The sequence below is a fragment of the Onychostruthus taczanowskii genome, unplaced genomic scaffold (assembly GCF_017590055.1).
Source record: "Onychostruthus taczanowskii isolate IOZ18803 unplaced genomic scaffold, ASM1759005v1 scaffold19, whole genome shotgun sequence".
NCBI lineage: Eukaryota > Metazoa > Chordata > Aves > Passeriformes > Passeridae > Onychostruthus > Onychostruthus taczanowskii.
This window is the reverse complement of record NW_024499128.1, coordinates 7,144,846-7,289,024: the sequence shown is the minus strand read 5'-3', so window position 1 is coordinate 7,289,024 and position 144,179 is coordinate 7,144,846. Positions and strand designations below refer to the sequence as shown.

General features: G+C 41.3%; 3 protein-coding genes across 3 annotated transcripts; 1 reads left to right on the top strand and 2 right to left on the bottom strand.

Moving 5' to 3' along the window:
- Positions 1-36,669: 36,669 nt before the first annotated feature.
- Positions 36,670-46,790, bottom strand: NPTX2 (neuronal pentraxin 2). Its single transcript, XM_041401985.1, has 5 exons — positions 46,226-46,790; positions 44,624-44,840; positions 41,226-41,470; positions 39,488-39,667; positions 36,670-38,297 (listed from the first exon to the last, which is right to left on the bottom strand). The coding sequence occupies exons 1-5, from the start codon at positions 46,676-46,678 to the stop codon at positions 38,070-38,072; spliced, it is 1,323 nt and encodes a 440-aa protein (XP_041257919.1). The 5' UTR covers positions 46,679-46,790; the 3' UTR covers positions 36,670-38,069.
- A 47,830-nt stretch (positions 46,791-94,620) lies between these two features.
- Positions 94,621-130,048, top strand: BAIAP2L1 (BAR/IMD domain containing adaptor protein 2 like 1). The gene is made up of 14 exons (XM_041401650.1): positions 94,621-94,821; positions 103,147-103,222; positions 106,119-106,205; positions 120,317-120,378; positions 120,474-120,545; positions 120,878-121,015; positions 122,104-122,256; positions 122,712-122,879; positions 123,603-123,753; positions 124,824-125,031; positions 125,309-125,386; positions 125,692-125,857; positions 128,726-128,766; positions 129,297-130,048. Exons 1-14 carry the CDS (start codon positions 94,771-94,773, stop codon positions 129,370-129,372), a joined length of 1,527 nt encoding a protein of 508 aa, XP_041257584.1. The 5' UTR covers positions 94,621-94,770; the 3' UTR covers positions 129,373-130,048.
- A 926-nt stretch (positions 130,049-130,974) lies between these two features.
- BRI3 (brain protein I3) lies at positions 130,975-141,249 on the bottom strand. Its single transcript, XM_041401794.1, has 3 exons — positions 140,993-141,249; positions 139,470-139,584; positions 130,975-131,363 (listed from the first exon to the last, which is right to left on the bottom strand). Exons 1-3 carry the CDS (start codon positions 141,159-141,161, stop codon positions 131,231-131,233), a joined length of 417 nt encoding a protein of 138 aa, XP_041257728.1. The 5' UTR covers positions 141,162-141,249; the 3' UTR covers positions 130,975-131,230.
- Positions 141,250-144,179: the final 2,930 nt, after the last annotated feature.

The following is a 144,179-nucleotide window of genomic DNA, read 5'->3' as shown; positions in this document are numbered from 1 at the left end:
GCTGTATAGAACAGCACTTATTTATTTGGATACAATGAAGTTCTGGCCAAGCATTGTTAAACACATTACAAATTTCATTAAACACAATCCAGCAGAGGTTCCAAACTGCAATTCAGAATTAGCAACGTGCTCCAGGATTAATTTGGCTCCAGACACGAGGACTTCACTCAGCTCCTATAAAAATTGGTGTGATGGGATTTGGAGCCCACTGGGACAAAAGGGACCAAGAAATGAACAAAACCTCAAGAAAGACAGGAAAACACTTGAAATTTCATTTTCTGAGACACTCAGTTCTGCCAGTTCTGGTGTCAGCTCTAATGACATGGCTGAGGACAGTGGGGGTGCCAACATTAATAATCAGAGTTTTAACCTGTGTGCAAGATCCCAGAGGACTGGGGACTTTTTGTTTCAAAGGCTCTCCACAGCCCATATTTATCACCAATTTAGGGAGAAGCCAAACATTGATGGGATCAGCAGTTGCTGTCATATCTTTCTTCTGGTGAAATTAAATGCCAGGCCACTGAACTCCATGAGGACACTGATTTGAATTCAATGTTACAAAGATTTTACCTTAGGGCTACTGAATAAGCACATTTGGCTGTGGATAACTAGACACACAGGAGAGTGAGTCCCTGTGTACAAGTAATAATGAAATATCTACATAGCTCATTTTAACTATGCCAAGTACACTTGAAGAGAACATGAAGAAACAAGCACAACACTGTGCTGTTAAAATAAACAAAAGGAAAGAAAAAATATTTAAAAAAAAAAAAAAAAGAAAAAGAAAAAGAAAAAGAACACCCAAACCTCTTAGGAAAAAGATCTCTGTTTTTAGACCTCTCAAAATTAAAAGGTGTGGAGGAAAACAGAGACCATTTCTCCTCTCAGTGTCACTTGCACTACAGTAACTGTGAAATCTCACCTAGGATAAAACTGATATTTCTACTAAAAATAAGAGAATATAGACTAAGAACAATGAGGAACAAAGCACCCTGTATCTTCTGTTCATGTTCCAATGTACAAATTTCCTCCCAAGCTTATTTTTTTTCAACCATAAGCCAACCAATCTTATGATAAAGTATTTGGGTGATGTTTTGTTTTCTGACTGCTTTTGAAAATTAAAAATATTATAAATATCAGAATCCCTTTGATAGTAAATCCCCTCTGAATTCCCCCAAGTATATTCTAGTCTTGAAGCACCATTGGATCACTTGGGGACAGACCAAAATGACAATTTTGTTGAGTATGACAGTGATTTCACCAAGGAATTGCAACAATTGAGACACTCCAAACCAAGGAATGGGAAATACAGATTAGGAGATGCCTCCTCCTTATCCAGATCTCTTTGGATGTGGAAAAAAATTCCACATTATTTTTTGTGGTGGTGGGAGTGGGACTTGAGGGAACTGCCGTGGTACAGCCCTGGCTGCTGAGCTCCTGGTGCCAGCCCAGGGCACCAGGAAAGTTCCTCTCAGTGCTGCTCAAATTAAGAGCTGTGCAATTTCCTCCACAAAATGACATTCAAGTCTGTGGCTTTCGACCCCATTTCAGACACACATAAAAGTGAAATGTGAAATTTCACTGAAATAAAACCTGGGGAGCTGGCCAGGCTTACCTAGGAGTTTTGTAGCCAGCTGGGATGTCCTTGAAGCCCAGCAGCTCTTTTTTTTTTTTTTTTTTTTTCCTCAAAGTTCAGGAATAAACACACCAGATGCTCCAGGCTCTGCCCTTCTTTGGGGACCAGGGCAAACTCAGATGCTACAGAACTAACAGCCAACCACTTCAGTTCTGCAACCTCTACGAATATCTCCTAGAGGCAGCAAAGACACCTACTCTTACATTCTTACAGGCCTTTTTTCTCTCATTTGGTTCTTGTAGAGTATAATTTGAGATGTTGTTGTTTCTCTTTTTCCCAGGTGTAAATATTTGGTTCCATTTTCATTGCTCCTTGCCCCTTATCTTTAATATCATATAAATAGAAGCCTGCACAGTTTCTCCATCTACAAATACACAAAGATTAATTTGCATGCTGAAAGCTTAAATCAAATATTTTAAACTGGATATGGATAAAACAATAATCCACTTCTGGGCTGAAATCCAAACAAATAAATAAAATAGATTTCACATGAAAGCAATAAACAATAGCAATGCCAATTACTCATTAGAATTCCTGCTCTGCAGACATGACTGACAAATACTTCATAAAAGTAATGAAAGTAACAATAAAAATCTCAAGTCATCAACCTGTCATTACTGTTCAAACTTTCCTCCTCATCCAGGCTGTGCTGATGTCTGCTTCACAAACACCTGGAGCTCTGAAGCACTTAGGGGTTAGAGTTCGTGTAAACACTGAAATCAGCCTGTGTGACGGGAAGGGAATCAAAGGACTTCAATTTACATTCTAATTCACCTGTAAGACAGCAAAATGTCACGACTCATTCTTTTTCTCAGCCAGCAACAGCATTTCTTTTAAAGTTGTGTCTGTGTGTGCTGCAAATATTCAGTGGGAATGGACAGGGAGGTTTTGAGTGCTGCTCTAAGCAAGCAATTACCGAGCAAGAGTCACCGTGACTCACACACATCCCCAGGGCTGAGTCACAGCTACTCCTCTGCTCTACTACTCCTTCCAAGATCCGAGGGAGGCAATTCACTCTCTGGCAGTAATTACACCCGCCCAGAAAGCAGCCAGGCTCGCCATTGCCAATCTGTAGTATTCAAATATTATGAGTCAGCCCCTTTCCCCTCCCCAAAGTCAGGTGGCTGGCTTAAAAAGTCACATAGTCTTAAAAATATTAAGTCTGTGGGATATTTTTTTAATTCGCTTTCTGATGGTTATTTTGAGCTGGTTTGAACGCACGCCTTTCCCTCCCACCTCCTCTCTTCCCTGCTCTCCTGCAAAATGAAAGGCGAGATTCTCACGTATCGACTCGGTTTCGTGCCTCACAAAAGACACTTCATAATACATCACATAGGTCCAGACCGTGAGGGGTGACACCATGGGGAGGGAAGACTCACCTTCCATGGTCCTTGAACAGACACTACTCAAGACAGAAAGATAGCAAGATAGGAAGACAAAAATTTTGGACAAAATTTGGAATTTTTTGTTCTTTGCCCTCTCAGTGCTCTTCTGAGGGATATTTATCTCTGAATATTTACTGCAATAGCAGACACCATATCTATCTATACCAAGGTTCTGTGGAGAATGGAGGAATTTATTCCAAGCCCCCAGCAGCAGGAATGCACAGTGAGCAATGGCTGTCACCTGTAAAATCTCACTCAGGTCTATGAGCCTCCACTGAAATTTTCAGCAGCAGTTCCTCTGCCCTCTCTGCCTGGGATGCCACCCCACAGCCAAAACACATTAACACAGGCTGAGCCCAGAAGCCCCTAAGCCAAATCACAGAGTCATGACCCCAGTGAGCAGCCTGTGACACCACAGGGACACGAGCAGAGAGCAGATCTGCTGCACTTCCATGCAAACTCCACCCAGCCTGCAGATCCTCACAGACCAGCACTGCCAGCTCCTCACTGCAGCCCAGCGAGGGCCAAATGGCCAGATGGGATTTTTGGCTTACAGCCTCAGCCTGGGCTCCAGCTTAATGAAGTCAGACCTAAAAGTTACATATTGGAGGGGTTATTCATATGTACAAGAGGGATGAGCACCCAAAAGAGCATCTCTGCAGTAGGTGACTGCCTTTTGGAGTACCCGCCTTTAGGGTTGATGTTCTTTAAGAGATTCACAAGGCTTCTTGTAGCCTGGCAATGAAAATCCCCCCCTTGGCTGCTCTGGAATATCTCTCTGCATGGCAGAGCTCAAAGAAAACCTGTGTGCCCAGGATCTGGAGCCTTGATCTCCTCCAGGTCAGAGCTGGTGTCCAAGGGGCTGCACACCAGCCTGGGGACCCATCCCTGCTGCCTGCCAGCAACTGCAGAATCACTGCTTCCTTCCTTTCTGCAAGTTCCCACCCAGGATCCTGATCAGTCTGTCCTGAAATGCTGGTGTAAATGTGGATTGGAACCTCTGGTCAGGTGAACTGTCAGCCTTTAAACACCAAGTACATGCCAGGGCTGTGTGAGCTGCTTAGCAGCACTTTCTTTTGCTTTCCATTCACAAGAAGTATTCTGCAGACCCCAAATCCTGAGAAAGTGGCAGATCCTTTGAGCAGAACAGAATTTTCCTATTCTAAACAAAAAATCTTTACCAGCTGTCAGATGAAAGCAGCTCTTTTTCTATTTCATTATTGGGATCACAAGATAACATGCTCTTCTGAGAGTTTTGCCCCCAGGTTCAGGCATGTCTGACTTGTTCACCTGAACTTTTGGTGTCCTTCCACTAAAAGTGGAAGAGAAATCATATAGATGTAGAATCATATAAATAGAAATCAAGGGAAATCATACAAATACTTGCCACAGTGCTCTGTATACCTTTATATTTTCACAGCTGAACTGAGCACTTGTAAGATACAATTAATACACCAATCAAGACAGATCATTCCTTAGCAAAAGCAGACTATGATACACTTCTGAACAATTTACCCACCAATTACATTTTTGAAGGAACAAATAAGAAGAGCCTCTCATAAGTGCTTAAGATTTCAGAACAATGACTCCTATCAAAAATAAAAATCGTGTTGCAACACGAATTTCAATAGATACAGCTACCAGCTCTTCCAACTGGACTTTTGTAGTCATTGTACCAAGACACATTTGTGACTAAGTTATAGTGAGCAAGATGTTCTCAAATCCATGAGTAAAGACAATTTAACAATAGGGTAAACATTAAACCTATTTGGTGGGCTGAGAATAAATATTCTCCCATATTTCATTCCCAATGACTCACACAGTCCAGTATTCTTTAGCAAAGAGGATGTTGGCAAGCTTTAGCCCACCTCCCCAAGGCATTATCTTGCTGTCAGGAGGTTACCATAAATCCCATGTGTCCAACATGCTCTCATCAATGTCAGAAAAAAAACCCTTGAGAATTTTTCCTTCTGCAGAGAACCCTTTGCATTCTCATCCTAGAAATTCTTGAATCTCTTCTTTCAGCAGTATCAGTAAGAAATAATAACACTGAAATGCTGTAATAGATAATTTTAACGTGTCTGCTGAGCCCTTCATGAATCAAGTCACCAGCTGCACTCAGGCTCCACTCCCAGTGTTGCTCACAACTACTGCACATAAACTAAGTAATTTTGGTTTTAGGGCTTCAAAATCAAGTAATTTTGGTTTTGGGGCTTCAAATACAGCCATAAACACCCTCACCTTTGGTGTCCCTTCTGATTCTCACCATGCCAATCACAGAAGCCTGGTCTGCCTTGTGAATGTGTAAAACAAAGGAAAAGCAGAACATTTCCCATTTCCTCACGGTGCTCCCTTTTCTCCCAAGGGGTTGCTCCCAAGGTGGGGGCAGGTCTCAATAGAACACTTGTTTCCCAATGGAAAGAAAACAAGCTGAGACAAATCAAGTGTTTCTTGGGTGCAGTTCTGCTTATTTACCACAAAAAAAAAAAAAAAAAAAAAAAAAAAAAAAAAAAAAAAAAGGTACAGCAGAATTTTGCTTTCCCAACGCACAAGTACAAAACCCCTGGCAATAAGGTTTTCTTTCCAGAAATCCAAGACTGCCTTCCCAGCAAGTATTATTCCCACTAGGAGCTCTTCCTCTTGGCTTTCTCCTGGGCTAAGCACTGTCTCTCTCTCTTTTTGCAGTGTTTCTCCTTAATTTTTTTACTTCTCAAAACCATGGAAGGATATACCTACCATTAGCTAGTCAAGCCAGAATTTGCAATTAATCTACAGGAAAACCCGTGTCCGTTTGGCTCTGTTGCTCATTAGTTTTGCACAGCTCATTGCCTTGGGTCCCAGCTGGCTTTTGTTCCATCCATCACCACACAAAGGAGCACTTAATTGGTCTTTGTATTTACCATAAATGAAAGAGGTGAGTATATCCATCACCACTAAGCAGCACTGCAAATAAACAAAACATACAACCCACATAACAGCGGCCATTAATACCTCCAAGCAAAGCAGGATTAAGCTCTTTTTCATTTTGAAAGCATTAACAACACAATCACTAACTAATTTTAGTTATTAATGTTTCAGTTCCACAAGATTTATGAAGGGGCATAAGGTCCTAGAGCAGTTTTATATACCTGTACAGTACTCCAAAAACAATACCACATTTTTTATGCTGTACTACATTTCATAATCATAATCCAAATGTCAGTTAACTACTTGACTTTATATATGACATTACTAAAAGATTAAATATTCAGAAACATTAATTTTTTTTAAAACAATATGTCACAAAATCTGTACTTGATAATTTCAAGGGATTTGTGAGGCTTTTTAATCAAATAAAATTTTGGTACTTTTTCAAGGAATAAATCATTGTAGTTGTATAGTTTATACAGGCAATAAGAAATACTGCTTAGCATTCAGGACAATAATAAATGCTATGAAATGAGGTACCATAGAAACTTATGCTCACAGTATATAAATCATAAAGAATTCTTATGTTCTGAAACTTGCAAACTCCAAAGACAGAAAATGCCCTCATTGCTAAAAATGTGGGCAGGTGAAGATTTTTTTTGCCAGTATTGTGAGTTTCTCTTGATCTTCCAAGGGTTTAAGAATTCTTGAACCCTCCAGGCCTACACCTGTGTGTCCATAATCTTCTTTTTGAGATGTCCAAAGGAAAGTACAGCCTGATTTGTATGTTCTGGACTCTTCTGGTGAATTCCCAGCTGAAGACAAATTGCTGTCAGCCACTTTTCTCTTTCCAAACCCAGGTGCTTGGCCAGTCCATTTGCTCCCATCCAGGCAGCAAAGTTTGGTTTTTCAGGAATGGATTTACACCAGTCATAGCCCTACCCTATGCAAATGCTCTGTCTTTTCTCTAAAAAGAAACCCAGAGTAATAAACCACCAACTTCTCAGGACACAGTGGCAGCAATGAATGACTTGATTGTCTGTCCAAACTAAGCACAAGTCAGGTTCAAACCTTTCAAGTTTTGGGTGCCTTGAAAGGCTGGTGGTAAAATCTAGATTCATGTCTGGCCTCTACTACATTGTGTCGCATGTCCTCACTGATGTCAGTAAAGTGTGGATGCAAACATCACCAAGCTGGAATTTTACACTCTCAGAACAAAATTAACAAGCAAATTAAAAGTCCATCACTTTAAACCTCTCACTTTCACAAATACAGCAGCTTTTATTTCCCCTTTTCTCTTTTTAAGAAGGAAAGAGAAAACATATTTTAAATTTAAAAAAATTCCTGTAATGTAATTGGAAAACAAAGCAGCTGGAAAAATCAAAGCAGTATTAGGAACTCCTTGGAAGAAAGTAGGTAAGATCTGCAAATGTTCATTAACAGGGTCAATTTTTTTAAATCCTTAACAAAACTGAGCTCATCTGCCATCCCTCTGCCTCTGATCTCAGTCCCCTGTTACTCTCAGTGACAGCCACTTCAAGGAAGTGTCACAAAGATACAAAACATGAATCTATATTGATTTTTCCTCTCAATACTGAGAGTATTCTCTCTGGGAGATGGTATAGAAAGACACATGTAACACCAATATTGGGTTATGCTGAGTTTAAATTAGAGGAACCAAAATTGAAGGCCAGATCTTCAGCTGTCAAAAATGAAAGCCAATATATCCACGTTGATTTTCAGCAGTCATCAGCCTAGCACTACACAATTATTCCTTGCAGGGTCTTTATAAATATTGATTTTTAATTGAGTAGACCTATAATTTGTCTTCCAGCTTTGTACAGAGACATACATACACCCTGGAATACTTCTTCTGTTCCTGCTTTTCCAAAATGGAGTCCCTTAGAATTATTATGCCCAAAATATTTTTTATTGCAGAGAAATCTGAAAGTCAAAGCTCCACTCGGATTCATTTGTCAATGCAAAATAATAAAAATAAATCAAAGTTCGGCTATCACAGCAGCAATCATTTCAAAAATGTCTTCTTTTAGCTTCAGGTTGTGTTCCTTTGAGCTTGATGGCACAGGGAACTTGCCATTTAAATTTTTGGCCTGCACATTGCCTTTGCTGAAGATCGTGGGACTGTATTGCCGAGTTCCTGAGCAGACATGGTCCTCTTCCAACACAAGAAGAGAAATCTGGCTTTGCTTTATGCTGCATATAATTCAGAGTTTATTTTATTTCATTCAGTAGATTACTTTTGGCCAAAAAAAAGTAGAGAATGCCTTTTTCAGGGAGCACAGTTTCTACCAACTCCTCCTCAGTTTTTCTGTTACAAGAGAGACATTAGTACTATGTCATATTTAACAAAGCACTTTGTAAGCATTCATTAATCATGCTGTGCCCCTGAGAGGCACATTATGTAATGTTTAATCTGCTCAGCTGAGCCTGTAAGTACAAGAAACCTCTCAAAATTTTATCAGCTTTACAATAAGAAGAGATGTATTTGAAGTGTGGTCAGTAAAAGCAGCCGGTGGCTCTCTGTCCTCCTGCTCCCTGCACTAGCAGTGCATGTGCCCTGGTCTAACAGAGCTGTGCAGCCACAGAACTTTCTGCTTCTAAAAGCCACTGCAGAATGTTTGAATGCAACTTCTGCGTGCCCAGGGGCTGATTCACAGAGACCCTGACCCTTCCCATCATGTCCCCCTTACGTGTCACACACGGTGGGGAAAGGAGGAGCCCTGAGCAGTGCAGCCCTCCTGGAGCACAGAGCACAGCTCAGCCCCACATCCCCTTCTGGGAGCTGTCAGGAGAAAAAAGAGCTCTGTGCAGACAAAGGACACACCACAGGTGCCCAGGAGTGGGTCATCCACGGGCTGCCTCTTTCCAGGCTGCCAGTACAAACACCTTGTAACTAAACCTCCCTAAACTCTGCACAAACCCCTCATTTCCCCCTTTTCTTTGTGCAGGATCAGCCAGCCCTGACCCTGCACCAGTGTTAGTGCAAGTTTTGAAGAAAGATCCATCCTCAGAAAACATTAAATGGGAAAAGAAGGCAGCTCTGGGCCCTAGACACAGACTTCACGTTGCCTATATCAAATGGTGTCCAAAAATGATGATGCATTAATTAATATTATGTCTTAAAGAGTTTTTACTTAATATTCATATTAAGTGACTGAAAGGGGAAAGCCAAGGGTACAGAATTCACAAAAAAATTCACAGGAAAGAGCTCCTTTGTATCTTTTGATTTATATCTTTATTTAAATATGCATTATGAGTAAACATTTTATACAATGGTATAAAGGCCTTCTCTTTCCTCTTCCTCCTTACTACCAGCAAAAAAATTCTACCTTCACAACATTTTCTCTTCCATCATAGTCAACAGATACTTTGAAATCACCTTGACAGAGGAATATAAATGATATTGGTGTAGGAACTTGAAGGCAGTCAGTCTGTGACAGCACCTCTGGAGATGAGTCATTTGTACCTCCATGGCCACCTGCACCCCTGCTCAAACCACACAGAGCTCTTGTCTGGCTCCTTTAGACATGGCCCTTCCATTCCCAAGATGAATGCAGGAAATAAAGAAATAAAGACAGATCACCTTGTAACTCACAGACACAAAGCAGCCCAAAAACATTCAGATTTTCTATTACACAGCCAGCTCTAATCAAATTCATCAGCACATAACAATGAATCAGGGTTCAACGCTAAGACCACAATAAATCCAGTGGAACTGCCTCAAATCAAGCTGGTATCCAGCTGGATTTTTCTTTTCTGGCCAGAAGCAGGTTAAGCAGGACTGTGCTCAGCTTGTGTCCATGCAGCAGCAGCAGTCCCTGGGGAGTGGAGGGAGAGGAAGATGAGAGTGAAGCACAGAGGTGGCTGAAGCACGGGTTCAGCAGCCATGGGAATGGCTCTGTGGGGAGCAGGGCACCTCCTTCATGGAGAATCAGAAAACTGAAGGGCTCAGGGCACTGTCAGAGCTCCCTGCAGAGACCTCAGGTCCTGCTGCAGGCAGAGCAGGGAAAGACCCTGGGGTCCCCAGGGCAGTGAGCACCAAAGAGCAGAGACAGCCCCAGGGGAGGAAAGGAGCAAACTGCAGCAGGTCTGCATGGGGACAGGGTGGGCAGCACTAAGGGGGGCTTACAGCCTGCTCCTTCCCTTCTGCATACACTTAGCTAGTGTTTTGTACCAAAAAAAAAAAAAAAAAAATGGACACCCTGCCTCTAAAGAGCTGTTTTCTAACATTTATGCACATGTTTCAGGATCAGGGGGCCCTTTCATCTATTACATTTTCCTGAAAATTGATGGAGATATACTGAGCTGCCTTTTGATACAAACACCAAATTTAAATCATTCCTGATTTAAAAGTGGACAACTGCCTTCATTCCATAGTGCATAAAGCTTTCTGGGAAAGAAATTGCCACCTCTAGGCTCTCTCCATTTCTTATATTCCCCTCTGATCTCCCAGTTATCAATATTTCAGTTCCACTACACAAGAAATTTCTTTGCCACTTGTGTTCTCTCTATTACCATGAATCCCTATGTAGTCTTTAAAACTTCCATTTTAACCAGTTCTCTATTTCAAAATGTCTTGCTTTGTAGAGTACAAAGCTCTTTTAAACACACATTTTGTAGTGATGGACCTGCTTCCTGTATTGCTTTTATTATTACCTGGTACATTCAGGCAAAATCTGGACAATAGAATTCAGCTATCAAGACAACAGAGCTGTGTATTTAAAGCCTGCTATCTGTCCTACCAGTCTTTTTAAAAAATCAGCAGGTTCACACTTGTGAGCTAGTTACAAGGGTTGCTGCAGCTCTCCTTCTTGAAAGAATCTATTTAAATGTTGTATGACATCTATTTTCTCCCTGGGAATATCTTTGTAGTGTTTCATCTTTTTTTGCCATCAAAAAAAGGAGCTGGCTATGCTGCAAACCACTGGAGATTGCTTATTCTCAGGCTCCCTGGCAGCTGCTGGCTGCTTTCACGTCTTCTGACATCACTGAATCCTAGCACCCCTTTTTTTACCATTATTCAACAGAAAGTTCAGTGAAACAGCTTAGGTTTTGCTAAGTTTCTTGAATTCTTATTGTTCATTCATCACTACAGGACACCAGGGAGCAGCTGGCAATTAGCAAGAGCAGGAAATGAGGACACCTGAGCTCTGCTCTCAGCCTGACTGGCACTCAGCAGGGCACATTCTTTGGGGCAGCTCTGGGAAGGGTTTCTGCAGTGCCAGGGAACCAGCTGATGGTTTCTTTGGCAGGGGGTGTGCTTTGAAAATTCACTGGAATGGTAGAAAAAAATGGGCCTGGAGTGTCCTCAGAGCACACCATGTGAGGTCCTTGAGATCAGACATATCACAATGCTGACTCACAGTTATGCCACCTTTCAGAGAGAGAAAGAAATAATGTAGCAATGTATGCAAATATCTCTGTAAATTCTAGAGGCTGAGTGACTGCCATCTCTGCCTTTAGCATAAAGAGCACTTGCCCACATTACAGTCAGGCTGCCTCCTTGTTTAAATAATTTATAGTAAGCCTGAAACACAAGACTTGGGGAATGGAGGTTGACCCAAGTTGAAAGCATGATATGATTCTTTAATGCTGAATAGAGGGGAAGTGGAGAACTTGTGCCCAAATACAAAATATCAGATCACAGGGGCCCAGCTCCAGACACCCAGCTCAGTGTCAGGTTCTGCACCTCAGGAGGACCTGCAGGATTCTCCCTTAAAAAGCAGACTCTGCCCTTCCTCCCTGGTATTTTCCTGTGCTCAGACAGACACAGCTGTGGAGAGGAAGGCTCTGTCCCAGGGAAGCATCCCTGGAGCCACACGGGATGTTGGATCCTGCCCCTAGCGATGCCAGGCACTGCCCCAGCTCAGCCCATCCCACTGCTGTGGACCAGCAATGCCACCCAGCCCACCCTGCCCTGCAGGACCAGCCCAGCTGGACCCCACTTCAGAGAGCCGTGTCAGAGACCTCCCACAGTGCCACCAGTCATTCATTCCCACAATCACTGCTTTTTCTCACTGGAGAAACACTTTTTCTTCAAAGCGCTGTACAGCAAGATTTTCTAAATTGGAGCTCTGGGACTCGGAGATCTCTTTGGCCGTGGTAGCAGTGACAGAATACAAATGTGTCCGTTTCCCTGAGAGCAATTCGGGTACCAGCACAGGAGAATTTCTGCTGGTGTGTCTGCTTATTTATTCCCCTTTCCCCCTCCTTTTTTTCCTGTGCTGTTTGCACAACAGAACAGAGTGTTGTTGAACAGAATGCTATTATACAATATAATGTGTTACAATAAGCAGTCTGCAAAGAAAAACGTCTTTGCTTTAAGAGATCACTTCCAAATTGTATAAGATGTGGCAGTGGATGTGCAGAAGCAGATTAACCTCTGGGAGAGAAAAGCAGCCCACTTCACTTATAAACACAAATTACAAATATACCTTTCAGCATTTCATCTGGTGTTTGTATATACACACACAAAAAAGCCTCACAGTAAACTGGAATGCAAAACCTTTATTAAATATACAAGCTCTCAGAAAATAATATTTCACGCCATGGAACAAAAAAACATCAGCAACTAGAATGTGGAGAAACAAACCTAATTTCCTAAAGCCTGCCTCATTTCAGCCTTGCCCAAAAGCAGCAAGGACAGACAGCATCTCCTGCTCTGGGAACCTGCTGAGCTCAGCAAGGCTTTCTGAGAGCACCACTGCCCTGACTGGGGTGGAACCAGTCACAGAGAAAAGGATTTAAATGCTACAGTCAGGCAGGTCTACAACAGCCAAGGGAAGATGTCCTGTTACCAGCTGTCCTGATTAAAGCAAGGCGCACCACAAGGGAGCAACCAGTTCCCAGCTCATCAAAAGCTCATCCCAGACATCAAAAAAAGAAAGGGATGAAATCCAGTGCAGCTGAACTGCAAATGCAGAGGAGACCCTACAGGATCTGTGGGGTCTGGGGATTTGGTGTTCATTCTCACCCTGAATTTCTCACCCCACCCAAGAGAGTTTGCTCCCACATTATGAATTAGGGATATGTCAAAACTCTCTGTGTGTGCTAAAGGCAAGCAGGCTTCCAGATAATCGACTGAGCAGTGGCCTGGCACTCCTTGGAACTAATGCAGCTGAACAAGGGCTTGGTTGAAATGAGAAAGCCTAAAAGAGATTTGCTCAGATCAAGATTTAAGCTTTGTCGGACATGTTCACATTGGCTCGGAGGGCTGCCCAGACAAATTGCAGGCAGCAGGGAGCTCTGGTGATTAGAGAGGGAAGAGGGGAAAAAAACCAAAGAACAAGAAAACAGAATAAACCAGAATTGGAAAGCAACAGCCTCACGCTGGTGGTGTGCTCATACCCAACTGTGTCACACAGCACAGGACACCTGTCCCCAGTTTGTCCAGCCAGACCCTCCAAGGGCCCCTTTTGCCAGGTCTTGGTGATTGAGCCACCAGGATTTCAGCCACAACCATCTCTGGTTGCAGGTCTCACCTTTCTACCAGCCAGAAGAGCAGCTCAGTAACCCAGCTTTGCAAGATTATCTGCATTTCCAGGGCATATCTTCTGTCTCAGGCAAGGATGGGTTGCAGGGCACAGCCTTCACATCAAAAATAATACCACTGCCAATTTTCCAAAGGGAAAGTGAGCTCCAGAGCAAGAACGCCTTAGAAAACAGGAGAACCTCTCCATGACCCTGTGACTCTGCCCAAGCAATTTTTAGGAAATTGCATTCCTTTAGTCTACTCCCACCAGCACTCCATTTATAACACTGATGGGTCTCTAGTGAGATCCCCAGCCCAGCTCCTGCTGAAGGCATTGTAGGGGATGTAGCCTGGATGTAATCTAGACTCCTCTATCCCAAGGCTCATTTCAGCTCTTTCCCCATCCTCCTGGCCTGAGCAGGCAACAGAAACTCCCAGCAGAGCAGGGCATGGAGATGTGCAGCACTCACTCCACTCCACTGCTGAGCCACCCCTTCCAAGGAAACAAGATGAACAGGAGGGGATGCTTCACTTGCCTCTGCAACATTTCAGCTCTTCCATTGCAGTGGGCCACTCTCCCACCACCCTTCCAAGCCCCACACTTGGGAGCCCAATTGCTGCCTCACATTCTGAGGCATCCAGCCTGCCAGCCCAAAGGGGACCCTCTAATTAACCATGCTGCTCATGGAGCACAGGGTCCCTGTAATGGCTAAAACCTCACAACACCACATTTTAATTATGACTGTGTTAGAACAGAATCAGTTGCCTAATCAAGCTTAAATTAAATGCATATTTAACAATTTCCATGCTAACATTCCCAGAAATTAGATACTTGCATACTGAATTATTTATGTTGTCTAGATCTCCAGTATTTTTTAAGAGCAAAACCAGCAAATCAACACTCCAGGAAGGTAGGTAAATAAATTAACCACACATTTCTGAATAGCTGTGTTTCCCCACTGCCTTGGCTGCCATTCACTCAGAGTTCTTACAGTAAAATGAATTAAGAGCATCCAAACCCTGTCAACCAAATTACTGCACATATTTCCAGTGTAAACATGAATGGAAGGATTCTTGCATTAACAGCAGCCTACAGGTAAATATTTATTTTGTTTGCAAGGCTGGAGCTCCAGAGTGCAACTTGCTACAGCAGCTGCAGTAGGTAGTCCAAAAATAGGCATTTCCCTGTTAGTGGTGAGTTTAGTGCTCATGAAAGCTGCTGCCTGAAATGACAGAACGAGGATGGGAGAAGCCAGGTACTCTGCTCAGTGCTCCATAAGCTGCTTTCAAGGACATGCCCTCATCTCTGTCCCCATCCAGCAGAACAGCTAACCTGGAGCTAAACAATAATCCTGCATGTAAATCCCACTGATTTCTTGTGAATTTTAGGAAGAATCATCTGACAGTTAATCAAATTGATGAGGAATTTTGGTTGCATAGATATGGATTTGGTAAAATATCCAAGTGACTGAACAGGGCTAGAATTAAGCACGTGCTTCAGCCCATGCATACAGATATGGCTTTGCAAGGCTGAGTGTATCACATCTCTGTCCAAATCTCTGCTTGTCTTTGTTCCAGCTTCCCTGTCTAATAAGCCAGCATGATAGCACTTACTGGGCTGTTATGAAGCATGAATAATATTGTTCAATACTTCAGATCCCACAATAAAAAGTGATACAAGCACCAAATGTTGCTATATCAACATAGCATTATGCTATAGAAATAAGTGCTATAGGAGTTATACACAGGAGCTTTATTCTAGTGGTGTGCAGTTTTCTTCTGAGTCCATTAATGATCAGCCATTACAGCAAAAATAAATTACCTTTCACAGCAGTTAAGTTTTTCATGGTGCAAGCAGTAGTCAAAATTTAACAGAAGTGACAGGCTGAATTCCCAGGGACACCTGAATTTTGTACATCAGCTGCTTTTGACAAACAGCAACACAGAAAAAAAGAAATCAATGTAGTAAAACTTTCACTGGAAATAGAATGATCTTATTTCTGCTATCCATCATATTTCCCACTAAAATCATTAGGAATGAGGGGAGCAAAGAAATCTGTAACAGGATGTTGGCAAAAGCACAAGGGGATCTTTTTCCCAAGCTCTTAAAGCTACACAGCCTTTCCTGAAGCTTAATAAGGAATGTTTTAATACCTAAGTTGATGCCAATCAAACTCCATTGTGATCAAAGCCTAAGTGCAAAGCTATATTTTCCTCAATATACTGAATCATTAGTCAAAGTCCACTTCTGAAATTATTTTAACATTTTGAGGCAGTTTCAGATAAGAATGATTCAGATTTTAAAGATCTTCCTTAAACAAAACCCACACATGTACGTGACAGATGGTGTTAGACACATAGCATGTAACCTATAGTAATGTAGCTATATATATATATATCTTATCTGTGCATGATTTTAGAGATAAGAATAGTTTGCATCCCCGGTATGGTTAGTCACAAGTCTGGCAGGGGACCTGAAAGCTGCAGAAAACTTGGGCAAGGAACTCTGGTGTCAGGAGATTCCCAGGCACCAGAGGTTTGCATCTGGCTTGCTCTGTTTCTACCCCAAGCTTTTGAAAGCCAGTTTTAACCAAGTCACAAGGACAGCTCACAGTTTTAACACAGTTGGTGGTGTCCAAGAAAAGTGGTGCAATGTGGTCACTGCCAGAGAGGAGCTGGGAGAGTGGCCTGACCTCAGTGTCTCATTTAGGTCATCCCAAAGCCCTAAATGTGCAACTTCCTGATCAATTTATCCGTAGATCTTCCTTGCCAGACTCCAGTTATAAACAGACTAAATCCAAGAGTCAAGACTCCAGTCCAAAGTGAGATGTGAGAAAGAGCAAATGGGACATGACTTTGGTTAAAAGAGCAAAGAATCCATGTAGTGGAAGCAGCTGGAATTATATCTTGACCCAGTGTGGTTCAAAAAACCAGAATATGCTAGTCCTGGGTAAGTGCTACACGAGGCACAGGAGGGTGGACTCCATTACTCACAAACTAAGAGAGGCAGAAGATAATTTATTAAAAAGGGACACTCACTATTTTAATGCAGCTAATCTTCTGGATGGCTGGTAAACACATAAAGGAAATTTGGAACTTAATATTAAATAAAACTGCTTTTCCCAGAGTAAATAACAGATTAGTCTCTTAATGCCTCCAAAAACCCATTCCAATCTTTTGCAGCTGTGTCCTTGGATATGGACAAACAAAAAACACATTGGGACAAATCTATCCTAAAGCACCTCCACTGGCAGCAGGCACCAGTGTGACCTGTAGTGTTTGAGTGGGGGTTACCCAATATAAATTCACCCATAAGCCTGATTCCAATCCATTTTTAAGGAACACAGGGGCTGAAACAGATGTCAGAGACATTAGCATCAGGCTCAGTAACTGAGTCACATTTGATACAAGATCTACTTATAGCCCAGCTGAGATTAACTGGAACGTGTGGTTACCTGTCAGACGGATTTTGCTACACAAATAACAACCACGCCTTCCAAACCACAGCAGAGAGAAATGCCACCTCCAACTCCTCTGGATGTCAGGCAGCTGCAGCATTGGAACTAGCATTAAAACCAGCATTACATGAAAGCAAAGTTTAAAATGCTGTCCTCTACTTGTTCTCTACTCAAAATCTGTGCACAGCAGTGATATATTTGCCCTTTGCCTGGCCAAAGGGTTTTGGGGTTTTTTTTGTGCCAGTGGTACACTGCTGTATTGCTATATTCTAGAGGTGTTTCAAAACCTTATTTTTGTTTCTTAGTTAAAATTGGAGTTACTTCCCTAATCAGCATGTTTCCCTTTGCAAATATTTAATGCGTGCTACTCCATTACTTCATTTCTTCTGGTTTTCCTTGCTTTGAAACATCTTAATTTCTTGAGCTTATACATATTGATTTAATAAATTCCCAAATCCTTGACAAGCACAGCTGCACCAGACAAAGCCACTTGTGCATTGTCTTCAAGTGAATTCATTGTGCACCTTTGCAGGTGTAAGGCTTTTCCTGGGAACACAGTTGAAGTATTAGTGAGGCATTCCTGAATTGGTAAAAATCCTACCTACACCTGGCCTTGCAATATAAAAACACCTAGAAGGAAAACCACTGTTAGATATAGTGAAGCTTCAGGATATTGGATTTAAATATGAAAAAAGAATCTGAATATCAGACTGAAATATCTAGTAGGAATCAGGGTGAGTTCACTATCAGGACTTTCTTTAGCAAACCTGCATGTGTCAGGCACGTATTATCAAGCAACCACACTTAGAAATTGCCATGAATATTTACCTGTTTTTGTCTGACCTAAAGGATCAGGTTTTACCCATACAATACAAGCACAGTCTTGAAATATCGGAAAAAGTAGAAAAGCTTCTAGAGGAGCTAAAACAAGTCTGGAAAGGACGCTGGTAAATCATGGAGCTACTCTACAATCAGCTCAGCCTCTGCAGCTTGCACTCCAGTGCAGTATCTTGGTGAACAGATCAGCTCTGGGTGGCCTGAGGCAGAGCTTTGCTGTACCCTGCATGCCCAAATATCTCAGCAAGAACCTCAGGAAAGGCTCTTTCACCTTTCCCTGTGCAAGGCTGCTCATTCTGCATTTGCATCCCCACGAAACCACGGTGCTGGGGAAGCTGCTAAAGGCCAGGCTGGCAGAGGCTGATGCAGTCCCCTGGCAGGAGCCCCAATCTCCTCACTGCTGAGGGGATGCAGGGACTAAAGCACTGGAGCTTTTGAAATGTAATTAAAAATATGTTGTCTTCCAAATGACTTCATAATCTTGGAATGCTTCTGGAAGCGTTTAACTAAAGCTGGGCCCTGTAAAAACAAGACTACAAACTACAAGAAACTTGAAAAGTATTAATGAGGTGCTGCCTAATTAAAGCCTGGATTAATTAGTAGACTGTTAGCTATTTGTTTGTAAATATGGGATATCTTCTGTACTGAGTATGGTTCATTCAGTTACCACCAAGGCTAATAACAAAATATTCATGCAGGACTTGAGTTTAACAGGTATATGTGGTTGTACAAAAATCTCTTTTTAAATTTCCTGTAAAAAAAAACTTTTTGGGAAGAGACTTCTGATAATGGCCAAATGCTGAAAAATCTGAAGACAGAAACCCTGCAAAATTATTACGTATAGATATATATATAATGTGCATATTTGCATTTTAAACCAATCTTGTGATTTCCTTAGAGGACCTAATGCTAATAGCTGAAAAATCTGAAGACAGAAACCCTGTAAAATTACTACGTATATATATATATATATATATATATATATAATGTGCATATTTGCATTTTAAACCAATCTTGTGATTTCCTTAGAGGACCTAATGCTAATAACACACAAATTTTATATAATCCAAAAGCATCCACCAATTTGGAATGGCTTTCAACACACACTAAAGATGCTGCTGAAGGACATGTGCCAGGACCACAGACTGCTGGACACAGATTTCTTTGTTGTGCATACAACTCCTCTGATGTAGCATTCTGCATTAGATATTAGCACAGGGAGCAGAGAAAGGGACTGTCATATGCTAGATCCTGCACGAAAAGTAATTTCATAGTTCTCTGTAAATCTAATAATCTGACTGTGCTTCCCAAAGAGAGCTCCAAGTTTTACTGCATTAAAGAAAAGGCAAAACTGCCACAATTGCAGTTTATTTCTGAGCAGCCAGACAGACACAGGGATCACTCCTGAATGCTGCCACTCTCAGTGCTTCACTCCAGCCTGGTTTAATTTGCACCAGAAAAAGTTTCATTCATATTCATAAGAAAACTTTGGAAGAATGCACATTTCACTTGACTTACTGCCCAAGTGACTCTATTAAAGATCCAACTGGTAGAGCATGAATTAGAAACAACTTTTGGAAACAAAAGGCTTTTGGTAACAACTTTGGGAGGGCTTCAATTCCAGCAGGATGACTTCCATCAATACACCCATATCCTGGGGGTCTTTATCACTGAGGCAACAGAGGGGCTGGATTTGACTGTGATGAAGCAACTTCCCAACACAAGAGGCAAAAGAGAACTGCAATTCTGTGTCTTGAAACACACTGAGCACAGAACTGCTCTCAGCACAGAGCACAAGGAAGCTGCTGGGTGTTTTGGGTGCTGCTGTGCCTCAGAAGCCCCAGAGCTGCTACAGTGGCCTCTCTGGGATTCTTTCCCCAGGAAAAAGATCAACCCTTCTTTTTTTCTGATGGATTACACTGAAAGTTGGTGGGCTAAAAGCTTACAGAATTTAGTCCAAATTGTTCTGTGCAGGGTGCAAAACCAGTAACTCCATGTTTGTTTACCTCATTGAACAAGAGAGCATGAGTGGATGCCTACACCCTACCCTGCAGACAATGATTGTATCCAACATCCCTCTCAGATTTTGAGGTTGTGAAATATACACACAGCACTGGAAACTGCTGCTCACATTGTCCTGGCACAATTATAAAAGCTATTCAGGTATTCATAACAACACAGCTGATCACAAAGAACACCTTTTCCTCATCACATGGTCCTGTGGAACTGCACTTAATTTCATTTCTAAGGCATGAACTCAAGCAGGAGCCCAGCTCCCAGGGATGTGCCCAGTGGCACAAGCAGGGATGAAGTTCAAAGGTCTGCTCTGCATAGCTCATCAGCAGAACATGATCCATCTGGGAGGAAAATCCAGAGGGAGTTCTAGGCTCTGTACCTCTGATTTGGTTCAACATGAGCAATTAAAACATGCCCTACAATATCTCTAGATCTGCTGAAGTTACAGATAGTGCCACCATTCTGAGGGTCAGGTTTGGTGTTCCATGGCAGAAAGTGTGCTCTGTGCTGGATCCCACCTCCCACACCACAGGCACTGGAGGGATAAATCTGGAAAGTTCTACTTTCCTCTAAACTGTTGTTTTTCACCTCAAGAAAATCTCAAGCATAGCAATTGTCCATCTCAAAGTGCTCACAGACTGGTGGCTATTTTTTCATTGCATTTAATGCTAAATGCCTTGAATGTGTCAATACCCTATCAAATGTTTGGAACCATGCACTCTTTGCCCCAAATATTTGCCTTTTTCTCACTCAGATGTTCTTTATCAGTGCCAAATGAATTCTTACAAACTTGGAAAATGCTGCTCCTTTAGCCCAGGAGAGTCTCAGACTTCTGTCATCCCATTGGGAGGCATTTCTTTCAAAAAGCATCTTAGGCACAAAGAAACACACCATCAGCTATACCACATCTCCTAAGAAATTCCTCTACACCACCCCTGCCTTCCAGCCATTTCAACAAGCCCTTTTATTTGATTTTTCAGAGAGAAGTTGTGACGTGAACTGATCAATGTTGTGCAGCAAAGACCTATTCTATATTTAACCTACTGAAAACTGCCCAAACCTACTGACACTTCCCCATGCTGATGGCAATGAGCCCTTTGTGTGTCTCATGGGAGTAGCTGAGGAAGAAAAACCTGACACAGAAATGAACAAATGCTCTCCTGTGACAGAGTTCATCTCTGAACCTAAAGCCTGACCATCAGCTAAAGGAGAGGTCTGTACCTCCAGGGTTCCAGAGGCTGCTACAGGTTGTTCTGCAGCTGAAAAATTTTCCTGAATTTTTTTTTCAAGCATCAAGTAGAAAACATCTTCTCCACACATTTCCTCCATTAGTCTTAAACCTAGAACAGCCAGAAATCCCACGATGGCCCCTGATGGCATGAGGCTGACAACCTCCTGTAACCTCAGTGCTGCCCTGAAAGCACTGTTCACCGCTTCCCAAAATAGAGCCTGTGAGCAGATGCCTGGGAGAAAAGAAGGCAAACATCTGTCCTGTTAGAGATGTAAATCCTCCATACCCATCCCTGCCAGCCTGCAGCTTGGCACCAATCCCCCCAGCTCCTGCAGCACGGGGGTGGGCACAGAGGCAGCCTGAGCCCTGGCCCCACTCTGGATTTGGGGTAAGGCAGGGCACGAGGCACAGCCCAAGGGGCTCCTGCTGGCTCCTGCATTATAGACCCTAATAAAACAGGGGCTAGCTGGGGGTCCCAGCTCTGCTCTGCCAAAAGGGCATTTGCCAGGGACAGGGGATCAACAGCTGGATGGTGCCATGGCACGTGTACCACCTGTGTGCACGGGATTTGCTGCTGTTTGTGACATGCAATAAAGCTGAACAAGTGCAAGAAGTCACAGGAGTGCCAGAAGGAAAATCCTAGCTGTTCCTTTAATTGAAAATGTGCTTGTTTGCTATGTTCTCTGCTGGCAGCACGAGCATTTTAAATAAAACATGACCAGTAATTTATTTAGCAAGCAAGTCTTTGAAAAGTTCTTCTTGCACAGCTCTTACTAATTTATACCAGACAAGATTAACCCTCCTTTCCCTACACACATCCATATGCTTGAAGTAATGGGGGGCATGATCCACATTAAATATTTCTCTAAAGTACCACATTTGGACACATCCCTAGCTCTGTTCCACCACCTGACTGCCTCAAAGAGCTTCAGAAAAAATGCAATCCAGTCAAGGATTCACTCTTTTGCTCCTAAGATTCAGTTTGAGTTGTCTCCCAGTCAGTGCTCCTTCTTCAGGAATGTATACATTATTCATTCTATACGTTATGGTGCTGATGAGTGACTGTAGAGCACAGACACAGCTGCAGCTGTTCAGCTGAAATTCTGTGAAAGAACCTCTGGTGTCCACATGAAGTATTCTCAGGTGCACTGACACAGAGTACACACAATCCTGGATAGCCCACCACAGAAAAGGACAGGGCTCCTGTGGTTACCTGGAAACACCCCTGTGCAGTTTGGCTACAGCTCTGTGGCTGGCTTTGCTCTGTCAGAGTGGTTTGAAGCAAGTCCTGACTCCTGGTTTCAGCCTCTCCCTCTTCCCACACCTGTGGGGAAGCGTGTGCATGCCTGTGTGCACACAAACACTTTATGCATCTATTAAATCTGTTCATGCAAGGCAGGCATGCACAGTGTTTGTGTGCACACTGGAGTTATTTTCCATGTGGGAGAACATAATGGCTAGGAATCAGAAAGTTAGAAAAAAATAAACCCATACATGCTCAAAGTCCATTTAAAGCAGTTTAAAGCAGCCAGTTTATCCTTCTTCAAAATGGCATCAGCTTCTGAGATAATGGCCACAGTGGCCAGCAATTTCTTTGGCATTTACAGTTTGGCTTCTTTTCCATTTCTGTTTTCTATCTTTCCAATATTATTGTCTAAATACATGCAGCCTTTCCTCTGCTGAGGAGAAAGCTTAATATTTTGAAAATTTCATTATAATTTTATGCAACAATAAGGTTAAGTCATTACAACTTAACCTTACTGAATCTAAGGAGGTGCACACTTTATTGTGTAGCCTTGAGCTGTGTTAGAGCAGCAATAGTTTTTCAGTTTAATCCCAGTAGTTTTTTAACTATTTAGTAGAACTTCAGAAACTTCTTGCTGAATTTGACCAAAGTCTTCACCTTGGTCAGCTGAGGGATAAAATGTCAAAGGGATGATAAAAGTACACGTGTCTGTATATATATATACCTGCAGACAGGCACCAAATACATGTATTTTTATATACTATGTTTATCTAGTTATTATATTAATAGTAATACAGTTATAATTTATATAGTCATTAAACAGTAATATTTAAACTGTGTCTCTATTTTTTTGCAGCATTTCTTTTCTGATCTCATTCTGGGGATGTGTAAGAGCTAGCTATTTGGGTTTGTGTTTGTCCTAGCATGTTTCATACAAATCTTAGGAGCAGGTGGTAAATAAACTGAAAATAGAAATTTACAAAATTATAAGCAGTGGTGTGGTTGAAAGTCAGAACTGTCACCAGGAAGAGCTCTTCAAGATTTGGACTCACCTCCCACTCCTCACAATGGTGCAGGTCACAGTGCTCATACCAAGAAAAGATTTCTTCTAGATATTTAGAGTTTAGTTTAGAGTTCAAATTGGGTAGACAACAGTAAAAACTTGAACAAAAAGAAATCCACTGAGCCTTAGGTCTTCTTGCAAGTAGACCACCTCACATATACAGTTTTTTAGTTTTCTGGGAAATGTCAATTTTTTAAAGCCAATTTCAAAGAAGTGTGTATCTCACTGAAATTCTTTTTATCTTATAACCACTCCAAACTTTCCAGGCTTTGTGTTATGACCACTGCATTTATTCTTAACCATGCTCTTTCTGATGCTTCTCTTAGGTGAACAGAGCCAGTGTGTGCACAGATCGGCGCAGCTGATGCTGCTACATTTCACTGTAAGGTACTTTACCTGGAGAAAAATCAGGCCTGGGATGTTCAAGCAAACCATAAAATTCAGAACAAACAGCTGGCAAGGACAGCATGTGAATGCCTTGATAATAATTTAAACTCTGAGAACGTTCAAGAAATTAGTTATATTAAAAAAACCCAAACAATCTGACAGCCCGAGGCAGTATTGGCTTTCAGAACCATGCTAATGCAGATCTCAGTCTTGACAAAACCAAGAGGCAATTTTGGGACCTAAACCAAACAAAAGGAAGCTGGGTTTTGGCTGTGGGGATGTCTGAGCTTCCCAGTGCCCACAGGCTGGCTGGGGATGCAGTCACAGCTCAGCCCTGCCCGGTGGGAGCTGCCAAGGAGCTGCTCCTGGGGTTTAACCTCAGCAGCTCCAGGGAATTCAGCTCCTGCTCAGCCCCTGCCTGCTGCACAAAGCCTCTGCAGCAGCCACAGCTCAGCATCACCTGAGCCCAGCACCTCCCTGGCTCTGCCCACACTCCCAGCTCTCCCAGTCAGTCTGTGCCACATCGCCTCCAAACAGGACAGGCCACCCTGAGCCACAGTGAAATACATTTCAAATAAATTTCCAGCCAGCTGCACTCGAGTATCAGGGTGGCAACGTGAAACATGATTTCTCCTAAGAAGCCTTTATTAGCAAACACAGGCATACTAAATATTTAAGGCTCAGTTCCATGACCTACAGCTTATGTACAGGGCAAGGAGAAAGCAGCACTCTGATCTTTGAATGTACAGCTGGGTTCAGTTTAAGGGATCACTAACAACCAGGATACAGCAGTGCTGGGCACTGGTTATTCCACAGCACAGCAGGGGTCATATTTAACAATAATGAACAACAAGGAGGCCCATCTTTTTTGTGGCTCCAGTTTTATTTTCTTCAGTAGCTATTTAAAGGGAAATGGTTGTGGAGAAGAGGGCTCAGCTCCACTCAAAGGGACTTGTGCAAAGCCTGGTTTAGGAGAGACTAAATCTCGTTGTACAGACCAGTCACGGGAGTCTTTATAGCTGTGTAGCATAAAACTAGAAGAGATCAGCAGTAAGGACCACATTTAGAAATTAAAATGGAAGGAGGAGGTAAGAAAAACGTCATCCACCTCTTTGAAGAATGTTTGTAAAATCAGGTGGGTTTTACATTCTAAAACAAGCAGCTACCAACTCAAAATGTTATATTTAAAATGCAGTGTTATTTTAGACACATTTTGTTTGTGAAATTGGTGGGGATGGACTAAGGGAGAAATTCCTGGATCTATGCCTCCCCCAGACATTTCCCAGACATTTGAGTGCCCAAAATATACACTGCTTTCTGTTACTTGATTCCATGGCAGCACCAGTTCTTTCCCACAGCCACTGTGTTCACAGGCAGCAAAATCCCTTGGTACCCTCCAGGCATCCAGCCCCCACCCTTCTACTGCTGATATCCAGGAAATAAACCTACTTATTGTGCCCTTATTGATTCTGCAGAGCTAGAACATCTTTGGGAAACAGAGTCTACAACACGAATAAAAATGATCTGATTAACTCTGAAATTGTACTTATTGCTACTAGACCCCTTTTTTTTTTCTTCCTAATGGGATTATTGATTTAGAGTTTAGACAACTTAAATGCAACAACAAGACATGCTGTGCACAGAGACACGGCAAAGAAAGAAATGCTCACTTTTAACAAGGAGGACCAAGTAATACTTCTCTGAGCATATCAGTGGAGATACAACAGCTTTAAAATAAGAGATTTGTTAAGTGTTTTCCTGCAAAACCTGGGGATGCAGGTATTTGGTGGGGTTCCAAGGGACAGGGTTGCTTTCATCTGGTGCAGCAGCACTTCCCTCCCTGAACATGCTCCTGTTTTCCCCCCAGGATGGTTGATCCTGGCTTGAGGCAGCCCTGGAGAGAGGCCTGGCAGGCAGCAAGGATGCAAGAACTGCCTGTGGACCAAATGTGAGGCTCTTAGTTTGGACAGCAGAGCTCAACTGATTTATACCAGCACAGAGAACACAAGCCCATCACTCTCCCTTTCCCATAAATGAGATTTGTAGAAAATTCAAGACCTCACAAATAAAGACACACAGAAAAAAATATACCCAGATTTAGCAGTCATCTTTATTAATGACCCCTGAATTCTTATTTTTTAAATAATTGCACATTAACAGAATTGCCTTTGGAGTAAGGGACAACAACCAGACATCTTGTGTAGCAGAAAGCCACAAGTTATCCTCAGTGCAGATACTCTGCAGAATTGTTACTCTATGTAGAATTTGCATTGCTTCACAGAGAAAAAACTCAGACTGGTTCTTCCAGGAAAAAAAAAATCCTCTCCCCCTGAGAAGTGAGAGAACTGCTGCAGTTCATGGAGAAAGAAAAACCAAAAACAAACAAGCAAACAAAAAATAAAAACACAAAACCTCCTGCCTTGATAATTATGCATTTACCATAACAACATACCAATCTCCAGTCCAATTCTACAGATCAGGACATGCTGAAGCGTTTCCCTGAATTAGGATGGGCACATTTACCAGAAATGCAAAGCAGCCCTTCTATCTCAGCTGCCATGGAAGACAAAGTTAACATGTACATCACGAAAGTTTAAAAAAATGGGTAGAAAAGTTCAGAGGCATATTACAGAGTTCAGTGCTGAAAGCTGAGCTTGCTGCAGAAGTCTCAGCAGAATGTTAATGCCCAGGACTACCTATTTGTAGGGAAACAGTGCACACTGCATTGAACAGTCTGAGATCCAAGCCCTAAATAAAGGGGGGGCAAAAAAAGGAGAGAAAGTAAAAGTGAACAGGTATTGATCAGCTAGAGGGGAATTGCTGGGAGGAAAGCCCACACACAAACTAGATGGCTGAAGGCTACTGGGATTTCAATTTTAAGATATTTATTGTATCACTTTGTAGCTTCAATTGAAAGTCCATATTAAAAGAATTAAGTGTGGGGTAAGTGACAGATCTTCAAAAGTAGATGTCTACAAGGAAGCATGAGCAAACAACTGGGTGTTCCACATGGCTTCACACCAGGCCTGGCATACTCACCATTCTCAATATAGAAATAAATATATATTCTACTAGCAGAGAACTTACAGACTGTACAAAGGACAACACAGCAGTAAATAAGGATGGAAATAGGCCAACAGAGTGGCCTGGATGGCTTAGAAGTCTGGGCTCTTTCCAACAAAATGGGCTCCCATAGAGCCAAGACACAAAGCTCTGTGTCTAGGAACAACAAGAATTCAGCATGAGAAACTGCATCCTAGAAAGCAGAGTGAATAAAGTATTTGGACAACAAAAAGAACCTGCAATTTGTTAGGCATTTCCCAGTGGCAAAGCTGCCTAATATCATCCCTGAATATATGAATCCAAGAACAATGTCTAGGAGCACAGATGATATTTGACTTCACTACAGGGGATTGGCAATAACCAATTCCTGCTTCAGACCCAATGCTGGGGAAAGACTCATCACAGCAGAGAAAAAAAAGGCACCAAAGTGTTCAGTGTTCAGGAAATAGCCCGGAATGTTCCCAGTCCTTTTTGCCACAGGCTGAAAATGGCCACAGTTGGCTTGCAAGGAAGGAAGGTGCAGGAGAAGGACCAGCAAGTGAAACCTGAAACCAGGGAAAATCAAATTAGGAGAAAAAGAACTCTGGGAGGACTGACAGGGGCTCACTGCAGTGGGAAAGGTGGATTAAGCACCTGCTGACATCTTCACACCATTTTCCAGGGAATCCATTTTACAGAGCAGATTGCAGGCTCAGTAGAGAAATAACTGGGACCTGTGAGGCTCTACAGAGCTTTTACTTGGAAGATGTTTCAAGCCAAGGATTGCAATTTACTGTTTTTTGGTAACTGTTGGGAATAAAGAGTTCTCAAATTCCTGTACTACAGTTTTCAAGAATACAGAGTGTGCAATAAGGAATTTCAAACTCTTTCCTCTGGCTATAATGGCTCAAATCCACTGCACCTAACATTAGGCAACTTCTGTATCTCCAAAGTTAATAACATAGTCAGAAATGTCGGTCCTGGGGGAAGACAGCTCTTTCCAAACAACAACTCAAATCTTCTGCACATCTGTCTTTTCTACCCCTAAAGGAGAGTTTCTACAATTCCCCATTCCCATTTTAGGTCCCTTAGGCAGAACTGTTTCTGTGCTAACCACCTGCAGGGGACCAGAAAGGTGCTTGGGCCAGGCTGGTGACCTCACTAACATTTTTATAGCCGTAACTTTCTCCTAAAGATTTTTTCACTGAAGTCAAATACTTCCATTTCCTTTTTAACCCCTGTGTAGTGATGTTTTTTCCTCCACGATGCACCCTCTGCATTATTTATTTCAACACATGATGGTGTCTGCTGCTAAAAATTCCATAATAAATATTACTGCCAAGTGCTGATGAGCAGATGTTAAGCAGCATTTAAAGATTACAGGACCAAGGTAGGTCAAGTTATTTTAGTTCCCTCTGGAATCTAGGAAGCTCTTTTAAGCTGATTTTATGACGAACCCGATTGCCTGCTTTCATTACTAGAAATTCACCGTATCTAATCCCCTTGTTTCATGTGGCAGAGCGAGCTGACACATGAGTGTTTCTCTTTGTCCAGCTTAATCAACCAGCTGCAGTTGCACTCAATCACCTTTCCTGGTGAATGAGCCTTCACTCACTGCAGCTTCATCTAGAGAATAAATTGGTACCCACGAGGAGAGCAGGACTGTTGATGGTTGTGCTGCAATGTTGATTCAGACCCACAATAATTCTCCGTTTGCATCAGTGACCCAGAATACACATAAACACTTTGTCTTAGTCCAAAAGTAACAGCAGATAATGCAAACTAATTCAGCTTGAAACATGACCTGAATGTCACGTTTTTTTTGGTGGAGCATCTGATTAAAGGGAGTTCAGAACTCCCTGTAGCTGTATGAGCCTGTTTGTCCTGTCAGGAGCCAGAGGGAAGAGGGGGACACCTGGGCAAGGTGGACAGAGGACAGAGAGGATGCCCAAAGCACACATCCCCCTGTTTGGAAGTTAATTTATGTAACCTGCACCCAAAATCTTCACTTCAGGGTGGATTGTACACCCAGGTCTTGAGCATGTCCTGCTCAAGGACTCAAACTGACTCCCTCCTTCCTGCCCCACCCAGTTTTAGTTCTTAGCACCTGCAGGGGTTAAAGACTGTAATGACACAAGCAGCTTAAATAGGGAGAGCAGAAAAAAGCTGTAACAGGTACCACTGTCCTGATTTTTGTACCAGTAGGAAGCAGTGGGGTAACAAAGTCTTTCAGGGGACACAAAACCTTTGGATAGATGAATCCAAAGGAGCTGTTAAATTAGGATTTGGAAACTTCATCCACTTGTTCTCAGTAGCAATCGATAGTCACAATGAAGTTTCCTCTTTCTCAGCAACTGTGTGTGCTTAGAGGAACACAGACATCAAACTCAAATTGTGTGCATTTAAGTATGACCTCTGCAACAATTATAGCAGCAAAATATAGAGCAAACTAGAGCTTAATGGCTCCATTCAAGTACTTTTATCTCTTAAGGGACTGTTTCAGCAACGCAACTGAACTCAGAGACACAGCTTTGATTTCCTTCCCCCTCCCTTCCAATTCAGAAAATAATTTAAATTCTGCAAGTGCTAAATTGACCTTGCATTCTCCTCTGCTTGCCTGCTAACTACTTTAACAAGTGATGCTTCCAGCCCTCCACAGCACATCCAGAACAGAAAGTGATGCAAATGTAAACTGATAGGATCAGAGAGCTTCACCCAACCATCAATTTCTGTATAAATCCAGATGGGACATCAACAGGAATTCTGCAGACAGGAGATGACCCAAAGCCAAGACCAAAGCAGCTCTAATAAATCTTGATGTTGTCATGTTGTTCTGTTACACTCCCATCCTTTTTGAGGTCTAAAATATTACATCAATTCCCATCTGGGGCAAGGCCCAGAGTGTAATTTCATTCTCTTCTAATGCTTTCAACTGACAAAGCTGTCAACAGGCAAGCCTCAGTCACTGAAACCAACACAGTTTCAGTGAGGCAGCAACATTCACAGCTTCAGAGATAAACTATGCATTAGCAAATACAATATCCCTTAGCATAGCTCTTAATTGAACCAATTGCAGTTCTCACTTAAGCATTGATAATGCAGTGAATTTTTCCAGGAAGCAAGCAAGGCTCTCTAAAAATCTCCCACATCTTGATTTTCTGCTCCAGATGGATTTTCAATGTCCTGTTTGGAATTCACTCTTCTTGTTATACAATATCCATGTACATTGTTCTTAGAGGTATATTTTGATTAAACAAAGCTTCATGGCCTTCTGTTTTGAATTTGTATTTTTCAAAGCCAAAATGCATACAGAAAAGTTTTAATAAAGTCTGAAATGCTGCTCAGAGGACACTCAAATAACAGAGCTCATGTAACTGGATTTGTGCTGTGCACTGGTACAGCAGCATTGCTAATCCAAGAGGATGCAGAGGTATCAAAGGGATGCTGAGGAAGGGCCACAGCAATGTTTTAGGATCAAGTAGTCTCTGTCGGCTCTTCAAGAGTCAGTTTATAAACAATTGTTTTCAAGAGCCCTGTATGCTCAGCAGAAAGGAGAAGGCAGTGCTATGGAAGAGTTTTCTGGGAGCTCTTCACACATTAACAAATCCTCACTGGAAGTTAAAAAACCTGGGATGCAGCACATTCGATGCTGCACAGACTGCAGTGAACAGACTCTAAATCCAAAGCCCTCTAAAGCCAGTGGATGCTTCCCAGGGCTTTAGCAGATTCCTGCTCATCCCATCACACAGTCAGCTCCCTGCCTTTCTGAACTGTAGCATACATCTACTGAAAAGCAACTTGGAAGAATCTTTTCTCAATATCACAGAAAAACAGAAATAGCTGGAGAGTCTTTATCAGTGAGATATCCCCAGAAGCACATGAGAACCAGTTGCAAGTCTGACATGGGCTTCTACAGCAACACTCTTTCACCTTGGAATTTAATTCAGGTTGCTCCAGAGCACTCCTGCCTGCATCTGGAAAAATAAATTATTGTCCTTCCAGTAACAAAAAAGTGTTTGATACACATATCCTCACAGGACAGGAGAATGAAAAAAAATTTCTGAAGCCAGCTGGTGCAATCCAGCCTCCTGAAATATAAACCTGACTTTTTGCCAAATCCAGTTCTTTGCATACTTACAGCAATGACAACAAATGTTATTTCCAACATCCACTGAATTCAGACACAGTTTTCCCCTCACCTCACACACTGCCATGGTCACAGTTTCCTTCCCCTTCTCCCCTCAGGTGGTTTATGCTGTCTCACCCCCTCCCTTTCTTCAAGTGCAAGAAGTCTGCTACCATGAACAGGGAAGAATAACTACATAAAGAGAACTGCTGCCTCTTGAACACCATTGAAATGTGCACCCTTCAAAGGAAAAACAGGAATATGAATGGTCAGCCTTTGAATTAAAGCACTGAATGGAAAACCAGGACAGAAGCCAAGAGATACTAGCCAGATTCTGCTGTTACCTATGACAGTGAAGGTAAATTATTTTTATTTTCAGTCCCCACCCTCAGCTGCCAGAAACTTGCCCCAAGGGCTGGTGCAGGATGGGAGAGAATGAGGGAGACAATACCTAACACAGCACATCCACCAAAAACCTTGCCCAAGATTTAGCCTGCGAATGCCCAACAACACCCAGTTTCACACTTAAACCTACAAGGAAGATAGCAAAGCTAATATTTCAATTAAAGCAATAAATCCTCCACCTTCTCTTGTTTTCTGAAATGGCTTGGTATAAATTCTCAACTACAATTATTTTTTTTGCCTTGTCAGAAAAGGGACCTGTTCATTTGGCAGTAATATTTATTGTGCTCAGCAAATGCTAGCACATTTCCCCTTTTAACACTTATAACCCATCTCTAAAAACTTGCCTTCTCACTGTGTCCTAAAATTACTGAGTGAAAATATAAAAAAAAGAGAAAAATAAAAAAAGACATAACAGACTCCAGTGAATCAGAGTAACCCGCTCCAGCTTGTGTTTTTAAAAATAGCTTTAAAGTCACACCAGATTTTTTTTGTTTCATTTTTACCAGCGTGTTCAGACTTGTCTCAAACAGTTTCCTGCTCTTCTCCCATTCAAGTCTATGGAAATTTTGCCTTCAGTGTAACCAGAAAAAGAAACTCAGGCATATTCAGTTCTCATAAAGTAATCAGAAAGACATTAAAGGGCACAGCCTGGTGAGGGCACCACTGCACATCTCTGAAGTCTCTTTACAGTCATCCCTTTTCAACCCCTGTCCGTGTGAAGGACAGAAGAGATGTTCCTGAATTTCTGGGACCTGAACAACACCCCTGCCAATGCAGCTCATGGATTTCAACAGGACTGGAAGGTTAAAATCACAGCTACAGCCTCAACAGGTCGTCCTTGGAGCTCCCTGCACCTCCAGCCCCTGGAAATGGCAGTCCCACCCCAGGGGAGCCCTGCAAGGGCAGCCTGAGGTCTGGGATTCACCTCCCAGCCCCTTCCCCTGGCTGTTTGCAGCCAGCCCCCCTGGGCTCTGCTCAGCACAGCTGAGGAACCCTTGCTGCTCCCAGGCCTTGTGCATCCTCCTTCCACGGTGCACACAGAGCCAGCAGCCCTCAGGCAGCTCCCAGAGCAAACAGGCTGGCTGCTGGCCTCAGCAGGAGCCACTCTCATTGCTTGGGCTCACACCAAGGCGATATTTTTGTGGTTTTTCCGAATCCCAAGTGTAGGGAAAAAAAAAAACTACATTATCCCCCACATAGTGTGTTCAAACTGATGTGCCAGGTCTTAAATTAACAAGCAAGAGCTGCATTCTGTCCCAAATACTTTGTCTAAAGCTCTTCCAAGCTGACCTGTGCAGTCAGCAGTGCCTGAGTAACCATAGCAGCACATCTGAACAATGCCAAATACTTTTGAGCAGAGCCTGGAGCTGCTGATGGACGTGAGCAGGGAGCTGGATCCGCTCTTCCCTGAGAGAAAACTGAGCGAGGGAGGGCAGGTGAGAGTGCTGGTACAGCCTCAGCATTCATATGGCAGCACAAGTGAAAATGGGGGCCAAACCAGCTCTGGGATCCTCCTGAATTGTCTGGATCCCTGTGGCCTCCTTAGTGACCCAGCCTGCCAGGGTGACCACTCCCTTGCAAAGCCTTGTAGGTGCCAGGGCTCCATTGACCAGAGCCCCCAACAGGCCCAAGGCACACACTGAGAGCTGTTGGCCAGACACATGAAGTTATCCCTGATGCAGAGAGGTATTTACCTGCTGCACTTAGCCCTGGAGCTCCAAGCATCTGCAAGACCTCAGAAGCCTCGAAAAAGCTAATTAGTGCACTGCCATAAATAATTTGATCTCTTAGGAGGATATGTACTCTCTACACAGTAAGTAACAGCTTTCTTTAATGGAAAAAAAGGATGATTTGCCCACGTATATCTCTATTTTATTATAGGTGTTTATCAACTCTATATAATTTACCATAAAGAAAGCAGGAAAGCAAGAGAAAGAAAAAAAAAAAATAAACTCCTGCCTAAACCACAGCTCATTCCTGTGAGCTACACCATCCCTGGAAAGCAAATCTAGGTCTGTCCTGTTTTGTCAGACACAAATATCTCCTGCAGGCAAATCTGACATAAAATTAAAAGTCAGTGCAGATCCCTTCTCCCGGACCCTTTTGTGGCTGCAGAGGAACGATAAAGCTGCACAGGACAATCTCTTCCCAGCTCTGCTCCAGGGAGGAGGCAGCTGCCTGCTCTGTGCCCTCTGGAATGGGAGGAGAACCAATTGCTGCCTGGCACAGCAGAAGCAGCCATTCTGGAACCACAGCACATCAGGATTCCCACTGCAAACCAACAGCCAACACCAAGTAAAATAAAAAATTTAAACAAAAGGAAAGTTATAAATCCCCTGCTTAGCTAGTGTTGTTACCCAGAACTTTTAACATCGTGTTTTTAATAAATGAGGTTGCCCTTTAGAGAGGTTTCCTTTCATCTGGAGAGGTCAGCAGAGCAATCTCCAGTAGTGGAGATAAGCCTGGGTGATGAACTCTGTTACAGCAACATAAGGATTTAAAGTTACTCACAAGCTAGTTTAAGTGTTTTGAAAGACAAAATGTAAAAGAGCATCTATTACCTTAAAAACCACAAAAATCCTCCTAAGAAAGAACCACAGTTACTTTTCTCAGTAGTTATTCTTAAAAAGCACTCCAGAGCTGCTGCTGGGGACACCTTGGTGACACAAAAACCAGGCCAAGCCTCTTGCAAAGTCCTTTTAGCACAGAAGGGTAGCACACCCAGTGCCACAGAGGCTCCAGCCAGCCCAGCTCTGTCCCTGGGCCTCAGGACAGGCAGCAAGGGAACGAGGGAACCACAAAGACTCAGCATCTTCCCCGTGGCAGGAGCCCCTGGGAGCAGCCAGGAGCTGAACTGCCTGGACACACAGGCTGGGAGCCAGGGCAGGTGAAACACCAAAGCATCCTTCAGAAACAAAGCAATTGCTCTCACTGGCACCAAGCCATCAGGGAATTTCTGTATTTGAAGCTTTGCCAAAACATCAGCCCAGCCCTCCTGTGGAGGAAGAAATGGCCCCTTGAACTCCTTGTGCAAATTTATACTTTTCTAAGCGCAGCCTTTTAGAAGCAACTATAGCCAGGGGGACAATTAATTCAATTCTTTCCAGAAGATTTTTAGCTCTGAAAAATTCATGTATTATTTAAGCCTCACAGCTAACCATGAACATTCTCAAGGTCCAACTTTCTCTTTGTGAAGGGGTAAAAAACATCCAGAGACCTTTTGGCAAAAGATCTCTGGAAAAATCCCACATCACCTTCAACACCCACCCCAATTCCCTGGCTACCAGGAGAGACCTTTCGTTTCTGGAGGGGTTTGGCAATGCCTCTCTCCATCAGCAGGGCTCTTGCTGTGCCTTGCCTCAGATTTCTAAGCAGCATCAAGGGATCATCACCTGTGGCAGAAGGCTCAGCCAGACCAGTGTCTCTTTTCAGGTTCCTGCACTCCCAGCAGGATTCAGGATGATGCAATAGAAGGCTGATCTTCCCTCCTAGCCTGGGTAACTAAAATCAGCTGCATGAAGAATCCTTACACATAAAGTCAGGTGCCACTAGCAAAGAAGAAATAAATCTAACCTATAGTTACACCAGCATGTTTTTAGAACAACCATTACCCTGATTGAGAAAGTGCCAGCTTTAAGCACCTAATACAACACAGCAGCTTCACTACTGACCTGCTTCTCACCTTTGGGAAAGGCCTGAGGGAAATCAGCTCTCTGAAGAAAAACAGAATCAGCTTCTCCCTGGCAGTCCCAGCTATTCACTCACTGGGGAAATGTGTGTAAAATGGGGGTAGAGCTTTGCTGGTTTTCCTGCATTTCTGAGACCTAAACCAGCATTTCAGGGAGAAAGTGCAGCTCAGCCAAAAACTGCCTGGATCCAGGAGTTGTTCTCCCATGCACAGGAGATCCCAGAGGCAGAGGTGATGCTCCTGCCCTCACCTACAGACAGCAAGTGTGCAGCTGGAGCCTCCAAGCAAACTCAAAACACAGATAACTACATTTTCTAGTGGCCAGGCACATAGGCAAACAACTTGCCTGTGAAGAAATATAACAGGATTTAAACACACCAAATGTTCAGCTTGCTGTCAGCCAACAGCCAATGCTCCAAGGATGCACAGAGAGGATGGTGCAGCACAGAGACTGAAGAGCATTCCCAGCCAAGCAGGCAGCTGCAGACCTGGCCAGTCACAGCTCCCAGCACCTTGGCTTGCTGGGATCACTGATATTGCTTTTAGGAATCCCAGCTCTGCCTGCTATTAAATAAAAACATATTCTCTAGAAATCTGCACTACTGCACATTCCAAGTGCTGCCACTCAGCTTTCCATAAGTTATTACTTCTGTGCATTCTGAGCAGTTTGGGAACTGAAGGTTGTGCTGTCAGCTCCACACTCCATAAACAATATAGATGCTGGAGTGTGGTAATATTTACTCTTGTTTTGCCATCTGCTTATATATTCATATAAAACATGTGACTGCCAGGATGTGAAGCAGCAGAATAACAGATAAAGGTACAAAAATCAGCACATCTTTTCTTCTTAATGAAAAGGTACTATTGCACAAAAGAATAATATGCATATGTGAATATACTTGTATGGGTATTAAAAAATAATGAAAGAGACCTTTTTCAACGAAATATGTACCTTAGGCTTTTCCTGAAGAGTCAGTGTCTTAAAAAACCTGAACAAAGCAAAACCTTCCTCCAAACCCCCTGCCATCTGAACTATTTAATGAGTAAAAACCAAACCAACCCAACAAACTCCAGCCCCCACCATTAACACCTTCCCACAGAGGTGGGGCTTCTTACTCAGGTGCATATGGCCAAAGGCTGTTTAAATAACCCTGAATAAAGAGGAACATGGCCAAGAGATGTGTAAAGATCTCCCTCAACCAAGCCCTGAACTCAAACACTGGTGCTGGTGTTCAAAGCAGCAGCCTCACCACCCACATGGGCTCCAGGACATTCAGCAGTGCCCAAGACAGTTTCACTGCTGCACCTTTGAGAACAGAGTGAAATATGTGTAAATCCAGAGCTCAGCTCCTCCAGCCTCTTCTGAAAAAAGCTGATAAATGGAGGTGGATTGACTGGAGGGCTGATGCCTCTTCTGGGCACCAGCCCATGGGAGATGAGAACTTTGCACCTCACCTCACCACACAGATTCTTTTGACTTGAAGTGAGTTTTGTTTGCTTTTTCCTTGGGGCAGGGAAAGCACTGTTGTGGGCTGAGGGTGCAGTGTGTGTGTAGTTGAAAGCCAATCACAATGAGAACACTTGAGGCATTTAGGGAATACAGAAAACTTCTTACAAGTCTGTACTTCTACCAGTCTAGAGAGACAGCAGGTGAACTCAGAAGCTATGAAAGAGAATATTCAGTGTCTTGTGTGACTATGAAAGAGAATATTCAGTGTCTTGTGTGACTATAAAAGAATTAAGAGACTCATTTTACAGTGCATTTTAATTAAAAGTTCATTATAAGAATTTTCTTTTAAGAACAGCATACTACATATTCATGGAAATATGTAACTTTACCCTACAAATGGGACTGTCACCATATTATTCTTACAATTCAAACATATGAAAAATAAAATATGATATTTAGCTTTATAAATTCTCCCTCCCCCCCTTTAAATCCTTTTTCTTTTAAATAACAAAAGTATTAACTCTTTCCCAGTACAGTGCATTTGCTATCTGCGAGCCACAAACCAAGAAGTCACATCAACGCCAAGGAAACAGCAACATTGTTTGCAAAATATTGAGAGAAAATGATAAAAAAATATAGTAGTCAGCCCAGTGCTTACAGAAGAGACAGTCAACAAGAATTGAAAAAGCAGCACATTTTCATATTACATAGGACCATTATAATAACATATAAACCAGTGCAGAAGACTTTTATGCTGGAAAAATATATACCAATTCTCAGCCAGCAGAAACTGAACTTTGGCACTTGCTCATAAAAAGGCCTTTCAAAGCAAAACAAAATGCAAATTCACTTAATCACAGCTTGTATATTTAAAAAAATAAAGACATTGACTGAAGCAAGGAAACAATAGAGAAAAGTGTACAAGCCAGGTCACTAGGAATTCAGTACATTCAGCCTACAGAAAATACAAGTACAATCTTTCATCCACCCACCTATGCTGGGACCCTGGCTAGCAAAGGACAGGCTTTGGGACAGAACCTCACCTGAAGCACCTCTGCTTCAATGGAGCTGTGCTGATTAAACAGCCCTTTCTTCAAATTGAACTGGTACAATGTGTCTCCAATACATCACCTCTTTATCATAAAATAAGGATTTCTAATCTGCAAATTAAGAAGCAAAAGCCTTGCACTCAGACAGTGGCTGTTCTGCTCTACCCATAGCTGCACCATAACCACTGCAGTGTAAGGATTAAGTGATGTCTTTTTTAAAAAGGGCTAAAAAAGAATGGCTTCATTTTGAAGAGAAGACAATAGACTGGAAGGAAGGGTTCACATTTAGTCTGTCATTCCTGGTGCTGTCAGCACTGCACATTCTCAGGAACAGGAGAGTGAAGTGCTCTCCCTCCCTGCAGAAGAGCTGATGGTCTAAGGTCAGGCCCAACCAAAAGGGTTCTGCAGGCCAAAGCACATTTTTGGATCAGGCCATAGGAAAGCAAGGGCTGCTCTAGGCTCCTTTCATAGCCAGGCTCAATGCCCCAAACTAGCAGCTATCTTTGCATTGAGGCAGTTTACTCCATTTTTTTTTTTTTTTATTCTTTCAAGGAGTTAAGACTGGGGAAGGGCAAGGAGAAAAATAAGTGCTTCAGATTGCACAGAAGATTGTCCTACTAAAGGGGGCACTTGGATGGGAAGTGATCACAGCTACAAGTCAAGCAGACGCTCCTCACAGGTCTCCACAGGCCATTTAGTAGCACCTCCAAACACATCCACGTTGTTGTCCACCCAGGGGATGATGTTGCCAGGCATGTTGATAGAGCAGTTGGCAATGTTCATGATGTCTTCAGCTCTCAAGACCCTGTCCCATATATTGAACTGGCTCATCTCCCCAACAAAGGCTTGAGTCGCATCAAATCTTCCTCCTACTGTGTCCTTTAGGCACATGGGAGTTAGGATTAGATGAAGAAAACACCAAGATAACCTTCTCAAACTTGAAGTCCCTCCCCACCCAGCCCCACTGCTAGAGAGGGGTGCAGAGTTTGGTCACAGAGGTGAACAAATTCGAGTTTCTACAAGGGCTACATTGAACAAGGCATTCAGTGACAAGCTCCAGCCTGAATTGTGTCAAAGCAGCTGAGGGCAAGCAGTGGTGACTGCAGGACACCACAAAAAGGCTGCACATAACCAACCTTGCCCTCAAGCAGTAGAGCAGGAAGGCAGCTTTAAACTTTGAGGCTCATTTAAGAGCCACTGTGCAAGCTTAGCACAGGACAACTCCAGCAAGAACTGCAGAGATGTGTAAGGTTACCCTGAAAGCTTTATGGCTATGGATTAAACCATAACTGCAGCCCTGGCCCAGCTGTCTGCAGGGACTGTGAGATGTGATCTTTGGATCTAAATAGCCAGGCTTTGTCTGGTTGTAAATGAGTGATTCAAACTGCACTGCATAAGCCTAGAGTGTTTGCTTGCTCCACTCACTACCCAAGGACAGAAATCACTCATTTTTGAATGAATCCAGTCATTCCACTGACTTGGAACTGATAACCCAGCACAGTGCAGGCAGAGATAAAGGAAACCTGCCAGACACTCAGCAGTGAGCTGGAGCATCTGCTCTGCAGAGTCTATTAAGATATTGAACTTGCCATTCTGTCATTTATGTCATGGATAAGTATCTACTAAAATCAATATCAACACCAAACTAATTTTTCTATTGCTCCAACTGTGAACCTGGGAATCCTGAAGAAAGGCTATTTCCTGCTACTTGTTACAATATTTGGTTTTTTTAGTAAATGTGTAATATAAGTAGAGAAATAATGTGAAGCCAGGAGCCACACAATTCAGGACTTATGAGATGTTAACTAGAAAGGCAAGCTTCAAAGTCCTCTGGGGTTTTTTTTTTTAATATTCTAAAATGACCTATTCTTAACCCCTACATGAATATTCTGAATATTTAATAAGTGAAACAAATATACCAATGTGTGATTTCATTATTTGTTGCCCTGTTTCAGTCTGATACTGTGTATACAACAAGAGCAAGTGTTTAACAGAAATTCTCACAGCTCTTGTTTGTTTGGGGAGTTTAGATTTTATGTAAACCCTGGAACACCCTGTCATTCTCTCACCTGTTCCTGACCCAGGATCAAGACACCTCCAGGTTTAATTGGATGCCAAGGAGCAAGATTCTCCCCAGTGCCAAGCTTCTCTCCATCCTGAAAAGCTTCCCACATTCCATCTCTGGTTGTCCATGTTATGCAGATATGATGCCATTTTCCATCACTGATGAAGAGAGGGAGCTGAGCAACCTACAAGAAAACAGAATAATGCATGTGACAACCCAAATCTAGCCATTCAAGCCCAACATGTAAAGAGGAATAGTATTTATTCAGTCCTCAAAAGCAAGAACTTTATAGAGGCAAGAGTTAGTCTACATCCTACTTTGTAGGATTCACAGAAACATAAAATTATTTAGGCTGGAACATCCCTCCAAGATCATCAAGTGCAATCACTAACCCAGCACTGCCAAGGCCACATCTACACCTCTTATAAACACCTGCAGGGATGGTGACTCCACCTCTGCCCTGTGCAGCCTGTTCAGTGCTGTGCAACCCTCTCAGTGAAGAAATTTCTCCTAATATCCAATTAAAACTTCCCTTGGCACAACTTGTGGCCATTTCCTCTTTTTCTGTTGCCTGTTACTTGGGAGAAGAGACCAACCCTCATCCTGCACATTAATCTGTGGCATCTGTTGTTTAAATTTCATTGCTTAGAGATTCCATCCAGTGCTCACATTAAGTTCCTCTTAAAATCTGGGGTTTGCCAGCTCCATTTGCAGTAATAACTGTGACAAATGGATCTGTCTGCTACCAGGAGAACTTGTGGGAACTGTTCCTTACACCTCACAACAAGGAGGAATTTTGCTCCTTTAGGAGTTTGATCTGAAAACCTTCTCAGGTCAACATCAAAACAAAAGTGCACTGGGCTATGGAGCAGCTGTGATGTGGAAGAAATAAAAGCCTCACAGAACATTGATATTACAGACATAATACTGAAGAGAAAAAAAAGCTATTGCTAAAGATAAGCAGACCCAAGTTTGCTTCTCTTCCACAAACCATTAAAAATAATTGGTTATTGATCTGGGAGGATGATAGGACTGTTGAAAGTCCATAATCAGCCACAAGATAAACCACCTGAGTTGTGTAGCAAACACCTGATCCCTCAGAGAGCAGTGAGTTACCAGGAAACCTAACTGAAGGTGGGGAGAAAGGATACTGGTTTAATGACAAGATTCAATGTTTTCTTCAAGCTTGTCAGAAACCATGAATGGTATGAAGTAGCTGTATCTAAAGTCTGAAAATTGTATTTAAACTGATGTTCAGTCACTAAGCATAACAAAACCAGACCAAGAGCCTTTTGCTCTTGTTCTTCTGCAAAATTCATTTAACATCTGTAACTTCCACAATTAGATAGAAATACTAGCTTAGATCTCACAGGTCTTGCAATGCTGTGGCTTCAAATTTTGATTGTGTTTCATTAAAAAAAAAAAAAAAAAAAAAAAAAAAAAAAAAAAAACACAAGAAACCACAAGAAGCCTGTGTACAAGACCTGCTTGTAACTTCAGACAACCTAAGTGTGTGCACATCTAATGTCAAGATGCTTGGTCTCAACACACAAATATCTGGACAATTCCACTTCTGTTTCAAGAGCTTTCATGGACTTGCAATCAGCAAGTGGGCAGCAGAGAAGCAGACAGCACCACCTCCAAGGCTTCTCTCAGAGGGAAGGAAGGAGTCAGTGCAAAGGCACCCAGGGCTCAGGCCCTGTTCTGGTTACATTGACAACAAAGAGCTCATCAAATCTCACCTTATCATTAATTAGCAGCTCAATTGGATTATTCCCCCATTCTATGAGGACAATTTCATTGGCTTGCCCAGGAACAGCATATGAGAACGGAGTGCCAATCCCAGGAGAAGCACTTGACCTCAGCCACAAGCACACAGTGAAAGCATAGAGCTCTGGCAGAGTCTTCTTGATCTTCCCATACAGGTAATTTGTGCGAAGAGGAAGGGAGACTTTGAACTCATCAGGTGACTTAAATGCACTGTTACCTAGAATCACATGGAGCAAAAAAACCCCCTTAACATGGAGCAAAACATGCATTGATAATTCAGGCTAAGACACAATTGATATTGATGATCTTGGGCTTTAATCACTTTAGAGAGGTACAGAAAAAAAGTATATTGAAGTAGTATTTACTGATTGTTGATTTTGCTGCACACAAAAATGCAAATAGATTTTATCCACATTGTGATAGTTATTTTGTTTATTTCTGCTCACTTAGAGCAGAAGAATAGATGGTAGACAATCTCCTTCATTGCCTAGCTCATGGCTGGAAGCCTCCCTATTTCAAACAATTCAAACTGGTTTAAGACATTTACTGTCAGTAAAATGGATTCTCTGCTATGCCCATTATTAAAGCACCACAGTGCTTCACAACCAGGCTTTCTTTCCCTACTCCTGCTACACAAGCAGTATCTCTGTGTTAAGATCTCAGGCTAACACACAGATTAGCACTCACCTTTTGAGCAGCAAATCTGCAATAAGACTACACTGACATAGTCCAGAAAGCAGCTACATTCAGTAGAACTGATTTCTGTCCCATCAACTGAACAGGACAAGATCTGGAAAGTTCAAAGTGAACTGAATTAAAAATGCAATATCAAGCTATGAACTATGGAAAGGTTAGACACTTTATTTAATATAAAAGCAGAAATTATTATTTAGCTTTTTCTAAAAAAGTGGTAAAAAACAGTGAGATATTCTAGACATACTTACAAAATTGAGAACCCTTAAGACCAAAACTTTCTGAAGTTGCAATACTCTGTATCATATAGTTGATTTAGATGCTCATAAGTAAAATTCTAGAGGTATTAAGAAATAAATCCCACACTGTGCCACAAACTGAACCCCACAATTCTGTAGTAATGTCACCCTCAAGTTTTTAGCAGCCTGTTCTTCTGAGTCTCCCTCATTTCCTTTGCTCACATTCCTGAAACAAATTCAATCCCCTTACCAAACTTCACACTCCAGTCCAAATGAAAAGCTGTTCTCACAAAAGATTGTCACAATTCTCATATGTATTTTTTAAATCACTGGCATTCTCTCATTTCCCCTTCTCAGAAGCAACTGAAGTGTTTTGGCTGCATTTTTCACAGAATGAGGGGGTGGGCGAAGAAAAAGCTTCTCTTGGGCTTGAATCTGTCTAGAGGAACCTTAGAGACCTGAAATGTTCTAAATGGTAAGCAAATAAACACCAGGGTCTCAGGGTTAATACTGAACAACCTCCATTAGGCTGCTACAACCAATCTCACACAGAAAAAACAGAAACATACCCCATTAAAAGAGCAATTATTTGTGGGCTAGATGGGCAAGAAATATTGTTAATCCCTTTCAGAGATAGAGAACAGAAGTTTAGATGTAGTAAATCATCTGTTTGTTCCTCCAGCAAAGCTAGGAATCCTACTGAAGTCCAGGCACTACTAACTGCAGGATTATACCTCCTGCTTTTTCTGCTGCATCCTCTTCTGCTGTCAATGGAGACAACCACTGCAGGAATCAACAGAAAACCTTGGGAACCACAACAGGTGCACAAGTTTTAAATTCTTCTGCCCCATTGGTAACTAGAACAACTGTCACAGCTACAGATAAAATCCAAGGCTTACAGTGTCACCTCAAAGTCTTTTTTTCCTCTACTTAGTCTCAGGACAATGAGGAGCTTATGACTCTTTAGTTAGCTGTAGGGAAGAAATGCTAAACAATACTGCACTTTAAATAAAAGCACAACAGAAATACTATTTTCAAATGAGACTAGATCAAATGTTGTCTGTATTTAAAATACCAAAAAAATAAAGTTCTTTCATCATTATTGCCCTCACTTTGATTTGGCAGAGGAACCAGGACAGCTAAGCTGTACAGTAATAGAGAGCAAATTACATGAGTAAAAGAAAGGCTGTATCTTGGTTCCTGTCCCAAATTCTTCACTTCCCCAGAGACTTAAGACAGCCCTCACTCCCCACACAAAAAATAAAGGTGGGAACAGGTTATTTTTAGCCTAACTGAATTACACATTCTTGTTCTCCCACCACTCTCTCCTTCTCATATGAGTCACATCTTTCAGAGACAAGGACTATCTATATTTGACTCACAAGACATTAACAGGCCACTAATTCTCCATAACTTCAGTTGCAGGTTAGGCTTTATCTTGGCTTTCAAGAAATACTAAAAGACAGAGCCAGTAGAAAATTATCTTCCTCCTTCTCTTCTCCCCTCATTCACCCTTTTTAGAACAAAGAATAGATATAGTATTGCACAAAAGTCCATTAGGCTGCATTTCTAAATTCATGAGATATGCATGTTTGCACCATTTGGAAGGCTTGTCCATTAAGCTGCTTTTAAGCATAAAGTTATTCACCTTGGAAAATCACTCAAGGACTGGGCAGTGATATTTACTGCAACTCCAGCCCTAGAGAGTCCACTCTGTACATGTATACAGTCAATACAGAAAGAGTTCTGTGCTCACAGACATTTATAATTCAAATAAAGAGATTCTACTCCAGCAGAGAGATCTCAGTAATAATGAAGCCAAGAATCAGAATGAATGACTAGGATTACAAGAGTATCCCCCAGTGGACCATGTGGAACCTACTGTAGATTCTGAAGGCTGTAAGTTTAGAATACAGCATAATTCAAGTAGCTGCAGTCACCCAAAGTCATAACCAGTAACAAAAGGAAAGGGCACCATCAATACTTCCAAAGCAGCAGGAAACAAAGCTGGTATAAAATGTCATTCATTACATCAAAGGTAGTTGTGCTAATTAAATTTAGCCCATATGACTCTCAGTCCAAATAAAGGCAGCTCTACTCAGATGTATGCTTGACATTATGTAGCTATTTACACCCATGCCATACTTATTCCTATCTCCACTTGCCTCCTTTCCATCCCACAAACACTAAGAGTTTCATCCTAGCCACCCACACATGCCAAATTAAGAGACAGGAAGCCAAAGCCAGGCAACTGCCTGTCAAGCAAGGAGCTTGAGATAAAAGGAAAGGGAGAATCCAAGTATTTGCACTGTCACCTACTATTTAGTCCAGTACCTCAGTGTCATTCCCTCAAGGCCCACGTTTAGTCTAGTGCTGTGGAAGGAAGGAGTAAACAAAATTAACCAGGACAGGGAAGTGTTTAGATTCCGAGCAATTACCTTTCTCTAACTCAGACACTCTTTCTAGCAACGCATTCAAGGCTGTCTCCGTCTTCTGCCGGTGGGCTGAGCTCTCGTTGTGGAGCAGAGATTTCTCATCCTCCAGCTCGGCCACCTTGCTCAGGAGCTGGCGCTCCAGGTCCCCGAGCCGGCGCTGCAGCATCTCCCGCAGCTCACCGGGCAGCGCTGCGTAGGACACGTTGGCTCGGAGCTGGTGCTTCAGGGCAAAACAGGGGAAAAACACTGTCACTCCTGAAACAAACTGGGAAATGAAGGTGTGCTCCCGGCTCAAAGCATGAAAGTAAGGTCATGGAGCTCTCCAGCAAGTATAGAAGAGGTATTGATTTTTGGCATTTGTCATGGTCGGTGCTTTTATCAGCACTGTAGCTAAACAGGTCCTGAAACTAAAGGGCGCTTTTGTTAGAGGCTTCCAGCACTTTATATGAAGGAGTTTTCATACATTTAAGTTAAATAAATTCAATGTAATGAGCAGGTCTGATGTACTTCTATTTGTATGCATACGTGTGGCACATTGGTCAATTTTTGCTTTACTTACTGTTAGTGACATGGCCAATGTAAGTAAACAGAAAAACTATCACTTCGTTTTAGATTAAAAATTAAGCTACTTTGAAAGCAGATTTACCAAAGTAAGGTGCTCTTTAGATCCATCTAAGTACTAACTAGTGAAAGTATTCTTATTGAAACTGAAAAAAGAGGCATCTCACACTCTCAAATAACACTGGTATCTTTAAAGATACTAAAAAACAACATTTCCACCTACCACGTTGCTCTAGAGGAGTTTCTCTTCTACAAGACTAAAAAGAATGCTTCAGGAAGACAGCAATAGTAATAACAGGAGGGAACGAATACTATCAGCTCATTCAAAACTGCACTTGCAAAGCAGCACTCACAGAACAGCCTTTTGGAAGTTCCTCGCCATCCTCACATCAGCACTGACTGGAGGACAGCAGCACACACACGTGAGGCTTTCAGGGTGTGAAAAGCAAAACAACATCAGCACAAATCCTGTGAGAATCCTCTCTATGAAGCACTTGCATGAGCAGCACTCAAACCATGGGCACTGTCCAAAGGCTCATGGAAATCACTTATCGGTGGGCTTGGACCAAATCCCCTTTCTGTTCAGAGGCACACAGAATCGGGTTCTTTTCATTCTGTGTCAGCCCTGAGTGCATCATCTTATCTGCACCATCTGCCCAACACAATCTCCTCATTACCACTGGTCTGTTCAGCACCATATGCCGAGGTCTTACTGCCCAAGACGTCAGCTCTGTACCTCAAAAAACCACACGAAGTCACATCCCCAGAAAGGGAGATTTACACATTATTAATACAGAAACTAAGCTGGTGACAAGCAGGGAAACCATAATCTCCCCCTACGCAGTGGGAGAACACGTTCAAGAGCAGCCCCTTAGGTATTTACCATTAAAGAGAGGGGATAAATAAGCAAGAGACCGCGACACGCCAAACCGAGCCGCTCGCCCGCGGGCTGGCCGGGTTGGCTCCATCTCCACACGGATTTAGGGCACCACCCGCGGCCGGAGTGCCCGCTAGACGTGAAGCGGCTCCGCTGCCCGGCCCTACCTCCAGGCTCTCCAGCCGGTCCTTCAGGGTCTGCATGGTGCGGCTCAGCTGGTCGATGACCTGCGCCGGGTCCCGCGGCAGGTCGCCCATCGTGTCCTTGCCCTTGCCCACCTCGTTCTTCCACGCCCCCGTGGCGGACTTGCCGTCGGCACCCTCGCAGCGGCTCAGCTTCCCGGTGAGCTCCCGGATGGCCTCCCGCTGGCTCCCGATGGTCTCCTTCTGCTGCAGGACGGTCTCCCGCAGCTGCAGCACCGTGGCTTTGAGCTCCTCCTCGGGGGGCAGCGCGCCGCCCTGCATGGGCACGGGGGGCAGCGGGCAGCCCGCGCCGGCGGCGTCCAGCGGCAGCGAGGTGCACACGAAGCGGCTGCCCGGCGGGCTCTCCTGCTCGCCGGCCGGCGACCCCCGCCCGCCCGCAGCTACGGCGAGCAGGAGCCCGGCGGCCACGAGCAGCATCCCGGCTGGCGAGCGGAGCGCCCGCTCGGCGGGGCGGCCGGGGCCGAGCCGCGGTGCCAGGAGCGGGTCCCGCCGCCCCGTCCGCTCCGTCCCGTCCCGCTCCCCTCACGCCACTCTCGCGCCCGCCGCCGGCCGCGGCTTTTATGGGCAGCGAGGGCGCGGGGGGCGGGGCCCGATTCGCGCCGCGCGCGCTGGTTGGCTGCGAGCTGTGCTGACGTCAGCCGGGCCAGGGCCGAGGGGGCGCGGGACCGGGAGCGCTCCCGGACCGGGACCCGCGGCGGGGCCGCTCCTTCTCCCCGTGCCCAGCCTGCCGCTCTCGTGTGTCTGCTGACGCCCCTTGTCCCCTGTCCCCGCAGCACGCCCAGCCGTAAAGAGCCCCCTCCATCCACCTCGGTGGTCTCTGCCGACCCCGCTCCGGCTTGTCAGCGTCTTTCTGCTATGGAGCGGGTCAGAACCGGACCCAGCACCTCGAGGTGACCCGAGCTGTGCGGAGCAGAGGGATTGTCCCTTCCCCTCGACACTGCTGCTAGCGCAGCCTGGGGTACGGCCGGCCCGGAGCGGCTCTCTGAGCTCAAGATAATGCCGTCAGAAAAACGGGAACGGTGCAAGCTAGGCAGCGGGTTCACACTGATTATGGAGGGAAAAAGACTGGGACATCTTACTCATTAGAGTACCGTAATTCTGTCGTTGGACCATAAGCCCATTGCGGTTTCAGCTGTATTGTTTGTGGCATCCAATGTTTTTAATGCTGATTCTCTTATTGAGTTACTTTAAATTTATAATCCGTGAAGGCTTTTATATTTTCCAAGTGACATACAAACACCGAACAGTTCTTACAAACTTCTCGTGGATATGCAATAAAAACTCTTACCTATACTGGAAAAACTTAGAAACAATTTCCATATGCATCAGCAGAGGCTGCTCTTAGGACTCCCAAATCTTTGAGTAGAACTTCAGATTTTTAGAAAGTTTGTATATGGAGATGAAAGATGTTTTACCATAGGGTAAGTAGCTCCTACTATGAAATACATAACGTTTTAAATAATAACAAATATAAATAAGGAATAAAGAATATGCAATTGAAAATAATTTTAGCGCTTTTTTTCAGTAATTGCTTTGTTACATGATGAATTAACAAGTTTCCAGGAGTATGTACCACAGGGACAGTTAAATCTGATGGTTTCATGGAGTCCAGTTTATTTGTTCAGGTCTTCTAGCAACGTCCTGTTTAAAGCCACACGAGTCAAAGGTGACTGTTCAGCCAGATGCTTGAGATGCAGCTCCTGTTGCTTCTTCAAGGGGAGAGAACACCGGGGGCAGGCAGAGTTCAAAATGCAACCAGAAGCTCCGATTTCTGTCTGAACTCCCTTTGTCTGGAAACCAGGTCTCAGGAGACTGTGCTGCTTCCTGGATGAATGGAACGTACCCACTCCAGTGCAGAGGCTCTGACTAATGCCTGGGCAGACATTTAACTCCCACCAGAACCAGCAGCACATCGTGTCTCCATCTCCTGGCTCATTAAAATTCTGGGTGCAGCAGTGAGGAGCACCATGCAAGCACACCAGGAACATCTCACCTGTCAACACGGGGTCTTTCCAGTCCACATAGGTCAAGGAAATATTAAAGCTTACACAGAAAAATGTACCAGAATTATTGCTCTACATGTAAGATTAATCAGTCCCATCTGTATTGCATTGCAGCTCATTTCTCCCAAATTTCATGTGAAGCTGTATGAAAAAAACAATAAAATAATTGTAAAATGTTGGATTTAGCCTGTAGGAAAACAGTAGTCAATTGCTTTTATACAGCTTGATCCTACCCTTTGTAACATGAATTATGATGGCATCCTGGGCAAATAACCTCACATTACTTCAACATAAAATTCAAACTTCTGCTCTTGATTTTAAAACCCACTTTACAATTCAGAGCTGATCCCAAAGAGTTTTTGACTGAATGCATGACAGTGATAAAGGATTTGCATCTTTTTAAATTCAAGCAATGTATACCTTGAAGGTTTTGTTTAATTATAGACAGATTTTTGTCATGATCTCTTATTCAGACAAGCTGAAGAGTAACACAAGCAGCAGCAAGCAATAAACATCTGACTTTCAGAGTTCTGTAAGGTATATGATGGTAAATTGCTCATGACAACAAAAGTATTGTCCTTTATTACTCTACTGTTTCTTCTTGACAGGGGAGGTCAGTAAAACAGGAAAGAATCCCAATAAAGACATTCAGAAATGTCAGTTACCACACAACAGGGTATAAATGTGGAGGACACAGGGAAAGACAGGTATTGTCCATTGTGCTTCTTAATATCCTTAATATTTTGCTATGGTGCTTCAGTGCTTTCAGAATAAAAAGGAGGTGATTGCCCTGCTCTGCTCTGTGCTGGTACAGCCTCACCTCCCGTCCTGTGTGCATTTTTGGGCACCACAATATAAAAAAGACATTAAAGTAACAGAGAGTGTCCAAAGGAGGCCTGGAGGATGGGGAAGGGTCTGCAGGGGAGGCTGCATGAGAAATTGCTGAGGACCCTTGGTCTGTTCAGCCTGGAGGAGACTCAGGGGAGACCTCAGTGTGGTCTTCAACCCTCCAGAGGGGCATCTCCAGTCTCTGCTCCCTGTGATCAGGGACAGGACACAAGGGAATGGCTGGAGCTGGATCAGGGGAGAGTTTGGCTGGATATTAGGAAAAAAATTTTCCCCCAGAGGGTGTTTGGCACTAGAACAGGCTCCCAGGGTAATGGTCACAGCACCAACCTGAACTCAAGGAGCATTTGGACAAAGCTCTGCGGGCCAGGCTGGGATTTAGGGAATTGTAAGGGCTGTCCTGTGCAGGGCCAGGGGCTGGATTTCCATCATCCCTGTGGGTCCTTTCCAGCTCAGGATATTCTGTGATTCTATGACTCTATGAACCCAAACAACACGAATTACCCCACTTTACCCTACGTGCAGATTCTAAGACCTAAATTTAACACAGGTAATAATTTATTGAAACACTTCTTGTGACTGTAGGCAGTGTTTTTTCATGTTGAAGGTCATATAAATCTTGTTTTTGAGAGACTGGCATGCAGCAGTACATTATCATAAATAATAAATCATTAAAATTCCAAGAAAGTCTATCATTTTTACATCAATACATCGCATACCAAAGCATAAGCTAGCTGAATACTTGATCACTCAAGATATTTTAAAATAAAAATGGGTTTTTTTCCTTATGACCAAGATGATCAGTTCACAGGCACTGTGATGATATTTCACTGTAGGGTAAAAGTGGATTGGGTTAGAGAGGGAAGCACAGAGAGCACAGGCAACTTACAGTTGCATTTGAGAGGTTTTTGAAACTTCTGGCTCTGTGGCTGTCAGGCAGCCTAGTGTGTCAGCAGCCACCAGAATGGATTTTTAATTTTTAATTTAACTTTGACAGTTTCTGTTGCCTTCAAAAGGGCTTTATTCTCTTTGGAAGCAGCTCTTGTATGCTAGCTGCTATTTGTCTTTGATGCCTAACTGGAGTGTCTAACACCAGAACTTCAGTGTCTGTGTAAAATGGATTGGGATTCTCAATAATATAAAGGGTTTGTGTTTGGGATGAAGGTCTGGAATTCAGGGGATCTGACACAAATCTTTGTTCACATCTGTCTGGCCACTTTCACTGAAACAATTGTGCAAAAACTTTTAAATAAATTAGGAGACTGTGCCTCCTTTTTAAGGTGTAACTTAAGCACATGAAAGGCAGTGTACAAGTGACTTCAGATGAAAGATTGGCTTTTTTTTTTTTTTAATACTTCAGGTTTGTTCCACTCATTTTTATCCAGATGTTCAGTGAAATATTGGCCTACAATACCTGAAAGGCTTAGCTAGACCTACAGATACAGGTTTAGGTCCTCTTCATAGGTGACTCAGAAATTCAGCTCTTACTGTAATGGGAGTTAAGCATTTAACTGGATAAGAAAAGTCCAACTTTGTCACTAAGAAGGGATATTTGAAAAAAAAGATCTAATTTCTCTACAGCTCCTTAGCATTTCTCAGATTATAAACTCACACCAGGCAAAATTTGTCTATTACTGTATGTCTGTGCATCACAATGGGGCTTGATGCTTATTATTTGTATCAGAGCAGTGTTTCTACCAACTAGGTTATATTAATTTATTTATTCCATTTTCTTCTAAGAAAATGCTACTTGGGCTGCCATTTACATCTTCCAAAAGATGAAAAAAATTTCATTTGTGTAATCCCTTAAGCATGTCAAAATATATCAATCCACTTCCATCACAGTTTAGCTATTTACTCTATTACCTATACTACTATTCACCAGCAATGAAGACTGAAATTATGCAATTTTTTTAGTATTTTCTTAATATGTATGCTGAAGTAATCAGATATGATCTGACTCTGTATTTATTCTTTAATGTCTGCTTCTAACTGCATAAAAGTCCCCTGGCTACTGATTAGAGAGGTGCCACAAAACTGAACTCCAACATTTTTAAGCATGTTCCAAGAAACTTGGTATCTGGCAAATGTTACTACCAGGAAATTTAGGAGGAAGAGAGGTAATTAACCAGTTTCAGTTAAATATATGAAACTCTGGTTTGCCTGCAGAAGCTAAAAGTCACAACATCCAGGAATATTGCAGGAATATCAATTTTCCATTGATCTGAATAAATTCAGGATTTCTCCAGATCACTCAAATGATCCACCATTTTTCTGAGAATCATTAATTTACATGATCTGCCTCCTAGCAGAAGGACAACAAAACTCACAGAAAAAACTAACTTTTTTTTTTTTTTTTTTAATCAGATTCATTGCAGGAACTTTCAAAGCACACCAGGGACTTAAAAGAGAGCTTCCTGCCTCCAGCATTCCCACATGCTGCTGGTGGCTAAAGGACAGGACCAGGAGACTTTGTGGGAGTGCTCACAAGCTGCCTGTCACCCTGACACTGCTCACCAACCAGCAAGACAGCAGGGCAGCCACTGCAGGACCTATTCCCTTCCTGTACTCTGCAGACATTTAGCCCAAAATGTCAGGTTTAGAAATACATCTGAGAAGTGAAATAGGTTAGTTATGTGGAGAACAAACCCTGAGAGCTTCACCTTTATTGCTTGATTATTAATTATGCACGTCTCCCTGAAATTGTGTGAATTTTGTGCAATTCCAAGAGCAAGACAAGCCACAGAATTTGGCTAGAGATACAGTCTGCATACATACAAAATATATTGCAATGCATCAAATGCTTTTACATGTTCAGATCTGGGTATTTTTTGCTCATGTTTCTTTTCAAAATTCTAAGTCCACTCAGATCTGGTGTTTTTGAAGAGTAAGAAGCCACTGTGAAAAGACCTCATATCACACTTGATTCTGTGGCACATAAGAGGCATTTCCTCTCTGCAGACTCCATTAGCACCACTTCCCACATGGACTATTGCTCTCAGAGCAGGAGCTGGAACTATTCACTCCATTGCAGGTGTCTCAGTGCTCTGCACAGGAGCAGGAGAAAGTGCCCCCTGTTACATCTCCAAATACTGCAATGTGGATAATTATTACAGTCCATGCTTTGGGGGGTTTCTGGAGGCAATAAGCTTATGGCAGTCCCTTGAAATCTTTCCAGTTCTGCAGACTTTAAAGTCCAGTAGCAGGTGAATGGTTTCCCTGATGCTGGCTGGGAAATTGTGTCCCTTGACCAGTCACTTTCACTGTGGTGTTAGAAATGTCTTTTTACTTTCCATGACACAGTTACATAAAGCAAAAATGTATGTTTGCACCAGTCATTCATATCTCTACATGTGTGTGTGCAAGATGCTCACACACACTCACAGACATATGTTACATTAACTGTATTTTTTAATACAGAAATACACCCTTGGACTTAGAACTAGAATCCACAGAATAGAATGTAATGTACCCACCTTGTGACAAAGGAAGAGAGAAGAGAATACAAGAGATCAGAAATCCAGGACAAAAGGCAGACATCTTTCTGTGCCTTTCCATTACAGAACGTTACTATAGAAGTAGCCCAGCCTTTCATGTGGGTGAGTTCGTTTCTCAGTTCTGCCAGAAGCACAGAGATAACCTTGAGCTCTCCCACCAGGGATTTCCCTTCTCCACTCACTGTTTCTGTATCTTGCTCTGTGACTGACAATTAGAAAAGCTATTATGTCATGACCCATATGACACGTGAAATGCCAAAGCACCAGGTGTTCTGAGATGATGTTAAGTCACCTCAATAGGTTTCATTTCAAGTTCTAATGAGTGTGACAAAGTAATGATACATAGAGAAGATCCAAAAAGTTCTGGTAGGCTGAGAAGAAAAAAAAGCCGTTGTCTGTGGAGGTAGTTTTTGCAAGAAACTAGAATGTGCACAGATGGAAGAAGACTGACACAGGAAGATTACAAAACAGAGGGTTATATAACTTTAACTAAGGATGCTGCACCATGCTTCAGACTAAACACCTGGGGCCAGATTTGATAGTGAATCTGGAAATTAATTCATTTACACCTGCAGTGAGATTGTGAAGTTTTTGGGCCTCAAGAGCAGCTCCACTATTGACCCATGCAGGGTATTTCATCCCCTGGCTGAGGTAAGGTTATTTGCACTAAGAGGTACTTGACTGTGAGAAGAGTTAACCAACCCAAAAAATAGTATATTTTTATTGTCAATAATGCATTTACCTGTCACTCTACTAACTCTGTTTGGCAAGGCTGCAATCATATTTTAAGTGAAGTAGATCTTAATAATTTTATTTGATTTTAGTGCTCGTAACAGATTTACCTTTCCCCTCCTGCCATTTGCCCAGTTCCAATTTGGATTAATCTGTTATCTTTTCATCATTTAAGGTGACAAGACCTTTGGGGAAGTGATTGGCCATTTTCTGTGTGTTTTACAGTATTCAACTAACTCCCCACTGAATTAAATACAAGTACTGAGTATTGTAATGATGTTATTCCTGCCTATATTTCTATTATCTAATATCTACATTCACTGGTAATTTTACATTTAATTGGTTTTCTCAGTATCTTTTACATAGTATTCCATCATGAAATGATGTCACAAACTAAATTTCTTTCTTTGCAGACCAATGGGTATTCATTAGAAAACATACACTGAAATAGTAATAATGCAGTGTTAAAATTTTCAGTCCTTTGCATTTAAGTGCTTAGCAACATTTCAGCTATCATTAACTGAATGGCATGAAACTAATTCATTTGTGAAACAGAGCCCACTTCGATGTTTGCATTCTCTAAGGCATGTCAAAATTTTGCAGTTGCAAATTACATAGATTAAATTTTCAAATAAAATGGAAAATATTTTGCCTATAAAACCTCAGTCTTCAGCCTGTGAAAAATATTGTGGACTATGAAAGAGCAGGTTCTACATCCTTGCTGTGCCTTAGCCAGTCTGAACAAAGGTCTAATGAGTCTCTGAACAGTGTGAAAAAAATCCCTGGCTGTCTGACTAGCCGACTGTAGGGCAGGAAAAAATCCTATTTGTCCAGGTTTGATTGAAACTTAACTGTCAGTGCCCACACAAACTAGAAAAACAGGATTAAAGGCCAAAGAGATATTAACAGTGGAAATGTTGTACATCTGCTTTGACAGATGATTTTTGCACTTCACAGGTTTAACTAAAGATCATTTTCACAGCAGTTCTTATGAAGCTAAAGCCTTTCTAAATGAAATTATTAAAAAGAACTGAGGATTACTGAAATCTAAGCTCTCATAAAACTATCCAAAATGTAAGTGGTAACGAGATGCAAAGATAAAGTACAGCAGTTACATTTCAAAATAATGAGGTGTCTGTACATCAAAATTCAATCAGGTTGTACAATGCTAAGGGCCTTAGTCAGCTAATTTTTCCTAACTCTGAAAATCATTAATCATACACCAAAACAATTTTTATTTATGACTATGGAATACAGTAATATTTCATAGACTGTGAGAATTGTAAGGATAAAAGTGAGAGAATCACCTTAGCTTGTAACATGACTTCACCCAGACACCTTCCAAAAATAATGACTCAAATTCATTCAGCACACAGGAGCTGATGTGCAGTTCTGTTTTAGCCTGGACCAATGGCAAATAATTCAGTACAAAGCCATTGAGCCACCACAGCCAAATAAGCCCAGGAATTTCTTTTCCATTGTTTGATCTGATAACAGGCTTAGTGTAGAGCTGCTCAAGGAAATGCTGCAAATCCAGAAGTGTAAGTTCAAATCCTGATGCTGGGTATTGTGCCAAAGCCCAGGCTCAGTCAGAGCACTGGTAAAAGAGTAGGTGGCTGTTTGAGCTGGGAAGTCAAAGGCACCAGGCACAGGAGGCATGCCACAAGTTGCAGGTGGGCCTGGCTTGATCTCCCATCACCATGCTGTGGACAGATGAGTGAGATTCTTAAAACCAGGAGATTTTGGAATCTCATCCCCAATGTATGAATAAATGAAAAAAATCTTTTTTTTTTCTGCAAACTAATATTTATTAATTTGCATCCACATTTAATTTTAGTGTTGTTGTATCATGTTTTCAAAAACGACTGTATATGAATGAATGCCCCTGAAAGGAATATTCTAAAAATAAAGGGAAAAGTAAAAGGAATATTTTTAAAACCTTCTCTGACTCAATTGCCATTGTGCAAACACCACTCAGAATTGTGCTTTATAAAACACTGCTTTGGGCTCAGTCACCAGACCTGTTCTCCATTTGCCAAGCTACAAGGTACAGTCAATGCAACAGCGATGAAACCAATTCCTGGGAAAACTAAAGATCTTCTCAGGATTAAAAACTAACTATTGTTAGACGTTGTAATATTTCTGTTAAGTTCCAGTGTGGACTAAGTTATTGGCAATTGATTTTTTCTTTTTTCCCTGGGGAGATTTGATACAACTTCTGAATGCCTGGGATCTATAAAGACACAGTAAAACCAAATGAGAACAAGTGGAAGCACTGCTGTGGAGAAGGCAGAGCGCTCATGTGGATGAGGTTCATTACAAATCAGATTTACTCCACAGTTTCCCTCCAGTTTCAGTAAAGGTAAAACTTGCATGAAAATACCATTGCTGAGTGCAGCTCTGGGACCCTTCAGTAAAAGGATTGATCCTTGTAGTAAGTGGAACCTGGATACAAAAGGAGTGCTGAGCAGCAACCAGAGGGCTCCAGATTATGACAAGCAGGTTATCCCAGTAAGGATCACTTAAGAAGCAACTACCATCAGGACCTTTTATCTACAGGATAGGCCACTGTGGCTTAGAAAGTTGGGCAGATTTTATAAGACATTTAGTAACACAGAGGAAATATTACAGATCAAAATTCAGAGCGTGTACCCTCACATCAACCCTGTTCTCCTGGGGCATGGTTTTCATTATTGCAGGTGTTTGTTTTCTATTTGTTCAAAAATCATGGATATGGCCAAATAGGATACTTAAGGCCAGAGGCACTGTGTAAAAATGGGAGGTGTATTTATCTCTGAACTGTACTCATTCAAAGCCAGGGAGCACTCAGGTGAGCACAGGCCCCTGAGTTAACCTGTCGTAAGTCACCAGCTCCAGGGCAGAGCTGCCTCCTAAGGACAGTCAGAATCCTTGTGCCCAAGCTAAAATCATGGCTTATGCCTCTTGCTGAGAGCTCATAACATGTTTTATTTACCTACTGCTGCTCATTCAGAAGCACTCCACTCTCCCAAAAATAACTCAGCATATTATATACATTTCTCAGCAGATGTTTAATGAATCTAAACACACAAACTAAGGAAGGCAGGGTAGCTCCAAGCTCAGCTGGGCTAGAGAAAAGGTCCCTGATTTATCTGAAGCTAGCCTGGAGTATCTGAAAGCTTTTGTTGAGAGAAGTTTAAAAATTCAAGCACTACTTAAAAATCACACATGAGAGAATGATTTTGGAATACTCCACTTTGCAGAATCCAAGCCGATGTATCCAAGGTGCATCACTGAGCTGTCAGAACGTTCCACACACACAGCAGAGCAGCCTCTAATTAATCCACTGGGTGTCATTAATCCAGCTGCTGAGGGGGGTGTTCCTGGCAGCACACTCTGCACCTTGCACAGCAGTGGGAGTGTGTGATACCCAGTACCATTCCAATAGGGCATGTTGGTATTTGAAGGCCATTATAAAGCACATTAAGGGGACATATATTTGCACATGAGCTTTCTGGATGTTCTCCATGTTTAGCTGATATCCTTTTATACTTCCATTAATTTGTTAACTCTTCTACACACAAGTCTTATCCAGAATTCAAGTTCTACGTGTGATTTCTTCCTGTCCATTCACTGGTGTCCTGCAGTATCAGTTATCTGTCCACTCTCCTCATCCCCACTGACTTATTCATTTTTAGAATTTTCCCCCATGTTTTAGCATTGAAAGTTTGACATATCTAACTCAATTCTTCAAAGATATGTTTCCAATTTTTGTTGATGGGACAAAATTTATAATACCAAATCTTCCATGAGGATTCTGTATCTTATGGAGACCATTGCTGTGCTAATAATGGTTGTGCCATGATTTTTTTGGTGGACGTTCCCACTTATAAATGTGTAGGATATTTATGGAAAGCAAATGCATGAGGCACCAACATGGCTAAAATAAGTCCAACTCAACATTCAAACACACTTTTGTTTAAAGTCAGTTTAGCTGCACATGATATTTCTGAAGCAGTAAAGTTTCTTTATAGTGAAGTCACTACATTTAACTGTTCAAATCATCAAAAGCTTTTAATTATTTTTCTTATTTAAGATATATTTCAATAATCCAGCCAGTCCTATTAGGTCCCTGGTAAAAAACTGCATAAATAACTCCCCTGAGTGCTATGTCTGAATAAGTTGCAAGCATATCAAAGCATTATTTTCTGTGGCTTTTGTAATATATTATGCACATAGATGAAAGTGTCAAAGTTTTTAGCCTCATCAGTGAAGACTCAAGGGGGCAGTTATGGTATAACTACATGGTCTCAACCAGATGGGATCCTTTGGGCTAAAAGACAAAAAAATCCACAATTTATTCCAAGCATTATTTCTCAAGTCTGTTGCTGCAGGGTTTGAGTGGATCCTGGAAACCATTTTCTGAAGCAGAAGTAAAGGGCCACAAATAAGATTTATTGAGGAGTCCATCTTTTAATATAAAATTACATTTTGCCAATTTCAATTGAAACTACTCCTTCAAGAAATCCAGCTAAGGAAGGAGACTCGGGACATCAGATACTTGTTACTCTCAAAAATCAGATTTGCAAGTGAAGAAATTTATTTTTTTTTTTAAAAGAAGCAATGTATGTCATTGATGGTGGACCTTTTATCACCTACACTTGTATCAGAGTAAGAAATTCTCCTTTGTAACCAGCTTCATATCAAGTTCTGAAGAAGCTCAAAGTAAAACTAAGAATAACACACAAAATTCCATTATAAAAATATATCTGATTTTGCCTAAAACACTCCTGTGATTCCACACCATTTGCAGAATTTTGTTGGTTGAAGTTAACTGTACATAGTATCTCTTGATAAAAGAAAGCATTTGGATTTGCTGCTTTGGACTTCAGTAAACACAGCTCCACTGACTTTTTTCATCAATCAGCTCCCTCACTTTGCTCTCTAAAATGAAAGGGTGGTTTTATTTGGGTTGGTTTGGTCTGCAGACCTAAGTAATCAGGTTCTTATACCCCTGTGAGTAAAATTGAAGTTCTCTCTTGTCAACAAGAAGGTGATTAGGGCTTTGAGTATAGAGATAAGCTTATTACAGCAGGAATCTGCTCCCAGTAATGGTTGCACAGTCTGCCCATGCACTTACAACACTTGATAGGTGTTCATCTAATCTGCTGCCAGGGACTGGAGCCAAACCTAGAGCAGACATTTTCCTATTATTTAAAACTTTAAGTACATATTAGTAATCTAATTACTATCTACTTAGTGGCACTGGGACAGACTATTAGTCTATGCAAAAGCTGACTGTATAAAAGAAAATCTAGCAGCTTTCTTTCAAAAATATTTAATGAAATTAAATTGTTCAATTGGCAAGCATGGCTGACTTCCAAGTGTCAGTAAGGGTCCTGGTTCTGCCTCTGGCTCTGTCCTACATGAATAATGTGTGCTTGCAGCTCTATCCTTGGAGGGTTCCTCAGTAGTTATCTTCCAGCAAACTTTCTTTGATAGCTTTCAAACCTATCAAATATGTATTTAATAAAAGTATTTTTCAGAATATCTGAGTGGAGATGGACAAAAGTAAATGTGTATGAAAACTCTCCCTGATGGCTCCTTTCTGTCACAGCCTGAAGAACACATACAATTAAAATTCCACATGGAGCTTCAGAGAGGTAATGACTGAGACTCATCAGACTCTATTTTAAAGTACCCAGAGGGTGAAGCAAATCCAAAGAGGAAAAGGACAAAAAAAGATTGGGAATGAATATAAAACAGTTAATTAACATCAGATTTTGAATGGTCAAATGGTAGGAATTCAGAGACCCAGCAAGAAACAGTTTCCTGGAGAAGTAATCATAATTTAGAGAGGTACTGGAGGACAGCTGGGAGGTGACTCAACTACACTTCTCTGCTATTTGTTTTTCCTTCTCTCACTGCAGGAAATATGATAAAAACTATGACATCCAAATCACTGACAAAAAAAAAAAAGAATATCCATATAGCAGCAACAAAAACAAAGTGTGTTGGACAGAGGAGCATATTCCCTAATCCACACCAATTTTCTCTGTTTGGGCTGTGCAGGATAGCCTGCTACATGCCCTGTACAGTCACTGTCTGACTAAACAATTTGTCTTAACATTCTCATTTTCCAACTAAATTCCCAAAACTAGAAACCCTCAGTCACTTGTATATTGTACTGACATAAATCAAGATTTCCAGCTCTTCCTTCCCAGTTCCAAATATGCCTCTGAGATCCTCGTAGCATTTAAAAGCTGTTTTTTCACTGTACACATATTAGCATATTATGAAAGGAATAATTAGCATATCAAATGCTGGAGATCAATTAGCTGCCAAAGCACCAGTCTAGACACACTCGCCTGACACTTGTAATGAAATCAAAGCCAAGCTGGCCAAATGCTGCTGCTCCCTCAGCAGGGCTCCTCAGAGCAGCAGCAGTCAGTGCTCATTCATTACCCTCTGCAGCAGCAGTGCAGAAGCTGATTATCATCTGCTCCCATTTACTGCAGTTGTTGAGCCAAACCCTAAATGAGCTCACAGATTTGGTGACTATTTGTTTCTTGTCTGCGTCTATTGACTGCGTGGTTTTGTTCCACAATTACCACTTGGTTCCAGTAATTCCTGCACTTACTCTTGAGGTCTCCTCAGATACAGCTCAGGAGCTGCCAGCTCAGCCCTCTCCATGCTGGAAAACAGAAATCTGATGTGGACAGCCAGGGACACGCTCCTGGGGCACAATGCAGTTCAGCTCCAACAACTCTGCTGTGTCAAGACTCTTTGAGGTTTTGAAGGATTCTGAAGAGGATTTAACTCATGATGATGAAACAGGGCCAGAACATTGCACTGCAAAAATTAGAGATCAAATACATTTGCCCTCAAAAGCAGCATAAGAAATTGTGAGCTTCAATGCCTTGGCGAGCTGAGAATGAACAGCCTGAGGCAATACATGTCCAGAGAGCAGCAAATACAGCAAAACAGCAGCTAAGTACCTCATTCTGCAGTCTAAGGATGATCAATTCCTCATGAGATTTTCCTATACCTAAAAAAGAGAGAGGGAATTTCTTTTAAAGGAAATGTGGTCAAATCTCTGCTCTAAATACACTGTACAGTTCCATATCAGATGCCTTCTGACAGCTAAGATTCTCCATTCATCACTGAAGCTTTGATTTCTTTGAAAAACTTCTTGCACTTTTGCCCTAATCACACCTCCCGTGATACAGATGGCTCAAATACTCATTTACTTCCATGGGATAATAATCTTTAACGTGCCATTATCAAATTTCTGTCTGCAGATACTATTTAATGCAGAGTCATACTATATGATCATGCATTCCGGAAAGGAAGGCGACTGGCTGGAATTTCATCCATGTTAAAGCAGAGACTGTTCAGGAAAGAAATTGTAGACAGTGGTTTAGCAATAGATTTATTCCCATTAGAAAAGGAAACCCATGCAAAAGCTAAAGCCTGGTATGGCTTGGTTACTTTGTGACTCCCACAAAATATTCTCCAACACAGCTTTTCACTTACACACTTACACCTTTTCACTTCATCTAAAGAACAAATATTTCAGCAGAGAAACCTGTCACTGGTTTTATATGCTTTGCTTTGAGCTCTAGCTCAACAGGATGCTGACAGACAATAAAACCTATTTTCTAGTCCTCAACTGGAAGTTACTTTTGAAAAGAGGAATCATATAAATTGACTACTTTGGGAAAATAATTCTGTTTTCACAGAATTATTTCCTCTTTATTACAAGGTGCAGGGCCCCAATTTTATTTTGATAGACTGCAGACCCACCATACCAAGTATCTGAATGCTCTGTAAGTTCACTGTTAACATAGTTATTCCTGCTCAGATCTACACAAAGCAAATACACAACAGCAGCTGCCAAGAATATCCAAGGTTAGCTCAATCTCTGCTCCCAACATTTCACTGGGTGTTTTTTTTCTGACAGGCATTACCCTTTCCACTGTTAGAAAAGTTAGTGTCTGTCCCCTAAGTTGCTGGAACTTTATATTCATACAGTGATTTTCAAAGGTGTTATGAAGGACAGCTAATTTATACCTTTGTCTTGTGCTAAGATACACTTACATGAATCCTATACGTTCAGGAAGCCAAATTGGAGGGGGTAAAGGAATTCCTTCCCCCTGAAGGAATCTAAGTCAGTGCCTTCAATTTTATGGTTAGAAATGAGGAACAGAGTGGAGGGAAATTACACATTTTGATTTCAGTTACTATGATAATTTGTGTGGATTTAATGCAATAATTATAATTCAGGTAAGATAAATTCACAATTATCCTAGTGACGAAACACATAAATATATTCACAATTCAGACATTTTAAACAAAATCAGCTATTACTTGTCCAGAACTGAGAAACTCCTAAACATCTGCACTGAGCTTGCACAAAATACTACAAATTGCTAAGGATTCCTTGAATATTCATTTCATTTGTTTGCATTTAATTTGCAGCATATGATGTTTTATGCTAGTAATTATATAAAATCAGCACTTACAAACACAGATAAAGGCCTTCACAGAGCCTAGCAGAGAGCACAGTACTGTGTAACAATGTAATCCTTTTAAAAACAAAAGAAAAAATGCTGGCATCATTTCAGAAACGTAAAGCACTCAGTACAGCTGGAAGAAGCATTTATTATTTATACTCTGGAGGCTTTTCATTCACATTTACCAACATGTTTACAATTTGGAATGAAGATAAATTAGCAAGGCAGCAGCCCAAGACAATTTTTTTCCATAATAAATTTCAAATCCAGTAACATTCAGGTAAACCATTCCCATCCTTTCTCCCAAGTGACTGACAGAGATATGAGAGGCTTAGTATGATATGCTTGGATCAAAGTGTAGATGCTATGTCACATATAGTTTCTGGATTTGGATACATATCTAAGTTAATGCTAGAAATACATTTAAGCTTGCCAAGGCAGGTTGGTGTCATGAATAATGTATTGCATCCTACAACAGAGAACCCACCATAGAGGCTTTTATAGCTATCCATTTAACTGCTGGTCCAACATACAGAGCACGAATTTTTCACACAAAAACCTGTCTGGGGTTTTTGGGCTGTGGGGGCATGACAAGTGACTGTTCAGGGCATCATCCTAAGCCAACAGTATAAAAAGTTAACAAACTTGCATGAAACCACACAGTCATTTTCAAATCTGATTGCATAATTTGTGTTATGTTATGCTTTTATCAGTCACAGCAGTAAAATACCTGCACTGCAATTATGGATGCACTCAGATGCACAGGAAAAAACATTTCAAGTCACTGTTGAGAACCATTCAACTCTCTGCCAGTGGAGAAAGCTACTGAAAGCACTTGTCATCTCAACTACCCAGCCTTCACTTACTTCACACTGTAAAAATGCAAAATGTCCTATGACCCTTAAGACATTAGTGGAATACCCAGACTTTCATAAAAGAAGGTTATGCTGTTTGGAACAATTTCTGTATATATATATATATATACAATTCTGTATATATATATATACACCAGTATATACACAGTTGCCTGCTCTGATTCTTTTGCCCTTAAAGCTCCCTCAGTGCTGAGAGCTTCTCCTCTGTGCATGGCTCCAATTTCCCCACTCTGTGCACACCTAAAATCTAGTTTGCTGAGGGGTTTATTCTCAGGGTATGTTCAAGCCATCCTGTGGTCAGAGTAGCACAGAGTTGTTAAGGGCTTTTTCCAAAAAGGGGGTGCTTATGTTGATATAGATATTTGAATAACAGCCTAGAGATCAGAAAACTCTTCTGTAGTGGGAAACTCAGATTCCATTTCCTCATTATCCTGGAAGGCTGCAAACCTCATCTCCCAGCATCCCAGGAAGCTCCCAGCCTGTGCCTGTTCTGGAGAGCAGGCAGCTGCCTCCTTTCCTGTACAGCAACTGCTCTGCAGCACAGAAAGCACACAGGACTCACAGATCAAAGAGGGAAAGCAAACATAACACTATTACCCATACAAATTATGAAATAAAAATCTAAAACTATTTTACCATTGGCTATTTATCATGCACAAACTATATGCCAGTTAGTATCAGCTGAAGGAAAAAAGCAACTATTTCACAGCTAATACCATTGCCAGTGCCAAAACCTGGTCCCTGATTCACTTAATACTATGGGATCAAATTCCTGTCAATAGAATCTCATGGTGTTGAAGCTTCTAACTTGACAACCATCTGCCTCCACAAAACCAAACTGCATACACAAAACATGCTGAGTGGGTATGAGACAGTATCTGTTTACTGATTACTATTGAATAAATTTTAAAAGAAATAATTGCCCTGTCATTTTCTAGCTTTGATGTACTTCAGAAAAAAAATTCAACCTTCAGGCAGGGGAAAAAAAGAACACTTAATAAGGTATGGTTTCCCCAAATCTGATAAACACAATCCCAAAGCATCTCTTTAGAAAGTCAGAGCCTGTACTTTACAGAAAACTATGTTTCTGGAAAAACACCAAATTATACTTAGCTCAAAAGCAAATCTACACTGGGCATCAGGGACTAACTTAGGGAAAAGAAAGGAAAAAAAAAAAGGAAAGATGCATTATAAAGAGAGAACACTCAATGTCTGGCTTAATTTGTGCTCAGAAACAATTACCCCTTTCATCCCTCCATCACATGAACAGTGGATTAAAAATTCTGCCTCCAAATACAATATATTTATATATAATATATCCTATATAACATGCTCTCAGAAGTGATCTGGAGCTCGCCGTGACCCAGGGCACACAGGTTTGCTCTGCAGGAAGCAGTGAGCTAGACCAGAACTGTAACTGGCAGAGGCAAGCTGGCAGCCCCAGCCTGCTGTGGCACAGCAAACCTGTGTGTGACAGCTCCCAGCAGGGCTGGCTGGGCCAGTGGTGCCTGGAATGCCATCACTGGGACACCTGCTCCTGTCCCTGCACATGGATTCCTTCCTCACACCCTGCCTGTGGATGTACAACCACGAATTTCACTGAAATTCACTGACTTGGGCTCCCTGGTCACCAGCTCAGGGTGTGAGGACAAAGCACTGAATGTTCTAAACATTCTCATGAAAGAAAGGTGACACCTTTCATCTCCCACATCACCTACACCTCTATCACCTCTGCATCAGGTGATGTAAGAGTTGTGACAGATGCTGGATGATTAATGCACGTTAATGTCTAGGGGTCCTGAGGGGGAGGAAAGGAAACAGAGTCTGCTTGGCTGGTGGGGGCTGTTAGGAGTCAACTTTGAACATGGGGAATAAATTAAGAGCCAAAGTTTTCTAAAATATAATCAGTGGAGGTGAGCACCCAGGTTAGGAGACTCTAGACAAGGCAAAGTAATGCTTAAAATTGGAAATAACTGCATAAAAGCAGGACAACAACAAGCCAGAACACTGGCTTCTGTAAATAATGTTAAAAATTAGATTGGAGCTTAACAAAGCTGAAACAGTAAACAAATAAGAATCCATTTAAACTCCCCTATCTGATTTAAGTAATACTACTGCAAGTTCTTTATTCTTCATTATGCAAACTTCTTTCCATTGATCTGACAATTCTGATTAAATGTTTCTAAGAACTCCCCAAGCTGAAATTGAGGTCATTCACAAGATTATTTTCTACTATTCAAATTACTGTAGCATTAAAATAATTCAAAGCAATGTAGTGTGGCTACGAACAAGGATATGTATTGACCGATGTTAAATCAAAATGTTAATGATAGATGCTGATCATAGGTTCTCAACAATCCAATTTTATTTTATCTTCGAGAAAAACACTGTCCTTCCAAACTTACTAAAAATTGCTGTGGTACAAAACCAAAAGCTGTCCCCATGCAGAGGAAGATCTCTTCAATATTAGACATGGAGCAGAGCTGTGAAAAGTATTCCTAAAACCTGCAACCCCTCTATGGTACTTCTGACACTACAGCAAGTTACAACAAATCTTCTTGTCAGGGGACAAAAGGTTCAGGACTGATATTGCTGCAGGATCATGGGCTGTCACTGAAATTTAAAGCTTCCTCCTGTGCTCTCTCAGGAGGGAGGAGCAGAGGTCACAGCTCAGCTGCTGAGAGTCCCACTGCAGCCATGCTCAACTCTGCCACAATAACACATGCCAAGCTCTTAGATGTGTGTAGAATATCTCTCACACTGAAGGAAAGTGGTTGATTTTCCAGCTCAAGGATTTTTTTGCTCATCTGTAGGAAATAATAGGTGTCTGACATGTGTTGGAAGGCCTGTGCCTGTTTCACACTTCAGCTTCAACCACTGTTGACAATCCAGAAGCACAAGTATTTAATGCCAGTTTTTTTCCCCTTCTTCTCCAGATTTTGTTTTCATTGCCCACAAAAAGACACCCTGACTGTTAAGATTATGGCAACACTAACCTCCAACATCAGTATTAAAATCTGTAAATCTACTAATATTCAGATCTAATCCCAAGGGAAGGCAGCAGCTCTGAGGGCCCAAGTGAATGGATGTGCTTTGCTGCATGTTAGGGAAGCCACAAGGTTGTTATGGCACCTCCAAGGGAGCAACAAGTTCTGAGTCCTAAAGCAAACCCCCACCAATAATCCTTTCTGAGTCAAACTTAGTGATGTCAAACCTAATTCAATTCTCCTTATTCCTGCAGGATGCCAACAGGAGACAAACTGCATCTTAGACAGGTCTCAAGATACCATTTTTTCATGTTTATTCAATTTCAGAAAAATTATACACTTCCCCTAAAACAAATTGTTTTGTCAATATTTCAAAAGAGTAAATAGTGTGAGTCATACTGCTCTGAGTCATCCACCTGGATATTGATTTCAGGGAAAATCATACAATATCTGATTAAAGATTATTAATTACTCTTAGAGGATTAATTCTCTTTTATAGTACTCAACAGCTTTTGGGAGAACATAAGTCTTGTCAGATCAAATACTCCCACTAACAGAGTGGCAGAAATTGTTAACAACACATTTCTGAGCATGTTTTAGGCTTTGAACTCAATACCATGCAATTTGCTGATTCTAAGAGACAGGAATACCCAGAAGCTAGAGGGCAACATCAAACTGGAAAATACTTTCTTCACACTACACTTCTTAGTAAGTCATTATCAATTACTTGGGGTGAAAAGCTACCTAGAGACTGATTCTCAGCCCGTGACATGAGGTATTCTTTTAATACAAACATACAATTAAAGCTGATCATGTTTCGATAAGGATGGACAGAACAGGAATGAATGAACAATAACTACAAAGTTTGCTTGGTAAACTGAACTCAAAGGCTCTTCTAAACAGGCAAATACAAGGTGTGTGATGTCAAAATTAAACATTGTAATCTCTGACTAAGGAACCTAAAGAATTGTCAACAGTAACTATCTCAATATGAGCCACCAATTCACAAGTTGAACCAGTAACTGAAATTTATTATCTGTGTTTGCAGAGAAGTATATTAGATGGTCATTATTCTAAACATTACTGCTTGTAAAATCTATAAGCAACAAGTGCTGCAGAAATCATTTGTGTTGAGCTTCCCCCATGTATAATAAATTACATCAATCATAATGCTGCTGGCTGCCTGTATTGACAGATCTGTAAATTGGAGTTCGTTCTTTGATGTTCCTGCAATTCTAACTTTGATACCTGAAGCATATCAGAAAAAAAATCCATATTAGACAACTATAGACTTGTCAAGTTTCTTACACTTGATTTAAAACAAAGCCCCAATGGGTTTGATCAATGATGTTCTATGGTGATCCTAGACACAATCACTAACATCACTAGCATTTATATAAATAAACTTTCACCATGTCCCAAGTAAAATTACAAACCTGTAATAATTGAAACTTAGAGAAGCCAACACAATGTCAGCTTGCTGCAGTTTATTTTATGGCTTCACAGAGCTCATACATCACTTCTTTGTAAACACTCTGCTGGCCTTGATGCAGTGCAGCTTCTCACAGTAGAAAAACAAAAGTGTTTTTAATTATCAATTACAATGAGAGGCATAAGTAAGGAAAAACAATGCTATTCATTAAACCTTTCCTAATTGATTTTTTACACAGTCTTTTTTAACCTAGTAAAGCACAACCTAAAAGCTAAGTAAAACTGTTGTTATTATTATTATTCAATTTAAAGTTTACCGAAGAAGAAAATGCTGCAGAATTTGTATCAAATTAAAGAAAGTATGTACAGCTATTTTCTGGCACATTTGTGGCATAAATAGAAAGAAACATGGATTAAAAGACCAAGCTCTGCAATTTGCAATCTTAAAAAAGAGATGGATTGAAGAATTAGGAAAAAAAAAAGCACTTTCAAACCTTGAAGACTGTGGCTGGGAAGCATCTTTGTGGTAATGTTTCCTATTATGGGAGATATTTGGAACAAAATCAGTCTGTTCTTTTTCCTGGAAACAGGATACAATATGCAGTAAAAATGTTTAAAAAGCAGCTCAGAGTACTCTCAGTTTCCATTTTAGGAAAAAGATAAAGTAATTTGTTTGCCTCTGATGCCATCTCCACTTTTTCTAATTCTATTCTAACTGGGCTCTGCCAGAAATTACATCCTCATAAACTCACTTAGGAGGTGTAAACATTTGTCTTTGCAACAGTTCAGCAAACACAGCATGCCAGGTATCTTCAAAGCATTTCTTTTCCCTGCAACTGGATTATAATGGCTAATTTTGTTAAGAACTGATTCCTAAAATAGTGGCATTATCACAGTCATAAGACAAAGATGACACAGGGCAGAGTGAAGGGAGAGGACACTCAGTCAGGCTCAGTGCATCTGCAGAGCTTGGAAACATGAAAAATAATTGAGTAATTCTTTCTTGGACAGACCAAAATGTGTTTCCCAACTGCTGGAATCACTGAGGTTTTGCAGCATGTGTCACACACCCACCTCTGCTGAGGGATATTTAAGAAGCACTTCTCTAATAAGTTCTAAAAATAAATAGCATGAAGTCTGATTCATGGGAAAAGATTTTAAGGAAAGGGTACTATAGTACACATCACATGGTATCAACAAGAAATGTTTAAATTCCATTGAATTCCATAGAATACTGAAGCATTTCTTTCATCTGAATAGTTTAAATGAACATATGAAAGGCATGTAAAATGTATATAAGGGGTATCCTTAAATGGTTTCCTGGTAAAGGAAATTGTCTTCAACTCCAAAATAAAACCTAAATTCCAGATTAGGTTTAATTATACATTGAATGTGAAAGTTTAGCCTCAAAGAGAGAAAGGGAAAAAAAAGAAAAAGAAAAAAAAAAAAAGAAAATGGATCTAATCCAATTGCTAAGCATTAAAATGAAATTAGACAGTAAGTAATCCAAAGACTCAAAAGACAAAATGTTCACAGGAACCATTTGTCTGAGGGAAGTCTCATGCAATGAGAGGCAATGTTTGGAAGCTGGTAAATAAGAACAGGATGAGGTTGTACTGGAACAAGTATGCTGAACATTAACTCCTAGCAGCAAAATTAGGGAACAGCATCCCATCACAAACATTTTTGCCAAATCACCTGGGACCTCAAACAGCTTTGCACCGTGACCCTTATGTTCACTGGGTAAACTAAAACACAGAAAATGAGGTGAAATGCCAAAGCACTCAAGATGACCCAGACTAGGAAGCAACCCCTTAATTCCACTGCCTTCCAACATTTCTTACAAAGCAGCAACAAAGGGCTCTAAGAGGCTGCTGATGTTCAGCCTCTCTGCACAGAGTTCACTAAGACAATGACTTTTATTTTTAGAAGTATGAACACCTGGTAATAGGCTTGATAATACAAAGTATCTCACAAAATTACTGTATTTTATTCTGTAACGGGGACCAGTGCTAATATTGATACAAAAAAAACCTATTCCCTCTTTACATACTACTTTTTCTTCTTGTGTTTCCCCTTCTTTATTATCACAAGGTACCATATTTCAAAAAAAGGATCAATTCCTAAACTAAAAACACTATCATAAAATATACCTAATAAAATGTCCTGGCAATCAAATAAAACCTGAGTTTTAAAAGTCTACACTAAAATTATTAAGAAACTATTTTATTCCTAAACACAATGACCCCAATAATTACTTTTTTTAGATCCAAAAATCCCATAAATATGTTATGGTCAGTTGATTATTTTAGTTGATAATGAAACTGTAACTGGTGAAAATACTAATCTCATTGGGGGGGGGGGGGGGGGGGGGGGCAAGAAGAAAAAACTGTGTGGCATTAATCTTATGCAGAGATTCTAAATTATAGATTTTATTATCCTACAGAGATTTATACTCCCATTATCTCTTACACCCACATAAGACAAAGCAAGTGTAAATCTGTCTTTCTCCGTGCAGAGAATTTCTTAATGCCATATTAGAGAGATAATTATTCTACCCCCACATCTCATAACATTGGGGTTTTTTAACTATCAGAAGTACTCTGATTTAATATGAAGACAGATGTTTTGACTGAGAGCAACTATGGATGTGTGCTGAAACTAAAAATTAAAACCCCACATAAATAAATATTGAAATGTACATTAATTCTTTTTCCAAGGGTGATCTTCCACCACCAAGGAAGATGCTTGGCCAGGATTGTCTCTAAATATTTGCAGCAGCCAAAGGAATTACATTTCTGTACAACCTTCATGGGTTAATTTATTCAAATTTCAAAACACCCAATTCCTTCTTCTGTTAATTGTACATAGTGTAGAGCCATCCCAACTGTGCCAATTCACACTCATATAAACAACAGAAGTACAGGCTGAGTGCATCTAAATTGAGACACAATTTTTAACAATACAAATGGTATGAGAAAAAAAAATTTGCAAATATGTCAAATTTGTATTTGATATATTTTCCTATATCATCCCCCAATATTACACACATCATCCATTCAGCTGTGATGAGATTCAGCCTTTTGCACATGGTAACTACTTGCCCAAACTCTTTAACAAATTTCAGCTGTCATGGTGTTCCCTGGAGAGCAATGTGGTTTCTGGGTTAGATACAGTCAAGAATTCTGGGTCCTTATAAACTAAACTCATGCTAGGACTTAGAGTTTTAACAGACAAACCAGTTTAACCATTGAAAAATACTGTGAAGAACTCTAAAATTCTTAACTAGCATTCATGGACCCATATAATCACAGGACAGTTTGGGTTGAAGAGGCATTGGAGATGGTGTAGCTCCAAGCCCCCTGCCATGAGCAGGGACCTTCCACTCAAAGGACACTGTTTGTTGTGTAACACCTGTAAAGTTTGCAAACTGCACAGGAACTGAGCTATATTTGATGGAGCTGGTCTGTCACATGGCTACACTTACCATTTTGTAAATGAACATCCCTGGGTTTGGCAGGAACTGATATTGCCATGCAAGACAGCAGAGTTTAATGAATTGCAAACCTGTGTAGCTGAAGCAGCAGGAACACACCCTCGAGAATACTCTCATCCTGATGCTTGGGAAGGTTTGCATACAAAACTCCTCAAATGGAAACATTAATCTGGCTCCTGGAGCGAAAATTATAACTCACAGACTGAATTTTTCATTGAAGCTGAATGCACCCCATACAGCTGGGAGAAGAGGGGACACACATTCCTTCCTCTCTCCACTCTCCCACAGCCATCTCGGACCTGGTGCAGCCAAGGGCAGCCTCAGGGTTGCTCTGCATTATGCCAGCCTGTGCCCAACCAAACCCAAACCAACTGCTGCTCAGTAACTCTCCAAGCAAGCAATCCCTTGCTCTGGTTCTGTGCCTCCCCAGGACAGCCTTCCTCATAGAAATCCCAAACCATCTGGTTAGCCCAGCTTTCAGCTTGCTTTGATCCAAAAAAGTGGCTCAAAGCAGTAAGAGAACAAAAACTATAAATGCTTCTAAAACATAGGAAATGCCTCTTGGTATTTGGCGTGTATTGAAGCAGATACTGATGCCAGTCTGGTTAATGGAAATCCTGAAGAGCTTTGCTGAGGACAGAGATGCAGGACAGGGAACTTGATTTTGCTTCTCTGCCTGATATTAAGCACTGTTTTTTAAGTAAACAAAGAAAATACCTCCACTGTGAAAAAACCTTCATCTCCTATAAAATCAGCGTCGCTCTTCTGAAATCAACTGAGTTATAAAAATTTACATCAGCTGCAGATTTCCTCCCAGATGTGATGAAGAGAGTTCTGTTTGCTCCCCTTGGTCTCAGCTCAAGCTCTGTATGAATACAAACCAAGCTTTTTCCCTAAATGACTACCAAGACATTTTCTCCTGAGTCACATGTCCTTAGCTTCTACACATTGCACATTGCTAAGATGACTAAAACACCTTTAAAAAGTATTTAAATGTTTTCTTCAATAAAAAGCATCAATGACATGGTTTTCTTACACAGTTAGGAAACTCACCCCATTTTATTGCCGTTTATTGCACCAGAATGTTAAAAATTACATTTCTTGTAGAGAACAGGTCTCAGGATAATATACAGCACTGAATCAAATGGAAAGGAAACTTTGAGACAGAGCAACCAGCAGCCCTGAAAAGGCCACACAAAATGATAGGGTATGACAGATTTAGCCAGGAATTAAAAGGAACAGGATACCAACAAAATTACGATCAAAAAAATTACAAGACTGCACACATGCACCTAACTGTAATCTTGGAACTAAAGTTATTCTTACGTCAATTTTATGGATTTAAATTTATATGAAAATACTTGGATTTCAGAAATAAAAACAGAGTAAGATGGCCTCAACTAACAAGCAGGACACACTACATCAGAGCCCTGACATTGAAAATCTGTTTTTCAAAGACAACAAAGGTCACATCTGGATGTCAGTAAAAATCATGTTATTATGTATTCATAGAAAAATATATCATTAGTATTTTCAAAGTATATCCAATGCTTAATTTGCCATTTTCAGGGAAGAGTATACATTTTAACAAGTCCAGATACTTTGTGTATATAAAGGCATTGACTCATTAAAAAAAAAAAAAAAAAAAAAAAAACAAAAAAAAACCTCCTAAGCAGACAAAGGCTCCTATTCAATTTCAGATAATGCTCACATAGTCTGTCTTGAAAAATGTTATTGACTTCTAAAGTTGAGCATGTACAAGTTAGAAAGCACCAGAATTAGATCTGTTTGTGTTTATTCAATTTAGCATATCCTTATGTAGAACTGGAACCCTGGGCTCTTACCTTGTCTGCCACATAATCTCTAATTTTAGTGCACAAGAGTCATTCCTCATGTTAGGTTTGCTGCAGTTATACAAAGGGTATCCTTTTCATACAGAAAATATTTTATTCTTAAAGGCTTATTTCTGCTGCACAGAAGCCAGTACCAAAATGTCAGTCAAATCCCGTGGGATGATGATTAGTCATATTAAATCCTGCTTGAAATTCTACAGATCTTTGTGGCTTACTAATACTGCTTACAACAGCAGAGGGGTTGGTGTAGAGGGACGAGCTTCCCTTATTCCAGGAAAGCCATCTGCAGCCCCTGACGTGCAGCACTGCTCAGGTCTCACAGGGACACACCTCAAGAGCCTCAGCAGACTGAAACCAGCTCAAATAAAAGAGGTCACCAGCTCCACCAGATAGGTGAAAATCTTCTGTCTAAAGATTTTCAATCAACTCTAACCAGCAATGCGTCCATCAGAAAGCTTAGATATAAACTCAGGCTTTGTTAATGCCAGACTAAGAGCAGCTTGGTCTTGAGGAGACAGGCCTGGTGAAGCTAAGATTTGTATGGTGGCACTTCTAGGAACTGGCCAAAGAGTAGAATTCACAGAAATAAACTGAACAGTTTCATGTATAGTCAAGAAATAAAAATAATTCCCTTTTCCTTTTTTTTCTCCCTTTTTTAATAACTTGCATCTGAATAAGGAGTTCACTTAATGTAAAACATTCCTCTAATGTTGCATTTGATGCAATTTCTATTCATATAAACAGATTATGAGATATATTGCACCAGGAAGACCTCTCTTTTTAAAATCAGAATATTAGAAATTGTAATGTAGAAAACTGGGGTAAACTACCTTCATTTTTGTATACAAAAATACAGAATTACTCAATTTCAAAAGGAACATCAGAATTATAGTGGCATACACTATTAAAAAAATTAGGCTTGTGGTTATGAGTGTAATGCTGCTAGAAGTAAATAATAAAAGTAGAAATTCCTAGCAGAGGTTTCTCAGAATACTTACCACATTCTACTTGGAAGCTGTAGTGGGGATGTTTGTTTCCTTGAGAAACAGGAACAGTTGGAAGCAGAGGAGGCAGTAGAACACTTGAATAGAGAACTGGCCCAGACCTCCAAATTGATTGGTTTTCCCTCCAGCAGTACCATTTGCTTTCCAAGAGACCTTGGAAAATTTTTTCTTTTCTCTCTGTTTCAATCTCCAGACCTGCAGACAGGTACAATAACCCCCTTATAAAGCCTTTCTAAAACCCACAGACAGAAAACATTGTAAGGATTATCCTTTCCCACCACTAAATGTTCACAATGCAGTTGAGTCTACAAGATCTAAGCAATCTTCTCATGCACTTAATTCACATTTAAGTTTCTTAATGCATTCCTGGGCTACAATCACGTGCTGTTTTGAAGGATATATGACCACAATTCACGTTGCATTAATGATTAAGGAACACTAATATGGTTCTGTGAAACCACATGCAACATAACTCAGCCTCCCCTGGTACACCTGGGTCCCTGTACTGGATTGCAAAACAAGCAATAAAACCCCATAAACAGCTGAATCAGAAAGGCAGTTATCAAATAAAACATCTATACAAGTATCTAGATTCTATACCACAACGGCATTTTATTTTACCTCATCCACCATGCAATGATCAAAAATCCATCTTTTTAACTAGTCAGCAATATATTTTGCTGAAATTACCAGAATATGCCCATAGATTTGAAAGTCTACATTAAAATGGCAAACTGCAGAAAAAAAAAAAAAAAACCCAAGCGAAAAACAGAAAGTACAAAGTCCAGTGATTTTCAAATTTGGATGTTTAAATAGAATAAACAAATATTGGAGACTGAGAGCACAGTGCTGCCAAGTTTTACTGCAGTCTCAGGCAGATTCAGAGAGGGAATGACTGCTAAGAAGTGGCTGTAGAAGCAGTTCTGCTCTTACCTGTGTGACCTGCAGCCAGGAAAACCAGCTGGGATTCCCTTGAGTTGCCCATACTAATGGAGCTGAGCATGTGATGGCCATCCTGTGTAATATCCACTGCCATTTCCACAGCATTTCTGATTATAAAAATCAAATTTTTTTCATGTATGCATAAGTACTTTTTTTTTTGTTTGAAAACTAAGTCTACAATATCATTCAAAAGGCATCTATTCTTAGTATTGGTACCTTTTCCCTCTTTTAATTATTCTGAGAATGAAATGGATGCAGGAAGAAATACTCTCTAAAATACCCAAGGCTGTAAAACAATTCTGCAAAATGTCTTACATTTCACTGAAAACAAACTGAGACAAGAGGCATCTACCCCACCAAAACATCCACACATGAATAAGATACAAAAATTAATTTTAATCTGCTCAAGTTTTTTAAGCATCCAGTAGACTATGGCAACAAAATCTTTTATGCAATTATACATCTCCTGAGATGGGTAAAAATTGAAAATAAAAAGATTATACCATTTATCAGCACAGGTAGGTAAATATATTCCACTCCTTAATGATTTGGCAGCTAATACAAAGTAATTATCAACTTGTGAGATTAGGAGATAGAACAAAAAAGCAGATTACTGCTCAACACTCAATTTTCAGTGTTTTGTTTCAAGACATATGCAATGGCATTTTCTCTTTTAAAAGTAGAACTGTACTCTCATTACTCATGAAGTAAATGAGACCTTAGCAATAAACTCATTCTGAACCTTGGGGAAGTCTTGAGTCTGCCTTGAGCCACTGCAGTACTTCATTTGTTCTACATTTATCCAGGACTACACAGTCTAGATCATAATTTCAGTTCCATAATTAGAAATTTCAATCCTGCAAACAGTCTCTTCATGGCAAGGCAGACAAAGAAAACTTCACACTTGCTGCAATTGCTTAAGACCCAGGAAACCAGGTTTGCAATTCAAAACCAAAATCAACACTAGTTTTTGTAGAAATAGGGAAGAGATAAGGTCAGAAACATTCTGTGAGGATTTGGAAGAGATTACGGGATCATTTGCTTAGGTGAACTGACACATTAAGCATCTTATATCAGGACTATTTATGCTGTGCTCTTTTTTACTTCAGAATCCAAATGCAGATGCTGCTTTCCATTTGTAAAGTCTAGGCAGAAAGCTGCAGACTGTTTTTGACACAGAACCATCACCCTCTTAATTTTCTGTTTCCAGCATGAAGCCCATTTCCTCCCCAGAATTTTGCATTTGGACTGGAGGCCAAATTCGTGAAAGCTGACAGCAGTTAAGTCATCTTGTTGCACTTGTTGAAAATAGGGTTGAAAAATACCTGTTCTCACAACTATCAGTTGTCATTTTCACATCACAATTTTCACAATGTGAAGGTGCTCACAGAATCAGGCAACACTTCATTTTTAGTAAGTGCAGAATCAAGAGACACCTTAATTTCTTCTTCAAAAGGATGAAATATCTAAAAAGCACTAAAAAGCAATTTTATTCCCTCTTAAAAGTGCTTTCCAAGATAGTTTTAACAGCTGATTTATTTTATTCCTCCTACATTCGTCTGTTTGTCTTCATCATTTCACTTTGAGTAAAAGCTGTTCCACTGTTTTAACTTGTGGGCTGCTATTTTTTTTAGACTGACTCGCGTTGTCACATCCAGTTCCTCTGTAAATCACCCCATAAGGCTCTGCACCTTTCCTGAGTTTTATTTCTCCTACTGTTATCCGTAGAGTCTGCACCAGAACAATGACTCCACTCATTTCAACTGCTGCCATATGTCAGTGACATGGTTCCAAAACGCTTCTTAAGCTTTGCATTCTAGATAAATACCCTCACACATGTTTATTCACAGCAGCAGCTGCTCCAGGAATCCGTGTTGTATGGGCACCTGGAAGGATCCAGCCTCAGGCACAAGTGCCAGTGACACACACACATTTCCTACTTACTTGGTGTGCAATTTGCTGTCAGTTCTCCCACCCGCCAGCAGGTGAGATCAGCAGTTTCCAAACATCCTTTTCCAAATGCCCTCTCACCTTCTGCTGCAATATGGGATTGCCTCCATGAAGGAGCATTTTTGGCCTTCCACTAGGCAAAAAAAAAAAAAAAACAAAAAAACAAACACCACCAAAATCCAAAGCAGAATTCAGGAGAGGCATTTTGCCTGGAAATGGAAGAAATTAAGTTGGATGGCAAAGCTCACAGCAGCCATTCAGTTATGAGAATATCTTTTCAGTGAAATACTGAAATCAAGGTAAAGAAAAAAATGTCTGATTTTTATAGGTTTTACAAGTACAGTGGTATGGCTGTGAAGGTCACCATACTTAAAATGCAGCTTTTAATGTATTATTTCCTTTGATTCAGGTCTGCTTTTCAAATTAGACAATGTTGTCTACGTGGTATTTTATCCAAAATATGTCTATGACTTTACCACCTCTAAGCCTTAAAAAAAGCTGTTTTCTAATTGGTGTGTAAGACAGTGTCAGGAATTAACAATTTGAATTTACTTTCTTGCTATAACAGAAAAACTATTCTATATTCAAGTTGTATGACTTCTCTTTGCCTTTGTTTTCAGACTGTGAAAAACATGAAGTTTCTGCACTTACTGCATGGTACTGTACTGTAAGGCTTTGTTAATTCAGGCCTTGTTTTCTTATTATTACAGCATCATTTCTACCACTAGTTCCATTAATTCTAGTAAAAATTCTCAGTAGGATATCTACTGCTCTTTCTGCAGGACCGAGAAAATTTTTTGTTAAGAAACAACAACAGTTTTTCCCCTTTCCCACCTGCCTTCAATGCCTTTTTCTAATTAAAAGTACATTAGCTCCTTGAGAGCAACAGAACTAAAACTATTTTCTTTGTAAGTTGTATTTTTTATCTGCCCTTCTTAAAGAGAAAAAGGCCCAACTTACAAATAAACTGGTTGGAGCCCTGGCAACAGAAACAGAAATTTTCCCTTCTGCACTGTACTTACAAATATATACAAGTTCCCTTTGCTTTTTGCTTTAGCCTGAGGCTTCCAGTATGTAGAAACCTGCTGTCTAAAATGAAACTTATATATTTAATAAGAATTCAAGGCTGTCTGAAGAGAATAGGTTCTTTTATTAACTACATAAGTCTGAAACTCAGTTAGACACTGTTCAGAGTTCTGTAAATATAAGTCTATATTTCACCATGGACATGTTCAGTGACTTAAAAGCAATATAAACAAGATAATTCCTAAAGGAGTGTGGCATCCTTTTCTCAGTGCAGTCATATCCATCCCAGTTACTGGCTACTTTACTTTACTGTACTTTATTTCTTACAGTGTTCTAAAGGAGGTTTTTGTGTTGGGTTTTTGTTTTCTACAAGGAAAAAATTTGCAAAGAATAAGCAGCATGTGAATAACAAAGATATTGCTCATGTTTTTATACAATATAAAAAATTCAATAACTGTATGAACAATGTTGGTACAACAGAGTGTTTTGGTTAGGAACTGAGCTACATTTCTCTGCCACCTAAAAAAATCAAACTAAAAGAGACTGCAAAGGGAAAGAAATCCCTTTCCTGCCTACACAGTAGTGTTATAAAGTCTCCAAAGCAGGATATCATGCACATGCCATATTTTGCATAGCAGCCCTAGCTTCATTTTTTTAAAAAGAAGCAATGCAAAAGAGAAACTTCTTAAGCCTAGTGTTTCAGACAACAGTTGCCATTTGCAAATACTTTTTGGGTGCAAAAGTTGAACTATTCTTACCTCTAAAAAACAAGGTTTTCCTCAGAAAAATACATGGTTTTTTTTTTTTTTTCCTAGACACTGAACTGGCAATATTTCCCTACAGAACAGCTCTGAATCTGTCTGAATCTTGGGAAAAAAAAAAAAAAAAAAAAAACGGAATTTCTTGACCCACAGCCAGCCTGTGAGTGTGGAGGATCAAGAGTGGAAGCAGCACATTGCAAAGATGAAGGTGCAGCCCCTGCAGCAGCTCTGCACCAGGCTCTGCTCCCTCTGCAGCCTCCCTGGAGCTCGTTCCTCCCTGCCCAGGCTCACCGTGGGACTGCAGAGCCACAGCAGCACCCGGGGCAGGGCTCTGGCCAGCAGCACCAAGGCTGGTTTCATCTGCACACAGCTGGGGCTAAATGCTCGAGCTGGCAAGGAGAGGAACTGAACTGAAGGTTTGAACAGCCCCAATATTATTTTCAAGCAGTCTAAAGGAAAAAAGGAGCCAACATGAGCTGTGTGCAGCAAAGAGAAAGGGCACAAACAGAGGCCACACAAGATGGAAATCATTTGTGGCCATGAAATTCACAATGTTGAAGGACAAGGAGTAAAAACTACAAGAACAGACTTTCCTAGTGAATATGTGCAAATAACTGCAAAGCCCAGACTGCCCTGAAGAGTGATATCAAAGGATTCAATTAAAGATAGAAAGGATTTATTGCTTCCACAGTTTTACAACAGAGCTATCGAAGACAAAGTATAAGGACTGAAATTGTAAAACATTTTAATGCTTCTGAAAACAGATAGTGAGGAAACGGGTTTTTTCCCCAGATAGTATTAAAGCATGTAACACTGAGCAGTCTATATTAATCCTCTGAGCTGCAAAGCAAGTTGGGCTTGGATTATTTGGGAGTGAATGACAGATTTAGCTGTACTGGTGAAACAAAGTACAAAAGCAAAGGATTTCATCAAAATTATGTGAAAAGGCAACCAATGTCATCCAAGATGACATCAAAACCTTGCTTTAAAAACTGTTCCAAATTTTTTTAAATCTCCATAGACAACCAAAAATAGAGACTGAAATTACTCACTGTAAGGCTCTGGAACCATAACCAAAATTAACTGCAGTGACTAAGCATACTTCTCTTGCCAGTAATGAAGAAAAAAAGATACATCCTTTATCCATGATAATTTGACAGTAGTTGTTATTATTAACACAGAAATAAAGTGATCAATGTCCTCTCTCTAAAATACAGAACTTCTCATATTAACAGGTGACAAGGTGAGTGATCTTACTGGAGCTCAATTATAAGCCAATTCTGAAAGGGAATATTTCACACTGAACAAGAACTACAAGGACAACACGAGGACTCCTGCAAAGTTTCAGAGAGCACAAGTTCTCTTCAAGACTTCTACACAGTGGGCAGGGATAGATAAAACAATGGAGAAAGTGTCAGCAAAAATTCAACATTCAATCAGGTCTTCTATAGACTAGAGAATTCAGAAAAGACTTATGGTCAAATCTGCAATTATTTAGTCATCAGTGGTCTTCCTGCAGATTGCAGCCACAATGAGCAGTTTTCATCAGAATTTTCATTATTTGAACACACAGGTCTCAGTCTTGCAGGTGATATCCTGCTCTCACCATCTCAACCAGAGTTTCTAGTGCTTTCAGGAAAACAGCAGCATTAAACAAGGATGGAAAATGCTGATTTTCATCAGATTTCCCAGACTAGGTTTCTGTTTAGAACTGTATTTTTAAACACTCAGAGAGATTAATTCAGCCATCATTTCATTATGGAAAGTGAAAAATGATGCTCACAGGATTACCATTTACTTGTAAGGGTACACCACCCTGCTAGTGGAATTTGACACTTTGGACCTTGCACACCTTTATGGAAATAACCTTCCAAGCTCGATTAGATCCAATACAACTCAAACACCAACTTTTCAGCAGAACTTTAAAAATACCAGGGGAAAAAGGGGGGGAAAAGGGGGAAGAAATTTACATTACTATCTAAACCTCTAGTTTTAAATCTAGAAGCCAGATACCAGAGCCACCACTGTTAATGGGATTTGTGTGCTTTTACCAAGCCACTGGAATCTGGCACAACCTCATGCACCTGGAACACTATAGAACAATTATAATCAATGATCAGGAATCAAGTGCAATATAGATATTTAGACAATAATAATAATAAAAGAGCCCATACAATTTTAAAATATCTAAGCCTTTATCATACTTTTTGCTAGAATCTTTACTTACATAATCTAAGTAGTGTTTTTCAAATATTCCAATATAATATCAAGCAATTTTCTTAAGGACTGATTTAGAACTGCACACACTGAAGTGATTTATACTTTAATTCCCATGCACTTATCTAAATTGAATTTAATCTGACATCTTATTACCAAGTTCTATTACATTCTCCTAGAGCTCTTAGTAGTCTTTTCTAAAATTGCCTAATTTATATAAATTTATGACATTACTATGTATTGACACCCTGCCTTTCACCATTACTCTAGGCAGATAATATAATAATGTATCAGTCAGTGTACAAAGCCTCAAATAACTCCAATATTTGACCTCTTTCCAGTCCTTCCCAGTCACAGGACTTGTTAAGTTTCATGAATTCATGAACAAGCATGACTGCCCTGACTTTCGCCTTGCCTTACTTGCTCCAATTTCCCTTAACAACTTTGAATGAGTTACTAATCCTTCCAAAGTGCCATCTCTTAAACCCTGCCCATTTTCTTCCAATAAGAATTAGAAAAAAGAGCTCCATGCATGCTTCCAAAAATGTTGGACTTTGATAATCCTGGTGGGCCCCTTCCAACTCAGGATATTCTATGATTCTATGAAATAATTTTCATGGCTAGGAACACATTTATGACCACAAGAACTGCTGCTTGAAGTACCCCAAAGCCTAGGCCCTGGAAAGTTTTAAGATCAGGATTCTAGACAGGAGAACCTACACTACAGCTAAATTTACTCACCCTAGAATAATTTTTGTACTATGACATTATATTCCTGAATAACTGCAATGCATTAATTGTTATTTTCTAATACCATAAAAATAAATGTTATATCTGGATTTCATACCATTCAAAGACTAGGGTTCCTCAAAGTCAGTGGCAGCTGTGAGATTTGGCACATTCAGAGATGACTGGTAAACAAGGGCTGAAATTGCACTTATTTGCCTCCTCTTCTCTCTTGAAAATACTCAAGGTCAATGGCAACACTGGGGTTTATTGTAAAGAAGACAGCTATCTATGGAGAAATGTTCCCCTTGGAGATCTTAAAAGTTCATAATAAAGAAAATAACAATGAACATTATTTGAATATAAATTGAAAAATATATTTCAATTCTGTTAAGTTAATCAGACCTAAATCTCCATGGGAAACTCGCAACACTGTTTTCAATTTAAACACTTCCCAACAATTTACAGCTTCATTTTGCCAACTTTTCCCCAAACCACACTCCCGTGAATTTACACAACTTAGAATGCTATTCAGCAACAGCTGAACAAAGCCTGTGAAGAAGAGGTTTAATATGCTGATGAGAAATAGTGCAGGAAAAAGCAGCAGCAGCTCCTGAAAAAAGTCCTTTTTATTCAGATGAAAGATACCTTAGCAATGCATCTCTACTTTCTACACTTTAGATCAACATTAGCAGATCAATTTTCTTCTTACGTTTGCACATCTATGACCAGAAATGTTAATTAGCTTTTGGATTCTCTGGCCCCTCATTAGCATCAAAGTGAGAAAAATATCAGGGAGAGGGACAGGCAGAATGATGCAAAAGCTACTTGAAAGATGAACCAAACTTCATAGTTGCTTGTACTTGGTGCAGAACTGCTAAACTGAGTGGGGCTGTAAAACTGCTGTATCAGAGGTCCCCTTCAGAACCTCTGTTACATGGAGAGCAGGTAAAGTGGAAGTGTGAATCAACAAGAGCAGAGCTTAATCTATTTTTCATCTTGCACTCTGAGCCAAAGCATAAATATCTGAGATGTTGGAGTAAGTGCCCAGGCATTGATGGGCTGTGGGTGGGTGAGCTCCCAGCTAACAATACACAGGAACAGCCAGCACACACCGAATTTTCTTACCAGGACTCAAAGGAAAGTTGATTCCAAAGGATGAGATTTGCATTTAGATACAGTTTCAGTTCCTGGAATTAGCCAGCACTGAGCTGAACTCTTGCTGCTGAAAGGAAGCCATGAATGAAGTGGGCACCTGCACCACCCAAACACACACACACACCACTCTGCTGGAACAATTCTTCTTCCTCCTCTTCATGTGCCTCTCCTCCACTGCCAGTGTTCAATTTCCAGTACAATACACAGACATTTATATAACAGCTGTATCAAGGGAAAGGGATATAAGCAGGAATCATGAAGATGGATGAATCCTTATTAGGATCTTGAAGTGGATTTTGTGTTCAGAGGTGGCTGGTTTCAATACAACCAGAATACACAAACACACATTTATATGATTTGCAAAAAAAAAAAAAAAAAAAGAAGTGCATTTCAGCTGTATTTTCACTATGAATTTGTTGGGCTAAAATGCTTGTTTCCATAGTGAAACAAGACAAAAAAGCAAACATTTAGAAAAAAAATAAAACATTTTTAAAATCTGGGACTGATAGCTCTATTCCCAGGCAAACAAAACTGTATCTGCAAAAGAAAACATTTGATGTAAATAAGATAAAATGTTGCAAAATATTACTGATTTTTGTCTTCTTTTAAACAATATAGAGAAACCCACACATTTTGTTTCACTATAAGTGAAATCTAAGCAATTTTAGGACTAAAAAATTTTTGTTTTCACCAAAAATGAAACAATCTTTCATGTTCAATGTCAATGGATTAGGCTAACACACAAAGTGGGGGGAAAAAAAAAGAGATAATAAAAAAAATAATTAATTGTTGGAGCTCTCAGCAGCCTTCACACAGTTGGAAGCTATTTGATGTTTTTTTGTGCAGATACTGAGAACTTCATGTGCATCCACTCATTGCTGAGTGTTCATGGAGCTGCTCTGGAATTGCATTTTCACACCAGCTCCTTCAGTGAAAGGCTGAACTTCACCACCTGCTCCATCACTGGTTGTATTTGGTTACTCTCCCTTTCTTTGCAACACCTGCACATAGGATGAACTACCCTGCCATCCCCATGAGTAACTTCTCTTACAAGTCAATCAATAGATTAAGTTTCTGTCTCAGCTTAAAAACTCTGTGATAACAAAGTATTTATAACTGCAACCCCAAAGTAATGTCACTATTGCTCTGACCTCTGTTGATTACTTTTAATTTATATACAGGTTAGTCCTTTTTCACCTTCTGGTCTTGTTGAAGAATACAAAAACAAAGCAACCTTGACAAAATTGGAATCAATTGGCAATTAATATTCCATTTAATGGAGATTAAAGCCATGGCACTCTAAAAGGATACTGCACTTATTACATTAAGCTATATATAACTGCATCAAATGGAATATTTAAGCATTTTAACTTGAGCATTTTATGCGTTAGTAATTCACTTAATTATTCTCTCCAGAGAACAAGTGGTATAATATCATGCTGATGCATGGGGAGTTATGTGAATAAGTCTTCAGGCATCAGGATAGAATCAGATACCCCAGAGCCTCACTTAAATCAATAAAAGCAGGAGGAAGCAGTGGGAAGAATGCTGCTTCTGGCTTATTTCACAGCGCTGTCTGTACAGCACATACACCAATCATGCTGAAGACCTCGTTGACTTAACTTAATGAAAATGTAACTCATACTTTCACACTTTCATAAAAGTAAAAAGCTACCTATATTACATCCTCATTTAAAATGTCCCTGCTAGACCTCTTGCTTCATGATCCTCATGTTCTAATGAATTTGAGCTGCTTAGGTCACATTACATTTCCACACAGTCACGGCAGCCTCACAAAACAGGTGAGAATGAATCAGTAGAGAGACTGAGAGGGCATAAACAAGAAACTTCACTAACAATTCCCTGCAGATAAATAAATGAATGTGTCACTATTCTCCAACACATAACCTCACTAACTCAACTAAACCAGACTCTGTCTAAAATACTTTCTGCACTGTAGCCTATTTTTATAGCTCTGAATTTGATATGGGAAATATTACATCAGTAATCAATGAGTGCAGAGAGAAATTGAGATAGGAGAGAGTCATAAAATGAGCAAGAAAGGCAAGGAAAAAGGGAACATTATGTTAGGGATCTGAAAATGGGAAACAGGACTTTGTTACTTTGTGTGTATGTGTTTGCTTTATACAGTATTTTCTTTTTATTATATTGGCAAATAGTATCCATAGGTAGGGCAGGACAAATTGGAAATTAATGAAATAGAATAAGAGAATGACACAAAATTGGCAATGAAAAAGGTCTGAAATTTGACTTGTACCTGATTCTAGCTGCAGTTGCTGCTAGAGGTGGGTGGCAGCCAGGGAGTTCCATCTTCAGGCCTCAAACTCCACCTCAGCTGTGCTGAAATCCAGATCACACTGAGTCAGAGCAGCACCAACATCAAACAGAATTCAAGCTGCAGCACAGCCCTAATTCATATGCTGCTACCCACCTTCTTGGTGGACTGTTGACAGCTGGGAGTAACTCAGAAGCAAAAACCAATTTCCAGCTCCTGTTTTGCTCAGAAATTTCAACTGATTTGGCACTGGAGAAAAGTTGAAATTGAGCTGCTGTGGTGGTTGTCTGTTACCAAGAGACTCCTCCTGTGTGAGTGGGATTCCTACCTAGCCACTCTCTGCCTTTTCAACTACTTTGTGCTGTTGAAAAAAGGATGTGGCTTTGGCCCACATTGTCTAGAAACTAAGAACTAACAAAGTATAACACACTTTTACATTAATTCATTAATATTACCCAAACAACACAAACTGTTGGCTGCACTTAGCAAGATGAATATTTCTGAATATTTTGGGAAAAGCATCCAGCTGCTAGCTGGTGAATCACCATAACAAAATGCTCATTTCCTCTAAAGAGTGTAAGTAATGCATGGGTTTAAATTCCCAGTCACACAGCCCACTTGACTTGGTCACTTTGATGTCATTCCTGACTTGGTGCTACCTAATTGTCGTAGCTCTCTTGAAGTCATGGAAAGTTCCCAACAATGAAAGAAAATCGTAAGAAATTTAGTGCCTTTCTGCACAACCTGCCCATCCCCCTTGCCTGCAGTTATTGCAGTAACTGGTTTCATTTTTGCTGCTCGTGGAGGTGTTCAAGATCTCCTCGCCCATTTGCTGCAGCTCTGCCTATCTTTCACCTTCCTGTTTCCCATGAGTGCAGATTTTGGTCCTTGACTGTCAAGGATGTTTTCATTCTTTTTATAGACATTATTCCACTATGAATACAGAGTCACTCATAATAGACCCAAGATTTCAGCCTTCCCCTCAGCAGTGCTGGTAATGCTGTTATCATGACACTGTCACAGCTCTTATCTCACCTGTATAATTTGCAAATCCTTTTTTGCCTGAAGTGCCACTCATGGGTATAAACAGACCTAAACTGTTTACACTGCCCACAGCTCTCACAGGCTGCTGAAAGATCATAGCCTTATATAAAAAAAAACTTGGGGAAAAAGATTGTAGACATTCTCTCTTTACATTTACCCCATCGTGCCAAAGTACTACTTGCATTGATATTTTCATCACCAGTATTAATTCTACACACCATCTCAGTCCTTAGTAATTTCCAGGAAAACCAGCATAACAGGGTGATACTTGAAGTGTTATTTGAAGAGTCAGCCATGGAATTAGGAATTAAAATGCACTAGAGGGACAGGACTTCTTAAAGAAAGACCTATCCCCAGCTCCTCACAGTGGGATTTCGAAGGATGTAGAAATTGTGGGAGAGAGATGAACCATCTGTTCTGTCAGCTGGGGGAGGAAGGGGACTTAGGATACTGATCTAGAATAAACTCAAAGTACAATATTACATCTTTTCTGGATACTCCAAAAAAGGAGACAACCATAATTGTCTTTTTCTTTAATTCATTACTACGTATGGTAGTACTTTTAATTCAGCCTTGTGCCCTGGTCTGTAAATACTAGGTATAGAACACCCAAAAGCAGAACCAGGTAATTCTAATGACTTTTCACACTTAAAAATATAAAATCAGTGTCAGATCCCTTATCTTCTAAAAATTTCAGAGCTAAACTAATACCTGAATTTTGCAGCTTAGACTCTCTATTGTAAAGAGGGAAACTGAGAGGTTTGTTTTTCATTACTAATCTTTTGATTTACTTTTAGCTGCTAAGCAGGGTTACAAGAGTAGCAAATGTGGGCAGAGATATGAAACTTTATGTAATGTTTAGCAGCAAGTACATGTATTCCATGATAATAATAAAACACATCTACACAGCACAACCAACTGATGAAGAGCAGGTAGTAAAAATGTGGCATGTACAACAAGAAGCTCCCAGTATTTTAGGAGTCAAAGAAGGAGGAAATATTATGAAATTGTTTCAGAAATCCTATCAGTGTAAGAGTTTTCTGAGTAACTGTTTTCTCTCTAAAAATTCACATTACTTGAAGTTTAACAAAAAATCAAGAGCATAAAAAAAGAAAGCTGGGTTTTTCTAAATTAAATCAAAAGCTCCCATCAGTTCTAGTTCAACCAAAATTTTTCCCTAAATTAAAGACAAAGACATGAATCTCATGGTCGAGAGTAAGTCCACTACGTCCCTTTTCTCCTAGTTTGGACCAGCAGCAACATACAGTCTTTCTATATGAACAAGAGCTTCAAAATTTAACGTATTTAGAACACATGTAGAAACCCTGAAATTAATTAAATTCTTCATATCTAATTCAGTGAATTCTACAGTGGACCAGCAGTAATATGCAGCATAGAAGCAAATTGATTCATCTCCTGTATCCAGAAACTTCTCTGGATTCTTTGGTTCCAGAACAGATAGTTTCAAAATATCCCCAGGAAGAGCTGAAACTATAGCCCTTATGTGAAAAGGACAAAATAAAGAATAAAATACTTTTTACTCAGAAGCCAAACAACTGAGCAGCTGCAATGTATGTATCGAATCACAACCCAAACAATTCTTACCTAGTAAATTACCTGTAACTCTAGTAATTCACTGGCTCAGTAACGTGGAAGGGCTTTGCCCCAGAGCCCTATGGAAAGTCAGAGCCCAGGGCACTGTTGTCAGAAGCCAAGTGCCTCCTTCTCCTCACACGTCAGGTAAGGATGACAAACCAGCTCCTGAGGTCACTCCTGGATCCCAGGGCCCTCCATCACCTACATAACCCCCGCCACTTCACACGCGGGATCTTTGCTGCCGCCTTACCTTTCAACAGAAAGTGGAGCTGCACCCCGAGGAGAGTTCATTGCAAGGACCCACCTCAGAGGCCAGACGTGTCCGTCCATCCACCCCAGCCCAGCAGCCGGATCCTCTGTAACCCGGCCCAGTTCCCACCTGCAACCTCTGCTCCCACCCGCTCCTGGCCAGCCCCAGGGCACTCCCATTCTGTGTAAATGCTACTCGGGCAAGCTGCAGCACAGCTCTCAGCTTAGCTCAGACACTTTGAACCCAAAAACGCGAAATAAAGTAATGGTTAAGGGTTTACAGCCCATGGGTGGCGCCCAGCAGTGACCCAAACCAAGGCTGGCCAGCGTGGATGCAGCCAGAAAGTCCCGGAGCGAACCCGCCCAGAACCGGGTGGATTTGAGCCATCCCACACCTCTTTGCCCTGAGGCTACGGACCACTCCTTGTGATACAGCCCACATATTTGATTTTCAAATGAGAAAGCTGAGCAGGAATGAGGAATGGCAAGCCAAACTTTCAGGAAATCCATAGGAACTTCAATGAAGCCAGTTAACCAGAAGCTGAGAACTACTCATAATCACTCTAATTTCCCTAAGCATGCTATTTTCCCAGTCTCAGTGGGACTGACTGGAAGTGAGGTATTTTGACCCTAGAGCTATCATTTTTCAGACAACCTGTCATTAATCAATCATCCTTTTCATCCAAACCTCCAAGACTTGCCTTTTGCCAATCTAATCCAATCATCATCTTCCCATCTTTGCAGAGCAATCACAGCCCCCACCCACCTCCTTCCTCAGGTGTTTTTGTGAGCCAGGGGCGGGACCCCAGGTGGGGACAGTGACTGTCAGCAGCTGCTTTAGGTCTGCTGGGAGGACACCCTCGGGACACACCGCCAGGCTGCACAGGCAGGATTATAAACATCCACCACAGGCTGCTCCAGGATCTGTGCTGCTCAGCATCAACCATCAGTGCCCCTGCATTTTCTGGAAAGCATTGCTAGTGTTGTCACTGGCCAGTGGGTGTCTAGAGACAAGGAGTGGGCAGGCACAGCAGTGTTCCATTCCTAGAACAGCAACTGAACATAAGAGGAGAAGGCAGGCTCGTAACATGTCCATACACAGAAACTTCACTATGGCTCAGTCCAAGAATATCCATGTATGCCTTTGGAATCATATTTTTATTACCAACAAGTAGACATGGATTGCTTTTTTGGTATCAGTACCACTTCTAAAAAATGCTCACAATTAAACGGCAATACAGGAAGAACGTAATTATTTTTTAACAGTTTATTAGTGATACAATCTATCCTGACCACCTTTCTAGTAATTCTGCATGACAGTAAGGCTGCATGAAAGAGAGGGGTTAATGAGCTACAAGTTTCTTTGCAATATAGAATTGCAGTTCTAGGAGTTTTGCCAATTTTAAATACAAGCAAATTACCAATACTATGTAGTTGTTCTTTCTTTTCCTTATTGTGAAAAGGAAGAGGTAAGAACAGCACAAAAATTCTCTGAAAATCCTCACAGCAGCACTGCTTTACACCCGGTGCACATTTTGTTCCCAGCCCAGCAACAGCATCACAACTGAGGTCTTTATGTTCCACCCCATAACAAACACGGATAGTTCCTACTCTGGTTCTAATACAGAATCTCTTGACACTACTAAACCAGCAGTGAGCAGATCTGTTTAGCTGCACAGCTCTGCACTCAGCCCGAGGCAAAACCAGTTTATCCATCTGGGACAGTGCACACCTGTTGTTAGTTAATCCCCAGCTGACAAATTACAAAAGGGAGAATAACAAACACGTAGGTATTTAAAATAATGTGTTTTCAGCATGACTCACCTCATAAACCCCTGGCACCTAAATGGATTAGAAGTTTATAACAGGAGTTTCACCAGGATGTTGGCTCGCTACTAGGGCTGGCTTCCAAAATAAAGTTACAAATCCCAAGGCATATTTAGATTTCAATAGCATGAACATACTAACTGCACTCACAGTCTTGAGAAAAAATTCCAAGGCTGTGTCTGAGCAATATAAAGGCTGTTTCATTCGCTTACCACTAATATCTATCTTGTTTCATTATAAACCTCTCAAAAAAAGCCTTATGCATACAGATAATGTGTATTTCTTTCCCCCCATCGTGCATAGCTCGCTTGCCATCTAGTGGGCACAGCATGTGAATTAAGGTGCAGCTACTCTGGGCAAGAAATGAGCAGTCACAAAATGTGTGAGTATAACAGCTTTGAATTAAATATTTCAGCTAGCAGCAGAAAATTATTAGCATAGCTAGAAGGACTGCCTATTAGATTCCCTTGAATGCTAAATTTTGTCCAAGTTCTAGGCAACCTCATGAAAGAAACCTTTTAAAAAACACTTTCTTCCATACCATATGCTCTTTTTAGACTAAAAAAAACCAAAAAACCACAGTGATGAAATCATATTATAGTTATCTTATAATACTGCCAAGATAATTTGCAACATGAGACTACTGAGACACAAAACAGAAGCATCCAAAGTCTTCAAGACAAAAACATAATCTAATTTTTAGTCCGGAGAAAGAAGAGTTAATAAAAAGCATCTTGCACTTCCTTGATTCAACCCCCCAAAGTACAGTCAATTAATTACATGTTTAAATTAAGCATTTGATTAAGTGTCCTCCTTGACCAGAGAGCTCAGTATCTTATTGACCTGTGAGTCTGAGTTACAGCTCATTTGCTTTGAAACCAGCCCAGGACAATGAACAGCAGGGAACAAAATGATTTTGTGCTTGCTTGCATCAATTTAAAAATGGAGTCAATCCTTTAAATGATCCAGAGCTGAATCAGACTGAAAGGGTCAGTAACCACTTCAAAGTTTTGTATAATTCTTTCAAACAACACTTTGTGTAAGTTTTGGTGTGCTTTCGCACTGTCAGTTTCAAGGTGATTAAAATACTTCAAAAATTCCTTATAAGAGTCAACAGAGGGCAAAAAATATCCATCAATCAGAAAAGAGAGCTTGTAGAGTCCCTCTAATTTCCTGTTCAGAAAATTATATTCTGACTCTGAATGTAGTTTGAAATCATCAAATAACATGCTGTGTACATTTTTTTTCCTTAATCAAGTTAAATATCTGCTAATGACCATAGGGAATGAAATAGGGCACAGCTGGCTAGATCATGCACATGTGATTAGTGCTTAGCCACTATTTGTGTAATTAGTTACAGTCTTACTAAGGTACTTAAAACACATGTTAAAGATCTAATGATGAGCTGATATTAATAGGTCTTTACAGCATGCTTAAATCTTTCCCAAAGAACGTTTGAATGTGTCTCTGACATATTTGACATGCAAACAGGACACATGCAGAAAATGATTGTACATCAAAATATTACTGCTTTTAGAGAAACACATGTGTTTACTCAAGGGAATATTTTTGAGCATGTACATTTTAAAAAGATTCATCAACAACACCCTTTTCTCATTACAATCTGTTATACAGGGCTGGCAACACATGGGGAAATTTTTATTGTGGCTATTCATGTTCCAAAGCTTAAACCCTACAAAGGAGAGCTGCCTTCTGGAGGGAATAAATATAAGCACTTATTTTGAGTGAGTCCCTCGACAGCAGTTTTGCTAAATCTATGTGATTCTGCCTTTGGCCAACATGGAATGAGCTGCTGGACTGGGGCCCAGAGAGGCACTTCCCAGCCATAGCTGCAGAAAAGCAGGTTCAGGTGCTGGCAGCCCCAGCTCCAGAGCAGCCTGTGCCTGCCTGCCGGGGCAGGAGCACCTTAGCCACTGCAAGGGGGACACCAGGACAGCTGAAATCCAAGCCATCACATAAACAGCCAGTATCAAGGGTAACTGTTGGAATTATACATAATTACAGTCCTTCAAACATTTCAGTCTAACATCAGGGAAGTGTAAAGTGAAGCATAATGGCAGGTAATGAGGAAGGAGTTTTGTTTTCTCAGTGGGCAGCATTACAGTCAGAGCTCTCCTCACAAGCAGAGGATGCCTGTTGAGCACAGGCAGCTCAGCTGGAAGGTGGCATAGGCCAACACAAAATGTTAAACACAGCCTCCTATAACACTGTGGAGGATTTTCTTTACTTGTCAAGTTACAGGCTCTTTCAAATAAAACTTTCAGTTCTGTTCCTCAACTTTTCCTTCAAAATTCAACTGGATGAAGCCCTGAGCAGCCTCATGCTGAATTTAGCCCTTCTCTGATGGGGACTGGACAAGCTAAGCTACTAACCTGGCAAGTTCACTGAACTATTCTTGAGGTGCAGTTTTTGCTTGAGGCAAAGTACAAAGAACAGATGTAGTTATACCACAGGATGGGTTCACCACAAAAGAAAAAATATTTTCTTCTTCATCTCTTCTGGCCAACAAATCCATATCTGTTAAAAGTATTTTTAAAAAGATAATCAGATGAATTTTCATTTCAATCATTTCAGAGAGCAGATATGACTGGTGATCAGAACTAGACTCCTGCTCTGAACTCTTCTCCAGAGCAAAGATAGCAAGTGCTCTTCAAAGTCCCTAAGAAACAATACCAAAATGCAAAAACTCAAACAACCAAACTTCAGTGTAATTGGTGAATAAATAAACCAGAAAAGTCTACATAAAACAATACATCTCACAATAGTATGTTTATTACAAATGCCTACAGGAGTATGTGGGCAATGGAGCATGAAGAGATATTCATTAAAGTTTCAGCTTTGCAAGCTATTAAACATTCTGTCCTGATCACACCAAACACTTTGGTGTGTTACTAGCAGACTACTGCACTCGTGTTTAGATGTAAGAGCATCCTTAAGCAACTTGCAAAAATGAAATCTCATTCAACCATTCCAAATTCCTCGTTTGCACAAATCAGGGTTGACTCCTGCTAAGTCAGTAACACAACACTAATCTTTACACAATGTAAGATAAAAATCCCCTATTAAGAGAACAAAGCCTTTGCATTTGAATTACAAGCAGAATCTTTTCCTAGTGAATTTGAAAATTTATGATAAATAGCAAAGAACTGGATACTCAAAGAACTGGATTTGGCTGTCAAGTTCCAAGTTTTACAGTCACAGAGTAAAGTTAAATATCAGAACTATTTATGGTTATTTTTATTTTAATTTGGAGGTAGATGAAATAATAGATGTAATCATTACCCAAATTAAGGATTCTGCCCTGTTAGCTTCATTTCCCATTTAGGTATTCCTTAAAGACTGGTTTTTCTAAGTTTCTTTTTCTTTTCTCTGTAGCTTTACAATTGGTATAATACCATATTATTTATTCCATCTTTATTTTCCTTTTTTTTTAAATAACCAACAGAACTAAAAACACACAAAAAAAGATTACCTAAAAACCCTAAAAAAATGTATGCACAGAAAGACTACAGAAACAAACACCAAAGGTCATCCACAGAAGTAGGAAATTCAGTAGAACTTTAAAATATTTACATCTGCTTACAAGGTAAAAAGAAAGACCTTTACAAATGTATATTTGGCAATGCTGAGAATTCCCACAATGTGTTAAGTGTGGTAACAACTTAAACACTTCTGCCTAAATAAATTATCCATATTGTTTCTGTCTGATATGCACACTCCATTTACACTCACATTGTAATCTGCTGTGACTGAATTTAGCAAGCCAACTGGAAACAAACACCCTGAATCCTGGGTGAGCTCCCAGAGCTGCACAGCACCCAGAGGAAAGAGAAATGCTATGCCCCTAACAGGAATAAAACACTCCCTGCCATACACTACACTCCCAGCTCCTTTAGCAGGAAGCAGGGAAGGAAAAGTCCTCTTCTGCATCTTCCTTTGGGTACCTGCTCCCTGAAATTTGACCAACCTATTAGGGAGGAACATTCTTTTCAGGCACTGGCATATGGTAACACAAAAGTTGGTAGCACCCGGTCTGTTTTTAGAGTTGTAACAAACTCTGCAGACAAAAGACTTGGGCATAAACAATGTGACTCTTCCTGCCATGCTCAGGCAAGCAGCCACATCACATTTGACAGGAGTGTTTGTACATGGCTTAGAGGGAACATCAGTTCTAGACTTGGGCCCAAAACAATCCAATATGGCCATAGAACAACATTATAAATTGATAAGTCTGTAAAGACCTCACCTGGGAGTATGAAGAGTCCTGAAACCCCCTTTCTGCCCTGCATTTTAGCTGCATTCAACAGAAAACCTTACCACCCCAGATGGTCAATTGTAATTGTAATTCTAAAGGCGCCTCCACGTGCTCCAAAACTATTTTTGCAGCTCTCGAGACTCCGTAACAACTTCCTCCCTCACCAGAGTCCAATATCTAGGATTCCGATCCAAGTCCAGTTTTTTATTGCTGTGATAAAATGAGGGAAATATAGGTAAAGACAGCGACCAAGAGAAGGGTAGCCAGCGTGTGAGGAGGGCAATTACACCTCACACACTCGATACTCAGCACCATAACCTAGTTTTAAATAACCCAAGGTTATGAAGTTCCCACAAAGCCCTTCAAGATAGCGCCAGTATTATTTTATCAGAAAGATATTCCAAGTGGCATACTTTAATCTCACAATCTGGGCAATTTATGGTCCACAAAAATTTACAGCTTCCCACAGCCTTCCTCACCACCCTCTCCATGAAGGATTTGTAAGTAAATCCACAGAGGAAAGATGACTGAGGGCAGTGTTTTATTGGGTGTGTATTTAAAACAAACAGAAAACTTCAGCGTGGATGAGGAAGCCTAGGCAGTGCATTAGACCAGGACTCGGGAGAAAAATATTTAAACATTTGTGCCCATTCCATGAGGGGGTTTCAGGAATGGGGGTCTCCCCTCTCTGCTCTCCCTCATGAGGGTTGTTGTGGGAGGAAGGAGGGGGATCACCCCTCACCGCACTACCAGGGCTACGCTAATTCATTCTGACTAATTAATTCCTACAGAAACCCTCACTTCATTGCTGGGAGGAAAAGTTTACCTCCGCCTTGGCGGGGCACTTGGAGCAGAGCTGCCTCCTGAGAGGACTTCCTTCCCCAAGGCCCGGGTCGGGCTTTAGCAGGGGGGCAGGGGCTCTGGGAAGGGTGGAGCGGACAGGAGGAAGGAGGATGAGGATAGAGGCGGTGGCTCAGGTAGGGGCGGTCCGCCGAGCCGAGCCGAGCCGAGGGCGGCGATGCGAGCTCGGCCCGGCCCTCCCCGCCCGCCGAGCCAGTCCTGCCGCGTCGGGAGCGGCGGCGCGCAGGGCCCGCCCCGGCGGCGCTGCCCGGCTGGTTCCGCAAGTTTTTGACAGTTCGGGCACGGAACGCGAGGCTGCCGCGGCGCTGCGCTGCGCTGAGGCCGGGGCGCTCCGCAGGACCGAGATCTCCCCGCCGGCACCATGTCCCGGGACCCCGAGGAGGTGAACAAGCTGACGGAGAACACGTACAAAGTGAGTGCGGAGCGGGGAGGGGCAGCCCGCCGCCACCTTTGCCCCGGGGGCCGCGGGAGGCGCGGGGCAGCCGCGGCTCCTCACGCGGAAACGCGGCAAACTTTTATCTTTTATCTTTTTTTCTCTTTACTTTCTTGTCTCTCTCTCTTTCTTTTTTTCTCTTTACTTTTTTTCCTTCTTTTTTTTTCTTTTTTTTTTATTTTTTTTTTTCCCTTCTCCTTTTTTTCCCCGCTCCCCGGGACGATCCCGCCCGCCCCGGTGTGTCCGGCCGCTCCCCCTGCCCGTGGCTCCGCCGCAGCCCCGGGCGGGCTCGGCCCCGGGACAAGGCGGCTTCCAGACCGGTCTGTGCCTCTCCAGCAGGCTCGCTTCAACAGCCGGCCCTAATTCCCTCGGTGTGTTTTGGCGATAAGGCGGCTTGGAGATTCTGGTGGTTGTGGTCCTCTGCTTGAACCGTTTCTTCATACGGGCCAGAGCCTAAAAATGGCTTAACGCCGAATTTAGTTGGTTGCCAGCGTCCCGAGCTGATAATCAGATTTATGAAGGTGCACCCTAGCACTGCCTCAAAGTACTCGACTGCTGTGGGTAGTTCAGTTCATGTTGGGTGGTTTTAAACTTTCCAAAACGCCTTGTTATTTGTAGAATTATAAACATTTTGTTTATGGGCACCAGACATTTGTTCTGAACGCTTTCTCCCTATAAGCACGCTCTTTCCAAAACACAGCGATTCTAACTGGGAAAAATTCCCTTGAGAATCATACTTTTGGTTGGGTAGTGGAGTAATCCATAGTTGTATCTGTAGTCCTCATTCTGTACAGTGTGTTGTACCAGAGAAAGCACTCAAATTTGCATGATTGAATGCATTTGCAAATTTAACTTACAGCTGCATTGCTCTTGTAGCTTTGAGCCCTAAGGAAAGCTTTCTGGTGGATTGTTCTATTTCACTATTTACTAAATTTTTCTGGTTTATTATCAAAGGTTTTCATATTTCTGAAGATGTTGTCATCAGTATTTAAAGGTTTCCAAAAACGTTTACCAGGAGTAAATTTTGCTGTTACTTTTGTTGTTCTTCAACACTCATTTAACTTTACCCCTCCCTTTAAGTAGTCCAGTTATATTGGGGTCATGTTGTATTTGCTGTTTACTTTCTTTGGACTTGATATCAAATTCATGAAAAACTACTGAAAAAAATGAGATTATCTAGGTATAAATTTTGTCCTCTAGAACCAGAGCAGATAATCTTAAACAGTCTGGTGCTTTTTGGTATCAGTTACGTTTGTGGCAAGGCCATAAGCAAACATAAATTCCCCTCTCAGAAGAGCACCCTGTAAATACAGGCTCACAGAGGAGAAATCTGGGAAGTTGACTGTTCAGGGCTGTGCCAACAAAGGAATGCTCTGCTCTGTCTATTGGCTTCCACAATGCAGTCAAAACAGTTTTACAGAGGAGAGGGGAGAAGATCTCCTGTGTGTTTTAATGGATATAATTTAAAATAGGCTTTAAAGGAATGACACCTCTAACTAGCAAAACCTTCCCTGTTATGCAGTACTTATTTCCTGGGAAAGTTTGCGATTTAGTTTTGTTTTCTCGACTAATTCAAAGGGATCTTTAAGATTGAAATAACCCGGAAAACCACAAAGGAATACAAAGTTAATGTTGACATTGTGATGAAATGTCTCCTCTGTAGGTATTTTGAGAGGTCTGGCATGTTGCATCACATAGCTCGTACTCACAGGCCTGGAAACCCTCCTGCCCTGCCCTCATTAAAAATTGAAACTTTATCCAGATAAGGTATAAAGGCTGCTTCAGATAGAGAATAGATTCGGAGTCCACTTTAAAGCACTTATTTCTCCATCAAAGTTGAAATCTTGAAAACAGTTGGTTACTCTTTAGGGGCAGAGGGCAGGAGCCTGTGTATTCAGCACTGGCTGGGACTGTAATCACAGCTCCCCCATGTAAAACAAATGAACACCTCTTTGTGCCGTGCTCCAGCCTGTATGGAGAGTGTGCTCTCCTTTGTTCAGCAGTGCTCATGGCCCTTCTGCCCTTCCTGTGCCATCCCAGCAGTGCACTGCCCAAAACACCGTGCTGGGATGGGTAAAACCCAGAGCACTGCTTGGGCTTCTCCTACCTGTAAAAAGAAAGGCTTGGTCTGGGGAAAAAACAGTTCAGTGCAGTGCAGCAATGCCATCTGTGCTGCAGGACCAAATACAGGCTTAAGACTTCTCAAAAAAAATGAAGTTTTGGGTGACCTGGAAAAATAATAGAAAATTAAATTGAATACCTTGCTGGCCTGCTATTTTCGGGGGGGATATGGGGGGTGGGGGAGTGTTGTGTGATTTTTTTTTTCTTTCTTTCTTACAGAGCTAATCCACTGGATTTATTAAATACATAGTAACCTGTGTTATACAAAGCTTCAAAATATATTTACAGAAGTCATCAGGTGGCTGAGTAATGCCGTTTTATTTTTATCTTGTTCTTCCTTTCTTCTGGCAACAGCACCAGAAAGTGAATACCTCAATGTTTTTCAGCTAACCTGACTAAATAAACAGCATAATTCACAAATGTGTGTGCACACACAAAAACCAGGGCTGACGTTTACCCTTTATGTAAGATCTGAAGAATCACTCTAATGCATGATAGGAATGGCACGTGCACAATGAAGCCCAAGGGTGTGGGAGCCTATGACTAAAGAGGGCCACAGCCTCCCTCCTGCCAAGGAACTGCTGAGAGCTTCCCTGGTATGACACTGCCCTGCCCTGCCAGCTCCCTGTGGGGATGTGGGACCGTGTGGGGGGACACTGACACTCAGGTGGTCACCCCAGCAAAGTGCTTGTGTGTGGTTGTGTCCCTGCAGCCTGCGCAGGTTTTCTGCTGTAAGTGGGGAAAACTGCTTGGCATCCGGCTGTGACCCAGGGAGTGCAGGGGAAAGGGGACAGGGCAGGAAAATGCTGAGGTACAGACCTGTCCTTCTGCCTGGATGGGCCAAGGGCTGGGCAGGCAGCTCAGAGTGTTCCTGTGGGGTGAGGTTTCCAGAGCTCTTGAGGCATGATTTGTGTTGCTCATCTGGGTTTTAAGATATATCTCTCTGTATTCAAGTGAATCTTACCCAGAAATTTTGATTATCAACCAAAGCACAATTTTAAAAAACCCAAACCACCTCCCCCCTAAAAAAAACCCCTTTGTGCTCCCCAGAGGCATTGGGAATTATTTTGGTAGGCTATATTGTTTTATCACAGAAGTAGATCTGGTAAATTCAGTTTAAAGTCGTAAATTCCATGTTTAAAGTCATAAATTCCATGTAGTCTCACAATTATGAGTAGATCTGGTAAATTCAGTTTAAAGTAGTAAATTCCATGTTTCTGTGTTTTAAAAAGTCTCACAATTATATTAAGCTACTTATGTATCAAACTTCAAATTCATCTATGATCCCAGCAGAAGCTGCAGTCAGGCTGTTGCTTTGCATCCCTGCATTATAAATCTAACTTGGGGGAAGAGGAGCCTTTGGGAGTTTGTATTTAAGCTACTTATGTATCAAACTTCAAATTCACCTATGGTCCCAGCAAAAGCTGCAGTCATGCTGTTGTTGCTTTGCATCCCTGCATTATAAATCTAACTTGGGGGAAGAGGAGCCTTTGGGAGTTTGTATAAAATCCAGTTCTTCCTCAGTACAAATTATCTCCTCTGCCCTTATTTAGAGTTATGCCTACTTGAGGTCTATCCTTGGGCATGTGTTCATAACCTGAAAAGGTTTGTATTTGAAACACACTGATGGATGATGTATTAATGTTTCTCTTAAACAAGAAATGTTCCGTCAAGACGACTAATAATTAGTCATAAGAATTAGTCTTTTTGAATAAACAGTGGCATCTTGATTTAGTTTTTTCCATTCTGTTAAACCTGTTTTAAAATAATATTAAGCTAACGTACAAATGAGATATCTTAGCATGAGATGTGCTGAGGGCTCAACTGTGCCCTTCTGAAAACTGTATTACGGATGTCAGGAGCTAAGGAGGAGATGAAATGCACTAATGTACAAAATGCTTCAAGTCCAGTAGAGCACAGTATTATTTCCTTTTTGTACACCTTTTGAATCTTCTCAAGAGGGGTCTCAGACATAGTATGGCAACACTAGAGACTTCTTTAAAAATCTACTAATTTTCAAATTGAGAAATAACAATTTAAATTAAATCACTAGTAACTATACAGAGCTTAGCTATGAATAGCTATAGTGATGGTAATGGGAGTGATGGTAGACATCAAGATCTACTTTTCTCTGGTAGTTTTCTAATTTCAGAATTCTACCCAAATACTTTGTTATTCACTCTTGCAAGAGTGCCTGCAGGATGTAAACTTGAAACTGCAGGGAGCCTATGCATTGTTTAGTTGTGTGCATACCTGCTGAGCTATTGTTCAGTGAGGTGTGTCTTTAAGCAAAAAGCAAAGCTGAGCATTTACAGGAAGGCACTTTTACAATGGCTGTCATTTGGTTTGAAGATTAGCCTTGTTTATGTGACTATCAGGAACTGCAGAAGATTTAATACCCACACACAACAAGTGGAAATTCAGGGCTTCTTCCTCTTCAGCCAGCTCCACACTACCAGGCTGGATAACTCACACTGGTTTCATGTGGTGAAAGGAACACGGCAACTCTTACAACAGATTCTCTGAGGATTTAATGACTCAAACCACCAGAATATGTTTCTCTTAGGCTTTTTTCCCTTGGAAGGTCGTTTTTGCCAGCTCTAAAGGTGTCTGCATAAAAGATGTTTCCAGTTGCCTGTTTTGTAAATGTTTCCCTTTATTTCCATTCATCCTAAATAATAGAAAGCTGTAGGATCTGATCATGTGCCTCCTCTTCTCGTTAATTATTCTGTTCATGAGAGGTAGTGTGTCACTGGAATATAGGACACACGATTGACAATTAGGCCCTGTTTGTGTGCCTCACTGTACAGGCAAATGATGTGTTGTGAACCACTTTATCCCTCCCAAGCTCTCTCTCACTTTATGATGTTTATTTGGATTAAGACAAAGGTTTTATTTGCATGTCCTTGTACACCAAGGCAGATAAAAATACTGTTATTTTCTGAGACTTTTGACAATTTTAAGTTCATTATTCTTCTGATCAGAATTTTTTCTTTGTTCCTCTGTCCTCCTTTTTGAGAAGTTTTGAGATCTGTCTCTATTGTATGACTTGAAATTTTGCACTGATGTTCAGTCCCACTCATTTTTGTGACCTTTAAAGTAAGAGAAGCTATAAAACTGTAAGACATGGTAAGAAAAAGTAGCTTTACAAATTGATTGGAGTTGCACTTGTCCCCTATAACTTCTGAAGCTGAATAAAATACTAAAATAATTTTAATTTATCTGAAATGGTAATATCAAATCTATAGCTCATTCCAAAGAGGGAGTTGCCTGTGACAGCTTCCCTTTTTGATAAAGTGCTCTAGATACTTCTCTTGGACTACAAAGACAGCCACTACAGTTACCTGTGGTTAACTGTACAGAAAGACCACTAGATGCATGGCCAGGTTTTTTGTTTGCTTTGGGAATCTAGTCTTCAGTAGAAAGCAAAAAGATCGCATATTTTGCTTTTTTCCTAATGCATGAAAGGGAAATAATGTGAGAATTATTTCATCACATCTTGAAGACGTGGCAGGGGGGTCAGGGAGAGTTAAGTTTTTCTATTGAACACAAACCCTTGATTGAGATGAGCCTTGCCCAGTGCTGGGAGGATCAGCTGATCCCCATAAACCAAACTGGGAAACCAAGATTCCAAAGGGGAATTTCCATTGCCGAGGTTTTTGCCATTTCTGGGGCGTTCACGTCCAGGGACTGGTTCTGCTAACAATCAACCTCTGTGGCCTGAAACCCTTCCAGAGCCTGCCTGGGCTGATGGAGGAAAGATCCATGAGTTGTGCTCCCTCCAGCTGCTGCAGGCACTGGCTGTAAGTTGTTTCCTCACCTTTCCCAGTGGTTTTAGTGCACCTCGAGCAGATGTGATGTCCTGGAGCTCTCCCTCTGAGTCCCCTGTGTTCCACTGCTGTGTCTCCAGAGCATGGTCTGTGTCTGCTGTACACAAATACCTGCTCTGGGTCAAGAGGTCTAGTGAAAAACAGGAGCTGTGGGGGCTGCTTCAGAGAGGGGAGCTGTTAAGGGTAATTTTATTGGGGTTTGTTCGCTTCCTCCTGAATGAAAACAACTGACAATCACTGGTTTGAAATCTGAATTAGAAGATGTCAGGGAAACTGGCGTCTGTACCCCTGAATGCTTAAGACAGTCATTCCAAAAATCAGTACTTCAAGGCCAATAATTATCATGTTCTTCTTAGAATTTTGGGGTAGGTGGCAGTAAGTGGTTTTACTCTGTAATTGTTTGTTTTGAGGAACAGAGTTAGCATAGGCAGAATCTCTCAAGATTATTTTCAGTATAGCGTGGCAATTCAAGGTGGCAGTGAGATTCTTACTTGCCATTGACACACACCATCGTGGTACATCTTGTTTTCCCCATATCCTTGAACATACAGGACTCTTTATCCTGAAACAATCCCCTAATTCATCTTTTTTTTTTTTTTTCCTTGTGATTCACTGACTCCATGTAAGTCAACAGACACCGTCTTTAGTACACGGTTGGGAAGAAATAGCAAAAAGTTGGAATAGGAAGAAACAACTTGCTCCTTGGAACAAGTGTCTCACAGTCAGAGTGCCTCAGCAAGGAGGAGAGCAACAGCCACAGCAGCAACACTGGCAGCAAATTCCAGAGCTGGGGCAGGAGGAGGGATATTCCCAGACACCAGAGCCTGAATATCCATCCTGTTCAGTTGTTAGAATAGCCCTTGGCATTGTTGGCTCCACCTGAAACAGCTTTCCCAAACGATTTCTGGATGTGGTTTGTGAGTTAACACAAATCAAGGGCCTGGGGACAATAGCTGGTTTGTTTGCAGTGATTGCATTTGGGTGGGTGAGAGTTTAATGGGATAGACCAGAAAACAATCCCAGTTGCATTTAATTTGTACACAAAGGCAGTGAGGCCAGGTATTGTTGCTCGTGTCTGCTTTTAATGTAATTTATGCTATACTAGTATTGGAATCTAATAGTTTCATTTATTTTTAAAATATCTATATTTATACTCAGTATGACTGTTAAAGTATTATTGGACTTAATCCTTCACTTTTTATGTTCAGCAGAATCCAGGTATAGTGCTGTCTTTGAAAAATAATAGAATTCTGTCTGCATGGCCTTGCCTGAAAACAGACAAATTGACAGTATTGCTGTTCTTTTTGGGTCCACCTGTGTACTAAACATAAATATTTTCATTCTGTTAGTAGTAGAACAGACAAAAGCTTGATAGTATTTCACTTGTCTTGAGTCTTGTGTTTCTTGTAAACAGAAAGCATCTGTTTTGAATTCCTTGAAGCTGACAGTTCTGCTGTGTGAACAGTTGTGAGTGGTGCCATAAAAGTATTGCCATAAAAATAGTAAGAATAACTGAATGGTGTTTATAGGAATCTCATTATCTTATTTTCATGACAGTATAATTTCACAGAGTAATGTCAGAGCCATAGTTTTGTTAGGAAGATTCTGGGGAAAGGAGGTCCAGGATCTGCAGGTTGTAGAATTTGCTAGGAATGAGAGCAGTCCTGCCTGGAACTGCTGGATTTCAGATTCTGGTTGTTTCAGCTAGTAATTGTATTTGACAGTGAAAGCAGCTGCAGTGGATTTTTTTCCCCCTTCTATTTAAATAAGGTCATCATTTTCATTTTCTTTCTGAAAAAAAACATGGCTTTGCACAAATTTCAAACAAACAAAAACACAGCAAAAAATCCCAAAATGGCTAATTTCCCTAAATGCATCTGTAACACAGAAACCACAAAGAATATGAACCAGAGATCTGGTGAAATTTTTCATATTTTCTAGCATTTTTTAAAATTTAGAATTCAAATCTTGAACCATTGTCAGAAAGTTGTCTGAATTTATAAAGCAACTAAAGGATAAAGGTTTTTCTCTCATTCCAACATCACCTACTGTAAAAGGTGGTCTTGCACAAGCTTTGATCACACACTTGATAGCCTTTTGTATTATAAACAGCCAGACTCCTTGTTGCCCCCTGTTGCAATAGTTTAACTTTTTTTTTCCCATTTGTTGATATTAAATGCTGAGTTTCTTCTCCCTTCCATCCTTTGTTTTCCTGTGTCTCTCAAATCCTCCAGTTTTCATCCATCCATGGACTTCTCAGTTGTGAACTAGGCCTGAGTGGCACTGAGGTTGACACTGACACCCACTGTGGATCTGCCTTGATTATAACACAAATTTTGTTTTCTTTCACTAGAATGTTATGGAACAGTTCAATCCCGGACTGAGGAATTTAATAAATCTGGGGAAGAATTATGAAAAAGCTGTTAATGGTAAGTTTTCTAGGTGCTACATTTAGAAAGAATGTTTAATTCTCCTTAAAATATACATATTGGATATGTGGGTTATGTATAGCTTTAATTCCCAGGTTGAATTTTGGATGTGTTTAATTAAGAGGGGAAAAAACCCAACTAACAAGCACAAATATGGAAATATAAGTACCTTCTCTCCAGTCTTTTTGGGGTTTTTCCACTGTCCTGGAGAAGTTGCATCACAAACACTTAGGCACAGAGCTCCTGCAAAATAATCCGAAAGTGGGTTTGAGTAACCCACATTGGAATAATAAGTGAAAAAAACCAAAGTTATTTAAATTAGGTGTTATTTTTTTTCTCTGAAAATATCTTTCAGAGATATTTCACATTCTTAGAGCTCACCTACACACGTCACTACTTAAGTAACCCTGAGTACAGAACAATGTGAATTAGTTCAAGTTGCAGGAGTGGATTGATTTGTTGTTGTTGTTGTCCATAATCTGTTCCTGCTCACCTACACACGTCACTACTTAAGTAACCCTGAGTACAGAACAATGTGAATGAGTTCAAGTTGCAGGAGTGGATTGATTTGTTGTTGTTGTTGTTGTCCATGCTAGTCCTGATGCTATCTTTTTCACTGAATCAAAATCAGAATAAATTTGAATTTGAATCTAAGGACCAGTCTCTCAAACATTTTAGAATATAATTGCCTGCTTCCATTATTGACTTCACAGAAACAATCTAAGTAGGGCTTTCCAGGTCTGGGCTCCAGACTCCCAGAGCCTGCACTGTGGAACCTGTCAGAGCCTGCTCCATTTCCCAATTAAGACCTGTCAAACTGCTTGATACCATATTAAAACCATGTAACAATCTCTCTAATTTTGCCTCACTCAAGCCTGTGGCACATCTTTCCCCTCTGTGTAATGCAGTCCTCTGAGAAATGGGATCCTGCAGAAGCAGTGCTTAGCCAAACAGACACTGAAATCTCTCTTGATGCAAATTTTAGACCTGGCTTAAGAAAAAGATAAAAACAAAGCCTGCTGGAAATGAAAATAGGGAAATATTGACTTAATTGTGGCAGTGCTTAACTTGATGGATTAACATGTGGTTACCTAGTACCTGACCTTAGGAATTACAGGTAGTACCAGAAGGAATAACACATGTTTTCATATTCATGTGAAATATTTCTATACCGGTTTCTGAGGGTTCTGTTTTTCACACACTTTGCTGTTGATATGTTACATTTGGGCTCTTGTTACATTTGCCTTCAAGCCTAGCTGATAAGGCATATCTAGCATGAATGCTTAATTTCAAATGAATATTTACAGTGTTGCAACAACTGTTGCAAAGTCATCTTTGGACTCTCATAAATTGGTAATCTTTTCACCATCAGCTCCGAGTGGTGTAAATAGATCTGTAACAAGGAGTAAATACTCTGTTGCTAATCAAACACTTTGCAGCTTTCCAAAAAAGTTGGAGTATGCTGACAAAGAACATAAAACTTACAAGAACTCCAGATATGTTTATAATGTATTTTTCCACACTTTGAGGACAAAAGGTCAAAAAACCCTCCCTTTCTGTAGAAATAATTTATATTCCATAGTGCTAGTGAAGGGACTATACAAGCAGGGTTCTTGATTTAGTTTGGTTAGCACAGGGACCATCACACATTTCCTTCCTTTTTAAGTGCTTGTATTAGGAGAAAAGAGTGACTTGGGGCTGTCTTGAGAAAACACAGATAGGAAGAGTTGGACTGGCTTCAAATCCTCTTGTGCAGGTGGCACACTGCTCTACCAGTAGCACCAGGATAATTCTCTGCTCAGAAAGTTTGAATACAGAACACCTGTGAGACAGCTTAGACAGAAGTCACCCTTTCTAATGCAACAGAGCCTCAAAGAAAATCTTTGTTTGATTTGGAATATATTCTGGCTTCTTGGTGAATATACTGTTATGCAACCAAAGATGTCATCTTACTAGTAAAAACTATAAAATGCAAACCTGTAATTGGCAATTATATTCCTCTCAGAAAAAAAAGCATTCTAAAGTCAACAGCGAGGCTCTGCTTGACTTTCACGTTAGGTCAAGAATGTACCACTACAAAAAAATTATGACAAATAACTTCAATAAGTTATTTTTCACATTAAAGCTTGCCAGTTTGTCCTTGCTACTTCTTTTCTTTGTGGTGTGCAGATCAGTTCTAGGCACTGAAGATGCAAGGCAGCCACTGTGGATCTGTTCCCTGTGTAAGATGTCTCTCCCCACTGGCCTCCCTGCAGCTTCAGTCCCCACGTTTCCGTGTTCATTCAGTGAAACTGTCTTTGCTCTTTAAATCAGCCTCACCAGGAAATGATTAACTGGGAATAACTGAAAGCTCGTGGTATACATTATTGGTTCCTGTAACAGCCAGCTTTAGAGGGATGATTTGTTTTTGAGGGGCTCCACATGTCCCCCATGCAGGGACAGCTGCAGGTCCCTGGTTCATGGCCAGTTGCCCTTTCCCAGCTCCCTGCTCTGGCTGGTCACCACAGGAGACCTCAGCACTTCTAGGAAGTTTGGGATTGCAGTTTGGGTTTTTCCAACAGTTTTCTCTGTACCAAGGAACTTTGCTATGTCCTGACCAATGGCTTATGGCTAAGCCTTCCCACTAGATGCTGATTGCCTCTGGGTATGCAGGGAGGTTGGAACTAAATAACAGGCTGAAACTTCATTAATGTATTCTGGAATTCTTTGTTTCCTGGTGTCACAGATCAGCAGGGAGCACAGGGACTTTGGTAACTTTCTTTGACAGAAGGAGTTCCTTGTTGCCATATACCCCTCTCTTACTGTTCTCTGGATGACAAGATTTCATAGGATCATACATTAATAAAAATTGAAGATTTTTTTTTTTAACAATTGTGGTTTTTTCCCTCACCCCCAGTTATGGTAGTGGCTGGAAGAGCGTATTATGATAGCCTTGCAAAGATTGGGGACATATCAGCAGATTCTCCAGTTTCTAAAGAATTAGGTAAGTAAAAACTCATTTTTTTAATTACTCCAAAGTATAACCTTTATTTTTGCTTTCCTGCTGGCAGCTCACAGAACAAATGTGAAGTAGATAAGGATCAGTTAAAGTATGTTCTACTTTTATATAACATGGATGGAAGGGATTACATGCCTTTAAGGCATATTATTTCTCAAGACACAATGTTTTGACAAATTTAGTTCTTTTTTCCCTCCTTTGGTGAATATATCTTCATATGCATTCAAAAGCATGTATTTTTAAGCTCATATAATTCTAAAGTACTAAAAAACATGTATCTTGATTTTTAACGCAGAGGTGAATGTTGAAAAACTTTTGCAAAAGAATATTGGTATGAGAGGTCCTCATGTACAACAGCAGTTCTAAACTAAAACAATTTTCTGCTTGAGTGTCATTGTGAAGGGTTCAGTTTTACTTGACTACTTTTGATCAAGTGTATCACTAAAAGTGTTCAGGTGCATTTATATTTATTTTCTACTTGAGCTTTTGAAAGAGAAACTGTAGACTCAAAGACAGATTAATTTTACATTAATATAAATCCACTTCAAGTTCTGTGCTCTCTGAAAATAATTTCTGAATATTTGAAAGATCAGCAGCAGCACTTGACCTTGACAACTTCACTTCTGTAGGCTGAGCAGCACAATTGCAACACTGGGGAAGGCAGTACAAAGTATTTGTGATATTTCTGACAAAAGATTCCCATGTCCCTGCAAAGCAAAGAACTGGGACCTATACTGTAAAGAGTAAACGTTTGTTTAATGCCTTCATTTGCTGTTTGACAAAAATAACTTGATGGTGCGTCTTGCCTCTGAACTTTTGATTTTGGGCAATGTAGGACCCTTCCCATGATGTAACTTGCATCTCCTCCTGTAACTCACCATAGTTTGTTAATTCAGCTGACTACCATAGATGGGTTTAGCAATTTTTTTTTTTTTAATGTATCTGGAGAAGTAGAATTGAGGGGACAAACCCGTGTTGAAAGGTGGGCACTGGTTTCTGTGTGGCTGCCTGCATTTTTATGGTTTGCTCTGACAGCACTTGTGGGTGAGCACTGAGGGCTGGGAGTGCTGGAACAGCAAACAGGGCAGAGCAAACAGTCCCGACAGCAGCTCCTCTGTTTGCTTTGCAGGCTGTTTACAGAAAGCAGAGCTGCTGCTGTCAAACTATAGAACAGTTAAAAGAAGTGGCTGTGCAGAGTCTTATGAAATAGCAGAAAAGGCACAATTACAGTTTTTGCAATCAAGCAGTTGGTCAGATGCATGGAAGCAACTGATCTATGACTTGTCGCTGTGGGACATTGCTTATTTGGAAATATTATTGTTATTGAGTAATCTTCTGCTGACCTCTGAAAATAGTTGGTTTTCACTATTATTTGGGACAACACAGAATTATGATTGAAAACGTATTTTTGTTTAACTATGAATTCCATTCTGCAATTACAAATCTTTTTCAAGATATACCATACTGAGAAAACATGGCCTTCTTCCCTGCTTTCTGTTCACCTTCTGCTTTAACTGTTACTGCAGAAAAATCTATTCTTCTTAAGGCAAACAGCAACCCTGGATTTCTTCCAACACACTCTTTGATGGAATACTTAATTTAGAGATAAGGAAAGTCAATGAATGCTGGAAAAGGCAGGATAATGTGGTTAGGAGTCTGTGACAGATCATTTGCATTTTCAAGAAAAAGTCTTACAAGTTCTGAAGCTGGGCTACAATATTAGACTATTTATCAAAGAAATATAATACACACAGGTGTCTCTAAAAGTATCTCCTTGAAAAGTACTTACTGTACACTTTGGTGTTTTATTAATATTGCAGTGCATGCTGAACAGTAAGGGGTGCATAAGGACAGATCAGACTTTGCCGTTCTAACTCCAGGGCAGCTGCTGCAGCCCCCGCGCAAATCTCATCCAGGAGTTCCTTTAGACTTGCCAAAAGACAAGTGGTTGACCACTAGCAGCTCTGTCATGCATAATGCTTCTGTTATCTCTGCCAAATTAGAGGTGATTTCACAGTTCAAACCCAAACCTGCTGGGTGACCTAGAGCGTATTCACTGCCAATGTGGTGTAAAGATTGGTATCAAACCGCAGCCAATCCTTCCTCCCCACAAGAACTCGGGCTTCTGACATGAGACAGTAAAAGGGACACCAGCCCCACAGCAGGGGACAAACAGAAACAGAATAGAAATAAAGGAGTTTTTTTTTTTTTTTGAAGCAGAGGGTAGAAAGCAGAGAGGCTGAAGAAGTCATGGGGAAAAAAATCAAGTAAAAATGCCAGAAATCCCTTCTTCTGTTGAACAAGATTGGAGCAGAAGAGGGAAATGAGAATGAAAAGGAAATCTGGATATTCCAGCTGATTCAGAACTTTTGTACTAAGTACCTCTATCTTTCAAGTCTGGCTGAAGCTCTCTGCATTATTTTAATACAGAATAATTTAAGCAAATTGAGGAAGTAGAAGAATGTACTGCAGTCATAACACAATCCTTATGAATAAGGGATGAGTTGATTGAGTCAACATTCTTTCTAATTTTGTATTTCCCTAAATTTCAGAGCTTGTAGTCCCTCAGACTTGGCTATGAGTATTAAAAGGACAGAATCTGAATGTATGTGCTTCAAGCTATTCTGCAATATGGAATTTGCATACCTTTTTTCCTAGTACTTTTTGGAAATCTCTCTAGGAACAAAAGATAGAAAACAAGAAATGGCATGTTTAAAAATGTTAACATTTCATACTATTCAAATTTCAGCATACCACACCAGCACAAAATGCTGTGTTTCAATAACGCAATAAAATAAATAAACCAATTTCACATAGACACTTCACCACAGTGAAATAGTAACTTTCACATGTTGCTAATTGTTTTTGTCTTGCCCAAAACACAAAGGCTTGTCAGGCTTTGTCATGTCGATTTTTAGTGCTTATAATGTAAATAAAATCTCCTCTAGTAAAATGGGCTGTCTCTGTAGGCTTCACTTGCACAAGAAATTGAGGTTATTTCCTGCTTGTCTATGGAATTCTGCTTCTCATATCTTCCCAACTATCTTCTCCAGCACCTGCCAGTTATTGTAGCTACATCTCATTTTATATTGTGGGTGTAAAGTCCCACTCAGTTTGTTGTGTAGCAACGGTATCTACAGCAGTCACCCACAATTACATTATGGATCTGTACCCAGAGCTGGTTGCTCAAGAATTAAGGAGTGTAAACTATTAATTGCTTGTCCAAACAGAAGAAGAAAGAAAAATGTTATATTGCATGGTTTTGATCAATGGAACTAAATTGCAGAGGATCAATATGTTAATAGAACTATCAGACGAGACAAAAGTCTCTCCTAATCTAACCAAGACTGATAATTTATTTAAAGATTACTGTGGTTTACAGGTTTGTTTTTAATAGTTGCATTGTGTTAAAACTTAATTGGAAACAGCTATGCAAGAGCTTATGCTCATCTGCAGTCTAAAATATAGGAATTTGGGAAAATTTGGGTTCCTTTCTGAAGAATCTTTTGGTTAAAAACCACTACAAATGATCTAGAGAAGCAAGTATTGAAGTAAAAGATTGCTCTTTATTGTAGCAGTCACAAGACAGAGAGAGGAGGGGAGAAAACCCCAAAACTTCTCATGGTGCACAGAGGAAGTGGAATTCTCTCCTGACAGAGGATGAGCCCTGAACTTGATGCTCCTCTGAAGCACAAAAGAGCAGACTGTTCTTCAGGTTAAAAGACAGGATTTGAACACATTCACAAAACACTTTTGCCTGTCAAGTGGTTTAATTTTAAAGGTCTCCACAACTTTATCCACAACTGTCAACCTGTGTCACTCACTAGTGAGAAAATCAAGCAGGAAAAGAGAAAATTCCATGGTTTAGGATGAATGATGCTAGCTCAGTTTCCATTAAAATAAAAAGGGGAGAGAGGAGAGTTGCTGGCTTCCTTTAACACATATACATTGACCCTGTCAGCTGGAATCCTATTTCACTTAGAAAGATGACACTGTGCACTCTTCCCATCTCCGGCTCATTTCAGCTGGAGAGGAGAGATCTGACATCTTGTCCACCTCACTGCATCCATGCCATCCCTGTATCCCAGCGTGCTGCCTCTGCAATGGATTGTGCTGGGCAGAAAGGAGAGTGAAGGGTGCCAACAACTGCAGAACCTTTAGCACCTCATCTGGTGGAAAGTTCTGGGAAGCCAGCTTAGAGGCTGCAGTTTAAGTAGTTAGAATCAGGCCAGCTTTTCCTATGGAGCATTAATAAAAGAGTATTCTGCTATATTTATAATGGAATTTCATGTGAAGAAGCCACTCAATTCCCGTGCTATAAAAGGAAACTACACAGAGAGCTGTCTTGAAAGGGAAATATGAAGTATTTGTGGGGTTTTACAGGAATGAGCTTTGGTGTCTTCCAGTTATATAGTAACATTCCAGGCTTGTGCTACACAAACCTCCAGTCTGCTAAAAGAGAGGTGGAAGGAATGAGCCAGTCTTGAGTGTAAGTTCTGTAATATATCCCTGCTGGAATATAAACCAGAAATGATGCATTCAAGAAGCACAGTGAATGAGAGGTGGGTTTGTTACTGAACATAAAGAATGTGTCTAGAAACAGATACTGCAGTTTGTTCTTACAGAACTACCCAAAAGGTTTGTTCTGTATACAATTATATCGTTATAAATTTTGTTATGAAGACTTCCAGATAAGTTACATATTTTCAGGTTCTAGAAATGGCTGATGGGAGGAAGCAGAATATGAAAATACACAAGCCCTTTGTTAAAGATGGCAGTAGCACCAGAGAAAAGAAAGAAGACAGATATTCGTAGGATTTCAGTGACACTTTTCCAGCTATTTTTCATGTTAAGTTCGATAATAGGTTACATTTTTCAGTCAGTTTTAATATTTTATTCCCCACCTGCCCCAGTCTTACTGCACCCTACAAACCAAACCTGATTCTCCCATTTTCAGTCAGTGATAAGATGGGGGCAGCCTGCAGCCCTGACCTGCTCAGGGTGGTTGCGTGATGCAGTGTGGTGGTGCTGGCACCAGAACTGGTGTCTGGGCAGCTGCAGCTGGAAGAGCAGCTGTCTGTGTGCCCTGACTCTGGGCTTCAGCTCAGAACCCCCTAATGATGCTCCTGAGCACACACCCTCCAGGGAAAAATACGTATTCCAAACACCTGCAAAGAGTGAGACTTGATATCTTCCTGCTGTGCCTCAAAGGCCTGAGGAAATAGTGAAGGAACTCCTTAAAGAGTTTCTCACTGTGCTGCAACACATAAATTTCACGTGAGCCTCACTCGCATCCTTCATCCTGCAGTGGGAGCCCAGGCAGGGTGCCCTGGACCTCGCTGTGTGTCCATGCCATGTTTCCTGGGTTGTGGCCAGTCTGGTTAGCCCAGAGTGACTCCAGGTGTGTGCTCCCCCAGTCTGAACCTCCCCAAAACAGCCCCATCACCGGGGCTCCTTTGGGGCAGGAGATTGTTCTCTCTCACACCTCTGAGCTCAGGATGCTGAGCAATCCCAGCCTTTCCTCACCACCAGCCCCAGGTGAAATAAGCCTGTGTTGAGAAAATGTACTTGTGCTCTCAGTGAGAGGAAAAATGGAAAGTAAATGACAACTTTGTGAGGAAAATAACGTCATATTTGTAGCTAGCTTGTATATCCTTTAGTGAAAGGATATATTTAGTCTGTACAGTCAGCTCTTCCTGCTGAATTATTTCTCAATAGAAAAAATAATCCAGTATGCATTGTAGATGTCACTAACAGTCCCATGGGGCAGGGCAGGGAACCTAAACCAATTGTGTTGGGCTTCTGAGTAAGAGAATTTTATCAAAACTTTTGACTCAATTTAGATGTGGGTTTTTCTGGTTTGGGGTTTTTTTCATCACTGCCAAGACCGTGAAACTCAGTGGCATTTCCAAAATGCTGTAATGAAAGTTGCAGTGATTTCTTGTGGTTTATTGCATTTCATGTAACATTTATAATGATGACTTAAATATTTACCCTCTCTAGTACTGGAAACCCATAAAAACTTCAGTTTTTGCTGGTTAGCATGATTTGTTTGTTCCATCCCTGCTGTAAAACAGGGATTAGTTCTCTTGTATGATATTCCTTAACTAATCTGCCTTAGACCAGCAGGGTTTCATCCAGGCAAGTTCAGGCTTGTGGCTGTATTGTAACTTATTTTCTTTTTACCTGACTTGTGTGAAGATTACAGCCACTGCACACCACTGCAGCTCAGGTATGAAAAGCTGTGGTATACAGGGCTTCCAAGGCCCTATGCAAGATGAGTCTCTGACATACAAACCTTAATGTATTGTGGGTTTATATGTTTGGGTAAAAAAAATAATAATAACAAAAATGCCTGCAGCGGACTTCGTATGTATTAGTAATGGAGTAACAGGTGGAAAAACAAGTTTGTAATTTTTCATGCATTATTTACATGGCATAGACTTTTTCTTTCCTTTTTTTAACATTAAAATTTAGTTTCTGTACTTACCAATCATCTGAGACAAGCTGAATATTTCATGTTGATTATCATCTGTTCAGTGCTATAGGATGTTTTAAAAAATTCTAATCTCTGAATTTTTTTTTTACTAAGAGATCAAAATGTCTTGTGAGAAATGGGGGAATTAGACTGCAGACTGAACTTTGCTGAATCTGCAGTAAAGTCACATTCCTCTTTAGAATACAATGTGAGCTAATGTTTTTGTTCCATTTAAGACAGGAAAATAGGAGCATCAACCTCAGAACAAACTCTGAGTAAATGGAAATCAAAATGCTCTTGTTAATCTCATAAGTATTCACTCTTGTCTAGCCTTATGTGGGAATAAATCCTGGATTAGCAGTTCATTGCCCACTTTATAGCATGGTATGAGCTGTGTAATTCTTTCTAAAGTCACCTATGTCTTGCTGAAAGAATTTGGCATTAATTTTAGTCTTAGTGAAGTATATTTAAAAGGCAAGTTGATCCTTGGGTTTAACTGAATATGGCTTATAAACAGGCATTGACTTTCTAAGGTGCAAAGAGCTGAGCAGTATTCTGTCTCTTTTAATATTTAAATATCCCATAGTTGTAAAGAAAAATAATAATTTTAATTCAAGTAATTAAAATTCTGTCTTCTGTACTGGGAAAGTCCTTTATTATGTGGTCCTAAACTATTTCACATGATCATCAATGAAGTTTTAGGACAAGAAAAGGGTGACTATATATAGTTCTGATTGTGGGCTACAAAAGGAAATGATATCATAAGAGGTGCTAGGCTACTAGAACAGAAGTGAACTGTGCTCTATCCCTTCATTGTTTGCCTAATTATGAAATGGGAAGGGATCTTTGAATAAGAGGATCTTTGATTCTATTTGCCATGCTGAGAGCAATGTGTATCCTAATGACAGGGAAGTTCTCAAGAGAGTATTGCCAAGTATGTCTGAGTGAGAAACAGACAGGCTCCTGTATGGGGAGGTTATATATGTACAGGCAAACGTGTGCATTGCAAAATAAAGCTAATATTTGGGAAGGACAGAACTTAGTGTACAGTATTTGCTGTAAAAGTAAAATGCTAAAAGTCCCCTTTGGTCCTACAGATGCATCTTGTGCCTAGAAAGTTCTCTGTGCTGGGTAAAGCAGCTGTGGACTCCTGGCCAAGTGTGTTGGCTGTGATATAACTGGAAAGAATTAATTTGACTGGATAAAAACAGAGGCTGGAGGTTTAGGCTCTTTTGGGTTGGGTTTTTTCATTTGAATCAGATGAAAATTTGATTGTGGGCAAAGACACTTGAGAAGTCAGCATGGGCCAGAATACTTTTTTTCAGGAGCACAGCAGTGAAGTCCTGTGGGAAGGAGCAAGTGGAGCACTGGGAGTTCATCATTCAAACACCACCAGTGCCCAGTCCACAAAATTAGCAGCAGTGTCCTGCACAATCCTGCTTATTGCTTACTGCTTTTGTCTGGACATGGAGGCAAGATATTCAGACTACTTGGACTTAGACGTCTTGCAGGACTGTTTATCTCTTCTGTATCAATGAGACTGGGAAGTAATTACTTATTTTCCTTAACCCTTAATCTGTTTTAAATTAACTAACCTATTTGCTTGTTGTATCACAGAAATATTTGTGTTGTTCACAGCCTTAATGAGAACTCTGCATATTTTAAAATTAATTCCAGAATGCCATTTAGAATGTGAAGTTTTCCTTCTATATTTATTTTATTTACAGATTTTATTTATGTATGGTTCTAGCTGTCTCAGAGTATTATAGCCAGCATGTACAGTGGACTTAAAATACTCTACTACACTTTAAAATCTCTTCCCCTTTTCTTGATTATTCTTTTTTTTTTCCTCCTCCCCTTCACCTTCTGCAGTCACCTTCACAAAATGGCACTGAATGGTCATGTGTCAATGCCATTTTGTAAAATGAATTACAGGGAGATTCACTCCTGAATTCCTATTCCATGTTTGCTCATGCAGTAAGGAAAGGCAGACTTGACCTAGCCCTGTTGATTTATGTGCATATTACTATTAATTCTACTGATGGAGGGAGTGTGTTAAAGCATTCTGGACAAATTGTATCAGAAGAAAAATGCAGTTAGAGCTGGGCAAGTTTTGTGTTATTTTATCCTTCATTATGATTTTCTTTCTTCATATATTAAATTCCATTAAACCTTTTGGTTTCATTAAAGCATCTGTTGCACAGTTAAATCCTTCCTATCACAGGATGATAAATTTAACATGTTTGAAGCTTGGCAGATGTTTTGTTCAATCATATTTATTTGTTACACTGTATCCCTTTGAAACTTCCTATTTTGCTACCTCCTGGGGGCTACTGTTTTCAAAGGACTTTGTTTCCAACTTTCCCATGTCATAAATGCCTTTTTTCTGGGCAGAGGGTGACCTGGAGAAAAGAGCATCTTGCCAGCAATAGCATCTGATAGCACACTTGGGCTGTGCTGTCTCCATGTGCAGCTTTGACTCAGCCTTTCATTCTCTTGTTTAATAGAAATAATTATGTGGCTTCATCTCTAAGTCACACAGTTAATCAACCTGCCCTGAATACAAAACAGGACAACAGGAGGTAAATGAGTGATATAATTAAGCATTTTGCCTGTTCCCAGACATCTAAAAAAGTCTCACTATTAAGAGACTTGAATTTTTTCAAGAGTGACCTTCTCTAAATAAAACAAAATTGAATTATATTTCAAGCAAGTGGATGTAATTAATACTTTTATTTATTCTAATTTAGCTATTTGGTATTTAAAAGTTTAAGTGACTTTGTAGGTAGCTGTTGATACTTGTTTCTATGACAGAACTCTATTGATTGAGCTCCATTTTTGTTTCTAACTTGAACAAATTCTTTTAGACTTCACAAGAACAGTCAACACAAGGTGAAAAGGTAAATAACCTGAACAATCAGCCAGTGCAAACAGTGAGGTTGAAGTGTAACTTCTGCAGAAGTCCTGGCCTTACAATGAGTATTTCTGAGAGAAATTGCTTTCCTTGGTTTTCATCTCCTGGGCAAGACAACTTTTCAAGGATTTTTTCTTGCTCAGGGGATGCTGTATATGGATGAATGACTGTTGCACCTTTTGGACTCATAGTTGTTTTGGGTTTTTTTGTAACAAAACCATCATTAATGAAATTCTAGTCTGTATTAGTTTCTCAGTAGAAAATATAGATGGAACCAACATCCTCGGTTATGCCTAAAAATATTCCACAAATTCCTGAAGTTTCAGCTTAAAAGATCATTCTATGGGTGCACTGAATCTAACTGAAACTGAAATCCATTTTCCCTGGAACCAATACTGTTCGTGGTCCTATATCAGATTATAGCTGTATTATGACACATGGTTTCATGAACTGGATATGGGGAATGTTTGTTTAATTTTTTAAGTCATTTAAGATATTTGAGATGTTCCCCCAAAATCCTTTTCTGAAAGAGATTGATGTTTCTCTTCCCTACAGTGCACCTCTAAGGTAGCAGCAAGGTATCAGAGCAACTATCAGTGAACATCTGCAACTAATTTTTGTTTTCTAAAACAAAGAGGGAATATTTAATGTACGCCTACTTCGTTCAGTCACAAAGATTTCATGTTCAGGGTGTGGGAAGATGGAGAGCAGAGAAGAAGTATCATTGAAAGACAAGTATTTTAATAGTTATGTTTATCATCAAGACCAGTGTTTTGGGTTTATTAATTAATTGCATAACGTGATGCCTAAAACTGGTTCAGGTTTACAGGATGGCTGCCACAAATTGGACTTTAGTGGCCTGGTGTCACGTGCTCTGTTCTGTTGTTTTGTTTGATAGGTTTGGGGCTTTGCCAGTAAATGATGATGTGGTTAATATTTGGTTTTCAGGTATTAGGAGGGCTCATATATATAACCTCATCATGAGCAGCTTTTGTATAGAGCAGAATATTTTAATTTATGTGAGAAATACATGTTTGTCTTCACCTTAAGTAGTTTTCTGAGCCTTTTTGCAAGAGCCTGGCCTTAGGTTATGCTGCCATTAATCCAGAGGAATCCACTGTCTTTCTTAGAGCTATTCTATAATTCACCATGATGATTAAAATTCAAATATCATATTGAAGTTGTTCCATTTCCATTCTGCTTGGACACTATTCTGTGTAGACTAGGGGTTATTTTGTCTCTCCTGAATTAGTCTTCTACAAAAACTTGTCTCCTTGTATAAATGAATTCAGGAGAACACCATCTAAATGTGACTAACCCATTATCTTAAACTGAAATAAAGAAATATTATATAAGTTCACTGCAAAAATGCTCTCTATTTATTCAAAGTGCAGAATCTGATCTATAATTTAAATCTTAAGAGATCAGAGTGTGGTTACTGTGGATGGGTTCTTTTCATGTTTCAAATCAATATTTTGTAAAGGGGAAATGAAATGGGTGAGCCAGTACATGCAGTGCCTGTGGATTCCTGGTGGCAGGGAGGAGATCCCAGAATAAATTGTATATATATGTATATATGAAGTATAAATATGACTTTTGACTGATGCATAGTACAGGAAATCTCTGGTTGGGAGCAAAAGAAAATGAAATTAGGGACAGAGTCACTGACAACTAAACACAATGTTTAAAAGAGTTCCAGAACACTCTAAAATAAACCCATCAAATAACCCAGCACAAACCATTTAGAAGGAAGTGCAGCTCTCAGAGTTCTCTTCAGGACATGTTTTGGCAGTGTTTTTCTGTGACAGAGATGAAAAAGCCCCTTTCCAAGTGAGCACTCCAAGCCAAAAGGCTGCAGACAGAGATGACCCCGTGCACACGCAGGTTTTCCATCGTGCCACTGCGGGGGAAGGCATCGGGCAGGGAGGGTGACAGGGAGGGTGGCAAGGCAGGGTGACAGGGAGGTGCAGCCAGGGTGGCAGGGAGGGAGACAGGGAGGGTGACAGGGAGGGAGACAGGGAGGGAGACAGGGAGGGTGGCAGCCCTGAGCTGAGTCAATGCCCCGCCTTGTTGGATGTCTGTCCCTGCTGGAACGCTGGCCTGGCCAAGGATTAGCTCAGTGCTCTGCCTTGGCAGCCGCTGTGCAGAGTGGGGTTTTTACACGGGGGGAATAAGTTTGTTTTAAAAGCACAGAAATCTGTAAGGGAAATTATTTTGAGGGCCATTCCAGTTCTCGGCCTGAATTTCTGTAACTTCCCAAACAGCTCTCTAGTCTGTGATGTAAAATCAAACAAGCTATGTAATTTTGTTTGTATTTCTTGATAATTTTTCCTGCTTTCTTTTATCAACATTTTCCTTTTTAAGTTGTAGATAAGCATTCACAAAACTCTTCTAACTTTAAAAGCCCATTACAGTCTAAAATCTATCTTTTGAGTTCAGTTGGTGAAACAGAAAGAGTAGGAACTAAAGTGCATTCGCTTCTGGAGCCTTAAAATAACACTGCTCACCTCCGTTACTTTGAGTGTTTGTGTAACTAATTGTATTTACTTTTCTATTGCATGTAAGCAACTAATTATTATAGCACCTCTCACTTCTCATGGTATTTCTATTGCTGTAGTCACCAGCAACTTAAATATGAACAAAAAACCACAGCACTCTGTGGGCTGTACAGAGCTCAGAAAAACTATATATATATATATTTTTTTTTTTTTTAAGAAAGCACTCCTCTGTCTCTGTGACTGTGAATTCCTTTTCCTCCTAGCCAAGGGGCTGTCTGTTCTGACTGCATTCCAATTCTTTCCTCTAAGTGTCCTGCAGTCTGCTGTGCAAAGAGAGGTGGGGGGGCGGCACTGGAGCAGGAAGAATGATTCCTGAAAAGCCAGGTTCCTCCTGTACCACCTGGTGTTTCCCCATAAACAACAAAGCAGACCCACATTTTATAAGATTTAGTTGAAAATCTGCTGTGCCATGCTGCTTCACAGGAGATGTGGTTCTCATTTCAAAGAAGATAAGCTTTTGAGATGATGTAACTGGAGAATGACAAATTAGAAGGGAGAAATGTGGTAACACATCCATGGACATGGGGATGCTTCTGCCTGAGAAGGTAACCAAGTCACCAACCTGCTCTCTGGGGAGACAGGCTTGGGTGTCTGTGCAGATGAGAAAGAAGATGAGAAGGTTCTCGTGAAGAGTTCTGTCATTCATTTATTGAGCCAATTTTGTTAATTATTGGCATCTTTTGGGAGCTTTTCTGAAAAGCTGAACAATCTGAAACATTATGGGATGATAAGTTTTTGCTGAGGGGTTCTCAAAGAATATGGATGGTAGAAAACAAAATTCTTACAGTAGCACATTGAGCACTTGATGCATCCTTTCTATTTTGGCTCAAAAAAAGGAAACTAGAATTGCATAAGATGGGAATAGGAGGGACACACAGTCCCATGCAGTGACTGCCAGTGCTGTGCAGGAATTACAGAACTGTGGTCACTCTGCAGCCCTGCCTGTGCACGAGGACAGCACAACTGCAGGAACCTGTGGCAAATCCAGGTGGGACAGCTGCAAGGGTGATTGAGGGATACAAGGATCACTGGAGGAGGTGTGCCAGGGAACCAGCTGTCAAACTGAACCTGCCAGTCCTGCCATGCAAATGGAGTGCCAGGAAAACGCATCTCTAGTCAAGCCTTCCACATATTTTGGATCTGATCACGATCCCAGCAGTTCCAGCTCTGGCAGCAGCCGCTGGTCAGGAGCTGGTAGCAGTGGCTGCTCTGATTTGGGTGCAGTCAAACTGGGCCCTTCCAGCTGCTCCCCTCACAGTGCTGCACAGACAGGGCTGGCACTCTCTGTGTGCCCGTGCCAGGGCACAAGGGCGTGGGGCTGACGTGGCCGTGAGCAGCAGGCAGGGCAGGGTGATGCGGCTGGCTGCAGGCAGGGCAGCACCAGCCCGCAGCTCGCACTGCTCGGCACGTACAGCCACACCCAAACACGGAGGGATGTCCCTCTGTATCCTCCTGAGGCAAAATGGAACAGTTCCGCTTCCAGCTGCCCACAGTCCTGACTGGGCTGTGTAAGCTTGTGCTTAGTCTGTGCAGAGCAGAATGGGATATTCAGGCTCTCTTGTGGGGATGCTGAGCAATCTGCTTTGCCTTGGCTGTGGGTTAATGCAGCGCAGGTGGGAATTCCTGTGTGGATCAGGTCTGGTTTAGCAGGTGTGCAGTGAGGGAACTGAAAGGTTGCTTTGTTGACTCTGAAGGTGCAGCTTAATAAACATTACTAAACTGCAATGTTTATTAAGTTTAACTTAATAAACATTGCAGTTTAGTTTTCAGACTATGAAATGGATAGCAGCTATTTGGGTAGTAACAACTTGTGTGATATTCTCTGACTTGGCACAAAAAGAGGCTGTTAACTAAAGCAAAGGAGCTGCTCTGGAGAGAAGGAAGTATTTCCTGGCATTCCAGGGCTCTTTTGCATAACAATGCATGATTAGTTATTCTTCTATCACTTATGAACTACTTGGTTTGTCTGTGGCCAGAGTGAATTATTCATTTCAGCTGCTGTGATGAGCAATAGCAAGAAATTTCCTACCCCTCTTAAATTTAACCATTAATGAGTATTTAGTTAAATGTATTTTATTACTGCTCTTTGTTAACTAACTTCAGAAGTCTAAGAAAGAAACCAATATAGTTGTATGTTTATCAACAGGCCAAGTTCTGGTAGAAATCTCAAGAACACACAAGAAACTTAATGACAGTCTAGAGGAGAGTGTAAGTCAAATGATTTCTTCTAATTCATTTTGATTGTGAAATTATAAACTACTTTTGCCAATATTTAATAATCCTTTATTTATTTGTTTTTAAAGTTCAAAAAATTTCATAAAGAAATTATAGCTGAACTGGAGAAGAAAACAGATCTGGATGTAAAATATATGACTGTAAGTACATTCAATTCCAAAACTCCTATTTTATTTGTCTATTACAAGTCAAAGAATTTTTTTAGATGTTGTTTCCCAAGATTTAATTAATTGATACAAACTTCAATAGAAAAGCACTTATATATATAAAGATGGCCAAAATTTTCATGCTTAATTTCAGTTTAAAAGGGAACCCCTGTATGACTTCATAGCTCCTTATAAAACTACAGCAGTTGCTGAAGTCATTTGGGGTGTGTGAGCAATATCTCAGAGATCATAGTAATGCTTTTCAGTCCCTTACCCAGATACAAGGCTGACTGCATTATGAAATGATGTAAATGCTTTGATTGCAGGCAACTTTAAAAAGGTACCAAACTGAACACAGAAGCAAACTGGATTCTTTAGAGAAGTCTCAGGCTGAGCTGAAAAAAATCAGAAGGAAAAGCCAAGGAGCACGAAATGTAACGAAGTATGAGCACAAAGAAATGGAGGTCAGTGCACTGTCTCTTATTGTTTCTTTCTCTGTATGAAACTGGTCAACAGAAAAAGTTAATGGTTCCTCAAAGCTGGTGTGTGCTGAAGGCACTCCTAGAGTTTTACTGCAGCTGCAGTTGAGCTCTCACTGCTCCAGTGTACATATTCAGAGACTTCTGGTTCCTAGATTTCATCCCTTGACCAATAACTGATCTGTAACTGCACCTTTATGCAGAGCTCTACACAGGGAGCCAGCTAAACTGTGTAAATTCAGTAGTAATTTGCTATAGACTCATTTCCCTAAGCAGGCAGTGCCAGCTTGTGCTACTGCCTTTCCTACTGCCCTCAGTCCAGCATTGCCATCTTGAGGTGAAACCCGAAATGGCAAGACACTGAAGAGAAACTGGTTTAAAATTAATAAATCAGATTCTCATTGTCGTGTGTCTCTTTGAAAATACTTGCCATTGATATTTTTATTTGCATGACACTTGTACTTCCTGCTAGCTTATATATTTTTTCCTCCATATCTATTTTAATTTTCAAATAAATCTCTCTGTGTATAAACAGTAAGTGCAGGTAACAGGAGCTCCTATTTCTTACAGCCTGTCTTTTAACCTGCTTTCATAAGACTTGAGGGTTTTTTGAAGGTTCTAGGTCTGAGTTCAAGGATTAGCATATAATGAATCCTCATCATCTCAGACAAATATAGTTCAGTCCTTTTAGTAACTCATTTCCCTCCCTCCTAAATGAAGCAGAGATTCATCACAGCTTTGTGTGAATAAATGCAGCTGCGGTGGTGCAGACAAAGGTCATTAGTTTAATTTGAACACACACCACAACCCCCCTCACAACCCCTAAATAGGCTGCTAATTGCCTGTAGGGACAACATACATTCACCTGATGAGATCAGGGAAGTCAGATCTGTGCAGGAAAAGAGAGGGACTCAGAAGCAGAGCCACCCTATCCCACCCTGCCTTTCCAAAAGCTTTATCTAAGGCTTTTAGAGTTTACTTAACTGATTGGATATAACTGATTGGATATATTGGATTGCATCAAACAAAACTCAGAGGCTCTATGTGATTCTTTTTTTCCCTTTTTCCCTCAGTATTTGGAAACCGTGACCTCTCGACAAAGCGATATTCAGAGATTTATTGCAGAAGGCTGCAGAGAAGCTCTCCTTGAAGAGAAAAGAAGGTTCTGTTTTCTGGTTGACAAGCACTGCAGCTTTACCCAGCACATGCACTTCTACCATGTTCAGGTCAGTGCTGTGAGCATAAACAGAAATGTAACTCCTGAAATTCAGGCACACAGGAGTATTGAGTGTTTCCTGCAGCATGTTGACCAGCCTGTCAAAAATAGCTAAGAACTGAAGTGCCAGACAAGTGTTGTGCCCAGTTCACAGGAAATGTTTACAATACACTATTCTAGGAAATGTATTTTAGCAAAAATCAAGGGTTACTGTGAATTTTTTTTTTAATCATGTATTAAGAAAAAAATGCCTGGACTGATCAGGTACTTCCAATACCTGACCCTGCAAAAGAGATGTTTTTACAACATCTTATTTGTTTCAAAGATGTATTCCTTAGAAGAATCTTAGAAAATACTTCCATTCTGCTGGTGTAAACATTTTGGTATCATGAAAGTTAACCAGTAAATTTGTGCAATTTTATGACAAAGCCTATCTTTGACAAGTATCTTTCAATTTGGATGCAGTGTGCAGACTTCCTAAAATCCAAGCTGCCCGGCTGGGAGGAAATCTGTAGTGATGCCACCAAAGTGCCTGAAAAAGTCAGAATGATGATAGATGAAATCAGGACCCCTGGCTCCACGCCGGTCTCGGGAACGCCGCAGCCCTCGCCGATGGTGAAGAGAAACACCCTGGTAGGCTGCTCCTCGTGGCCCTGGGCTCTGCAGTGGGGCTGCAGTGGCTTCAAGAGGTTCTGCTGGACCTCAGCATGGTGTATCTCAGCTGGAATACCGTGGGCTTGGGTATGGAACCAAGAGCATTGAGCTGAAGCTCTGCTATGGGGAAAATACACAGCAGAGAAGGGAGGAGCATGTGTCCAAGCAAGGCTCAGTTCTCAGCTGGGTGCCCAGGGCTTCTCCTGCAGAACTCAGCCTCAGGGCTATTTTTGTTCCAGTCATTCCATTTCCTACATTCTTGTCTCTAAGTAATAGCATTACATAGTCAGTAGTTCAATGTAAACTTAAGAAAAATGTTATTTTCTAATTTTTTTCTTCTTCCTTTCATGATTATTAGCTTATTGGAGTACAGGTGAAATTCTCATTTCTGTTGTTTCATATTCTGTGTCATCATTAGTTGTTGAATTTCTAGAAGATTAGAGTAAGCTCCTAAACAAGAAAAATCTGGAGATCATCATGCTGTTTGCTGAAAAAAGGCTGTTGTAGCCTTCCCACTAGCAGAGTTCAGCAAGCCTCTTACAAACCTTCGATCAGCAATTCCACAGGAACACATGGGCTTTATGTCATGTTTAAATGTGTATCCTTTAGGAATATTTAAGCATTGCTCTCTAGAATTTAGTCTTGCAAAAAAGTTATTGCTGTTCCCTCAGTATTGTGATACTGTTGTTTTTGTGGCTCCAGATAGGAAACGATTTTTATCCTCACCAAGAAAATGCATCCAAAGTGCCCCCAGCTCCCACGGGCAGGGCGTACACGAGCCCACTCGTGGATATGTTCAACAATCCTGCAACAGCTCCCAAAGCACCTTCTGAAAAACAGAACCACTCAGCAGGTGAGTGTCCCTTCTCTGCAGACTGGGTAAGTGTGAATGACAGCCTGCAGTGTTCAAAATTACCTCAGGGCTGCTCTGCTACTACAGTGATGTGAATTTCAGGATGTACAGAGGAGTAGGAAATGGTCTTTACAAAGGATTTATATCATTTACCTAACGGGAGAGAGATGTGTTAAATGCAGGTCAGGATAAGTAATTTCTATTTTAATTACTTTCTGTGTGTCACTGATTAACCCAACTTAACTGCTGTCATGACTTGAAATGTCATCAGCAGAAGGCATTCCATGATTTTGAACAGGATACATCTCAGTGTTTCAGTGCACACAAACAAACACTGACAGTGTCACTCTGGCTTACTTTAAGGGCATGTAGCAGTAAGGAAGAAATACACATGGGACAAAATGCACACAGTCTGGTAGTTGTCTTCCTGAAATTTAAAATCCTTATAAGATTTGCTTCCCAAGTGTCTAATAAATTGATTTTTATACTTTCTGTAATATGGGAAACAACTAGGCTAGACCACAGCATAAGCAATACAGAACTCTTCAATGTGTAATAGAAATTCCAGCATTTCTTCCTCAAAAATATATTTACAATATATTGTGCTAGTCAAATAACATAGAGTTTTAAGCCTTCCTTTATATTTTTTCTGATAAACATCTGGTGTCCAGAAAGTGCTGAGTACCTGCAAGTCTTCTCCATGCTGAGGCACATTTGAAAGTGTCAGTTGGATTTTATACACGGTTCCATTTTTCAGAAGGGAAAATTTTCAAAGCCTTTTATAGCTGTGATTGTTTAGTACTTTTCATGCCAAAAGAGGAAAGAAGTAACCAGTTAAAACTCACAGATTTTTTTCTGCCTGTTGGCTCCACTTTATTATGCTGGGTGTGTGCATATAAAGGCATGTGCAGTTAAGAACTTCATGGTGATAAGAAACATTTGCAGTGAGAGGTGTCTCAGTGTAAAGTCTCAGACTCCATTTTCACTTGAGTTTTCCTTTATTTTTTCCTCTCAGATTACTAATTGCATTTATTTCTCTGTGTGTTAACTTTTTTTCCTGTTTTTGACAGAGAATTCAGATGATGCCAGTTTATCACGTTCAACTTCTGTTGCCACGGGATTGAATATAATGAAAAGGCAAAAAGTGAAGACAATCTTCCCTCACACTGCTGGAAGCAACAAGACACTGCTCAGCTTTGCCCAGGGGGATACCATCACCCTGCTGGTGGCTGAGGAAAAGGATGGCTGGCTTTATGGGGAGCACGACACAACCAGACTGTAAGATAATTACTCACCTTGAAGATGAAGTAAAAGTGTGTCTCACCAGATTATGTTAGCAGATATTAGTAAATGGTTTTCCACCTTTTTTACTGGCTGTCACTGACTAGGGACTTGAGGTCTCCCTCTAAGGAAAAATCTCTGCACATATTTGGTTTTACACACTAATTTGGCATAATTGGTTTATTCAAAAGTTAAATCTGTTTGCTGAGTCTACTGTTGTATTTTGAAAGATCTTTCCAATTTTATATAATATAAAAGACCTTTCCCTTTACAGAAAAGGATGGTTTCCATCATCATACACCAGACCACTGGATGAATCAGCAGAAGAAAAAGCCTTTGCCCCAGTGCCAAGGTAACATTTTGGGTGGCAATTGCAGAAGTGCCCAGATCTTCGCTAACATTTATTTTAAATGTTATTTTTGTGCTCATATTCTTTAAAGTTCAGTAACGTGTACAGTAAATACTCTCTAATAATCTGCAGTACAATGCCTTAATTATGCTAATAATGTGTTTTAATGGTTAGACACAGACCCAAGGAGTAGCTTTGGAACAGCCTTAACTCAGGAGTCCCCCTGGCTCCAGGATATTGCACCATTCTTCACTTCCAGCACTTCTGTTTTCCTGGTGCTGAAGAGATTGTTGGGTTCTGTCTTGCAGCCCTGCACCAATCCGAAGTGTTAGCTCTGTGAACCTTGTGGAGAAAGGGGAAGTTGTCCTCCCACCACCAGACTACCTGGGGGCTGCACAGACAGACAGACGGACGGAGCCTGCCAAAGGTGCTGCCGTGAAGAGTCCGAGCGAGCGAGCGGAGCAGGCAGGCCCGGTGAGTGCCCGGGGCAGGAGCCCAAAAGAACCCAAACATTCCACCCTGCTTGGATGGGCTCCTAAATGAGGCCCTGGGATGTCCTGCCTCACCTGCCTGTGCTTGACCTCAGCCCTGTGACCCATCTGTCTCCAGGAATATCAGGGCTTTGGCATTTCAGTCCATCCATCCTAACTGGAAGGGAGAAGAATTGTTCAGGGATATAACTGACAGCAGCAGGAGACTTAACCTGCACTGCAAAACTTCTCAGCCATGGAATCTGTTAAACAGGAAAAGAAATTCTCCTCACAGAAAGCAGTACAAATTCATCACCTCCAGTGATGTTAGAGCTGTGGGGCACAGGGGACTTAGAGCAGCACAAACTCTGTGTTTGCAGCTATTGCTGAGGGAGAGCTCTAACTCCTGGCTGTGTTCAGCAAAGCTGCAGCTAAGTGAAAATACATTTTTTATGAGCAGATAATGTATTACAATGCTATTATTTCTGCTATTTAAGCAGCATTCAAACTGATTCAAAATGAAGACTCATCAAATTAGGCAATTATGAGCTTTTTTGTTGCTGCTTGTTCAAGTATTTTGCTGATATGTATGTAAGGGTCATGCTTTTGAAACTTTCTCCAAAAAGCCTCTTGAAGCAGAGATCACCTTTTGAAGGCAAAAAAAACCCCCAAATTAAATAAAATAAGGTTAGCATTGCTAAAATATGAGACACTGTACCAAAGTAAGATGCAAAGTTCCATTAGTCAGTGCCATGGGAAACTTCAGGAATCAAAGAAAAATACAATTGTCTGACAGTAGCTATAAAATTATTTTATTTCTTGGTATGACTAAAATATTTTGTCTCTCAATAGAGCATCCAAACAAATTTTGGGTTGACCTGCTGTCAGATGTTTTTGCTTTCTAAGTAATCTGGTGAATCCTACAGTAGAAATTGAAGTGGCCTTTACAATCATTTTTGTAATTAAATCACAGACTTGTGTCTAGTTCTTAAAAGAACAGGTTACCTCCTGTAATGTGTAATTTGTAAAATTACTTTACAAATATAAAAAGTGTGAAAGTATGGAAGTTGTTGCTGGAGATGTGTGAAGCTCCTCTCAGTTAGAGATCTTACTCCATTTCACTGTAAGTCATGTTTTGGGATACCCTTGGCTCCCCCCCCCCCCCCCCCCCCCCCCCCATCTAAATATTCCTACGGAAAAGATTTGCACTTTTTTGGGGAACCAGAACAGTTGCATATTAGCATATATATTTGAATCCACATTCAAGTAAGTGGGTTTATTTCTCAGTAATGAACATTGTGGTGTAGGAAGTGTGTAGTTTGTGCAGTGATGTTTCTGGGACAGTGTTTTCTGTGAGGAATGAAGATCTTCTGCTGCATGAAATTATTATTAAGAAATATGACCTAAATCTCAGTGTTCAGTTACTTTCAAAACAAATATCTGGGAACTTCTGAAATTCTTCTGAAGACCAGCATCTGTATTTTGATGTATTTGTGGCTTTCATTTTTGAATGAAGAAGCCATGAGCCTCAGTAATGGTGTAATGTCAGAATTTATGGTGGCTCCCTTAGCCTGTTCTTGCTGTTGAGGCCTTCCAGTGTGATTCTGTCCAAAGCCCTTGGGAGGTGCCAGTCCAGCAGGGAGCTCTGTGCCCTGGGACCAGGTGACAGACTAAAGAGCTTAAAGAATTAGGGAGTGTGTGAAATGGTCTCAGGATCCCTGCAGTGTTCTGCTGGGGACACTCCATTCTCAGGAACTGTCACCCTAAGGGTTGTTTTGGTTTGTGGGGTTAGGTCAGGGGGTTCAGGAATAAATTTAAGGCTTGTGGACTAACATTCCTGTTGAACCAGAAACTCAAGAGGAATGGCAGATCAGCCAGCTGGCAGTGCTCTAATTAGAGCTGTACAATCTCTTTGGAAGCCAGAATGGAAACTAATAGCTCCTAGGAGTGGAACACAAATACATCTTTTTTGATAATCTAAATTTCCACAGGGAAAGCAAGACTAAAATAAATTAGAACTTCTGTAGTATAGAACAATGCCCACTTTTGTTGAGGCACCTCCTTAACTCACAGCAGCTGCTGTGACCCCATCTTAGGACAACTGCAGAGGAGAGCTGCTGCACTTGCAACCAAGTGTTTTGTTCCAAAGTCACTATTTATTTTCATTCTTGCAGAACTTCCTTGTCTTTCCTGCTTCCGTGCAAGTCCCCAAGCCCCACATCTCCATAGGCTTTGGAAATAAGCCCAACATTATGCTGGGCTGCCTTGTACAGTCATACAGGATTTACAGTGTAAAACAGTCTGTTCACTGGGCCTCCTATGCAGAAGCAGGAAATGATTCAAGGCATCTTATTTTTGTTTCAGAATACCCAGAAAAAATAGCTCAGGATTTCAAGGAGAGATGAGGAATGGTTCTTGACAGTTAAACTGTTCCTGCTGGGCTACACAAGACAGTAATATGCACAACAGTATCAACTATTAAAAGTTTATATAGTTTTATAGTTGACATAGTTTTGAGGAGGGTTGGTGTTCAGTAAGATTTAATTCAGGCATTTGTTCATTTTTCTTAATTTTAAGGGTTAATTAGGCCTAATTCCAAGGTCTAAGTCTATTTGCAGCTGATGTACTTGAGCAGTTTCATTGGAATCACAAGCCAAGCCTGAGTTAAGAACCTGCTGAATGAGGTCCTGAAACACAGCGTGCCTGGAATGGAAAGGCTGACAGGCTTTGGTTCAGCACTGAAATTTGAAGTATTAAAACCAAACTGGCCATACAGATTAATTACAGGGTCTCTTTCTGTCAGCAGGACAGCAAGATCACCTGTAGCATATTTCTACAAATTCATGTGAATATGTATCTTTTTTTTTTACAGAAACCTGACATGAATGGCATTATAAAACCACCTTTTCTAAGGTAAAATAGTTTTACACTGATTTTGTTTTGTTTTTATATTGGCTTATTTTATTTTATTGATTATAAGGGGAAATAAGGATGTTTATCATCAATTTCTCTGTGACCTTTCCCAGGCACTGCTAGAACAATATGGCTAAAATTAGTTGCACTTTCCTCAAGGGTGGCATCAAGTGCAGCACAATACACAGGCCCTTCTCAGAAAAACTTGTTTCTCCAGTAGCTTGACAGGGAGCAGGACTTAAAACCTTTCTTTAACTGACTTTGAGGGTTAAAAGCAAAATTCTTTGAAGACTGGGAGCTATTAAAAAAAGTCCAGATGTAACTGGGCATTAACTTCCCATATTTTTGGCTCACTGAGAAATGATTCTTCGTATGTAACCTGGTTTCAGAAATTCAAGTTAAACTAAGAGTTGCACAGAATCCCTGAGTCTCAGAACCATAACTTACTGTTTGACAGTGAAGGACCTGATGAATAAATTCAGGGTTTGACTCCAGAAAGCCTTCAAGTAACTTCATGCATTTCTTTTCAGTGGAGAAAACCCCTTTGCAACGGTGAAACTCAGACCCACAGTAACAAATGACAGATCAGCACCCATCATCCGATGAGCGCGCCGTCGGACACCTCTGCTTCCTCCTTCTCCACACCCAGTCTCAGCAATGACAATTACTATCTCAACTTGTCCTAAAAATTTATTTAAATGTAATTACTGTACAATAGACACATACTGGAATGGAGCTCTGATGTTTTTTAAACTTGTAGTTTCTAATTGCTTTGGGCTAGTGTTTGAACACTTGGGCTTGATTTTACAGTATGCCTTTTTCTGTAGTAGGAATTGTGAAAATACTGGAGGTAGTCTGGATACTCTAGTGAATCAGAATAAGTAATAGCTCAGAATCTTTGGCATTCATTACTTGGAAGCTGCAATGGTAAGTTCTAGACTATAAGTCTCATATGTCACCTAAAGAAGATAACAGTGATTTTTTTTCAAACAGAAGAATGTAACAACTGCCTTATTCCAGAATAGAGAATTGCCTGTATAAATGATTATATGATATTTTGTGTAAGAAAGATACCTTAGGTTATAAATAAATATTTATCCCCTTAAGAATAGACAACTTGTAATGCCTTGCTTAATGTTCACACACAAATTTCAAGTCAACAGAAACTGATTTGCAGTCTAATGTTACACTGTCAACACGTTCTTCAATGATAATTTTGTCTTTAAAAACTTGTCAAACTTTAGTCTGATAATAATAAAGCAGTGCCATGTTTTTCTCTCAAATGCCAATATAAAAAGCTGCCTTTGAAGTTCCTCCATTACTGTAGCCTACCCAAAAGAAAAACAAAGTTGAAAATTTTTGGTTAAGGAGCTGAGCAAAGGCCTGAGTGCTGGCACAGTGCAGTAGCTGAATTATGTGAAACTGATTCAGCCAGAGCAGAGCTGTGCCTGGGATTAATCCTTACCCTAAATCATTCTGTTTTACACATGCACATGTTTCCTGCAGCATCCCCTGGCTCATTCCTTTAGTGGTGCCTACTTTACTACTATAAACAGTGAATTCAAGTCATGTGAAATGCCTTTCAGTTACTTAATATCAAAAAATAGTCCGTGAGCATGTGCTGGCTGCTCTCACCCTGCCTTTCAAGTTCAAGGCCGAGGACAGTTTGCCAGAGCGCCCTGCACAAACACCCACCATCCCCACCTGAAACACCAGCTTTTCAGAGGGGTAGCACACCTCAGCCCATCTTCTACAGCACAGCAGAGGCAACTCAGCCCAGCCTGCCTGAGCTTTCAATAATTCAGTATCAGAATTCAACAATCTAAGATGCAAAAGCCTTTTCTCAGGGCAGCTCACAGCTGGCAGTGCCCCAACCTCTTTCTGCTGCAGGCAGAAGGTTCTGCTGTCTGTGAACCAACACCAGCCCCTGCATGAAGCAAAACCCTCACTAATTAAAACAGGGCTCTGATTGTGTGTTAATACGTGTCCCTGCAGTGGGGGAGAGGAGCTGGTGCCATAGAGGTAGCACACACAGCACTTACAACTCTTCCCTCAAATACCTGATGCCCTAAACATGTACAGTCTTAAACATCAATTATCATCACCGTAAGGATTCTGGCAAATACCCTTCCTTGTAGCTAGGATTACTACTCTGCTTTCAGACCACACCAGACATGTCAGTAACATATTTAATAATCCAGCCACAAATTGAGGATTGCAAAAGGAAAAGCAGTTTTATTTAGTTTTCAACAGGTGCCACTAAACATGGAAAACAAGTCAGGTTTTCATGTTTTGCAATGCACATGCTCATAAAAGATTAATTTTAAATTACATGCAAGAGACTAAATTCCTTCACACTTTACAAAACAGGTCTGAAGCAAATAAAATGATTGTACATGACATTTACATTAGAAAGAGTATGCTAACAGTTGTAGCTTCAGTAAGCACGTCCACGTTCAGCCCCTCAGCCAAAAGCTGCCCCACAGTTGGGGCATCTTCTCTGCCTCAGTGCAAGGCAGAACAGAATCCCAATTGGAAAGAATACAATGGCACACAAAACACCAAGACAGGTGAAGGTGTCCTCCAACACGCCAACCCTGCAAAAAGGGAAAACAGACTCAGTCAAAGGACACTCAACAAGTTTGTCCCCAAATCACCAGTCAGTGCTCCGGCAGTCACAAGAAACCACACCGTTTTATGGAGCAAGATGAAGTACAAGGTTTGGGGTTTGTTCCTGGCTGTTCCTGGTTTTTACTTCTCAAAACTGATCTCTCTTTCCAACTGCAGAGGAACTAATTATTGATGTCACATGGCTCCAGCTGACTCCCAGCTCCATGACCACACGGAAATTTTGTTTCAGCACAGTGCTATGACAGCAGAAATCTACCTCCATTTCAATCCCTGACTCCTTTCTGAAGTGCTGTATCTGAGCATCTCCCAAAATGAAGACAGGCAGTAAACTAGAGAATTCAGACTTTAGAAATCTGTGCAGTTACATTAAATAGTCAAGATTTGGAGTTTAGCAAAACACTCGAACAAGATGTATCAAGGCAAACAGAGCTGAGTGACCCTGAAGAGCAGGCTGTGAGCAGGGTGCCAAGGCCAACAAGCTGCTGTTCCCTTGGGAGCAGTCAGGGACAAGCTCTTGGATGTGTAAATAGAGCGAAGGAAGGAAGGCGCAGGCTCAAGAGACCATTTCCTTACAGCAACTGCTGAAACACTGCAACTTGATTAAACCTGGGAACCATTCCCCTTCCCCTCAACCACCGTCAGAAGCCAAAGGCTTTTCCAAGTGTGCTTGATATTCTGCTGCTTATACAAGTTCATGTTCCCCTTAAGCTTTCCCTCACTTTAATGCACTTTCTTTCTGTTTGCAGAGACAGAAGTTAATTCTGCATCTGGTATAAAATAAAGGAACTGTCAGGTTACCATCGATCCCAGCAGTAGCTTTATCATTTCATGTCCTCAGATAACATTATTTTAAGGCAACTAAAAAATGCAGACAAAGTTCATGTCACCACACAGATTTGAGTCTCAGCACACAAGTGTCCCACAGCTCAGAGCTGACATTGTGGCTATTCCCACAAACTCAGCATAACATGAGCCGTGGGGAGAGAACAGGAGGATCTCCCAAAGTGCTGTGGAGCTTGGGGAGAGAACAGCAGTACCTGAACTACTGAAACTCACTCTACAAAACACCCTCAGACCAAACAGAAACCAGCAGCACAAGCTCAGGAGGTGAAGCCTCTCCTTCTCCAGGTTAACCCAGTAACACACTGGATGTATGGAGAGCTCACACTCTCGAGGTTTCTGAGTAATTCAAGATTCAGTTTTCACACTGCAGATCCACCCAAGACAGGCAAAGCCCCTTTTCCAGGCAGGCATTTCAATGACATCACAAATAACATTATTTGAAAAACACACACAGTATATTACAGCTGTTTTATTTCCTGCCCTGCTCTGTGTTACACTAATGCCTTCTTTTCCTTCCACACACACTGAGCAGTTCCCTCCTGCAAGCATCCAACTCCTGCTTCATTACTCTTTTGAAATCCTCTCCTTGTCTCTTAATAATTCCATATTCAGCTCCTGCCCTGAAACCTACATTTGTGACAAGTAAGCCAGTGTGCTTAGTTAAGAGTAGAAGCAGTCTATTGGTGTGACCTTAAACACACTAACCAAACACAGAGGGATCAGTGGGGTACAGCTGCTCAGCCCCAGCAGTGATGAGCACAGCCCAGCCCCTTCCAATGAACTCTGAATCAGCCTGCAGGGCCCAAGTCCACTGGTCAGCACATTTAAAGTGTCCTTGACACTTTAAACATCGTTTCTTTTCAACTCCCTTCCTCCTGAACAGAGCTACTTGGACGTGTTTTGTGGTAGTGCAAAACCCGAACTTAAACTAAAACCAAAAACTAAAAAATTGCCATTCACATTCAACACCAGATCCAGGGACAAGGCCCAGAGAGGGACAAAGCAAGGCCCAGGGAGCTCTGCAGACGAGCAGGGACAGCCAGGCCAGCAGCAGAGCAAGGCAGCTCCAGGGACACTCAGCAGAGCTGTGCCTGCATGACCCCACACCACACCTGATGTTTCAGAGCTCCTATCATGTCTAACAGTGTGATTACAGCATTAGCCACACAAACACTTCTTGGCTTCTGCTGATTTATGTCAGCACCTAATTTTAGATGAACACTTACCCAACCACTGCTTAGCCAGTTACTAAATTTAAAAAGAAAAAAAAAAATACTTTTTATAAGGGAGACCATGGATATTTTTGCTTGTATATCTTACCTGAGATTGGAGTAATTAGAGACTCCATATTCAAACTGTGGATTCACTAACTAACCAAACATAAATTTTCTTCTACAGCATAAACCACATAAAAGCTGATTATAACTGCACCACTCCCACTCTAAAAATAAAGTGGAAAGGTTTATTTATACTGCAAGCAGCATCTTGCATTTAAGCTATAACTGCAGCTGCCAGCACCATACAGTAAGGTCAATTATGCCCACTGACAAGTACTTGAAACCAAATTGTTTTTCAGATAACCCCCTTTTTCAAAGTAACTCTCACATAAAGATCTTAAGTCAAATGCTCAGGATGAGAGGCTGATAATGAGATCTGTGAACACAGCATTGGTCTGATTTAACACATGCATTTTTAGACTTATCACTATATCACAGTATTTAAATGTGGGCTTATCAGCATTTTTTAGACCTTACAAATACATTCAAAGGGTCACCCCAGGTAATCAGAGACAGGCTGATTGTACCACAAGCTCTGTCAGACATGAAAAGAAACTGCACTTGAGAAAACTGCTGTCCTCCACAAAGATCACTGACCAACCACCTGGAATTTTCAAATCATATCCCATCTTCTGCCACAGAGGTTGGTTGAGTTTCAAAGTTTAGATTTGAATGGGAACATCAGAGTGGGACAAGCATGGACTACAGCAGCTGCATGCTAAATCTTTAATTTTGAACATACAAACAAAACCAGCCAGAGATTCTTCATCATCTCCTGGCTAATGCAACAGCAGCAGCTATGTTCAGAATGTTTAAATCTCACCTGCAGCTGCAGAAGAAAAAGAACTGACAATTATATATGGAACTACTGAGCAAGCACTGGATGTTTACAGTTTTGATTTCTGTGAAGAGGGGTATCAGCTCCTCCAGCCTCAGCTTGATGGCGTCTTGAATGGTTGTTGATCCACATTCACAAGAAGCCCAAATCTCTATGTAGCCACTGGCTTGCCCTCCTCAGCACAAGATACACATATATGTAAATGCAATTATATTTAAAAATCACTTCCAAGTGAGAGGCACAACAGTATTTACAGATTTATCTGAATTTCCTTGTGCTTTAGGCCTCATTTGCTATAGAGGCCTGGCTGCAGAAGCAGAGGAATCCTGGCAATGGGAGCAGCCTGGATCTAGCTGTTTGTCCTTACTGAAATGCCTCCAAACCACCAGCCCTCCCTGCTGCAGGAGCAGCACTGCTTTAATTCCAGCTCTGATCAGGAGACAAGGCTCAAGGTTGCACACCAAGAGCCCAGCCTGGCAAAGGAGGCTGAGCTCAGCAGCCAGAGCTCCCCGTGGGGTGCACATCCAGCAGGCTGAACCCCACTGAGCCCTGCTGGGGCCTTTCCTCCCTTGTCTGCACACACAGCCCCACCAGCACTGCTGCGGTGAGCAACAAACCAGGGCAGCTCCCTCCTCTCTCCCAGGACAACTCATTCTGCAATGAAATCCTAACTATCACACAAGTACTCTTCAAGACAAATGGTGATTCTAAGAAAAAACAGTGCTGTAATTTGGGGCCAGTGACAGGCTAGGCATTAGAGACCAGATTATTATTTTTATACAGTCCCATTAGGGAATACATTCCTGCTGTGCCTTATTTTTCTAAGAAATGAAACTTCATGAGATTAATGTGTTTTGATTATTGTCTCAAATCAGGTCAGACCAGTGGAACAGAACCCCTCAGAAGCGGCCAGAGCTGTGCTGTTCTCATCTGGGACCCTGCCACAGCCTTGTCCCCCCTCTCTGCGGGGCTCAGTGAGCAGCTTCCTGCTGCTGAGCTGGGAAAGGTCCCAGCTCTCCCAGCCAGGAATTCCAAACTGCCCTCGTGGCATCTGCCCCAGTCTGCTGCATCAAGCCTTTCTTCTTCCCTGTCCTCTTCACAGCACTCTCCAAAAGCTATTGCAGAGTTTGCTTCACTCACAAGGTTCAAAAGGATCTCCAGCTTGCTGCTGGAAACCAGAAATCCTCAGGGTTGTTCACACTGTCAGACATGATCTCTAAACAGGTGTTTTGCTGTTGCCTTTTTTAAAATTCCTTGCATATTTAACCAGTGAATATAATTAAATTATACTAAGAATATTTACATTAAGTTTATTTATAACTTGTGAATAACTGTAGAAAGCCTGTATTCTGAGCAGCCTTTTATCAAAGCCCACACAGCATTTGTGACTGAAATAACAGAAGACCAGAAGGCTGAAATTTGGAAGGACTTGATCACCTAAGTGCAATTTTTCTAGTCTATTCCCTCAGGAGATGTGTGTAATGGATGAAAACAAAATTTCAACTGAAACCTGAGAAGTTACAACTTGATAAAGTGAAAAAAACCCCCAATAATTAAAAAAAAAAAAAAAACCAAACCAAAACCAGAACACCACAACAACAAACCAAAATCACACCTGTGGCAGGGAGAATGCTGTAAGACATCTCAGAATAAATACAATTTTAATTAAACTTGTCTCATCTTCCAGTTCAGGAAGAAGCTTCAATGTTGGCATAATCTGAGACCCACTACAAGGCTGGTCCAGCAGATGCACTGGAGCTGTCAGAAGTGAAAGAGCAAGGGAAAGGACCTCACACTGCTGCACTTTCTCCCAAGCAACTGAACACAGTTAAACAAGAAATTAAAAACCCAACAGGCTCTCCCCCAGATTTTGAGGGAACTGGCTTTTGCAATCATCAGATCAAGAGAATGTTTTTACAGTTTTTAAAAGGAACTTTCTTCTGTTAAATAACAGGAAAGCAAACATTCCTGAGCAGTTAGTTATCGACAACAACAAAAGACAGAGAAAAAGAAAATGAAAGTGACCACAAGTAAAGCAGCCAGGCTGCATTCTCCAAGCTAAAAAGATAATTCCACAGCAGGATATCTACAGTCAGTGCCTGTAATGACTCAACACATACTCGGGAACATAAAATAGTTTAAAAGCAGGACTTGGCCAAACCTTAAATGTCAGCTAGAAGCCATAAAGCTGACAAGATTGTGCAACTCAGTTTAATTCTCTGTACATCAGGGCTGGGAGAAGAACACACACTGAGAAAAGAGGACTGCAACCACCAAAGACATTCTGAGAGTGCAAGGAAGGATGGAACACATCAAAACTGAAGTCTGGAACTAGAAAGCAGCACTGACCAGTGATGAATGAGCTCGATGTGAGGAACAGCTCTAAGCAAGACAGGGGAGTCATCCCTCAGATGGCAGCAGTGCTTCACTGGGAGAAGGGCAGGAATGCAATTACCAGTCACCACAGGCACATCACCAACTTCAGAGAGCTACTGCTGGAGAAACTTTGTACTTTTTATGACTAAATACCATAAAAAAAGCCTAAAGATGGACTGTACTCGAGCCAGCTTATTAACTGCAAGATCACTCATGACTGCAGTAAAATAGACACCAATTCAAGTACGAAACCAATACTGCATATTTCTCCTGAACACCACATATTTTAAGTTGGAAATGGTTTTGATTTCAATCAGCAACATGAATACATGCCAGACTGCTTTGTATTCCTGATGGCAGAAATTCTCTTGATGGCCTTTAGGTTCCTCCATCAGTTACATCATCCCACAGCCACATACAAGGCTATTCCTGGTGATCTAAAGCAGATGGATTTCTCTAACAATCATGCATCATCAAATCAGGAAAGTAACAGGACAACTGACCTGGTAGTTTAATAACAAAGTTTTTAATGCACCATTAATAACTTTTAATATTTTTCAATGCCCCTTCAACATCTTTTCTGTTCAGGGTGGTATTCAGAGTGCAGCTGCACATTGCATTTGTCATAAAATAGGTTTCCAGGACATGGAAGTAAACTAGAACTGTGCTTAAGGTCTTGAGAAGTCAAAGAGGATTGAGTTTTTTCTCAGTCAGGACAATTAGGAACTAACACTGTAATAGGGCAAAGGAAACTAACACACCATTACTATATACATTTATTCATCCTTTGGATTCCCTGATCCAGAATATTTCACAGTTCTCCTCACAATTTATTTTTTCAAAGCCTAAAACAGAAACTGAGGATCCAAGAGTAAACTAGGATTTTGTGGAGAGTATTTTCCTTTAGGAAAGAGTCCACAATGGGTACTTCCAGCTGGGCATACCTGATGACTTAAGAAAGCTATTCAAGTGAGATCACTTAAAAACAACTAACAACAGACTCCTCATTTCCAAAAATTTGGCTAAAATTATGTATTGTAACATAACTTAATGCACAAATGATTGTTTAAAAACTCTTCCCTAGACCATCCCAGAAGCCTCCAGCCTGAACTCAGCAAGTGTTTGAACAACACTCCCAGGCACACAGTGGGATTCTTGGAGTGTCCTGTACAGGGCCAGGAGTTGGACTAGATGATCCTGATGGGTCCCTCCCAATTCAGCATATTCTATGAACTTCCAGAAAAAAGAAAAAATAATAGCAACAAGAGCCCACCCATTTTAAACTATTTCCAAGTGCACTTCCCCAGTGAAATGCTTTGAGCTGTCCTGGGGTCAGGGCCAGAAAACCTGTGTGTATAAACACACTGCCTGCCTCTCTCCAAGCCATGCACAGCATCTGCCCTGTCTCCTGGCTGAGCATCAGCATCAGCATGTTGATGTAATCACTCAGGTGGCAGGATCTACCACATCCTCTGAACAGCTCAGCACTTGCTTTCCCCCAGTTTAAAACACACACCTTCTAGATCAATAGCTCCAGCTGGTACAGGTTTTTCAGCCTTAACTAGTGCCATTTCAACAGGCACCTGTTTTTACATAACACCACAGGATACTTCTTATTTGAATCCACCTTTGAAGGCAGGTATTGACTCTCAGACAAACACCAACTTTACCACTGCAGCCTCTGCCATATGACATCCTGTGTCACATTCATCACACACCAAACTGGAATCACTTCAGCTGCTCAGGCAGGTTTCCTACACCTTCTGGAAGGCAAGGAAGGGCTCAGACCTGCAGAGTATCAAGTGCCTCCGTGCAAGACAGCCCAAGGGTAACTCCTGTACACTTTAACAGAGGGGAATGAGCCTGCATTTGAATCACAGCTGGCCAGGCAGAGCAGTGCCTGAAGTGCAGCAGCAGCAATCCCTCTGCCCTCAGCCATGGCCAACATCCCAGGAAGAGAAAACTGAGAAGTGAAAGGGACTGCAGCTGACTTACAGCACCAGTGAGAAAACTGAGTGCCTCCTTCCTTTTTTATGGCTGTGATCTCCAAGGGGGAAGTTGTCCTCTTGCTGCAACTCCATGTAACAGCTGACCACTTTTTCTGGTTTTCACCACCACAGCACACTGACATTTTTGGTCTGGTCTATCAATTTCTCTGTTCTTCTGCAGTTAAAGGACTTTTAGAGATCTTTTAAAGCTTTAAGCCACCAATGTTTTTAACCAATACTGACAATCACCCTGCCTGGTTTTCCAGTTTGGACTGGGAATGGGAACACACACCACAACAGCAGAAGTTCTTCCACAGTACTGCCAGAAAACCAGAAGTGACGACGGTCAAAGATTACAGAGTTTCACAATAAAATCAAGCTACTCACCATCACCAGGCACAAACACATCAGAAAGGACTTCCTGTCATGCTGTCCCCCAAGAACTGACCTGTTACATCTGTTACTGAAGTGCCATTTCATTAGAAGTATCACTTACAGATGCTCCTCCATCTTAAAGAACAGATTCATCTTTGAAGTGTCTTGCATTATTTATAGCACATGTCACGAGCCCACCAGGACAAGCTCCCAACTCACAAACCACAGCATTCCACTCCTAGACCTCAGTGCCTTTTCAGTTAATTGCAATACACACACAAAGAAAAGCTACTGAAAACCGAGGAATTATATGGATACCTCTATCTTAAATAACAAAACCCAAGATTGAATTTAGTTCCTCAAGAGCCATTTTACCTGCAGGCAGGACAGCCACCAACTACTACCACAGAAGTGGTGGTGGCAGGCTGCTGAATGATGGTGTACGTGCTCGAATAGTTTGGCTGTGATGTCGGTGGAGGAACAGCATACCCTAAAATAAGAAAAAACCTTCAATCACCACACACAAGGTACACAGAACAATGATAATTTACAAGTATGACAACAAAACACAGAAAATAATAAACAAGAATGTAGTCTTGATTAAGCACTTTAAGCTCTATCAAAATCAGAACTGGAACACCTGGCACATCTAACAGCAAAGCCACTTCATAAACCCAAGTATCAATTTAACCATCCCAAAAGGACACTGAGCTAATAATTAACTTCAAGATTTTGTTTCAATGCTGCTGAGCACCAGGGAAAAACTGTTTAAACAATGACCACAGCTTTCACTTCTAGATGTTGTATATCAAGAATGTCCCACTCCAGCAGATGAACTATTTGAAACAGAATAAATCTTCCTCTAGTTTCAAGCTTTAATTCCATATACTAAGTTTCTAACTGGAAAGCAAGGTAGGAGTGATAGGATGCAAGCAGAAAGAGACAGCATAGAAAAAAACCCCAACTTTCAGAAAGTCCATGTTGTTAGCAAAAGAATGACTAATTTTCATGGCTGTAGATAGAAGACAGAAGGCCTTAACTGCTTTATTAACATTAAGAACTTTATATTTCAAAAAAGCTTTTGAAACGGTTGGTTAGATGCATACAGTGTAATAAAGGCACAGTTTGCCCAGTTATAATCCATTTTGAGCTTATTTCCCAAGTTCTCAGACCTTCTCCAGTCAAGTTATTCACCTGTGAAGTCTGGCAACCTCACTACTCAAACCGAAAATAACCACTAATAGCTGTATTGCAGGAAAACAAGTTATCAACAGGAAAATCAATCTATAGCCTCAGGGCTCGACTCAAAGACGGGGTCTGTGTCTGCCGTGTAACTTCTGTAACTTTCGAAGCATTCCTCTTTCCCGAGAGGCTACTTCATTCCTCGGCAGATGTTAGTATTAATTGTTAATGAAAGCATTGCATCTACTCACCTGACTCAGTCCCTCCCAGACTACTGAAGTGTATCAGAAAAAACAAACATTAACCAGAGCAGAGCGAAGCGCAGGCAAAGAACAAGTTTGGGGTCTGTGTCAGCGCCGAGCAAACCAGAAACCCCGCGCGTGTGAGGAACGCCCGCAGCCCCAGCCGGGATTTCGGGGAGAGCACAAGCCCAGCGCCTCAGGGGCCCCGAGGGAAGGAGGGCCAAGGGAGATGGCGCTTGGGAGCACCTGGATCCGGCGCAGCCGCCCCCTGCGCTGCCTTCCAGCGGGGGAGCCGCGACAGCCCCAGCGCCTCCGGGCGCCGGGGAACGGCCCGGGAGCTCCCCGCTCCCGCCGGCCGGCCCAGCCCGGGGCCCCGGGAGCTCCCCACAGCGGCCCCCGCCGCAGCGAAGGCGCTCCGCACACCGGGGACCCCCCGCCCGCAGCCCCCCGGAGTCGGCGCCGCCCGTGACCCACCTGGGGCGGCCGCGGCGCCCGGGTAGGAGTACGGCGGGGGCGGCTGGAAGCCGGGCTGCGGGGCGGGGATGGCGCCGTAGTTGCCGTGGCCGTAGTCGTAGCCCGGCGCGCCCGGCGCGGCGGGGCTGTAGGCGGGGGGCCGCTCCTGCAGCAGCGGTTTGCTGTCCATGCTGGGCCGGCGCTGCCTCGTCCCGCGGGGCCGACCANGGTCACGAGGCCGCCGCGCCCCACGTGACGCCGCTCCCCGAGCGGCGCGCGGCGGCTCCGCGGGGCGGCGCAGGGAACCCGCGGCCTTAAAGGGGCCGCGCCCCGCCGGCACCGGCGCCGACTGCCCCGCACCGACACCGACTGCCCCGCGCCCCTGTGCCGCGGTCAGCGGCGCCGTGAACACGCTGCCCCAGCTGGGGGTACCGCGTTCCCCAGCTCGGACACCGAGAGCAGCCGGCAGGGCGAGAGCGCGGTGCTCGGCAGTGCCCGGGGCTCCGCGCCGCCGCTGCCGGCCCTCAGCCGACGGGACTTCGCACGCGCTCGCTCCCGGTCCAGCACCGGGCGCTCTCCGGCCGTCCTGCGCCCGGGGTGACCCTGCTCCCGCCCGGAGCTCGGCCACATCAGCACGGCTCCGTCCCGAGCCGAGCCGGTCTGTGCGCTGGGCAGGCTGAGCATGAGGCTGGTTATTCCGCAAACTCCTACATCCCCTTCTCTCCGCACACGAGCGTTAACGGGAAAAGAGCTCTGGGATGGTGGCACAGGGTAGGAATGCTCTAAAGAGAGGGAACGTTTTTGAAAAGAAACTGAGAGGAGGAGGAGAAAATTCTCATGGTTCAAAGAAACACTAAAGTTATGAAACAAACACCACAGGAAGGAAGAGGAAAGCAAAGGGGATGCTGCTGCCTCCTGTACTCCAAACTGCAGGAATGAGTTCAACACTTCCACCAGATTCAGCTGCTTCTGAAACCCACGCTCCTAATGACTGCCCAGGCCAGATGCTGTAAAGAGCTTAAATGTCTTTTACTCCGGCTAAAACTCTTGCCTCTTCACACCTTTATCCCTTGAGCTGTGTGACTCACCAATCTTCTGGTTTGGAAATCCCTGGTTTGTCCTTCCCTACGGGCCCCAGCACAGCCTTATCACCATGGCAAACACTGTGACTGTCCCATGACAGGTCCTGTGCAGTAGGCAAGGGTTGCCCCATTGCATGGGAAGGGGGGGGAAACATAAAAACCAGAAGTTCGTTAAACAATTTGTCCCAAAAGGAAACAAATTCTTGAAACAGACGGGGACACATCCCAAATGCAAACAGTGCCAGCACCGCTGGCACATGACCTCAGGATGGTGAGGGGATCCCTGCCCTCCTGCCGTCTGTCTCCTTCCTCTGGCTGGCAGGTGACCCATCTGGAAGGGGCCCCTCTTCTGAGGGCTCTCTTGCGTACTTTAACTGTAGCAGTATAAATATTGCATGAGGATTTTGAATGAAAAATCTTAAGAAACAAATGCAATGCAGCACTTCCTCATTAGAGGAAAGATACTTCCTTAAAAATGAATGTTAATTAACAAGGAAAAATCCCTCTTGTAAAGAAGTGAGGTTTGGGAAAGCATGGAAGACCCAAGAGTAGGATACAAACCCCCTCTGACTGCAAAGCTGTGAAATAGGATTGAAGATATCTTGACTAGGCTTTGGTTCACTGGAGAAAATTCCTTCTTCCTGAGTCATGCAGTAACCACGGGACTGAAGGACAGAAGTGAGGAAGGATATCTGTGTGTTTTCTTTCTTTTCCTCTCAACCATTTAGAGAAGAGCCAGGATGCACCTTCACAGGCCACAGCCTGGAAGGGACGTTCCCATTAACCCAGTGCAAATCCATTTATACTCAGCTGTCTTTGCAAAAGCTTCCTCATTAGCTCCTTACAGAATGGGAGCTCTACTGCAACACCAGCAACTGAACAAAGCAGGGCTCCACACTGGACACCCAGAGCAGAGAGACTTCTTGTAAGGCATCACTTCCATCCTAACTTCTACATCAAAGTACAGGTGTAGCAGAGCCCTGAGCACACAGAAGGCACGTGCTGCCAGTGGTAGGGAGAGCACTTGTTTGGTTTCACGTGTAACGTCCTCCTTAAAATAACCAGGGGAAAACTGTACTGGTTGTAAATGACTTATTGTGCAAACCCCTCGCATATCCAGTCATTTTTGCTACCATCCTGTGAGACTGCAGTTCAAAATCCAAACTGAAAAAACCCCAGGAAAAGCTCCATAAATTCTTCTGCAATCTAGTTCCCATGGAAAACAACTAAAATATTGTTTCTACCTGCTAATAGTGGCCACGGGATTGAGTACACATGCTCCATAAATTCTTCTGCAATCTAGTTCCCATGGAAAACAACTAAAATATTGTTTCTACCTGCTAACAGTGGCCACAGATTGAGTACACATCAACTGTATCAGAGTCACAACCACTGAAAATCTTGCAAAGCAAATTTTCTAAGATCTAAATTGTACTAAGTCTGATAAATATGTTTTGCTACAATGATCAAATCATCAAAACACTAATAGAGAGCAAAAATTCTGCGTTGAGGTAGGCCCCAGTCTGTGCAAGGGACCAAAACCACTGCAGTGAGTCAAGTGTCCTGGGGGCTCAGCAGGAAACAACCCAGACTGGATGGCTTTGCCTCACACAGGAACATTCTAGAGAATTTCATGTGTGCATCAACCCTCCAAACCACAACCCTCTGCACACCAAAACCATCAGAACCCGCAGCCCACAGGGCTAGAGCAAGGCAGACGTATTCTCCTTAACCAGCAACTAGAAACTCCTCAGGCAAGACTCACAACAGATCAGACAGTTCCTTCTGGAAAAGGTCAGCAATGCTTTTTCAGTTCCTGTACTGGCCTGTGAGACATATGAAGGTCTGGGATACTTTTGGTTCAGATATTTGAATGGACAGGCATGGGAGTCCTTGCCTATCTTGTCAGATTTTCTGTCTCATTTCAAAATGAACTGGCATGTGATGGCAAAGGCTGAGATGTACAAGCAAGCAATTTGAAAGGGACAACTGTGTGATATCCTGCAATAAATGTTAAGCAGCACCTTTGGTGAACCCAGAGGAGGAGGATTGTTACTGTGCTCCTACTGCACTGCCATAGATTGCGACAGGAAAGGCCACCTCCTTCCTTACACCTCAGGCACGGC

Bases quoted from the DNA above. Each gene is read 5' to 3' on its own strand.
- NPTX2 (XM_041401985.1), bottom strand. From the start codon at position 46,678: ATGCTGCTCGTGGCCGCCGGGCTCCTGCTCGCCGTAGCTGCGGGCGGG. The intron at 41,471-44,623 runs GTAATTGCTCGG...ATGTGATTCTAG, and splicing joins AGTGTCTGAGTTAGAGAAAG to GTAACAGTGCATTTAAGTCA. The intron at 38,298-39,487 runs GTGAGAGAATGA...ATGTGCCTAAAG, and splicing joins TGATCCTGGGTCAGGAACAG to GACACAGTAGGAGGAAGATT.
- BAIAP2L1 (XM_041401650.1), top strand. From the start codon at position 94,771: ATGTCCCGGGACCCCGAGGAGGTGAACAAGCTGACGGAGAACACGTAC. The intron at 125,032-125,308 runs GTAAGATAATTA...TTCCCTTTACAG, and splicing joins GAGCACGACACAACCAGACT to AAAAGGATGGTTTCCATCAT. The intron at 128,767-129,296 runs GTAAAATAGTTT...ATTTCTTTTCAG, and splicing joins ATAAAACCACCTTTTCTAAG to TGGAGAAAACCCCTTTGCAA.
- BRI3 (XM_041401794.1), bottom strand. From the start codon at position 141,161: ATGGACAGCAAACCGCTGCTGCAGGAGCGGCCCCCCGCCTACAGCCCC. The intron at 139,585-140,992 runs GTGGGTCACGGG...TTCTTATTTTAG, and splicing joins GGGCGCCGCGGCCGCCCCAG to GGTATGCTGTTCCTCCACCG. The intron at 131,364-139,469 runs GTAAAATGGCTC...CCCTTTTTGCAG, and splicing joins GGTGGCTGTCCTGCCTGCAG to GGTTGGCGTGTTGGAGGACA.